We start from the raw sequence: 139238 nt of genomic DNA, 5'->3' as shown, positions 1-139238 counted from the left end.
CCAACCTGGAGCAGGACCCCGGGCACATGGCAGGCCCAGAGCCAAAGCAGCAGCCTGGGCAGCAGGTGTTAGGGAGCCATGCCCAGAGCAGCACCATTGGCAAACAGCAGCTCACCCGGAGCACCTGGAGCAGCGGGACTGGAGCATCAGCAAAGGCTCTGTGTGTCTGTCCTGGGTGAACCCTGACGTGTGTCCCACGGCACCCCTGCCTTCCCCTTCCTTCGTGCCTTGTTAGTCAGGACCCTCCTGGGACACCCACTGCCCCTCTGGCAGCCCAGGGAAATGGGCTGGTGGCTTGGCAGCCCCAGGAGCCTCGGGGTGTGGGAAAGCCCAGAGACAGCCCCATAGAGACCGAAAATGGGAAAGCAGGAGCCAGAGCCAGGAGCCCCAGGGCATGGGGAGGGGACACCATGGGCAATATATTGCTTTCTGTCTGCAGACCTTCTCCTTGTCTCTGACACTGTATGAGGACTCAGAGTGGGAGAGAGATGCTTAGATATCCAACAGGAAGGGAAGACCCTCTGGAACAGCCTGAACTGCTGGTTATTTGGATTTGCAGTATTGCCTTAGAGGCATCTTTGGGATCACGGCACCTTGCAGTTTGTCTGTCCAGTGTCTCTCACAGTGTGAATGCCAAGCAGAGCTGGTCCTGTAGGTTCTCAGTCCCTCAGCTGTCAGCAGAGTTTAGTGGAAGTAACCTTGTCCCCTCAGAAAACCTTGCTGGAAAGGAAACATGGAGGATTGATGGGTGATGCTTGAGAAACTGGGCAGAGGAAGCCACGAATGCCTAAGAAACAGCTGGGGCTCTCAGGGGCAGGGATTGTGCCAGGTCTGCTGTCCACACCAGGAGCCTCAGGGCAAGGTGGTGGGAAGGGTCAGCCGGCTAAAGTGAGAGGATTTGGTCAAGCTGCATCCCTGGAGGATCCTGCCATGGCCACTGTGTGGGCCTGCACCCCGCTCTGTCCTCTCTGCTGTCAGCAGAAGCAGCACAATTTAAAAGCAGCTTTGGCTTCACCTCCCCTGAAAGACGGGCCTGGGTCCAAAACCTACTGACGTCAAGAGCAGCCTGGCCCCAGCAAAGCCTGCTGGAGATGGTTTTGGTCTGATGAGAGCTCATCAGTCATAGCAGAGCTCCAGAAACACCAAACAAAGGTGGCTCAGCCCGAACTGTTTGTATGGCCACGTTGCTATAGTGCCCCGGAACCTCGGGTTTTAAACACAGCACTCGTCACAGCAGCCTGGAGAGGGAGGGATGCCTGTCTGGGACCCAGGCAAGGAAATGGAGGCACAGAGCCATAAATCACTTGCCTGTGGCTGAAGGAAGGGAGAGCTCGTGGGCTGTGAGCCTTCTGGGGCTCAGGGCAGTCCCTCCCAGCCTACCCTGTGCTTGCAAGGATTGACAAAAGGCCAACCTCCCAGTCTCTGGTGTTGCTGAAGGTCTCTTTGGTGTCTGTCTGGTCCTTGCACAGATGTAGAGAAGCCCACAGTTGGGCAGTACCATGGGACAGAGCAGAAAGGCAGAAGCCATCACTGTGCTAGGGGACAGGAGCATGGGAGGGGGAACAACAGTCTGTAAATCAGCTATGGCAGCAGCTGACCAAGTCTGTGGGCTTCCTCTGGAGAAGACCCAGCATGTTGCTTTGAACATCAGGCACACACCAAAGGGAGGCTGCCTGCCCCGGCCAGGACGGATGGCTGGAGGACACAGGGCAGGGAGCCACGGGCTGTAACAGGAGCTACTGCAACGATCAGGCTGTCTTATTTTGCAGAGATTGGGCTTGCAATGCTAATGCTCTTGGTACCTTTCCAGCAGGGATATGCAGGAGCGTCCGGTGGGTGTGACTCAGCACAGGCAGAGCCGCAGCAGCGTCCCCAGCGCGTCCCCAGCCCTGCACCACTGCCCTCACCCCGCCTGCCAGCCTGGCCTGGCGTGCTCTGCCCAGGACAGGCACTCAGGGGCTGGCAGCAGCCTTGGCCCGGCAGCAAGGACTGGGAAAGGAAGGGCCACGGCAAGGAAAACCTCAAAGCATCAAAGAGTGGTGTCAGCCCCATGGGAACTGGGTTTGTGTGAGTGATTACATTCCCTAAGTGCTTTTGCTATAAACTGTGTAGGCACACACCTGGGGTCAGAAGTAACCCCAGCTCTTAACTGTGGCATTGGAAATAAGAGAAAGGTGAGAGGAAAGCAGTGGAGGTGTCCATGCAGGAGTGACAGGGATACAGCTCCCAAGGACACACACACAGATTGAGACAAAAGCCTGTGTGAAGTTGTACAGGCTTCATATGAGCAGTGTCCAATGGCAGAACAGCCATAAATTCTACCTCAAAATGAGCTGCAGGGGGTGGCTGTGCTGTGCTCATGGAAAGACAGCACTCTCCTTTGCCTGCAGCTCATGGAAGAGCAGAGGGGACCCTGTGGCTTGAGATGGGTTTTCTTATTTGTGTTTCTGTCTTGTTAGGTATCTTCTCTGTATGACAAAAGTCCTGGAGGGGAAAAGCTATTAAAGATGTTTCCCATTTGCTGGTTTAGCTGATGGAACTGACAGTCAATAAGTTTTGCTGAAGCAGATGGAAGATGAGCCCATGGAAAATGTACCATAGGAGAAGGCAGGATGCTGAGGCTTCAACAAAGGCTTTTTATCCAAAATGTCAGCTGGTCATTGAAATTAAGTGATGTTAATAACAAAACAAACAGAAACACTGGACAGCAAACAGCCTGCTCCACTCATGTCACAGCAGCTCAGCTCACATAATTATCATTTCTGTAACCATACCATAGCCAAGCCTTTTTGCCTCCCCAGGGTATTAAGGTAAAGCAAAGATCCACATTTCTAATGCCAAAAAGCAGCTTTATAAAAATACCTACTTCCAGGTCTTTTTATTTAGCACAGGGAAGCAAACACTGGGCATGGGCCCAAATTGTACTTTCCTTTGGGGGTCGCCTTTAAGAATTGAACAAATGGAGGATCTCTACATTAAAATAGAATATGACTGGAAACTTCATCAGGGATTGAAGTCCCCCTGGCATGTCTCCGACCCTCCCTGCCGGCTCTGCTCCCTGGGACCTGCAGCTTCATGGAGAAATGTTGTCCAGGAATCCACAGTGGGAGCAGGGTCCAGGCATCCGCTCACCGTGCCGGATGCACTGCACTGCTGAGATACGCCCTGACCTTTACAGTGATGGGCCTTGGAGGCTGAGGAAATCCTGGCCTGGCTCAGGGAAAATCCTTGTGCACAAATGAGCCCTGCAAAACCCCCACTTTGTTGCAAGGATCCTGCACTGACCAGTGCCCCTGTGGTGGGCACTGTCATCGGGGGAAAGTGAGGATGAGGAGAGGGCTCTGGGGAAGGGGCTGTGGCAAGAGAGCAGCCTTCCCACACCACCTGCTCCTTTTCCTATCAGTGATGGGGAAAAGTCTGCTGGTGACTTCTGGGGCTGTTGTGTACCTGCTGGGCACCTGTGCCTGCCAGTGGCTCAGAGAGCAGGGAGCAGGCAGCTCCCTCCTGTGCTACCCTCTTCCTGGTAACAGGAAATCTGCTGAAACAGGTCATGATGGTGTCCCTCCAGGAACTGGCGGGTGAGCTCAGGCTGAGCAGCTTCTTGGAAACCCAAACCACCCCCATGGGACTGGAGGGGCTACCTGGGCATCTTCTGGCTGGTGCCAGTAGATGTGGTCCTCCCTGGTGCCAGGTTTTATCCCTTGATGTCAACGACATGTCTTTTTCCCTCCAATATTTCATGACACAGCATTAAAAACCAGGATGAAGGGCTGTTTCTTGTAGCAGAAATTGGAAAGAAAGGTATTTTCTCTCCCAGGTGACAGTGGTGGGAAATGGTCCATGTGCAATGGTTCTTTAGCAACCTGTGGGAAGGGGCTTGGTGGCCTGCGCCCCACCTCAGCTTTTTCTACCTTCTTCATCTGTGCTGCAGTCACAACCAGAGCCCGCAGCTTAAATCCCAGCAGGTAGGACTATACCATCCTGAAACTGGAGAAAGCAGGGCAGTGAGAGGGGAGAGACCTGCCTGGAGCCCAGTGGACATCTGTCCTTCTGCTACCCCCCACTGCCATGCACCCCCATGTCCCCTTCATGCTGTGCAGGGATGTGCAGGGTTGCCTTTCCTTGATCTCCTCACTGCTTTCTGCCTGTACCCCCAACACCAGCCTCCTTTCCTCCTTGGCCTCCCCTCCTCCTACCACCCTCTCTGACTCTCATCCTAGGGCTGGACAAATCGCACACCTCCTGCCCCTGCTTGCAGCTGCGGCTTCAGCGTGCTGACATCCAGAGAGCATGGTAAATAAATCCTGGACGTATCCAGATTTATAACTTAGTGGTCTGACTGTAAAAAGTTATTTCCCTTTTCAGCCCCTTTGCAATAGGCTTGCCCCTCCTCTCCTCGTTTATTTGTTACTATGAATATTTGATGGCTGACTGTAACAAGAAGTTTAAATACCGAAGTTCATTCTCTGGTACAGGCACACTGGCTGCCCTGCTCTTGTCAGGGAGTTGTGTGGCAGCCTGGGACTTGGCAGGTCTGGGGAGGCTGTGCAGGCCATTGAGGGTTCAAGGAGAACTCACATGCCAGCATGGGCTGTGGGGTGAGACCTCGCAAAGGCTCGGGCAGTGTCCGGGCTTTAGGAAGGCTTGGTGAGGACAGGAGGTGGCACTGCTCCCATGGCCATCCCTATTGCTGCCTTCACCCCTTGGTGACTCTTCCTTTCCTTCCTCAGCTCCCCTGTCCTCACTGTGTCCCAATCCTTGTGAGGAGCACGCTTGTCACCTATCATCCTGTGGAGGCACAAAGGCCTTCACCCCTGTTCAGCAGTCAGCCAACAAAGAAAACGCATCCTTGCTGTGTTTGCATGGAGGATATTAGTCGGTGGGAGGAAGGGAAGAGCTGCCTTATTTCTCACACAGGCTGGCTGCCAGCTCTGCAGAGAGATGGTCAGGGCTATGGCCTTGTGTTGGGGCTGGCTGGCTCTGAAACCTGCCATGAGCTACAGGAACAAAAGACCTCCAGTCTCTGTTCCTTGCTGCCTTGGCAGCTGGTGTGCCCAGGTTTGCACAGATGTTTTCTCCTGGCAGGTCCGCCCGCTCAGGCGTGGCCCGTGTAACACCTCTCTCAGCATCTCCATCACATTTTCTCCCTCTCCTGGCACATGGCACATGGCAAGCCCAGACAGCCCCTGCAGAGTAACACAAGCCCATCCTGAATCCAGCCACACACTGCACATGGAGGCAGCTTTCAATGAGACCTAAGAGCACCCAGCTGAATCCATCCAGATTCACTGTCAGCACCTAGGAAAAAAACACCGCATCAAATTGGTGGGAATTCAGCTTGGTCTTTTTCTCCCACGCCTAGCAGGGGTGTGGAGTGAAGCCACCCAGCCTGTCCTGCCCAAACAAACCTGCCCTCGCTCTTGTGCCAGTCCACAAAGACTTAGCGCAGGCATGAGGAGTGTGATGATGCTGACAACCACCCCTCCCACCACCACCTGGAAAACAGAGCTCGTGGCCAAAATAACAGGAGGAAAACGCCCTCTGGAATGGCACCCCCTGCACACCTCATACCACCCTGTGCTGCTATAATTTGTCAGAGGTCAGGAGGACCTGCAGTAGCCCAGCCTGTCCCTCTGCACGGGGACTTGCAGCTCATGTCGCTGCTGCCTGCCCTGAGCATGGCATGGAGGCTTCCAGGGCATAAATAATTCAAGAGCAGTGAAGAGGATTTCTTCCCCCCTTCCTCCCTTCCCTGGCTTATAACAAATGTTAATTTAATCAATCGGCAGTAAATCTGGCTGGTTGCTGACTCACGACAGATGGTGCCCCTGCGGGCTGTAGCAGCAGCTTCCCTCCCTCCTTTGGAGATGAACAATGCGGGAGCCGTTTCCTTGCTTTTCACCTTTTCCCTCTTTGCCTTCAGTTGGTACCAAACGGACACGACTGCAAAATATGTCCGAAGCTGCAGGCAGAGCTGCTGAGCTGGCTACAAGAAGCCCTGGCTGCTGGAGACTGGCCTGTACACAGCCCTGGCTGGACATAACTTGGGGCTAATGAGGCTACAAGGTACACAGGGCTCAAAGGTGCAGCACTGGCACCAATGCTGGTATTTGCCAGCACCAAGGGGCTGCTGCAATATTCAGAAGCCCAGCAGATGTTATCCAGGTGCAGAGTGGCTCACCATGCTCGTGATCTTGTTCTTCTGAGACAGGGGGAGCAGGGTCTTGACAGAGATCTATCCCAAAGCCCCCCCCAACCCCAGATGGGAAGTGAGAGCAGGGAAAGGCTTCCAAGGGCACCAACGCTTTTGGGAGTGTGGGAGAGGCAAGGGGATTGATTTTAACAGAGAAATTAATTACTTTCTGGTCATCACGTGTGCTGATGGTGTTGGTGTCTGCTCACCTGAATACAGGTCATACTCCATTGTCTGATTGAGGAGGTTGTTTAGAAATGGGAGAGAAACAAATCTCCCCATCATGGGTCTGGCGACAACACGCAGTACCTGAGGGTGTTATTCTCTTGGGCTGACAGAAAAAGAGAAAAGCAGCTAGACAAAACTGTCTGGAAACAAATATAAAAGTACCAATTACTGCTAAAACAAGCACACATTTTTTCACTTTTATCAGTCTCTGGTAATGTTTTGACCTGTGTAACAGCAGGACAAGGAGGATGTGACGAGACCAAATTGGAAATTGTATGTTGAAATGTTCCCCTAAATGAAAATTGGCTTACAATGAAATGGACTTTTTTTCTGTTTCAACATGTCCATTTTTGCTTACAAAAAATCAATGACAGCTTAAAAAAATTAAAACATTTCTTCGAAAGTTTAATGGGGAAGAAAAAAAAGAAAAGCCTTTCCATGATGAATGTACCGTTTTCATCAGATAAAACCTATTAAGATGAGCTAGAAAGCTTTTACTTAGTGGGTTAAAGAAAAAAATTACTCCAGTGGCCTTTTTTTGCTGAGATCAAGAGCAGTATGTTTAATATCTGTTACAGCCTGTGTCAGGAGACTACCTGCTGCCTTGGCAGGGGATGCAGTCAATTATCTAATAGGTCCTTCCCGCGGCGGAGCGTCAGGTTGTCATGCTGCCAGGGCCGGGGGGATGAAAACAAGACTTTTGCTGTAGCCTCCCCAGGTGTGATGAAAAGGGGGGGCTGTGTCAAGGGTCCTGCAGGTGCTGCTCCCCCAGCACTGTTGTTTCCCTCAAGGAAGACCAAGACCTAGTTTTGAAATCTGCAATGGGAACCAGCTGCAGGTGGGAGCACCTGACATTGGGGTTTCCTGAAAAACAAGTGGCAAATGCCCAGGTCCCAGCGAGAGGTTTGGCTTTGACTGGTTTTAGAGTCATCATACAGCTTTTGGTTAGAGGAAAAGACCTTTATTCTTCATCTGTTGTTCTGTGTTTCCTCTCCTTCTCGTGCCAGACACCTGCTCACCATTTTTTGCAGACTTGTTCCTAACATGCATTTTCTGCTTCAGCCTAGGTCGGGTGTCTCTCACAGATGCACAGCAGAAACCTCCACTCCTGGCCTTGATTCTCCCTCTGCATTGGTTCTCATCTCCTGGGAAAGGAATGGTGTCTTTCATGTCTCAAATGTCATCCAGACCAGGACTAGCAGATAATTAATAATGGAAAACAACACTACGACCGTTCCTTGGATGTCACTTACCCTGAAATGGGAAGCAGACAAAGGCTGTGAATCAGCAGCACTTGCTGTGGAGAGTGTTCTTTCAATACATTGATTTCGTGTTGCACAGCTCCCTGAAGAGTGTGAGGGGTTTGCTCACAAAGCTTTGATTTGGCTAATCAGCAGGATTATCTGCTGCAGCGTGTCTCGGGGCTCTTGGAAATGAAAGGAATTATAAAAGTATATTAATATATTACAACATCTACTTGCCAGCGGCTCCTGCCCAGCACGGGCCCTGGCACCTGCCACAGGGGAAGCTGGCAGAGCTCCCAGCATCTCCAGCATCTCCCTCCTTCCCTGAAGAGTCCCTGTCCACACTCTGCCCTGGGGTGAGATTGCTGCTGCAATCCCATTTGTTATCACTCTTAGTGCTACCTGGAGTGTTTCTCTTCCCAGCTATGGGAGGAATGAATGTCCCTTCCTTGAAGAGCCCTGTGTCAATGCCAGCAAACAATAGGATAATCCAGGTAATGAGAAGGAATATCCAGACTTCTGGTTCTAGTTTTTTGGGGGTTTTTTTTGTTTTTTTTGGTTTTAATGTGACTTGATCTTCTGCATCACCCCCATTCTGGGCACATCAGAATACCACCATTCCAGATTGCATGACATGGACACCAATGGGTTTTCCCTGTCCCTGTCCAGCTGATAATCACTATCAGCCAGTGTTTTTTTTAAAGGAAGCTCCAGTCTGGGCTCCAGCACATGCTTTACTGTATTTTAAATTGTCTGGTACTTGCAGCTGGTGTCTCTGTCCTCCAGCAAGAAGGTTTCCAGGGCACGTCAGCCACTGAAGCAACGTGTCTTTTCTACCCTGATGTGTAGCCTCGGTGTTGTGGAGCAACTAATCCCTTCCCCAAGGAGTCAAATGGCTCTTGAGGCAAAAAAACACACATGACATGGTTTCTCTATGATTTTTAAAACCTGCTTTTAAACCTGCTTGTGGAAACCTTGAATTTCTGCTAGACCACGATGCTCTGGAGGGGAGCTGCACGGCAATTAAAATGCTACCGTTGTTCTGTTTCAATTAGAGGTCCTCTTAATTGCCAAGTCTTCAAGTTTTTTAAACTAGCCTCTGGTGAAAGACTGCAACAGCGTGTGGAGATAGATTGTGTTCACATGTCATCTCACGCCAGCAGCCATCGGAACAGCTACTCCACTGCAACCACATCGGGCTATCACGGCTTGCTTCTTTATTTCTTTTGTCACTGTTGTTCATTACCAAAGAGCTCGGCTGCTGTTCAACAAAGCACTTAAGGTCTTGCTTCATTTGCAGTGAAGTCAATTCCCTTTTGCGGTGCTGCAGCACGTCTACATTAAGGATTTGTGTGGAAAGAACCGGATCGCCGCTCTGTCCCTCCTCCCAGTCTCAACAAGCTGCAAGTGATGTTTTACCTCCCAAAGCACTGCAGAGAGTGCAACTGCTTAAAAAAAAAAAGCATGCATATTTCACACATATTCTCCAAAATACACCTATTTATTTGGATTTGTTCCTATTCAGAATTAGGATGAGGGTTTCCATACAGGTTATCAGGTTCATTTGACTGGGTAAGGAACAGTACTGTGTCTTCCCAAAACTTCGTTTAACTGTTGTCCTTCCTTTTTCAGGCACTCCCGCTGCCCTCAGTGCACCATTTCTAAGGGGCATGCATCTTTGGGAGATGCACTGTGGGATGAAAAGAAGCTGGATTGCTCTGGCTGATTAGAGGAAAATTATTTCCACGTGCACAGAGGTTACTGTTTGCCTGGGAAGGGGATATGGAAAGGAATCAGCGCAGAGATCCTTAAAGCTTATGGCATGCAGAGAGAAACAGTGTGGGAGGAAGAGGAAGGAAGTTTGCAGAGATGAATTTGGGGAGGCTGATTTAAATAAATCCCACAGAAGGGTTTTCTCACAGGAAATATATTTATTGGTTCAAGAAGGCAACAAACCAAGCAGACAATCCTCATCTAGGCTTCTGTGCTTGGGGAGCGGGGCCAAAGGCAGCCATGATGATAACACGGGTGACCTCGGTGACGATTTGCTGTGAGTGACACGCTGAAGTTCTACACGCTTCTCAGAAGCCTTGTCATTCAGCCACTCTCCTTGCTATAAAAAAGGTTAATTGATGCAAACCACATTTTTTCCACCAGCATGTGCCAAAGCAGCCAGTGTATTGTACACACACAAAACAACAACCAGGCTTTCACATGGCTTGAATTAGATGGATGACAAGAGCTACCAGGGGGAGTCAATTAAGCTGCAACCTTGGAGTCAAACTTGCAGATTTTATAACAGTGCCTAGTAAATAATGGGTACTTGCACATCTCCTTTCACTAAGAGGCACTAGCATATGTCTTTGAATATGTTCTCCTGGTAATTGCACAGGGAGCATACACATTTGGTCCTGTTGTCTACCATGAATAATGCATAGCAAAGAGGGGGGAGCCGAAAGTGCCGAGCTGCTTGGTTTTAGATGGACTTTTCTATCATTGTTATTTAGATGTCACAGCCGTTCTCCTAAAGAATTGTTTGCCTCCTTTGTCGCTTCAAAAGTGGGCTTATTTGGGGGGGAAACAAAAAAATGAACCATGGACTAAAGCTAATCTAAGATTATCCATGCAAATTGGCAGCTGAGATTCAGATGTGAAAATCTACTCCTGATAAAAATTACTAAGAGGATTTCTGCTGAATTTCGTTTTTCTCCTGACTCACTAATCCATGCTGGGGGAAAATCCTCCTGTCCGGTCTTGTTTAGGTTAAATAACATTAATAATGTTGAGCTGAGGACAGCAGGCATCGGGATCCATTTTAAGCGTGTGCTGCACTGCTGTCACGCTGCTCACAAAGCACAGGCTTTGCTTCTACCCTCAGTATTCCCCACATTTGCCTTAAATCAAAAAGGTTAGTCAGCACAGCCGGCTCCTTTGCTTTCAACCTGCTGGGTTTTTTTTTTTCTTGAAACTCCCACTCAAAAGGCAGAGTCAATTCAAAACCCAGGAAGCCTAAAGCCTAAGCAAGCTGCCCGGGGAAAATAGAAAGAGTATGTGTTTGCAGGCTGAGGTTTGCATATCTTGTAGGAGCCAGAGCTCCAGCTGTGTCTGGATTGTACCTTCACAGTATTAGCACGCAACAGGAGCATCTTTTGGAGACGTCGCCATGCTGGCTCTGCCTGGCGCCAGCAACCACAGCACTGAGGAAGCAGCAATGCTCCCAGCCATGCAGGCAGCTGGGGTTGCCATTTCCAAGGAAAATTTCTTTAAAATACAGCTTGCCAGTTAGGTGTTTACTGTACAACAGCTTTCGTCTTTCACAATACAATACAAGAAGTACCTCCTGCAGTGGTGGCAAAACCTGTGCGAATGCTTTTTTTACAGCAGCTGAGGTGAAGGCTGCACGTGCTGATGCTGCTGCATGCAGTGTGTGATTGCTGGTCCCTTGTAACCACCTTTAACTGCTTTGTTACAGCACATGCCATGCAAATTGCTTGCTTCAGTTCACTTTAGCTAAAGAAGACTGTTACTTATTAATATCAAGAGCTCTATTTTTTTTCCTGTGACAAACATGCTTGAAGCCCTCTGGAGATCCTGAGCAGCGTGTGCTGAAGTGCAGGTCCCTCTGGGGTTTCACTCACAGCTTAGGATAAATACACACCAGCAGCTGTAACTCCCAAAATGCTGCTTAAGCCAGCTCAGCACACAGGGGTGCTGGACCTTCCCTTGGAACACGACTGAGGATGCCATGCAGTTCTTGGTGTGGGAAGGACTGTCACATAAATAGTCCTTATCATAGGATCTGGTGGCAGACCATGGAGGGAGGGAAACATGCTCTCACCAAACCATCTGATCACCCAAGCAGGGTGGCCATGCCGTGCCATAGCTCCAAGGACAGCTGCCCTGGTGTGGGGCTGGGAGCAAGGGACAAGGCAGCCTCCCTAGATCACCACCAAACCTCCTTGGATATCCATCCCAGCCTTATGGTATGGGGGCTGGAGAGGAAAGAAACGGAAATTTGTGTATGGTTTGTTGTATTTTTCAAGGGATTTTGAGTCCTCTTGCTTTTAATTTCATTAAAATCCCAGATATTTGGACATGTTCCATGGCTGACTGAAAAATGAGGGGGCTGGAAAGGATTATGTGAAAAAGTTGTCAACATATTCCTCTTCCCACACTCCACGCTTCCCCAAAGTGCCCCAAAAACTCCAAAAATGTCAATCAATAATAATTAGCCATCAGACACGAGTGAGAAAATTCAGGCCCGTGAGCCGGCATGTCCCCCACCCCTGCGAGCGGCGCGAAGCCACCGGGTGCGGTGCCAGCACCGTGCCAGCACCGTGCCAGCACCGTGCCAGCACCGTGCCAGCACCGTGCCAGCCTCGCAGCTCGCCGGGGGCGTGGGAGGATTTGGACGAGGCAGCAGCCTCCGTGCCAGCTCTGGGACCAGCAGCTCTGGCGATGACAGAATCTCTTCAGATCGCCGCAGCCTGCAGGGATGCTGGGGCTGCGGGGCACACAGCCCCAGGGACCCGCTCCTGGGGCCACCCGCAGGAGTGCCCTGGTGGCCAGCCAGCTGGAGGAGGTGACCCACCCTGAAGCTCCTTCCCCCGGGGGATCCAGGGGATGTGGCCTGGCAGCCAAGGTTAGCATCCAGGCAAAGCTATGGTCAGGAACTGGCTCGCTTGGATAACCTCGGAATGCCAGGGCTGCGTCTCACCTGCTCCTGTAAGCACAGCTGTTGAGGCAGCAGCATTTTTTAATCCCACAAGTGAGCTAGGTTTCAGGAAAAGCTTAGAAAGAGCTGCCAAGGCTTGTGCAAAAAGACATTTGGGAAGGGTTTTCTATCCCCCCACGTCCCCCTGCTTGGCTGACAAGCACAGACTCCACCATTTGCTATTAATCACACGTTGGTAGCACCTGGCTCCAGTACAGAGCTTTTTCCTCTAAAGAAATTCCTCTGAACTAATGAATGCCATTTAGCTAGAGTGTGTCAGAGGCCTGAATGCGCCCAGGAAAGAGTGCCCGGGCAGAGGGGCTTTCTTTCAGGGTTCAAAGTCTGCTTGATGTGTTTTAACCCTTAGATGCCCCGAAAAGGTCTGTGTTTTCTGTAGGAAAACTGCCATTTTACTGTCATCATTAGATTTATGAACACATAAAAAAGTACCCATGTTACAAGTTCAGCTCCTAGAATGGTCACTTTTTACCTGGCAGTAAAATGCCTTTAGTCTTCCTCTGTCATGGTGGTATTTCACTTTTTATTGTCACAGTAACTCTGTTCAGGTCTGGTGGGGGCTTCATTCAGCTGCAAGGGGACCCAGACTTTCCAATTTCTAGTAGATGTAAGCAGCTAAAATTGCCCTGTTTCCCAAACAAAAGCTGGCATGCACTCACATGAGCACATCTCCACACGCAGCCATGCTGCCAATGATGCAACCACTGCTGGAAATGCATCAGAAAGGAAATGCATCTGGAGGGAGCCGCTGGCGACTGGTGCTCCTGGAAGCTGTCAGCTCCTGCTCTCTGTAGCAGCAAGAAACTGTGGTCAGATCACCACGTGTGAGGGGTGTCACAAAATCAGGACAAGCAGTGTAGGTAGTGGAGACACTGATATATTTCACTTTGAGGACCCAGAGAAGGTTTTTATGAGATTTTAATTACCTCGTGTTTTAATTATTGATTGATCGGTCCCCCAGTGAAGCAAGATTGCCAAAAAGGAGGTTTCAGGACAGAGTAAAGCCCATCTGTGTCTCTCTGGGTGTTAGTTGCTCGAGGCACATTCAGTAGGGCTGTTCCCTGTGCACTAAAATGCAGGCAGTATGGAAAGAAGCCTGGTTCTTTACTAAACACACTGCAGGCATCAGTCCCTCAGGAGTGATGCCTTTAGCCTTCAGCCGACTTTCCATCTTTTAGGTCATGGCAGGGGCTGCTGCCTCTGACCTATGGCTGGCAGTGTCCTGCCCTTCAGAGAGCTTGCACTGAGCCCCAGTGCTGGCACACAGACATCCCCAGTCTCTCCCTTCCTTCTGCTGCCTCCTGCTGCTCTCCTTGCTCTCCTCCCTGCCACCCATGGCCCCTTTGCTGGCCCTCTGTGCCACCCATGGCCCTTTGCTGGCCCTCCCTGCCACCCATGGCCCTTTGCTGGCCCTCTGTGCCACCACAGAGCCCCTTGCCCAGCGGTGTCCGTGGCTGGGGCCGTGCCAGCTTTGGGGCTGCAGGGATCATCCTGGCTTGTCCGCAGCCACGCACTGAAGGGGAGGCAAAAAGCCCATCCATGGCCTGCAGAAGCACCAGTGGCACCTGCCCCGACAGGGCACCGAGGCCACCTCTGCCCTGCCCCTGGGGACATTGTGCCAGGGGGCTGGAGGGGCTGGGCACCACCTGCAGCTACACACCTGCACCCAGGATGCTGCACAGAGCAGGGGAGCGTTGCACACAGTGCTCAGGACAGACAGATGGACAGATGGATGCTCAGGTACAGCATCCCAAAATCTCTTTGTCCTGCAGCAGCAGAAGCAGTGGGAAGGCTTGTGCTTCGGCAAGGGAAATATTGTCCTATACCAGCCCGTTCTGGCCATCATGTGGAAAGGTGGGAGGCTCTGGTTTATTCATTCCCAATCCCCTCAAATACCCCCAGCCTTTCCTCCTTTGGGGGCAGCGCTGCCCAGCAGAGTCTGCACCACCAGGTTGCACCCATACCCTGAGGGTGCTGGGCCACCCCTGCCCTGCAGCTCTTCCCTGCAAACAGGGAGGCATGTGCTTCATTTTAGCGGCACAAGGAGTCCCACAGGGGCTAATTATAACTCCTAGGATTTTATCAACAATTAGCTCAGCACGCATGGTCACATATCTGCACAGCGCCAGCTGTTATTATCGGCTGGGCTGGTAATAATGCTGGCTCCTAATTTTCCCAAGTATTCCCCATCCTGAAGCCTTGCTTTTGGTTACTCACAAGGTTGCTGAACTCTTAACCATTTAGGCAGACATTCTCTATCCCAGGGATCTGCCTACAAAGAGGTTTTATTTATGTCTAGAAAGATTTCATTCGGGCTAAGACAAAGAAAGGCTTTGCTCATGGAAAGCACTCTCGTTTTAGGCAGCTCTGGGCTTTCCCTACTTTGGCAATGGATACTTTGGAAACGTGATTTTTAGAGTTCATAGCCCATGTAACTCACTGCTGAGCAACCTCAGGAGTCAGAGGAACTTTGTGACGGGGCAGGAGGCAGTCACAGCGTCGCGTTCTGGCTTGCTGCTTCTCTCTGAAGCCACCAGTACGGAGATTTGCTGCATTAATCTCTAATGTCTGGCTACTTTTTTTCCAGCCTGGTGTGTACTGAGAGAAGCCCAGCCCAGCAGTTCAGTGTTCGTCTCTCAAGGGTCTAATGATGGCAAGGAAGCAACGAGGCACATGGGCACCACAGGAGATATGCTGCAAAGCCCAGCACTTTTGGGTCAGAGTAGCTTCAACTGAGGAGTCTGCCATGGTCCCTGGGTGATAGCACTGGACAGACCATGAGGACGAGGGGAGCTTGGGCAGGGATGGCAGATTGATTATCCCTAGGGAAACTGCCTCCCCTGAAAGGTGTCAGGAGTATTTGGACTGAGCAGAGATGAAGGACAGCACATTTCTTGGCACCACATCACTGCAAGCACCTCCAGGGAGCAAAGGGGTGAAGATGCAGAGAAAATTGGGAAAGAAAGGGGAAGAACTGATGGGGAGAGCTAGCAAGGAATGAAAGGACAGGGTGGAGACATAGGGCTGGCAGGATGATTAGCACCAGATGGCAGGTATCAATTATTTACCATTTATGTACAATAAAAAAATACAATTTAACGAAGGGAAGAGCATGAAACAAGCTCAATAGCAATTCAAAAGCATATGGAAATAAAATGCAGCAAATTAAGGGGTTGTAATAAATGTGCATCACTGGTTGTAATGCCCCTGAAAGAATTATAAATGTGAAGCCTTTGTGAATTACACTTAAAAATAAATGTAACATAAAAAACAAATTAGGTACACAAATAACTTTGCATTCAGGCATTTATAAAATAAAATCTGTTTGCAGCAGCTAATTAGGAAAAGGGCTCTAATGAGCCTCACACTTCTTTACCTTAGAGACAAAGCTGAAATGCTAAAAAAGGATATAGGTATGGTGGGTGCCATTAAAAACTCAACTTCCCTAAGTTCCCAGTCATTTCAGAGATGAGATATCTCTTTTCCAAAGACGGGAGCTGAAATTGCAGTGCTGCTAAACCTCCACCATGTCTGGTGAGCCCATCTGTACGTCCCTGAGGATGCCCCGATGCTGGCACAGCCTTCCTTTAGCATTGCCACTATTACTCAATTGCTGGATCAATAAATTAATGTTCACTGGTGGGAAAAGACATGACCACGCCGAGCTTGAAATGTGCAACTCCCAGTGAAGATCCTGTGTTGCTGTAAGTGGTATTTTTTGGTTTACCACAGGATGGGTACTGCTGGAGCTGGCAGAATAACCTTAGCGCAGTGAGCAGGTGACACCTGAGCCACACTTTGTGTAAAAACAGTATGTCAGAAACAAAACAAGGTCAAAGCAGATTGCTCCTTTCTACTGGATTAGAAATTTTCCATCAAAATATCATTAAACTGATCACCTCCCACAGAGCATTTGCTTTTCACTAGCCAGTGCTTTCCAACAGCTGTACAATGAAAGCAAATCAGCAGCGTTCTTTGCTTTGCTCCCCTGCCTCCCAAATTATTGGCAACCACTTTGAAGTTCTCCACAAATGATGTTTCACTGGGCAGAAGCCTTAAATTGCATTTTCCATCTTTCTTTTCTAAAGAGCACTGGAAGAAAAGGAAGCAACTGCCAAAAGGGGCTGGCCTCATGTCCTGAAGTTTTTGGTGTGGAAAATCATTTGGAGAGAGGGGTTGTCCCGACAGAGGCTGTGGGCAGCGATGCTGATGGGCAGGATGATGGGCAGAGAGGCTGCTCCCAGCCTGGAGAAGCCTTGCCAGATGAGATAGCAGTGGCCAGGCTGCAGGACAATGGCATGGGCCACAGCCCATCCATGGGGATGGAACAGAGAGATGCCACTTGCCCTAAAGTTCTTGCATTCGCCTCGCACACCAGCATCACTTCCATATTTTTAAATATTTAATCTATGCAGCCTGGTTGCCATGGGAACCCTCATGTAGAAATCTGGACTTTGGGTTGATCAGAAGAATCCTTCCTATGGCTGGGCAGGAGCTGAGCTCCCCCCCGTGCAGTGCCAGCACCATTCCCTCCAAAGGGCTTCACTCTACCTGGCTAGAGGGCATTTTAGTATCAGCCTCCAATACACTTCCACCTAAGCTTTGGGAAATCCTCTCCCTAACACTCAGGCAATTCCTACTGGAAGTCCTGGGCTGCCCCAGAGCACTCATTGTGGAGAAGCTTTTTCTACATGGAGTCTAGGAAATGTCTGTGCCACCTGGTCAGATACCACAGGACGCCTCTGGTTCCCACTGCACACTGTGCCAAGCAAGAGAACAGAGACCACGAGCGGCCTGCTGGGAGACAAGGGCTCTGAATTCTCATGGTGGTCTAAAGACAATCATTCCCTTGCTCATTTCAACACCTCTGTAAGCAGCAGGGACTTGGACTGAGAACACAGAATAAAGCACACAGGTTATCAGCAGAGCTCAGCCTCTCCAATTTGGCCAATATACACCAGTGTGTGTGAAAGGACAAGCCCACTTAGGAATTTCATAATCCTTTCACAGATCACCTTTTTGTCTCTTTCTTTATGTTCTGGTTTGTGGTGTAAGGTGCTCAGCATGCTGCACGCACGAGCAGCTGCATCTCCTGCACAATGGCAGTGAGATGCTTCCCTCTACTTGGGGCCCCTCCAGCAGACTCCCACTCCCACATGACTCCCACAATTCATTCTCCAGCTGAGCAATTGTGAACCACAGTCTAACCAAAGCACAGACTTCTCATCCCATAGAGCTGTCCCAGTCACTCCCCAAAAGGACAATCAGCCACAGGAGGTGTCCAAGAGTGGGAGATGCTGGTGGAAACCCAGCACTGATCACGGCCACAGTGCCTGGGCACAGGGTTTCACAGAACAGAAACCAGTGGTGCACAGTGTTTTACTGCTTGTAATGACCAGGATGTGTTAGCCATCCTTATGGCCTCATCCAAAGCTTTTCATCTGGCATAGAGGATTTTACATTACTAACCTTTAAGTGGGAGCAAATTGGTGGCTCTTGGTCGGTTTTCCTGGCCTCTTTTCCCATGTGTCACTCAGGGAAGACAAGGTGTGACTGGTCACCCCTGTGCCCAGTCCCTGACAGAGGAGAGGGGTCCCTCTGCACAGTCAGCACTGCTCTTCCTTTCCTTCTATTTTTAGATATCTCCTCCCACTTTTGTTTAAATATATTACCTAGATCCCTAATGTTTGCCAGCTGGGGGTAGTAACACTGGCTCCCAAGGCGCCTGCAGCATTTACATGAAATTAGGCAATAGAAGAAAACCGTCTCAGCAATTACATGAGAGATGATGGTGAGTCAAAAAAAAAAGTATGCAAAAGGTGTGCTCTCCTGCCAACAAATTAGGGTTAAATTAGAGTCCAAGTGCCTTCAAATAACTTGGATGTTGTATTACAAATTTAGTTTCAATTAACAAATTAAATAGGAAAACAAGCTTATTGCCTAGCAGCTACCGTGAGAGGTAAACAGCAATGACCTTCTCTCCTGTCACCAAATGACTCAGTTAACAAAAAACCGAAATTAAGAAAATTTCCTCAGTGCTTGCACTCTGCAGCTCTCCTCTGCTCTGAATGGGCCCAGGTGCTGGGGCTGGCCAGCAGTGGGTGGATGCCACACAAGCCTCCCCCAGCTCCCCTGCAGCCCTGCCTGAGCCTTGGGACCAGCTCATGGTTATTCTGGAGCCTCTTGCCTCCCGACCAGGACCAAGACCCGTGCTTCAGCTCTGCTGTGGCCACTTGCAAGCACTGTGGCCACAGGGAATGGGGCCAGGGCTCAGAGTATCCCCCCAGCTTGGGTGCTGTGACCAGTGGGAGCAGGTCCGCCCCTCCACGTCCCCTACGCCAGTGTTTCAGCAAACAACTCGCTGCTGACTGCCCTTTTTTATTACTTTACAGCACAGTTTTTCCTCAAATTTTATGGCATTTCATTAGAGCCGCCAGAAGGTGATACTGCCCCCTTTCCAGAAGTGAAATAAATTCAAGTTTTATCGCTTCTGGAAATGCTGGAACAGCTGTCAGGACATTTGATGGATTTTCTCAATTACAGGACTTGTGGAGCATTTTATACTTACATCCGCACCCAAGTCTAATATACTGTACTAGATGTTTGTTCCCCCGTTATCTCTTTGCATCTCCCTCCCTAATAATAGTAAACCTGTTATTTTCCCCTTAATTCCTTTCTTTACTGAAACCTTTTTTTCTCCACAGTAATCATCTAGTGTTTTCCTTCTTTACCTCCAATAACATTTAACCACTCTGTGCAAGCAGGCAGTGACCCCACAGCTGGTTGAGTGCCCCCGTGGCAGCCTAATCAAACGAGCACTTCCCCCCAGCCCTGGCAGCTTTCAGGGTGGATGTCATGGGCACAGACTGAGCAAGGAGGTCTCACTCCTCTGGGCACAAATTCCTTGGAAATAAAGCCCCTCTCTACCTCCTCACTGATTTTGCAGCTCCCCAGTGCGGGTGACACCCCCCATGCAGGGACCCATCACCTTCTGGAGGTCCCCCTGTCTGGGCCAGGGAGCACAGGAGGAGCTCACAGCCGTCTCCACCTCCTGAAGACATCCCTGACAGATGAATGCTCATTTTCCAGTGCTCCCAAGGGGGCCCTTCTCATCTGGGCTGCTCCAGGGACTGTTTTCCAAGTGATCTATAAGAAATAATTTCTCAGGCTCTTCTCCACCCTGTCATGTACCTGACAGGCTGTATCAGCTCACACGCCACCATGAACAGATCCCGTACTGATGGAGGCATTATCTCCTTGTTGCATCTTTCAGTGAGGATGCCCCACCAAGGTCTAGGGATTGATGGAAATATGTATTTTTGTCAGGCTAAAATTATCTCAGCTCACCAACAAAATGCTCAAGGATGCCAAATTACAGCTTTCCCTTCTTTCTGTCTGTCATCCAAAGTGGAGTGACAGCTCAAGGTCTGCAGCTTCCCAAGGCAATGAGCAGCACAGGGGTTCGGACAGGAACGTCCCCTACGAGCATCCTCCCTCCAAAATGAGAAGAGTGCTGAGGGCAACAGAGCTAAGCACTGTTGAAAAAGGCTGCTACTGCTTTGTGTCACTTAAAATAAGCACTTTCAATCCATGCCTTCCTCTGAGGCACAGGGAGAGGAAATCCTGCAGAAACGAATACCCCGGCACTGTGTATATTGCTAGAAGAAGTTGCAACAGTAAAAAAAGCACGTGTGTTCTGAGGTTTGCCTAACTTAATCCAAAACTTCATCTCTTTGAGGGGATGGGGGCAGCCAGGGAGCAGGATGAGGTCTCCACTCACTGTAGGAGCAGCAGTGAAATAGAGTTGATAGGAAGATGTAGCCCAGCCTAGAGGAGCACTTGCATCCTCTCATTGCCAAGATCAGGCACCACCTGGGTTTTCCACCTTCCCCATCCCCTGCCATCCCATCCAAGAGAACTGACAGAGAAACATGCAGGAGTGGCTCCATGCAGAACACTGCAGATCTGCAGGAAATTTCCACAAGTCAAGGTGTGATCCCAGATTTATTCAAATTAGAACAATTAAGTCAATTAAAGGCAAAGAAGTGCTTGGGGAAGGGGGGAATCTACTAGCAAACAGACTTGCTATTACAGTCTATCAAATTGACACAAAAAGATTAAAAAGCTGATTTACATTTTAAAAAAAAGGAATAACAAAAAGACTAGCATTCCCTAAAATAGATAACACATCCTGCTGAGAAAATCACTCCACACATAAAAGAGAAGCAAAGGTGATTACATATAACAAAACTAATCTTCTCTATTGCTTTAATCACCTCAGACCATTTCACCTGCTTATTTGGAAACTGTTAACCCAAGGAAAAAATTATTGTGAGGACGTCCTCATTTCCAGTGCTGTGCTCGAATGGGCTTGTTTTCCTAGACATCCATCCCCGGTGTCTTTAACAACAGCCATTGCTGCGCAAGATAAATGTTTGCTTAAGACTATTCTGTAGTTAATACATATATTCATGACTCCAGCATAATGCAGCAAGGAAAGAGGGTACCAGGAATGGTGAATGACCCACCAGGGTCATGGCAGGAGTCTGTCTGTCCTACTACTGCACAGCCAGCAGTAAATTTTGCCCAGATTTCACGGATGTGTAGTGTGGGGGCCTGGTGGGTGGCCCGGGCACAGGGTGCACTACGATAGCCTTGAATGTTTTCTTCCTAAAATCCTGTCTGGCAAGATCAGGACGGAGCTTACCTGGGGCTGCTCACAGAGCTAGTGACATGAGTGTCTGTGAGATGAGCAAGATGAGGGATGAGCATCTCTCCTTTCACAGGATGCCTTCTACCCCAGCAGCTCCGGGAGCTCCCTGCGTGCCAAAACCACCAATGCTGGGACTCACAGCTGGTCAGCAGCTCATACCCGCACCCTGTCACAGCACAACAGAGAGAGAGCACTGCATGTGCTGAGCAGGAAGAGAGGTTTTAGATTGGCAGATAATTTTTTATTTTTTTACAGGATTTACCATGCCAGTGCTGCCAGCTGGGGTCAGCCCGTGTGCACACGTGTAGGTGTGTGTGCACACAGCAGTGCCCAGGTGAGTGCAGAGCCCCTGTGTGCCCATGGTTGGCTCCTGCCCTGCACACCACAACACACAGCTGCAAGCAGCTGTGGCACAGCTGGTGCTGACCTGGTAGCTGGGAGCCAGGGGCTCGCTGCTGCTCTCCAGGGGGTGGGAAATTGCAGTGGCCAGCACAGACACAGGGGAAGAGGTGCTGTTAAAGTAAATGGATTTCATACATTGATGTGTGAGCTGTAAAGAGCCCCAGCTTCCAGGTGCACGTGGTGTATCGAAGCTGTTGCCTCTGCACGGGCAGCAAGAACAGGAGTGCCTCAGCTGGCTGCAGGGACATTAACACACTGCATCCACAAAGGGGAATGTGTTGGCCCTCTCCTATACGTGCATGATTATCTTGAATTTAATTGTATTTGATACTGGGATGCAACATCTCTTGCTAAATCAGCGATGGTCTTCTCTTGGCCCAAGCAGCATCTTGTCAGATTTTACAGAGGGTTTATTGTCATATGTCACAGCTTTGATCCCACTGAAGCCCAGGGAAACTCACGGACATGGCAGGTTTTGTGTCAGAGCTGAGTGAGTAAATAAACATGCAGAAGAGGCTCTCAAGCAGCAGCAGCAGCCTGGAGTGGCACCGGGTGCTGCTGTCACTGGCAGCTCTGTGTTGTGGTGGTAAATTCTTGCAGGTCTCCATAACTCACCCCAAATACCTCGCTCATTTTTCTTACAAATGCAGTTTCGCCATAATCTCCAAATTCGGGGCTGGCATGAGTGATACGTGTTATCTTGGGATGTCAGCAAGGACAGGTAAAAAAATTCTCCCTCCCAGTTACTGCTTTAAAAATCAGTTCAGGCAGGAAATACGTGCACTGCTCTTTCAGACACTCATTACCTCCAAAAGCCAGGATATTCAGAAGAGGAGAAGACATCAAGCCTGGGTGCATGGAGGGAATGGGGGAACAGCAAACATCCTCCTTCGAGCCATAAATCACAGAAATCGAATTAAATCATGTCAAATTGAGGGACAAAAAGCCAGCTATAGATCCATTTTGCAATGCCAGCTGACATGGCTTCCATTTGTGACTCGTTGAGTGACATTACTTATCCTGAGTGCTCCTCTGACAATATAAGCTCTTAATGTGAAGACACGTGTAAAATTACAGTAAAATGAATGAAACCTAGGAAATTATGTAAAGTTTACATGGTTGCTCTTTTTTTTCCCCCTTTTTTGAGGTCTCCTCTCAATTTCTGCCTTCTAAATGAGGATCTGGGCAATGCATCAGCTGACAGTGCCTGCCTGGAGCAATGGGCTCTTCTGCTTTTGATGCATCTGAGCAACTTGAAACTAATACCAGAATGCACTGTACAGTGAATAGACCTTCATGTTGATGAGGCAAATCCTGCAGCACTTAAAAGCAATCTACACTGAAGTGTCCCATGTATCTTCGTCTTCAAAGTGCAACACACTTATGAAAATTGCAGATGCTGTGGTGCTATTTGTCTGGAAGGAGACATTACAGGTGACATATGAACCTGATTTCTCAAACAGATGAGGTCTGTGAGAGGATTAAGGAAACATCAATAAATTAAGATGTAGAATAAAGTTCCTGCTGTTTTCCTTGGCCTCTCTCTTGTTGGCTTGAGAGTCAAGTGCTCACGACTGCAAACTTGGCAGAGCACCAGGCATCCCTCCTTTGCCCACTGCTATAATACAGGCAGATCTTATGCCGTGATTCCCCCTTGGTAGAGAAGGCAAAGCCCCAGTCCCCAGTACCCCTGGCACTGCCCCCTCCCCAGCCATCAACCCGTGGGTATGCAAGACATCCAGCACGCAAATGCAGATTTGGCTTGAATTTTTTTCATTTCATAGCTGTGCACTGCAAACCCACGTGGTGCCCATCATGGTGCCTGCCTCCTGAAGTCCATGGGACATAGCATGGACAGTCAGTCTATGTGGGAGCACAGGTGTCCAGGCAGCTCATGGCTCTGGGGTTACAGCCTGTATCCCCACATCAAATGCAGGACCCCTAAGGAAGGCAGTCACCCTAGTTCAAGACCCACGTGGAGATTTCTGGGTTTCCTCAGTGTCCTTCGTGCATGAAATAGGGTTAAATGCAAGGGAAGAAAAGTTTCTTTCTCTGCAGTGACCCCAGGAACAATGTCATTAAATCCATAGCACAGCCTCATTTGCAGCAGCCCTGCGCTGTGCTTCCCAAGGAGACAAAATACAGGAAGAGAAACCAAATTCCTGCTGCCATCTTCAGCTCTGCCCTGATAATGCATTGCAGCAGGGCTGTGCAGGGGCAGCACGCTGGGTAGCCCACAGCCCCCAAAACTCTCATGGGCACACCCCTGTCCTGGTTGCTCATGGAAAATGCACCTGGTGCTGTCAGGAGTGGGTGCCTATAACTCCATGAGGGTCTGTACCAGCTAAACAATCTAAACTGATCTGAACTACATCTTTGTCCTGACTTGGTTAGAAATTGTGTGACTCCACAGACTGAGCGGATAAAATACACACAGTAAAAAATTACTGTTTTCTTTATGAGCACAAATCCAGGTGGAGAAGGTCAAAGATAGGAAGGCAGATAAAAGGAACAGATATGACGTGGTCTGACCAAGATTACAGCAGATGCTATCACCAGCACCCACGTTTGGTTGAAGCAGTTGGCCAGCGTTATCTCTTTGGGACAGGACTGTCCACACAAGGAATTAGGAAGAAGCAAGGGGTGAAGGAGCTTGGATCTGTCTTTCCTGACTGCAATGGGAGCAGGGCAGCAGAATCCAGGCCCCAGAGAGCAGTCTGGGAACATGCAGGCTGCATTAGCAGCATGACTCCCACACTGAAGCTGGCTGCCAGCCATTCTCCTTTTTGTCAGCACAGTCTGCTTCATGGGAACAAGGGAAATCTCCAAACCTGTGACATAAAAAAGGCATCAAGCAAAGGCTCAGAAATCTTTCCATTTGTTTCATTGCAGATAATGGGTGGCAGCTACCACTCTGAGATCAAATCTTCCACTGCTCAAGACCTCCAGCTGAAGCATCACCAGTCATTTACAACCTGCCATTAAACATATATGGTCATTATAGCTCCTTTCTCTGCTATTTGCAGCCTCAAGACTTTTTTGCTTAGGCTGCACATAAGTTCTTGTTCAGAAGATTTAAAAGGTGAAAGAAAATAACAATCTTGATCTCCCAGAAGCTGTCTCAGGCTGGGGAGAGAAATCATGCTGGTGTCCCAGCAGGGTGGCACATTCAAAGAGAATTATCAGAGTAACTCATGGTACACATATAGCTTCCCATGGTAGTGTTCCAAACCCCAGATATCTATGTCATCCTACATAGTTCTGGGCATGGCACTGCAATATTTCTTGCATTAAGCCCATCTTAAACAGGACTCCAAGAGTTTGATTTTACTTGCAGGTAGTCACAAGAAAATCTAATGATTAACCAAACCTTTTTCCGTAGCAGTTTTTCTTCCCTGTAGCAGTAACACCTGTGTGTCTGTAGCTATTAAATATGTAATCCCAGAGGCCTTTGCTCAGCTTTGGCCAGGCTTGGATCTGGCTGGCATTGTCTCCATCAGACACAAGGGAAGCTTCTGGCAGCTGCTCATAGAAGTCACCCTTGTAGCCCCCAATAACAAGACTTTGCCATGCAAACCCAGTCTTCCATCCCAAAAGCAAGACCAGATCTGCAGGGAAAGCTGATATCCTCTGTTAGACCCTCTGCTGTGGCAAAAGCTGATGGAGGAATTTTGGAACCACTGGTCTCCCACAGACCACTGGGCAGCCACCCCTGTCCCAGTCTGCACAGCAGCATGGATGAGGGCTTCACCAAAATCTGCCTGGTTTTTCCATCTGTATTCTTTGTTCAGATCAGAAAAACTGCCTCTCCCTACAAACCTTTCATCACCTAAGATACCTCCCCACAGAGATGACATGAGAGAAATGATGGGAAAAGGAGTGATCAAAGAACACTGTTATCAGGATTTTTGGCAGCTGTGCTATCATTCCAAATGTAGGCATGGCAGACACTGCTCTGGAGCATTGATGGGCCCATGGCTGCATTGCAGCCCATGCTAAGGCAGATGTCCTTAACAAGCAGGGATCCTGCACAAAGAAATTAGTGCTGGGAAAAAACAGGCTTCCTCCCCAAAGGTGTCTGATCTGGGGTAGCTCATGTGAGCTTGCTTAACAGAGCAGACACCATCACCCAAATTTTAACTTTGTTTATTAACTGGCACCCAGCCCACTGCCCTCTGCAGATGAAGCCAACCCCAGGTTATCTGGTCTGTGCAGCTGTTTAACCTGAGGTTACTCCTCGTGGACGTGGTTGGCACATTCTAATAGAGCTTTGGCATTGTGCTTACAGAAACAGCTTGTGTCTGTTCACTAGGAGTTAGTGCTGTAGTATGGTGCTTTCTCTTGCATTTTCAGGTTCCTGCGGCTCCCACGCTTCTGCCTTGCTGAGATGTTTGTGTCAGCCAACTCATGGAAATTTGGCACTGAAATGGTACTGTGGTGCATTGTTTTCTCACCCTACAGTTCATGATCCCTCCCGTTCCTCTCAAATCATAGTTACAATATGGGCTGCCAAGGCTCAAAGACAAAAGCAGCTTTGGGATATTTATCCCACCTTCTTCTTGGACATGTAGCTGATGTAGCCAGGATCGAAGTGACAGTGACAGCAAGCCCAGAGAATGGGAGGATGATGAAATTCAGAGCTTAGAAATGCAAAAACTGCTGTAATTCAGAGCAGGTCTCATGCCCACCATGGGAATCAGTGGTGGGAGACATCAGGAGCAAGGTCAGACCTGACTATGGCTTTGCAAACTACAAAGTTCCTACTGCATTTCCATTTTGGAGAAATCAAGATTCATCCAGATGAGGTTCAGCAGAAATTCCAAACTGAGGCAAGAAACCTGGATAGGTAGTGTCCAGTTTGCTCCTTCTCTGCTAAAAGCATGCATAAATGAAACCAAACTGGATCTTTAAATTGGTTTTACTTGTGTACTTATGCTCCCAAAAAATCTAAATATATTTGGCAGATTGAGACAGGTGTGATGGGCATAGGGCTAGAGATCACCCATGCCCCAGAGCTAAATAATGGTGAGGAAATACTCTCTGCTAAGGAGCATCAGCTCTCCATGTGCTGCATCCAGATACAGCAGCATCCTTCCCACTGTTCTTCTTACTCTCTTCCTACTGATAGAAAAGGGCAGGAGAGTTCCTTTCCCAGAATAACTTACTCTCCATTCAGAGAAGGGTCTTTCCAAGGTGAAGCTATTCAAATTAAACTACAAATCTTCTCATCTAGGGATAACACTTTGCTGCCTTCACAAACCTGTTCTCATTTTCTTTTGCCATTTTGACACCATTAGCCTTCCACAAGCACTAGCACACACAGAGATAATTCTGTTAATTTTATCGTGCTTGGAAAGGCACAGAACAGCCTAAACTCAGCCAAATGCTTGGCTTTGCCTTTTCCCCATCGTATAATATCCTTTTGTATACAGCTCTGCATGGCGACTCATTTATATCAAACCTTACCAGTTAAGGGAGGGGGAAAGGGGGGGCAATCAATAGTTATCTTGCCAAGGGGATCTGCAGTCAGTAGCCTCCACTTTTCCTGCACACAGAGCCAGCTCCCACTCGCTGCTCCCCGGCCAGGGTGGTGCTGTGAATCCCATGGCTCCACACCCACAGCAGGTATAACCCACGGCTGGGCACCCACAGAGCATCTCACAGCCAGCCACTGCTTGTGGCTGGGGGCTTGGAAAAACAAAACCTTTGTACCCTTGGGGTTTGGGGGAATGGGAGGGAAATGCGTTTCTACAGCTGTATGATATGAGCAGGGGCTGTCCAAAAAAAAAAAAAAAAAAAAAAAGGAGAAAAAAAAGGATGCTTTGCATATAAGTTGAGGTGAGGAGCTGCTTTTCGGGTACTGATTTCTCATGCAGATTTACACACAGACATCCCAGTGCCAACTCCCCAGCTCTCAGCAGCAGCTCACTGGGGCTGCCTGGGAGAAGCAGAAGAGGCAGGTGCAGCATCAGGAGCCCCCGGGCAGTGCTGAAAATGCTCCTGAGCTCTTCCCAGCGGTGGCATATAAGAGTCACTTCAGTGGGACTGAGGGTCATCATCCCAAAGAGGGGACAGCAGGTCAGAGAGAGTCCTTGGGGAGAGCTAGAGGCCACTTCCCATCACAGCCTTCACCTGTGCCCCAGGGAGATACAGAGAGAGAGAGACAGAGGGAGAAAGCAAACATTTGTACCCCAATTAACTAAGATTTTCTAAATTAGTAGATTCCTCTCTACACAGTTTTTGCTTCAAGCACAGTGTAGAAAAAAATCGATTTGCTTCTCTCAGTCCAATTCCCTTTTGTCTAATAGGGCTGTTGTAAATGCCAATTTTACTGTCATTTACACTGTGCCCATCTGAGCTATTTTATCAATAGTTAAATAAGAATACTTTAAAGTAATGTGAATTTTTATTTGAATTCCAATTTATGTTCAGATGCTTTGACACAAATCTAGTAAGGAAGGCTCACTATTTTCATAGAACAAATTAAATTGTATGTTATATAGCCACACAAGTAAATACGTTATATCATTGGATAAATAAATACTTGTGATTAGTTACAGTATCTCATTCTTACCTACACATAATAGCAAGGCTAATGGAAGTATTGTACAAATCACTGTGCTTTAATAGTTAGCAGTCCATAAAAATCAACCTGAAAGACAATAGGCATGAACGAGCACACACACACACACAAAAAGGCTAAACCCAGTTATCTGGACCAAGACTTCCTGCTTGCCTGTTTCTGATTCAAAGCAGCTTAGACTCATTTTCACTTAAGCCAGTGCCTCTGGGCAGAAAGGTCGAAGCGTAATTAGTTCTGCAGAAGATGTGAGAGGTGGATAAAAGGTGATGATGGACCCTGCTGGTGGGACGGATGATGGAGACGGACAGTGATGATGGGCTGCCAAAAACAGGGCAGAGTTAAAGCTGCAGAGCCAGAATCAGTGTCTGGACAATCCAATAGCCAAAACTGCCCGTTTGCAGGGAGTTTGGGGAGAGCATTGATCTTGGTTCATGTTGTCAGACAACGCTTTCGTTCTGACTGTGGAAGAGAAAATCAGTTCTTTTTAAGCTGATAAACACATCCCAGCTGGGACCCAATTTGTTGTTTGGATATTACAGGCTGAGAGACAGACTGGAGTCCTGGCATGTTTTAAAGAAATTGTGGCTCTCTCATCAGCTAAATTAGTAATAGATAGCACATGCCTGTTACGGAAACCAAAGAGGGCTAATGGTAATCATTGCTTTCTTCCACCCATCCTCTTTTTTTGCCTGCATTTTGTTTAAGATCAACCTGCACTACTTTTCAAATGTTTTCACTATATTTTTCTTTTTTAAACAACCTCTCCCTCCTTTACGTAAACCCTGCAACCTGAGTTTATACTAAGTGGACATGCTAAGAAATGGTGCTGCTGAATGTACATGGACTTTTGTTTAACTAAGACTGTGATACAGTGATACTGAAACCAAGCACCACACACAGGCTTTTCTCTTTCTTCCAGAACCACAATTATTCACCACATTAGTGTTTGCTAGCTTCTTGAGGGGTAAGATTTATTTTTTCAAATTGTGCAGTCAGTCTAAATAATATTTTATATGTGATAGGAACTGGCTCAAAACTAGCAGGCTGTGCAGATAGAAATGGGGTATTTAACATCAGAGTGATATAGAATATACCACCCTCAACATCCATCTCCAAGTTAAAATGTAGGCACTCAGGGCCAAAGCTGAGGGTATTTCCAGGAATTATTCCCTAATTTTCCTCTCTCTTCCCTTTTCACCTCTACAGAATTTACTGCATTTGGTTTGGTTTCTCATTTTGGCTTTCACTTCCACTGTGTCTCATCCAACGGCTTTTTCCTCCACGTGCACCAGATGAAATCCCATTCCTCTTTGAAAGGAAAAGCTCTCCAACTGGTGTGTTCCTGAGAAGCCCCGACTCCTTCTCCCTCGTGTGTAGGGCCAACATGCTTCATGGCATGCAGGGTCCCAGCTACACCACTGTGCCAGGTCAGTATCCCATTCATATATTTGCCATGCCTGGTACTTTATTGAATGCAATTATACCAATCATAGCTTTTTCTAGCTCTTGAAGCAACAGAAAGTTTTTGAGCATCCCTTGGCCCACAAGACATGAAGTATGTGATAAAAGGGCTTAATAGACAAGAAAACAGTCACCATTGTTTGGAGAGGTACCAGGTATTTACAGCATGTCTAAGCCCCTCCCTGGTCACCAATTCATTTCAGTTCTCCCTTCTGTGTGACAATCTGTCACATGAAAACACAAGATGCTCTTTAAAGCTTATGTGACCTTTAGAGGTTCAGCCCAAAGCAGTTTTGCTGACATCTGGCACATGAGGGACTTGCCATAAGATGGGATAACAACAACAACTCTGCTTCTGCAAGGCCAGCATCTGTCGATCCTGAGGAAGGGAAAGCAGCACAGAAGAGGGAGGCTGACAGGTTGTACCTGAGCTGGCCCTGCAGTGCTGAGCCTAAGTCACACCTTTGCTAAGTCAGAGGGGACAGAGATAGGGGCACAGGGGGCAGCCTGGTGAGAAGGGGGTTTAGTGAGAACCCAAGTCATCATTTATCATTTATCGAGGAGTTATGGTCCTCAGAAGCCTGGGATATATAAGCTAGGATGTCTCTGTAACGAGAAGACACTGGTGTGAAGAATCTGGTCTAAATTCTCAGAACAAAGTAACCAAAATGAGAAATCGTTACACAGGCCTCAAGCGAAGTGAGAAGAAATTCACCTTAATGAGGAAGACAGAGGAAAGTGAAGCTATAATGGGAAGAAAATATTCAGGAGGCGTTTTTCATGGATTGAAGGGAAAGCCTAGACTTTTTCCTAGTCTGTGTGGAGTTCAGACAGTGGGCTGGGCTTTCTGCAGTGTTGTCAAAAAGCCAGAAGATTTATTTTTCTGGCTACCCTTAGAAAACAGAGCACACTGTCAAAGTGTCAAAAAGCTGCTTGTGCTTATCTGTTCCCACACTCCTGCCCTTGAAACATCCCCTCTTCTTCTGGGAATGGTGATATTGGATAATTCAGAAATGGGCTGTTATTTAGCACAGAATGTAACCAAAGCACTCAGAGCTCCCTGAGTAATGGCTACACTGTCCAGAGCAGGCAAACTCTGCTGCAGCAGCCTGTGAGCTGGGAAGGTCCTCTGCTCCACACAAGGAGATGTGTGGTGGGGAACACTCAAGGCAGAGGATTTCCTGTCCCTGGCTGCTCCATCAGTGGAAGAGACGTGATGCTGCTCCAGCAGGATGGTGCAGCAGTGGGACTCCATATTTCAAACAGCAGGGGTTAAGTAAAGTGACCAATTTCCTTGGGCTAATTGAGCATGCAATCTGCCCGCTTGTAAAGCCTGTATTTGGCCAGGAAGATTTATTTCTATTAGCAATGATGAATGTCCAAGAGCAGTAAGGGAAGACCTGAGGTGCAGATCATTAACTTTAAGTGAGATGATGTTGAAAAACCATTTCTATTATCGGTTACTTTGTTCTGAGTTAACTGTGAATTTAGACCTACTTCTGTAATAAAGTGCTCGGGGAGTCCAGTGAATCTTGTACTTTGTGGCAGATACTAAATCTGTAGGGTTTTGTCCATATCCTGATGAGTAAGCAGTTCTAGCTCGTCCTGAGAGGCTATGAAATGATAGAAGACTGCTCTGTGTGAGAGTTTGAAGTTAAGCCTCCATCTATCTCAGAAGCAGAGGCCAAAATGAAGAACTGTCATGCCTTTGTCATTGGACTTCAGAATAACACCTCTTTATTATCTTCATCGTCCTCAGAAAGTCAGCACCAGTTCAGAGCTTTGACTGTGCTACTGAATGGCCACGTCCATCACAGGGATGTGGATACACCCCTGCCTTCTCTTACATCTGCTTTAAAATCAGTTGCTCAGTTTGTATAGGCTGGAAATAAATGTGATATTCTGTACAGTGAAGAGTGCTGGATGCTCTACTGTCTAATGTAATATCTGTCGCCCTCCACGTTCATTTTTTGCGAATTCTCTCCATTTCCTTGAGGGAATATCCATTAGTGTTTGCAGCTGCAAAGCCACAGAGCACACCCCGCCCTCTTTGCCTTCTTTCCTCCCCAGTAATGCTTGTGCTTAATGTCAGATTTGTACAAAACACACTCTCTCTGTTTCTGCACCGGCAGAGCATAGTGGTCCTCTAGAAATTGTCAGTGAGTGTTTGATGCTGAAAGATTTTGTTATAAATCACTCCCAAAGATCACTGTGGCCTGCAAAGAATACTTTTGTGTTGCTGTCTTTGCAGTTGTATGTAGACTGAAAATGCATGTGCTTCTGTGTTTCCACAAAAAATATTGTCTTTTACGCTACCAGTGCAGCAGCATTGACTGCTCCAGCGACATCATTTGCAGTGTGACTCTGCCACACCACACAGCCAAGCACAAACTTTTCTTGATCTATACTCACTCGCCAGCCTCTGTGGACCCTGGGCCATGGGCAATCAATTGAAATTCTGTGTGCAAAAATCCACTGTCCAGGGTAACCGACCTGGAATCTGAAAAATAATTAATTTTTCTCTGAGGCTTAATTGTCAGAAAAGTAATTAATCTTGCTGGGTTTCACTCATCGTCAAGCAAACTTTTGCTGATGAAGAAGAAAACTGCTGAGCATTCCAATTTACTCTCCAAGTCAGCCTCTCCCTGCTGGACTTTGTGGGTAATTGGCACATCGCTGCTATCCTATTTTCTACAGATTCCCCAAGAGGCATCGGTGAAAGGAAGGTATCGATGTCAGTGAGAGAAGGGGGTTTTGGAACTCAGACTTCTGTTCCCTCTCCCAAAGAAGTTCAAAGCTTGCTTAGTGCCCCAATTTTGCTCAGAAGAGAAGGAGGAATTTGCAAAACAGCTGTCAGAAGGTTCCACAGCAGCTGTGTATGAGAAGTCCACACAGCCCTGTCCACACTGAGCCCGTACGAGGCAAGCACGAATCCAGCTCACATCCATCCATGGTTTAAGCCTCTGTGATGGTGCAAGAGATGGAGATACACACCACTGGGTGTAATCTCAACACCTTTCAGGCATCTGGCCTATGGGAGGCATTTGTTTAGTTTGAGATCAATTCTCTCTTGAGCTGTTATATGGGGAGCCTACGCTGCCTGGCAGAGAAGTAGCCACTGCTCAAGATGCCCTGTGCAAACTCATCGGTGAGCTGACAGACTCTCAGAGAAATGCTGAGGAGCTGCCAGGGAGCTGCCAAGGACCGGCAGAGTCAGCAGGGTGCCAGGGCATCGGCCCCAAAGGGCAGCAGGACCAGAGCCACGCCAGGAGCTGTGCAGCCTCATAAAGGCAGCCCTGCCTGGTCTGGAGGAGCACCAGTGGCACTCTCATCACTCAGGCTGGGAGTGCTGCCCAGGTTTCTGATGGGAGCCATACACTGAGATCTGATTATTATACTTTATGCGCCTTTCAGGGACCAGAATTTATTCCCTTAAATTCTGATTGCTGTGATTGTTTAGGCTTGCTGGACAGGGGCAAGCAATTCAGCTCTGGGAAACATGTATGGGTGGTAAATATATGTGATTTTTGTCACTCGTGTGAGCAAAAAAAGCTGATGAAACACAAACATTAACATAAAGGGCAAAGAGAAGGATGAGAAAATTAAAGAAATACATGAGTCAAACAAGAGACACTCGGCTACATTTGTTCTGCTCATCATATTTTCTCACACAAAGTACTTGACTACTAAAAGGAGCACAAAGGCTGAACCTTTATACTTTGTTCTAGGAATCACTTTGGAAATGCAGAAGTTCTAGCAAAATGTAAAAATGTTCATGTTTTAGACGAATTTTAACATATTTTTAATTACCTGATTTGAATTCCATCTGCGTATATATAACAAAATGCAGAAAAGATACTTTATTAAATACACATTAAAATATTAAAAGTAAGCAATGGGGCTAGAGTTCAAATGTCAAAACACTATCACAAAGAACCCTCTACCTCAGTATCCTGTGAAATGAGAAGCACTGTTAAGATAAGCCTTTTGCACCTCTACTGGTGATTTGGAGTGAGAAGCATTTCCATTCACTGCCAATGAATGGACCAAATCAAGAACATTGAGTTTAGATTTCTCGCTTGTCTCTAAAGCTTTGAGTGGAAGAAACACTCTGCTCCCAAAAGGAGTTGTAAAAGACCTATTTAGTGCATAGAGATTTTCATATCCTAGCAGACTCTAAAAAGGAAAAATAATTTCCAAAAGTTATGTCAGCCATACACTGCAGACAGGAAGAGTATGAGCCAAAGGAACAGCAGAGGTCCACAGCAACTGGGGCAAAAATGGGTGGCACCAAGGCTACGCTGTCCTGCAACCCTGGAGCTCCTGTCTGCAGGCAGGACAAAGGGAAAATGTGCAGCAGAAGCAGAAAATGACCTGTGGCCCAAGCTATAGTATATGTTGGCAATGAAACAATGGTTTAGCTGTTTAACCTGAGCTACCTTTTTTTTCTTTTTAAATATCAAAGGTTTCTTTTAGAATAAGTTAAATCAATAAAATCTAAGGCAAAGTACAGCTATAATTGCTCTTTGCACCATCTCTTACAATTTCGGGGGGAATTAGATGAAATTCAGCATAAGTAAAGTCAGTTCAACCATTTTTAGAAAACAAGACTTGAGATGAACTGAACTAAGTGGCACATCAGTGCCAGGGCATGCGGTGAACCTGACAGTGGTGTCGTGCCAGGCCAGCTGCAAAAATGAACTGGCTTTGGAGCTTCAAATCTTGTCATGTAGTGCCATCTTGAGGTCATGGGAAATGAAAAGCAGCTTTTCTGAGTACAGATAGTTTTTATCTGGTTGTAGTTGGAGCAGTCCATTCTTCAGGGTGTGTAATCGAGTGCATTCAGCTGGAACAGAAGACGGGGAAGGACTCCCCTGGCTGGAGCACCACTGGCTCTTTCCCTGCTCCCTGGTGGCACCAGCTCTTCGAAACACCTTTCCCAGAAACAATTCACCTACCCAGCATTTAAAACCCCCAGTGACTGACATCACACTGGCACTGCAGATGAGATTGAGGGCCACAGCACATGGCTGCTCCTCTTTGACAAGGCACATACGCATGGCTGGTCCTCTGCGCTGTGATGCCAACTTTTGTCCCTCCTGAGAGGTGGCAAAACAGAGAGCTGGTGCCATATGTGCAAATCTCCACCTTACCCCCAGCTACTCTAAACACAGTGGTTTGATAGCTTAGGTGCCTGGTGGCCACACCTCTGCCACCTCCAGCACAGCTGGGGGCAGTAGCTCAGGGCTGGGGTTTTCCATGGGGATATTGTGTCATGATGGAGCAGCAGTCACCCTGTGCCTGGTTTTGGGCTGCAAGGGCTGGCCATGGGGCTAGAGAGGGCAGGCAGCAGGATGGGAGCTGCAGGCTGGAGTAAAAGCAAGGCAGCAGAAGAAAGTTTAGAGGAATAACTTGAAGGACTACATAGGGAGGGCACAGCAGGGACACCAGGAAGCTGGGGTGCACTGAGGGCCTGGCCTGGCCATGGCACCTCACCTGCCATGCTGTGCCTGCAAAGGGACGAGGTGGTTTGGTCTTGGGGTGACACTGGAGGCTGAGGAAGGGGTCTGGGCAGTGGCCCCAGCAATGGGTCACACAGGGAGGGGGTGCCCATGGAGGGATAGAGCCCTGCATAGCTGGGGGTAGCAGGTCCCCCATGGCACCAGTGTGTTTGCAGGACATGGCTGGTCCTTTGATGCCATCTCCCATGGCATAGTCCTGGAAGATCAGGTAGCCCATGATGTGGGCAGGTGCACTCTTCACTGGGCTAAGAGCTGGCTGGATGGGTGGGCCCAGAGAGTGTGGTCAACAATGCTGCATCCAGGTGGGATCCAGTCACTAGTGGTGTCCCCCAAGGGTAGCCCAGTTCTATTCAATATCTTTATTGATGGTCTGGGTGAGGAGTTGAGTTTACCATTAGCAAATTAGCAGACAACACTAAGTTGGGTGGGAGTGCTGATCTTCTGGAGGGCAGGAAGGCTATGCAGAGTAATCTGGGCAGGCTGGATCAGCAGTGAGACAAGTGGCAGGAGGTTCAACAAGACCAAGTGCCAGGTCCTGCACTTGGCTCACAACAACTTCGCGTAGCTCTACATGCTGTGACAGAGAGGCTGGAAAGCAGCTCAGCAGAAAAGTACCTGGGGTGCTGGTCAACAGCTGCTGAACATGAGCCAGAGTGTGCCCAGGTAGCCAGGGAGGACAATGGCATCCTGATCTCTATCCTGAATAGTGTTACCAGCAGGATCAGGACAGTGACTGTTCCCTGTACTTGGCATTGATAAGGCCACTCCTTGAATGCTGCGTCGAGTTCTGGGCCCTTCTGTTCGGGAAAGGCTTTGAAATGCTGGAGTGTGTCCAGAGAAGGGAAATGGAGCTGGTGAAGAGGCTGGAGCACAATTCCTGTGAGGAGTGGCTGAGGGAGCTGGGGACTAGCCTGGATAAAAGGGGGCTCGGGAGGGACCTTCTCACTCTCCACAATAGCCTGAAAGGAGGGCGTAGCCAGATGTGGGTCGGTTTCTTTCCACGCAACCAGCAACCAGCAACAGGACAAGAGGACACAGTCTTAAGGTGAGTGTGGGGGCTTATGTTGAACATGAGGGAAATGTTCTTCACAGAGAGTGAGTAGCTATGGGAATGGCCTGCCCAGGTAGGCGGTGGAGTCACCGTTCCTGGAGATGTTTAAGGAACTACAACATTTAGTGCTATTTTCTAGTTGACATGGTGGTGTTCAGTCACAGCTGAGACTCGATGATCTCACAGGTCTTTCCCAACCTAATCGGTTCCGTGACTCTGTGGTGAAGCACGGTCCGCGAGCTCCTCTCGGCCGCTTCCGTGAGCGCTCGCGAGTTTCCGGCCGCCTCGGCCGCGCGCACGGCAGGGGCGGGGGGGTGAGCGCGCGCCCCCCCTACACTCCGCAGCCCCGCTCGGTGCTTCCCGCGCGGGCCGCCCCGGGGCGGAAGCGCCGCTCGCGCCTTCCCGCCGCCCGCTCGGCTCTTTCCGCCTCCCCCTCCGGGGCGCTTCGTTTGTTTCCGCGGCCGCTCGGCTCTTTCCGCGGGGGCCGGCGGCGCGCTCGGCCGTTCCCGCCGCCTGGCGGGCGCTCGGCGCTTTCCGTGAGCGCTCGGCGGTTTCCGTGCGGGGCCGGGCGCGCTCGGCGCTTGCTCCCTGGCTGGCGCTCCTCAGTCGGCCGCTGCCTGCCTGTCGCCGGGCTGGGAGCGCCTGTGTGTGTGAGTGACGCGGCGGAGGTGTAGTTTGACGCGGTGTGTTACGTGGGGGAGAGAATAAAACTGCGGCGAGATCCCAGGCGCGAACGAAAGCAGTGACGGAGCAGCCTGGTAACCGGTAAGAGGAGGACGGCGCCCAGCAAACAGGGGCGGGGGGGAGGGAAGGAAATGGAGCCCGGCGGGGACCAGGGGAGCCGCCGGGCGGCAGGACGCGGGGGCCCGGCCGCGCACCGCCCGCGGGAGGGGCGCCCGCCTTAAAGATGGAGCCGAGCCCTGCAACATCCCCGCCGCCGCCGCGCCGCGAACAAAGGATAATGGCGGATGGGAGCCGGCCCGGCGGCGGCCGCCACGGCCGGGCGGCGGCGGCTCTGCCGGCAGCCAGCGGCGGCGCTCAGCGCGGCGGGGAAGGGGCACCGCGCCCCCCGGCCCCCGGAGGAGGCGGCGGAGGACGACGACGAGGGGGAGCGGCGGCGGCGGGGGGCGGCCGCGCTCCCGCCTGCGCCCCCTCCCCGCCCCGCCGAGTGCGCTCCGGCTCTCGCTCCCCCGCTGCTGCCCCCCGGCCCCGCCGGGCTCCGGGGACCCTCCCGCGGGGCCGCCGCGGCCCCCCGCGCCCGCCGGAGTTCCGCTTCCCCGGCGCCCCGAGCGCGCTGTACGGATAAACAAACAGACTCCCGCCGTGATGGACACGAGTGCGTGGGGCGCTCCCCGGCTCTGTAACGAGAAGCTTTTAATAAAATCTGTGCTCGGAAGCCGGGGCAGCGCTTGGTGTGGTGGTTCGCTGTGACTCCGGGAGGCCGCGCCGGGCCGTGGTGCCGGTCACCCAACACCGCGCTCCGGGCGGGACCCGCGGGCGCAGCCCGAGCCCGGCGCGCAGGTCACGTAACAGGGATACGGTTCCCTTTGCCGCGCTGCTTCTCCCCGGGTAGTATTTTTAACCCAAAGTGAACTTGAGCCAGGCTGCGGCTGGTAAATCTCGGTTTGGGATTTGCTTTTGCCAGTTTTCCACAGACCTGGGTGTTGCACAGCGAACAGGATTTGACCTCTATCCCAGCTTTATAAGCAAATGTCAGCTCAAATGCCTTTTTCCACCTTGCACCAGCCTTGCCTTGCTGCAGCTGAGGGGCTTTTTTTGCTCTTTTCTTGCCTAGAATAGAAGAAAGTATTTTAACTTCGTTCTACATTCAAATCCTGGATATCTCCAGTTTTGTGTCACAGTAGTAAGCAAAAACAACGTGGCAGTCTTAACTTTTTAGAAAAGATTGTTACACCTCTTAAATGTATACAAGGATAAAAAGTTTTAAATGGTCATATGATTTTTTTCATGAAACACTTCAAATTTTTTTTTCTTCCTCCTAAATATGAGACTGCTTGCTCACAATATGCTTCTGGAGTAACACCTGTCTTTTTTTTTTTTTTTCCTGGGGTTAGAAACATGTTTCCTATTTCCTAAATAAAAGACTAGAGACTTCTTAGGAATATCATGTATTTCTGTTTAGTCCCATTCTGACCATCACTAAACACTGTTTTAGAATCTATAAATTTTGAGACTCTACTTGCCATCCTTTCTTCCTTGTATCAACAAATGTGGATTTATATGGTAAAATACGAAGTCACTGAAATAGGCTTTGTTCAAAATGGATATTTGTGATTCACATGTATACTTCCTTGTATGTGAATTTCTGTTTTCTGTTACTTCCACCACTTCTTTTGAAATGAAGGTCAAAGATGCTCTACGTCACTTCACTGTGTAATACCAACATGAGAAGAGGGTTTCCAAACTTCTAATGGATTAATAGACATCTGAGGACTTGCATAAGCAATGTAGCTGTTGACAGTGATTAAAGAGAGTGTAATTGTTGGTGTATTTCATTCATTCTTGGTTTGATGGAATACGCACTACATTTTAAATACAAAAATGGGACAGAAAATCCTTGCTTGTTGTTTTTTGTAGTTTTAGAAAAACATTTTATTCTATTTCATAATAGAGTGGAAGACTCTCAGATCCATATTTTCAAACACAGATCTCTGCATTTCCTCACCAGCTTTGTCCCCTCACAGTTCAGAGAGAAAAGTGAACAGAGAGGTGGTTGTGTATTTGCTAAGCATCACTTCCAGGTAACCTAAAATGAAATTGTTGCACGTAGTAAAGAGTGTAATCATTTTTAATGCTTTCATTTAATTGAGAGGACGCTGGTATTCAGATTGGTACTCTCAATATGGTGTTTGGATCTGCACTGAATGGTCTGCATCTAATTTATTTTGTTTCTCGTAGGTTTGGTGATAAGTGTGTCTACTACTCTGCATAAAAAAAGTAAAGAACCAGTCAAACAAACAAAAAAAATCTGACACATGAAACACCCCAAAGGTGTAAAAGGGGGAGAGGGGTTTGCTGATACAGAAAATTTAGAAACATCTCGCTTAGAAGTCAAGTCATCAATCTGGTTTTCTTGGAAACCTGCACCAGCACAGCTATTGCTATACAAAATCTTCTGTAGATCTTACACTGCAGAGTAGCTGTTCTGCTGCAGTAAGGAGCAGCCTCTTCTTGCCTAAGTGCAGCTACAGCTCTGTAGGTGCATATTTTGATAGGAGACAAGGCCCCAGCTCGGAATTTCTATTGGCAGCGCTTTGAAACAAATGGGATATTCACACTTCACCTCTATTTTTGGATCTCTGGAAGCAAGTGGAGATCAGTTACTCATGCCACACTCCTCAAGGCTTTTGTGCAGTGAGAAGGCCGTGTTAGCTTTCTGCCACTAACTAAAGTTAGTTTAATGGGACATGACAGCAATCCTCATCTACAGAAACAACCCTACTCAGTGTGCTTTGAGCTCACTGGTACCCTACCTGCATACAGCTGAAGTTCGTGACAAGGCAATGATTTTTAAATTTACTCTTTTTTTAGCTGAATCAAAAATTGTGTTGCCTCATCTGTAGTCTGTGAGCTCATATTTCATAGTGATTATGAAAACCTGAGCAGCCTGCCATTAATGATCTATGTACATCTCCCAGCATGAAGGCATTGATACCTATTTTGTTCTTCAAAGCTTTTAGATCACTTGGTTGTACTGCAGTTAAAAAAGGTGAGTGAGAATGAATACGACACCTTCTAGCTTTCCATATTCCTAAAACAGCCTTGTCAGCTGCACAGGAGGTGAAAATGTGCCAGGCTGTAGTTGGCCTTTCAGGTTAAAAAAGCACTCAAAACCAGCGAAGGTTTCTCTGCTGCTGTTTTTGTCTGGCAGTGCTGGATTTATAGTATTATGTGTCTGGTGGAAAGAATAGAAAACTCAGTGTTGGAAGAACCACTTTAAGGTGAGAGGATAAAGAATATGGAGGAGGCATGTTTCTGTTTGGATGCATATATATGGTTTACTTAACATATGTACATACACACAAGTTTAAAGCAGCATTGATACTTGTTAGTTACTTGCAGTGATTTTTTATTAGAGTGCAGAGGTACAGGATGTTATCCTAAGATAATAAACATTCCTATTTTTGTCCTGAGAATATAATGAGAGTTGATATTTTGTAAAAAAAAAAAAAAAAAAGACCATTAGATGAAAGATGGAAAAATATTTCTGAAGATAAGAGAGTCCTGCCAATTGCTGTTCTGGATTATGTTACTTTTCAGTTGTTTGCTGACGGGAGATTTCACAGCCTACTTGAGACACAGTTGCAGGAAACCTTACAGTGAAATATTTTGAATCTACCTTAGTGCAGGAAACCGAAATAAAAATCTCTATCCTTGATGTTTTCACACTTTTTGGAGGGGAGAGTTAAGTGATTTGTAAAAATCTCTGACCTTCTAAGTGTTCAGTGAGGTTATCAGAAAAATTCCTTTTTCCTGCACATGGCAGGGGTTTTCTTCTTTAGGCAGAAACTTTTTCAGATAGATTTCTAAACTTAAAAGAGCAGGTAGCCTAAGAAATCCAGGAATTCATGAAGCTTACCTACTGGCTGATGAACTGAAACCATAGTTCCTCATAACATTTTTTGGGTAGTATTACTGGCCAAAGCATCTTCCATGTCTTTTCCATTGCACTCACACAAATGCTTGGGATTCTGCATGGGAAAATGATCCAGCTGTTGAGAGGTGTGGAGCCTGGTTCATTTTCACCTGGATCATTCCCTCCCCCTGATTGCTACATGGCTGCACAGTATCTGTACCAGCATAATCAGGGGAAGGGATGGGGTTGGAATGAGCAGGGAGGTAAGGGCAGTTCAAGCAGCCATGCTGCTAAGTGGGAAAATACAGCCTATGTAAAAATTTTTAAATTATCACAGTGTTTATAGCTAAGCTGGATGACATAGATGCTGCTGGGATTCTTCTTGCCACAGAGCTGAATCATTCAGCTAAGTCTTAAGTTCTTACATGTGCTAACCATGAGAAATGAACATGAGCAGCAGCTGTTCATGATATTGAACTTCAATATTATGCATTAAACTGATTTGTTGTGCTGCTTATTTCCTTGTCTTAAACACCTTTTCTGTGTGTTTTCAGCAAGTTCTCTGTGCACTTCCTTTACTTCCTTTTTTTTAATTATTCTTTACATTTTAAGTTCACCAGTTGCTGTTCACTACAGCTCTTTGCTGCAGTATTTTAATCATCTCTTCAGAAACTCTGCAACCTCCTGTGACATTTTGGGTCCAATATTACATGCATTTTTCTTATAGGTGCTACCCTAAATCTTTCATTCTCTATACTGTCCAGTATCAACTGGATTTTAGTTTCCCTTGCACCTTTCCTGCGGCTTGAATGTCAGTGTCTCATCTGTAAAACCTCTCATCATCCTTTATACCCCATTAAATAATGGATGGAAAGCATTTTCTTGCTTTTTTTTTTCTAATGACACATCATCTGGCTGTGTGTAGCTGGCCTGGCCTCAAAATCCACTGGTGCCTGTCCATTGCTCCAAGTAGCATACAATATGAGCAGCATTTGTAAATTTACACCTTTCTGGATTGTAGTGAGCTTTCTTTCTCTTGAAAAAAATAAAGCCTAAGACATCACTGTAGGTGTAGGACTCCTGCATTCTTTGTGAAACTCATCCAGATTTTCCTTTTGTGCTGATAGGAAAATTCTGGAAGATAAAGAGGGAGGGAAGGTGTGAGAAAGGGTACTGTGTGCTAATGCCACAGTATAACCAACAAAAATAATCTGTTGCTGTGGTTTTGTCTGAGCTGATACAACAGTGTGTGGCTCTCAGGAGACAGATGTCTTGCTCTCTCCCTCCTGCTCCTGGTTTTGTGGTGTTGGAGCATCCCTTTACATTGTCTGTACTGTTGATTGTATATAAAACATAATAATCCGGTTCAAATCACTAACCCAGGAGAGAACTGTGCTTTTTTAGTAGATAATTTTCTCCTGCATGAGTGAGCTGAATTGGTTGGTGATTGAGATGCTGTTAGCACAAACACTAGTGCGGATTTGCAGTGACAGGGGAAGGAACGAGGGGGACACAACTTTGTCCCTTCAGCAGCACAGAGCTGTTTCAGCAGACCCATCTTGGGCAATGGCAGCATATCCATGACTTGGAGCGAAATAAGGAAGAGTTGGACTCTGTCCATAGTGATGAGAGCCACAAGAGTTTGTCTTTGCAGCTAGGAAAGCTCAGAACACAGTCGAAAAAGAAACAACAACCAAAAAAAACCAAAAACAAACAAACAAACAAAAACCCTAAACAATAAAGTTTTAAAAACCTAGTGTGATTGATACCTGTGTGATTGAACTAACTGCTTCTTATCAGTTCTTATCAGAGGCAGATTTCAGTCTTCTCAAGAGGTTAGATCAGTGTGCCTCTTAGGTACTTCTCGCTGCGAGGAGCCCAGTCAGCAGGGGAGAATTACATAGAACATACCTTTAATGAAGCCCAGGCTGAAATAGGAAGCTCCAGAAGGGGTCCAGGCCCAGCACTTCGTGCACATCCTGTCAGTTGGCCCGAGGCACCTGGGCAGCAGTGAGCTCACTGTAGTGTCACTGTTGCTACAAACTGATAAATGCCTTGGCCTGTCTTCTGGATTGTAAAATATTTAATGATGGCTGAAACTACTGGCCTGGAAGTTGTAGTGTAAAGTTAATGTGGCACGTGTAACCAGTGCACATTACCCTGGGCTGGGGAGAGGTATGTTACCTGCTGCAGATAGCTGCTTTGTCAGCAACGTGGCTGTTTGAAAATACATCTCTGCCCAATCCTCGGAAATCCAATGCTGATTATATAAAAAATACTCATCCTGTTTCCAGCCTCCCACTCTTAACCAGAGTCATCACAAGAGTAATCAAATTACAGAACAGAGGTGTTTTTTTCAGCATCTTTGTTGACTTTCCGCAGTCTTGTGACACCTCTACCCATGATTTGATCTACTTTGCTTTCATTGACAGGCCTGGCTGTAGCAGGGTAGACTCTGCTCCACCTTCCCTGTTCCTGCTCTTGTTCCTGTGCCAGTAGCACCAGTATGACTGCCTGTGAACCGGATCAGAGAACTGGTCCAGGCTAGAAATTATTTGTGTTTCCTTGTCTGTAGTGCAAATTGGTTGCCCAGTCCCGTTTACTAGACAGCTTCACGGACAAGTGTAAAGGTGTAAATAAGAAAGAATTTAGAGGAAACCAGAGCCTGAGCTGTCAGTGCTGCCAGCAGAAATGCTTGCAAGACTGGAGCTGTAGATGCAGAAAGCAAAATGGAGATTTTCTTTTGTGTGCGACACATTGATGTAAAAAATATATTCTGTTTCTTTCTCTCGCTCTTGCGGAGGTGTCTCCTGTTGCTTTCTCCGGGTCATTGCAGACCTTCAGCACTACCAGCAAATCACACCCCTGTTCCGTGGGGTTCCATGGAGTCATGTTGCTCACAGGTGATAGAGGTAAAACTCCGGTTAAGTATTTGCGAAACACTATTCTTTCTTTGGAGATGATGCTTTTGCAGAGTAGATCTGCCTTGCAGGCATATGAGTGATGTTTCTCCTTTAAAAGGCTCTTCTGCACTGTCCAGGCAAATTTGAAAAATACATGAAAAATAAACTAGAATCCACTTGGTTTGTAATGTTAGTCAGAATCATTTTACTACAGAGTTTGATCACTGTTGCATTTCAGTTGGTTTTGAGAGAGAGGGTGGGTCTTAGATTTAATTTTGGTGCATTAAGCAACATAGTCTGGTGCTTCAAGACTAGTGCTAATTGACCAAGGAACGATGTTTTCAATAAAACTAGTAAAGCCAGAGCAATTTTAGGATTTAAAAGTATTTCCAAGTCTAAACTGTGGTTTAAGACCTAAATCTTTTGGTTTTAATGTTGCAATTAATTTTGTGAATAGGATGCATTCAGAAATTTGACAAGGGCGAGGTTTGTAAGGAAGTGCTGTTTTGCTTGTGCATACTTGGGCATACTCTAGCACTCCAGCCTCAGAAAGAATTCAAAAGTTTTCACTTCCTGGAGGGCATTGAAGCAAAAAATATTCTGCACTGCCTGTTAAAAATGAAACAAAGCTATTAAATCGTTTTTTAAACCCCAAAACTATTCAGGTTATTTTTATTCTTTTTCAAAGATTTGACTTGATACGAGGTAATTGTCAGCTTTGTATGAATAACTCAGTCTTACTTTCAGGTGACCATTTCTAAAGATACTTATTAATAAAACAGTGAAAACATTGGTCTGAAGCATCTATTTTGTTGTGTTTTCTTTCTGAACTCATTAGAAGTGTTCTGTGTTTTTTTAAACAAGACTTTCCAATATTTACCAAGTTATATAACTTCATGCTTTTATACTATGGGTTGAACTCTAGAAATACATACCACATATGTTCTAAGCATCAATCAGAATGATTACTGTTTGTTTAAATAGTTCATGTCTGTCAAGCTTGCAGCATAAATATCTCAAGTGACATTTTTTATTAATTGATGCTTTAGCCATTGACATTCAGAAGTGGGTTAGAAACATTAGCCATGGAGCTGTCCCTTCTCACCAACAGACAAAATCTCAGCAGACACAAATTCTACCTAAAATTCTCATATCAAAGTTTAACTGTGCATATTATTAATGCTTGAAATTCCACACTTGCCCTAAGTTCTCCCACTGATTTGATTGTTCTGTGCAACAGAAGAATGATGTGAAAGCAAGTGTGATATGTCACTTTGATATTCTGATATCTGACCCTTTTCAGTGTGCAGTATTTTGCTGAGGTGACCTACATTATTTAAACTTCAGGCTTGTTGTTGTTATTATTACTATTATTATTACAAATGGATTATAAAATTCAGGTTTCTAATTTAACATTTGAGTCCATACAAAGAGCTTTAAATACTGACGGTTGCTCTCCTTCATTACAGGGTGGAAAAGGAAACATTTACTATTCATGGGAAAGTCCCCTGAATATCTGGGACTTCCCAGAATATTTGAGTTTCAGAATATAAATTTGCATTCATATCACTTTAGAATGTCATATTTAATCAGTGTAATCTCTAAGAGCCTTTGGTCCAGTCTTACAGTACTCTATTCTGATAAATTGCATGTGTCTATTAATATTTTCACACTGTAAAATTAACAGAGACTCTGAAAACATTTGTTTGGAATAGAAGGATTTCAGGTGATAATAAACGTGTTTATGTGGTTCTCTGGCTTTATCACATTATTCCATTAAATCATACCTGGTATGTAATTTAAGTTAATACAATTAAGGAAACACCTATATGGATGTGATTCCTTTTTTTGTTAAAGGTCTGAGATTACTACATGTTGTATTTTTGGCCCTTGAGCTTGGAGCATTTAGGTTAACCACTGGTGTAGGCCTGTGTGGTGCTCTGGGTTTTATTTGTATCTTTTTATAAGTTGTTCCGATCTTCTCTAAGCACCGAAAGAGAGCTGGGTGATCTGAATAGTTTCGAAGTAGCTTCAGCTTTGCTCACACAAGCATTTGTCACAGACCCAGTGACAGCCTGTGGATTTCCCTGGCACACCTATAGAGTGCAGCCTGTGCAGGAGGCAGTCATATATGAAATACCCTTATCCTAACAGCATCATAGTTCTTCACTTTAGGAGAGTGACTTTGCTGAGCAGTCAGTCATCACTCCTGTAGTTGTTTGCTGAGAACAAGTTTTAGTAGTTCCTCATCTCAGAGATAACCCTTTATTTAATAAAAATGCATAGAGGCTCTCCCTACAGAATTGCAGGCTGCCCCAGGCTTGGAATTGCAACAGTTCTTCCTGCTCATGCCTCAGACCTGGAATGTTTAAAGGTTGTTTGGCAAGTGGACAGAGATCCTTACAGCATGTCAAAAGGTTGTCAAAATATGTCATGCAGCATCTAGCTGGTTCTTATTCTGCCAGAATAAATGGTGAGGCAGTAAAAGACCATAAAACATGGAAATGCATATGGAGGAGAACAAATATAATATTCATCTGCATGGCTCTGGCAGGTCATGTGGAAATCTCAAGTTGTGACAGCTCTACCCAGTAGAAAAAAGGAACATATGCACCTTGTTTTAGATAGATCTTAGCCTTGCTAACTTGGCATCATTTTCTGCTCTGAATACTCCCTTAATTATTGTAGTGACAGTCCTTTTCTTGCTGTCAGTGGGAAAGGAGGTGCTCAGGATTAGCTCACCTCTCTATCACTCTGGGCTGCTTTAGCTCTTCTGCTGGAACACCTTCACGTGCCAGTGTTTACTGTGAAAGAAAGTGGCTCAAAATGTACTGCTGGTTGACCAGCAGGGTAAATTATTTATTTGGCATATCTAGATGTCTGGGTGGTAGGAGAGAATGTTTCTGAATTGTGCCAGCCAGGTACAGCCTACCTCTTTAGGAAGGGTTGTAGAGCTGCTTCAGTGTGGCACTGAGCCCAACCTAAGGGCAGGGTGTACCCGGACCTCCTGAGCAGAAAAGGTGTTAATTCATTGTACCCATCTCTGTACTCCTGTTATCTGGGGTCAGGCTGCGTTAATAGGCTCTTGGATGGGTGCTGTTTCCATCCAGCAATATTTCACCCTGGGCTGAGCAGGACTCCCTCACTTGTCATAATACAGATGATCATGTCATCCTTCTTAAATAAAAACTGCCATCAGACTGGTGTGCAGTCACAGTTCAGCACTGGAGTGAGAAGGGCAAACATGAGAAGTGGCTGGCTTCAGGTAGCTGCCCTCATTTGGGCTGAGGTCAGCTTCAAATCCCATGCAATCACCCTCACTTCTCCACCCACAGCTGTTTCAGTCCAAGGTAAAATGAGAATTTGATTAGGGCCAGAAATTAAGGCTCATCACAAGTGGCTGTGCTGATTATTGACTTGCTGGGCTAGTACCAATTGCAAAGAGCCTGTTCCTGGAGATGTGGTGTATTCAGCAAGAGGATTAGGTCCCCAACAGCATGATAAAAAAGTCATCCTGTGCCTTTATTTTATATTGTAATAAATATACTGGCCTACAAATGGTACCATTCAGATACAATGTTGTGATGGATTTTTATTAAGTAACCAGCATATGATGAGGTGAGCCACGGTACTTTCAGCAGTCACAGGGAGAAAAGAGGCATGTATTTTGGCAATTTCATGTGGTTTCGTTTTTGAGAAAGAAAAGCTTTTACAGTTGGTAGGAATTGCAAGAAATCTGCATGGATTGAAAATTAGGTGAGTTTTATGTCCTAAAAATAATGTCAGAGAACAGATGGTAAGCTGTAGTAAAGTGCAGTCAGTTTGTAAAGTAACTGAAATGCATAAATACGATATGGGCAATGAATGTGTTAAGATTGACAAAATAGGCAAAGTTTTTAGAAGTCTCTGTGAATGGATTGAATATGTTTGGCAGGACATTCTTAAAAATGCCTTGTTTATCTAAAATTCGGTTTGTAGATATCTTCCAATGGGTTTTGGTCATTTTTACTGCACTAATAAAGGTGTTTATATATAGTTACCCCAGTTCTGTTCTGCATGTTGAGGATCACAGACTTAAAGCATGTGAATTTTTTAATACCCTAAGTGCCTTCAATAGGAGCACAGAGCATTTATAAATAGAACATATTTATGGATTATGTTTTCAATAATATTAATAGTTACCTAATGACTTTGTAACCTTCCTAGGATTTGTTTTGGTGTTTTGTTGTGTCTAAGTGAAGTCTGGCAGTATTTTGGGGGCATTTCTGAACGGGGATGGGATAAGACAATGGAGAGTTACTTGTTTACTTTTCACTGCTTGGTGTCTCCCTTGGTGCTTCTACTGGGCTCTGCTTATGTATTCACATAAGACCTATCTCAACTATTAGATCAGGTTAGTAAAAAGGGGTGGAGGATTATTTAGTTATCATTTATATTTAACAAAAAAAGGCAGTATCGGTTAAACTTGAATTAAATTGTCTGTGTGTGCCATATACTTCCTGGATGCTTTTGTATTTATTTCTGTAGTTTGTGATACAAGAAACTAATTGCAGTTAATAGCTGTCAGAGCCTTTTTTCTTTTTAAAAAGCTTGAAGGCAAAAACACTAGGTGTACAATGCTAGGAGTATGGAGTCAAATCAGGAGGGTACAGCAGTGAAGAGTGTTGAAGCAACTTTCACTCATACACCTTGCCTGTGCCTACTGATTCACCATCTTCCTAGTAAATGTCAGCTTGCCTGAGTTATGCTAACAGAGGACAAAGTCTAGATGAGATTGCTGGTTTGGATGCTCACCCAGTGTAGCTGTGAGATTACATTTTTGTTCTTCTGCCCTTGTTTTAAAATCAGCCACCACATTTTCTGTAGTAAAACAGAGGTTGAGCATGCAACACAAATAATTTCCAATACTTTCATCATTCATATATCTAAATCTGGTAAGTGTGAGAAATTTTCACTGACTTTAGAAGTGTAACAAAAGTTTTGTTGAAAGAGCCCTGAGCCAGAAAAGTATGTTGATTTTAATTAAGAGTCCTGGTTACATTTCTTCTGTGTCCTGTATGAAAATACTACCTTGTTCACATCTCTTGTAGTGGCTGTTACACACTGTGTTCAGTCACCAGAGAGTTTTTAGATACTGCTCTGAGTGTCACATTGATGGAGGCAGTGGGTGGGACTGCAGATATTACATTCTGATGATGGAATGATTCTTCTCTGTGTGAGATATTTTTACAGTGAGTTTAAATTTTTCTTGTATGTTCAAGATGAAATACTGTAACTTCAGTGACAAGAAGAATTTTTCCAGCTTTTTATTCTTCAGTTTGCATGGCAGATCGCTTTATTGCAGATTATTTGCAGAACACAATCTGAAGACTCTTCTTCATTTTTGGCATTTTTAGTGACATTAGTTGTTGTGGCCATTCTTTAATTTCACTTCCATTTAATTTGCCTGGCCTTTGGGCTTCCCTGACCCAGAAGCTGGTGTGATCATCGAATGGCTTTGTGGAGAACCCGTTCTGTGCAGTGGTAAAAGGTAGATTTCAGATGGAGTAGCAAACATGGGTTGTGTTCACGGTATGACACGGAGACTGATCACACAAGGGAGAGGACACAGAGAGCAAATACCCAGGAGCTGTGGCAGTGCCAGCTTGGGATGACAAAGAAGCTGTGGTATAAATTGCAATTCTTGTGCCAGCCCACTATAGTCATTAGTGACAAAAGAAATAATTATGGGCCTGTCTTGTCCTGTTAAGCATTTATTACTGGTTATTTGAAGTTCATGTGTTAGCTGTAAATAAAACTATTTTTCTCTGAGCATTCTCAGTCTGGCAGCCACTGAATGGAGTTCCTAAAGTGTCTGTTGAGCTGCGGCTGAAAGGGCTGCCACTCTGCAAGGTGACAGTGGAAATGTTTACAGATTGCAGGTCAGTGTTCCCAGTGCTTATGCTGGAAACGTGAAAACAATTGTGTACCTCAGTGGTGTTTGATGATCTTCTCAGTGCTTCCACGATGGATCTGTGGCTTTGTAAAGCCACGTGCATTAAATACAGAAGGAGTCAGATTCCTGAGTTGGGATACTGGAGCTGTGCTTGCTTCCTGAAGAATTGTACTGGCACACCTGCTGTGAATACAGGGCTAGAGATAGGCATTGCCTCAGTTTCCTTTCCCTCAGCTGCTCTGGTCCTTCATGCCATGAGCAGCTGGGTGAGTGGATATTGCTCTGGATCAGGAGCCTCACGTGGCAGTAGTCACCTCTGAAGCTGTTAGGTGAGCAGATGACTGCGTATGGTACAAGTCATGCTCAGAATGGGCATGAGTCTGTTGTGTCTCTGCTCTGCACTGTTTCTGGAGACTTGGTTTTCTTCAAACTCTCTGTGTTACAATAAATAATACTCAATAAATAAAACTTTAATAAAATGAATCCAGAAGTCAGAGGATTCCTCTCTGCATGCCACTTGATGAACCTGTGCTTGCTGGGGAGCAGATGTGACAGTACCTCCGAGGTGTGAAACAAACTGTGTTTCCTGGAGGTGCAGTAATGTATGGGCTTGTAACTCTCAGTGTAGGATTGAACTTCTGACAGTGAATTGCCACCACAATGCTAATAAAGAGAGAAAAGAAAGCACCTCTCCCCACAAGCCTGTGTTTTACTGTGCCAACTGTCCAGCTGGAAAACATAGAAAGCTTTGGGGTATTAAGGACTTCTGCATATGAAAGTGAATGGGAAGTTTTATTTGCTCTAACAGCCACAGTGTGATACTTTGATTCTTGGATTTCATGGTGTTTGGGAAAGGATCTCCACCTTTCTTTTCTCCAGTCTGCCTTGGGAGACAAAAAGCAGCCTGGCTGCAGGGTAGGAAAACTCTGCAGCTTGTTTGAGCAAGGGGAAACCAAGGAGCAGAGCCTTATCTTTAGGAGTTGTGCTAAAATTCATGGGGGTAAATCAGACAGGAGATAGAAGAAGATGTAGGGAAGCAAAATAGAGCAGGCAGACCACAGACATACCAAGAGGAGGATAGTAAAGAGTGAAGATGAGAAGTGTTGGAAGACAGTTACATTTTATTCTGACTCTAGGCGGGTGGGAGGGAAGGTAACTAACAGCTCGTGCTCTGAATACACAGCAATGACACTCACTTTCATTGACAGGGATTACAGGAGTTAACATTACCTATAGCACCTTGTTCAGCATCCTGTCTTCAAGTTATTGAAGATCAGTAGGTACCTCAAAAGACTAGTGGAACCTGGAAAAATTACATGGGATATAATCTTCCCCCCTCATAAAAGCATTTATTTTAATTTTTAAATATTAGAAATCAGTTTAAATCCTGACTCATTAGATTTTTATCTTCCTTTTGGTTTAGCACTTTTTTTGGCATGAAAAACCTGTACTAATTCAACATATTCTTGGATATTCTTTTTACCCAAGTGCCTGTCTAACCCATATTTAAGTCCTAATAAATTTCTTGTCATCAGTAGCATCATTGCTCCATTTATGCAGTACGTGAAGTATCAATTCTCATAATCTTTAATCGATTTTTTGATTTTTCATTCTTATACTTTAAAATTTGACATCTTTAAGCTTTGCTGGTTTTATAATCAGATAGTGCATGTTTCTGGTTTACTTACTCTGTTAATAATTTAAATATATTTTCTTGGTTTTGAAGCATTTTTCTTCTTTCTGGGATAAATAATAAAAATCCATCTAGTCTCTTCATAAAACAGGTTTTCATTGCCCTAAATACTTGCTTTCTCTGAATATCCAAATTCCACAGAATCCATTTTTAATACAGGCTCCCAGCCTCTGCACTGTAATCCATCTGATGTATAGGGTCCAGCTACACAAATATAATAGTTAAAGATTACCCTGTTTCTTATTATTGTTGCAGTCTAACGGGAGTTAGTATGGCTTTTCTTGCCATAAATGTGTGTCAAGTAGAAATCTGAAGTGATCTCTCTGCAGTAGTCCTTAGCTTAGTGCCCCTTCCAGGTTTATGCAACTAAGGAGACAGGTTTATTTGAATTTTTCTGCAGTGTGTGTAGTTCGGTTGCATTCTGCAACTGTTTGTTTTTAGTAGCATCTGTCTTCTATGATCATGGTGTAAATTCATCTGGGACAGTTAGTTATCCCCTGCTGAACTCCTTTTTCCCAATCTTGATTTAGCTAAAATAAATGCCCATCTGTCAGCTGAATGTTTCACTGTTTGGCCCTTCGCTTCCAGTGTTTGAGATCATTAGTAAGTAAGTTATGAATAAGAAGCATTAGTAAATATAATACTGCTGCCACTTCTGAACTAATGAAGAAAGCTGTGTACTACAAAAGTCATGAGTTACACCATTTCTAACCAGGTAATCTCATCAGCTTTCTGGTGTTCAGAGCTCATACCCAGGCTGTTTTAGGCAAGCAGTCTCTGGTTGTCCAACTCTGGTTGTTAATAGCTGTTGTTTTCAGTTGGTTTCACGTAGAATACTTGGGTCAATGCTGCAGTTACTAATCTTTTCTCAAAGTACGTGTGTGTGGGTGTCCTCTCCTGACAAGTTGGAAAGTAGCCTGGAAGCAAGGAAAAATGAGAAGTGTGCTCCCTTGGTTCCCATATGCTGTCCATGCCCTGGAGATTTGTTTCTCACTAGGACATTTTTCAGAACCCTGTCTTTAGTTGAGAAGTCCTGGTGTGGTGCCTGTCAGAGAAATCAGTGCCTGGGAGCAGGGTGGGTCATTGTGAACAGGGCAGGAGGAATAAAAGGAGGGGGTGGCACCCACAAGAGCAGAAATATGCTGGGATGCACGTCAGCAAAGCTTGTCCAGACTAGGGTGCAGAAGCTTAGAAAGGAGATGTACAGATTGGCATTCATTTATATGTGCTGGGAGGTTAAGGTTTCAAATCAAACGTGTTTTCATCTGTTACACTGTAAATTGCAAGAATAGGAATTGACAATGTTAGTTTGTGCCATCATGGCCTTACCCATACACGCAGCTTAGTAAGTGTTTATGTTCTGTGTGCACGGTCCTTGGCAATCTTGATCATACCCAAACATTAAACAATGTAGTGACCGGTGTTTCTGGAATATGATGCCTTGATGCTCAAAATCTGATTCCTCTTTTTTCTCACAAATTACTGTAAAAGGTAGTAGCAAAGCTGTTAGAATTGAAATACTGTGATGTGTAAGTGCAAGCTAAATTGAACCAGAGTCCTTGGAACCTGTAAATAACATAAGACTGGAGAACTTGTAAAAACTCCACAGGTCATTGGAAACTGGCTTAAACTGCATGTGTCAAAATGTAAATTTTGCAGGCAGCTTCCTGCATTGCTTGGTTCTTACGTTATGAAATGAGGAAGTTCCTTTTAGGTGCTTGCAATTCATGTTAAGAAATTGATTTCTGGAGTGTTGGTGTTGTAGAAGAGGGAGTATCTCAAACAGTTAATCCTTTTGCTGATTACATATGCAAAAGATGATGCAAGTGTGAAAGCCAAGCTTGTAAAGACAGAGGACCTTTGCTGAATAGTGTATGAGATGATTGGAAATTCTTCCTAGGAAAACATTGCATTTATCAGCAGGAATTTGGCAACACATTTACCTTTGTGAACATGGCTAAATACCTGATACTTGCACATTTAATCCATTTCTAATCCCAATTGGCTCCATGCTGGAGTCACAATTTCTATCAGCAAACAAAAGCATTGGTTTTGAAATATACTTGGATTTGTAGCTGGAAAGTTGTGTTTTATAGTTCTTTGGAGAGACTAGGCTGGGTGATGTTGCTGATGTAAAAGGTCTGTTTCTGAAATGGTTCCGATGAAGTAGTCTTTTGGCTGGAGTCACCATGATACATGCATAGAATTGGGAAAAACTTGTTGATTTGCTTACCTTTGGCAAATAGTAAAATGATAATGGAAATGGTAAAAATCAAAGGCAAATCCATGGTAGTCTGGTTTGTAGTTTTAAAAATGCAGAATACTCAGAAGAAAAATGGGCATATAGCATGGAGGACTAAGTGTTAAAATATAACTTGTGTGTTAAAGTTGGGATAGAAAACCCACTGTTGTAACTAATTCTTTAAAATCTGTTTGGTAATGTATATTGAAAATACTAATAGTGCATGGGTTTTCTTGGCTTTTTGAAATACGAAATGCAACATGGGAAAGACTTGGTTTGTAGCACAGAAATCTTGGCTAGAGAGAGAGGCATAACAAAATTGCACTGCTTAGAATAATTTGCTTTTTAAAAAATTGTATGCTTTCTTTTATTGTTAATTTTCAAGGAAAATCAGATTTAATTCTTTTCCTTCTTTACTGATGTTAGAACTAAATATTTGATACTTTATATTTCAGTGTTGACACACACACAAACTCATTTGAACTGTCACTTTCAGCAGTAAATATACAGATTTTGATTTATATACATTGACTTACTTTCTTTTGATGTAGGATGCCGTTACTACTGTGAAAAGCTGTTTTATCTTTCTTGATTATCAGTGGCTTGCTGTAAGACATTTCGTATTCAGGGTTGAAGTGTGACTCTGCTGTTTTAGGCAGTAAAAAAAGGTATTTTCTTTCCTGTAACACTGAGGTACAGTTTGCATTGAAATTGAAGTTTCTTTGACTTTGTGTTTAAAATGAAATTTTAGGTGTCTGGAGTGTGGACATGGTACCACCACCTGTATTGATGCTTCTAAGTCTTTTCCTCGGGGTGGGGAGGTGGAGGGGGAAGGAGAGGGATATTTTTCTGCTTCTTTCCACCTTTGTTCTGCTCTGAGCATCTTCTGCCTCCAGGCCCCTTCCCAAAGCAGAAATGCTCTAGTGGAGGTTTTTGGACCAGCTCTGAAGAGAGGTGTGCTGCCCTAGGGTAGCCAGAGGCCTGAATACATCGGGCAGCACAGGGTGGTATGCAGAATAAGTGTTGTGGCTATGGAGGTAATATCCATTCTTGATATTTGGTATTGGAGTTCTGCATAATACAGTAGCATTGCTGTATAATTTCCTTGTATTTTGAAGATCTTTTTTATATCAAATATTTTCATATCAGTACTTACAGAAGAACTGAAAAGTGATTTTCTCAGATCAGTGCAAAATTTAACAGACATTACACTCTGCCTACGTGCATGGGTTTGGAAGTTATGCAACCTCTTTTTATAGAGTTATGTGTCCTGGTGATCTAGGTTTGCTCAGTTAATATTTAGAAATATCAGTGTATTAGGAGCTGTATATGATAAGAAACTTAGGTCATGGCAAACTAATGTGTACTTCTAAATATAAAAACATTTGTGGTAAGGTTCAAGTAGAAATGGCTTCCATTATTTTGTATACTGGCTTTAAAATTACTGGGTGGGAGAGGCTAAGTTTCTGTGATGTAGAGCTATACACAGTGTGGTGATGGAAAGAACTTGCATGGAGATGTTGCATATTTAGTTCAGGCAAAGACAGCTGAGAACTGAGTGCCCAGCACAGAAACAATTGCTATTGGATATCTGCATACTGCAGCTGGGGGGAGAGAGAGGGCTGTAACAGGGCATGTTGTCACCTTGGCACTGAGGGAGTGCCCTTCCTGCCGTACTGACAGCTCGTTATTCCAAATTTCAGAGGTGCTAGGTCATCAAGAGTGCAATTGCTCAGTTTTTTTGACGATGAGCAAAATGCATTTTTTCCTGTTCTCATTGTTGGAAGAGACTGGACTTGTTTTTCAGAAACATTACATGCAGAAAAATCTACCTGAGGCAAACACCTGGCATGAAAAGAATTTGCCTGAATACTAATAATTTGGCAACATTTAATAAGCAAATTAAAACAGTATGTAGTAATGGGAATTCAGCTGTAGTGATTACTGCCAGATCCACCAAGAGTAATGGACTTGCATACCAACCAACCCAGACTTACAACAAATATTGTGATTGTAGGTAACTAAATGACCATGGAATCTGGAGCAGAGAACCAGCAGAGTGGAGATGCAGCCGGTACAGAGGCAGAAACCCAACAGATGACAGTACAGGCACAACCACAGATTGCAACGTTAGCCCAGGTATAAAAATCATATGGTGTAATAGTTTTACTTATGGTTACTATTTTTAAGAAGGATAATGTCTGCTCATGGGCCTGAGAGAAGATTCTATTGATACCATTCTGAAACACATTGATGTATAGTTCTTTTAATATTTGTCTTCACATTTTTAAAGCAGTAGAGGTTTTTGACTTCCTATCACATTAGGCTGTCTTAGTTCTGAAGAACTGTATGTGTGTAAATTGTGTAATGTTAACACAGTAATGAATAAAAATATTTCTAGCATTCTTTACCACAACCATACCACTGAAAGGTATTAATTTCAATACGTGTAATCTACTGCCTTTTTTATATTGACTGCATTGTCTTGCTATTGTGTTTTCTGTTAAAAACTTGTCTGTAGTAGTCAGTTTAATTCTGAAGAAAACAAGCTGAATATGTAGACAAATAATGCAGCAAATACAACATTTTATCAGATGGGGTTAATATTATGAGCCTTATAATCAAGTGGAGCAATCTGGCACTTGACAGCTCGTGTTACCCTGTTGTCTCTGGAGTTTCACAGAATTGTTGGCGAGTTAGAGAGACAGAAGTAGATCATTTGCTGTCCCCAAATTATTTTGGAGAGATAAGAAACACAACCTCAGCTGCATCTCTGATTTTGGAACTGGGTTTCATTTTTGACTACACTGATGGTTGGCAGAAGCAACCCCATTGTATAAATGACTACAGAATCTGTTTGGCTCTCTTCTGTAACCATTTAATTTTAAAATCAATTGTAAAAAGAACAAACAGGTATTTTTGATCTCATAGTTTATGGAATTGAGTGTCTTTTAAGTGGCACAAGTGTTAAATCACTTAACATTTTATAAATGACTATGTCTTTTTAAAGTCATTGCACCTTTTGGTAGTTCAGAGATTTCCAAACAAGTCCTGCCCTCTGTAGTCCGTATATTTCCATTCAAGTGGTAGTGTAGAGATTGGAGCTGTTTAAATGCACTGGATGATTTTGTTGGGTGAAGCTGTAGTGTGAATTTACAAGCCACCCTCTGCCCTGCACCAGCTTGCCTCTTTGGGCAGTTTTCTCACTGTCTAACTTAAGCACAGGATGTAGGTGGTGTGAATAATACTTCAATGTGAACTGAGTGGAAGTAGTTTATTTCTCTTGCAAAACCAGTTAACTGCTGCTCACTTGATATGCTTTATGGTTTAGTCCAGAGAATCAAGAATGTTTTACATTTATGTGCTAACATGCTAAGCTCCAGGGAGCTGAATTTACAAGTATGTAGTGGATAGAATGCACTTTACTTGGACATAATTACCCCACTACTTGAATGAGACTTTTTTCCATGTAAGAAAACACTACTGCAGGTGTGGTTAAAATCCATGTGAACCACCATGTTGTCATTCACTATATTATTTGCACCTTGGTTTTTCCCCAGCTTGTACAGGGTTTGTAGAGGTGATAAAACAGTCTAAACATAATTCCTTGTGTTGTTCACATCAGGGCTTTGTTACTATGATATTTTTAATAAATGAAGTGGCAGTGTTTGGTGTTAGGGATTGCCCTCAGAGGCCTAGCCAAATCTAAATAACTAATTATATCCATTTAATTCTTCCATTATCTCCTGTATTATCTCCTGTAAGGTCACCTCTCTTGCAAGCTTAGTTTAATTGCTGCATTTTTAGTGAGTTCAGGGTAGTTTTCAGAGTCAAAAGGAAACTCGTCCCAGTTCCACAAGGTATGAGTCAGAGACATGTGCGGAAGTTACACTCTGCTGTGGGCTTAATCCAACCACAGTGGCCTCCAGTTGATCAGCTTTGCTCTCATTGCCAAGGACTGTTTAGTCAGACATGCATTATTAAGAAAGGTCGCTTGGTAAAGGAATATAATTTGCCAGAGGAAAGTGCTCTCATGTTAATCTCAGCCCCAGTTTCTCTCAGATGCGAGCTAAGTAGCACCATGTAATGCTGCAGCTGCTTTCCTGAAAGGAAGGTAAAAGCAAATGCAAATTGGTGGATTAGGGAGAGACAGCTGTGGAGGAGAGAGGTCTACATGTAATTCCCTTTAATTTTGTTGTTAAGCAAGATTTCATTGTAAGTGGTGGATGTTTATGGAAATTCGGAGATCAGCTATTGCAGCTTTTTGAGGACCACGTGTTCACAGGGACAGCAGAGGATTTCCTTCTGCATCCAGTACATAGCAGCCCTTTGAGATTAAGTAGGACAGCAGTGCAGCCCTTTCTTGTGCTGCAGCTCTGTGGATCGAAATTGTCTTAAATGCTGTTGAACCCTGGAGGATTGTTAGGTGTTCCAAACATGGGTGACTAGAGGAAAGCTGGCAAGTCAGTGACCCATGACCTGGCTGAGGTCTGCCAGAGGAGCTCACACTTGCCTGCAGTCCTTCCCTGAGTGCCAGGACGTGTGGGAGGGACACACACTGAGGGCATGGCAGCCCTGGCACCCTGCAGCCTTTCGGGAGCCCCCAGCCCCAAACCCAGGCATCGTGGCAGCAGAAGTTAGGGGTTCTGGATGTGCACTGGGCATTGGCCCATTGGAGCAGCCTTGGTACGTGGCACTTCAACTACCCAGAGTAGTTCTGTGGCCTGCCAGGGTGAGCCTGGCCCATGAACAGCTTTGTGTGGCTACCACTGTCCCCAAAGCCTGAGCCCTAATGTGCCATGCTGAGGTCACCAATGTATCCCTGTTGGCATAGCTGCCATGCCTGCAGGTCTGTCCTAGAGAAACACAGTTCTGTTTAAAACCTGGGCAATTTTTCCTCGTAGAAATAATTCTTGAAACTAGAGTTTGTGTTGGCCTGTTACACAGTAATCACAATGACTGCCTACAAAATATTTATTTCCACTGAAAACTCATGGGGTTTTTCTGTCTGAACACATGGTCAGTTTTCTTCATTTGCATGCACTTTGCCAGCTACTAATACGGCTTAATCAGTAGAAAATGAAAGGTACGATTCTCTAAAAATGTTAAGTTCTTACATCTGGCAAACTCTTGCATTTTCCTTAGTGAGAACAAAAATAGCTCCACTCCCATATGTTTCTGCCTCTGACTCAGCAGTGTCTGTAGGAGTACACCCGAGTCTGAGCAGTATCCAAGTGAAGTAAGTGAAAGGTAATGATGTGTTTGTATCAGGTTACCTCAAAATAGAGGCAGTTGTGTTTTTCTTATTCTTGTCAGTGATTTTACACATTATGTTTGAGCCTGCAGAAATTCTGCATTAGATTATTTTGTGAAGTAGGTCAGGTTGGGCTCAGGCAGTTCAGGGGGTTTTATATTACACTGAAACATTTGGGTCATCTGACTGGGGTCTAGAAGAGAGGGAAGTTCTTTCACCAAAACAATTACTGAACTAAGGAGATTTTACAATAACCTAATTTATGCTCACTGTCTCTTCTTTGCAGGTATCTATGCCAGCAGCTCATGCAACATCTTCTGCACCCACGGTGACCTTAGTTCAGCTGCCCAATGGGCAGACAGTTCAAGTGCATGGAGTAATTCAGGCTGCCCAGCCATCAGTTATTCAGTCTCCACAGGTCCAGACAGTTCAGGTACTGACTGAAGAAATTCCTAGTATGTAAATTGGGCCTTTGAAATAGGCCTGTCATTGCACTGGTTTTAATGTATTTGTGTCCTGGATTGTGTTTTTTCAAATCTGTACAGTATTTGCTACTCTGACTTTTTTTTCTGTTCTGGCTTAACCACTTTTCCTTTTCAAACATTTCTAAGTTTCAATTCCCTCTAGAATTTGTTTGGTGACTTTAACAGCTTTATGGTTTTTCTTACAGTACTATTCTACTTTTTCTCTCTACTGTATTTCCATACATTTTTATTGAGTAAGACTTCATACTGTTCTGAAGCGAACAAAATAATGAGGGTTTTTTTTTTAATAATGTAGCTTTTAATAATTAATAAGGCCAATATTCTAGAATGTGAGTCTTTGCTGAGTAAGAAATATTTTCATTGGTTTACAAAAAAGGTTTCTATATGTTACTGGTTCTTAAAATAAACTTATCAGTCCTCACATAGAAATGGTTTTAAAATGTGCTGATTGAGTGTTGTGTGCGTTGTATAAAGCCTTGGCATTTTCTCTTCTGTAAAGCAAGACAAGTAATGCAATATGGTGAGGCAGCCTGGAGATAGAGGAGACAAGTAGTCTGTAATCTTTAAAACCTCTAACGTGCTTTTTATCCACTTTGAAGTTCAGTGTTACTGAATGCAGAAATTGTTTGGTGTACAGCGGCTACACAGGACAAGGACTGTACAATATTCACTTGCTGTTAGAACAATGAGCTCAAGAAATGTTTAATTTCAAAAAGTAGGTGTTGTGACTGTTTGATACAGATATTCAACTGAATATTGTTTTTCAAAATAAAGTATGCATAATTTAAAACTAAGCCATTCTGATAATTTTTATTTTTTCCTTCTCAGCTTCAGTGCTGAGTTTGTGGCAGGCTCTACCATCCTCAGCCATTGCAGTCAAAAGTTTAGAGTTTTAATCTATCAGAGGTGAGCAGTTTTTAGATAAGTGAACAAATTGCTACCCTGGAGGTAGAAGACAAGACTGACAATGAAGCCATGCTTGGAATTCATCTGGTTCAATGCAGATCCAATATGCTTTGATATTCAGAGCCCAGTAGTTCACAGTCAGCCTTGGACATATTCAGGCCCTCTATCTGACGATTGTGAGATGTGGGTGCCAGCAAGATTTTTTAGCCTTAAGGAATCTTCTCTGCAATGCATAAATTGTCAGGATGTGAGCTCTGTTTCTCACATAAGCATCATTAGCTTTTATATATTTTGTCATGCACATTTCGAATTTAAAATCATCTAATTTATTTTAATATGATTTTTATTTTAGCTTTCCTGCATAAACATTTTGCTTTTTTTAGCACAGATATTCAGAATTGCAGCGCTACATTATTTTATAATATCTTCATATATGACATTTTCCTGGCAATTTGCCCCTATAAAAGGCAGTCTCTCTTTAACATATCTACCTCATTATTTATAAATTGATGTTTTTTCTGTATTTTATTCTTTGTTTCCAAATGTTTCTGCTACCTTAATTTTGTATACTTATCCTCTCCCTCAATTTTACTAAAAAAATCTTTATTTCCTTGCAATGGATGAAAACAAAACATCCTGGAAGGCAAAAACCATGTGGTACTAATGTTTATGTTTTCTTAGTGGAGTATTTGAATGAACACTCTGATGGGTAGATCACTGACTGGTCATTCTTTCCTGGATCTATTACTAAGCAGTAACTTTCTATTCATTGTCTAGATAGAGTACTTGAATTGGGGTGTTTTTCACAGGATGTCATCATTTCCTTAAAATAAAGGCATTGGAAGTGTCTTGTTAAATTTGATTGCTGTTCTTATTTGCAGATCTCCACTATAGCAGAAAGTGAAGATTCACAGGAATCAGTAGACAGTGTCACAGACTCACAGAAACGAAGAGAAATTCTGTCCAGACGACCCTCCTACAGGTACGGAGGTTAAAGCAGAAGCATCTTGTTTGATGGATGGGTGCATTCACATGGAGATACAAACAGTAGGATTGTATTTTTATTATTTTTAGATTTACCACTTAACTGAAATCTCTCTTCTGTAATGTCTTGGAATAGGGAATATGTCTGTGGAATAGGATGTAAAGAGATAAGCAAATAGTCGGAGGAAGAAACCTCAGCAGTTCCACTTGCTTAAGACAGAAGTGAGCTGAGAATATGCTAATTGTCACATTTCAGAAGATTGAGGTATCCTTGTGATAGATGCCTTAGAAATAGCTTTAATGAATACTTAATACACAAAATACGCTGAAGCTTTGCAAAAGCAACTTCTGTATAATCTGTAGTCTGCAAAAAATCAACTCCACTGTTTTTCATTATTGTTGAAATGCTAGCAGCAATCAAACTTAATTCCTGTCTCCCATGAGACTTAAGGAAGTTGTGATGTTCCATAGCTCAGAGAGAATTGTTGCTTGAGCAAAATAGTTTGTGTTTAAAGTTAAGGAAGTGTGTGAGTTGCATATAGTGAAAGGCATCTAGTGGCTCTATTTCTCATGGCAAATACCTCTGGCAAAACCAGCTGAGGTTCTCCTTCACATGGTGTGTTGTGTTACTTTATTAACCAAGCCTTTGTTCAGCTTTTTGTATCTGTACTAAATCCCACTTTTATTCTTAAAATATGTTAAATAGCATTAAGGAACAGCTCTGGGGTTCAGTAGGTTTTAAGTGACCTGTGAGAATTCCTGCTGCTTTAGAAAATTCAGATGTTCGTTTTTTCTCTATGAGCATAGCCTTGGAAATAAAAGCTGGACTGTAGACCTGAGTATATCTCAACCATGATACTTTTTTAGCACTTGGGAGATTATTGTCTGCCTTCTCCAGCAGCCTTCAAGGCTATTCTGCCAAAGGTAGTGAAAATCATTGCTGAAGATCCCTAGCCATGATAGGTCTGGGAAAATGTTTTTATTTGTGAGGAGCAGTGTTAACTTCAAGGCTGCCAGAGATTCCCTTCAGTCTGCTTCTGCAGCAAGACACTTGATTTTACTATATATGGAAGAGTGGCTGTATATGGTGAGAAAGCAGAGCTAAGTAAACAAGCAGCAAAACTGAGAAGAGGGCGCTTGTGCATGCTGACTTCTCATTGAGATGGACTCCTTTGCATGCACTGGTGCCACAAGACAGCCTCTGTCTTCAAACCAGATCGTGGTGACACACAACACTTGGTAGCTGTAAAACTTGTATATGCAGCTCAGACTCTGGGCTGCTGTTGGTTAGATCAGAAAGGCTGAGCCAGACCACTGCTGCCTTTAGTGACTCCCAGCTGGCATTATTCAACCTGCTGTAACTGGCCCTAGAAACAAGATACGTACGGATATGTTCACAGAATTGAGAGCTATATGTCTTCCACAAAAACTCGTCTGTGATTCTGCTACTAAAGTACATCATGTATTCTGTGTTAGTTCATGGCTCCTATATTTGTAAAGCTGTCACCTTATCTTTTACCTTAAATCCATCTTTATGATGGCAAAGGTAGATTTTTACCACGATGTCATAATGACATGAGGTTGAAAAGTGATGTTTTTATCTCCTTGGATTTTGTTCTTCATCATCCCTGCTCTTGTCCATATTTTTTCAACTGTTCCATTCACTAGTTCCTGGTATAACACTGAGATTGCAAACTCTTTGGATGGCAATGTTTTATTTGTCCAAGTGGTTCTTCACACAGTGCTGTGCAGTGCTGGGGTTTCTTGCATGCACACAAAGTCCAAACAGCAACAGCAAAGCTCTGTTGGTGCTCTCCCCAGATAGCTTCATACAGGTGTTCTGGCTCCCACAGCCTTAGGAGGCTTGTATAAGAAAGTGATGTTGTCTTGGAACTTGGGGTCTACAGCTTTGTTTGCTTCATCCCACTGAGTTCCAGTGCCAATCCACTGGAAAACGTGGGAGGAGAATTACAAAAAATGTTGCCCTTTACCTAAGGGTATTACATTTACCTTGGGGCGTTTACTACTTTTTCAGTGACATAATAGAATGTGCCAGCAGTGAAAAGGGCTTGCCAGTCCTCTGAGGAAGGACAGTGTTTGATCTCAGTGATGCAAATTGCAATGACTGCTGTGGTCAGTCTGCAGTCATGTTCAGTGGGACCTGCAGCAGTGATTTTTTTTTTTTTAAGTTTTAACTTTGGATAATTAGCTCATGGAGATAATGAAACAATCTGTTCTTTCCTTTACATGTGAACTTTCTCAGGCAAGGCACCTGTGAACATAGCTGTGAGACTGTTCTCAAACACTGGGTATTGTCACCCAGACAGGTGTTAAATTATGAACTGCTGGCTCTCTGCAAGCATTCCTGCTAACTCCCTTGGTACTCAGCTCTCTGGCTGAGGTGTTTATAGTCTTTGAAATGGAGCAGTTCCTCCAATGTAAGTGAGGAGACACGTTCTGCCTTTTTTTTTCCAAATGTTTATGTAGCTAAAAGCAGGAAACAAAAATGGATGAGAGAAATAAGCTCTGAAGAAAAAGGGAAGGTTGAAATAGTTGTATCATGGGTTTTGACAAGCACAGCTGTTCTGTGATGCTCCCTTGCCCATCAGTGTTTGGCATTTTGAACAATCCTCTCCAATAAGAGTTTGAAGATAGTGTGTGGTTTTCATTCTCTACTCATACTTTCTTTGCTGGCTTGCTGCACTTGACAGTTTTCCCCAGCATTGTGTATCAGAGACTATTTTTCTCCCCCAATTTTTATTAAAATCTCTACAACACACTGTCTTTGCCAGAAAAATTTTGAATGACTTGTCCTCAGACGCCCCAGGAGTGCCAAGGATCGAAGAAGAAAAGTCTGAAGAGGAAACAGCAGCACCTGCCATCGCCACTGTTACGGTGCCAACTCCCATTTACCAAACCAGCAGTGGGCAGTACAGTATGTAGTCTGAATTTCTCAGTGGTGCTAGTAAGTGGGGATGAGAAGATGAAGAACCATTATTTCTATAACTGTTGTTTAGGCTAGGACAAAGCAGGAGGTGAAGAAAAGATTACTTTATTTTGACTGTTAACCAGGCCTTTTAAACATTTCTATTGTAAGTGTTTGAAAGGCTCAATTAATATTCTGGGACTGCTTGCCACTTGGTGCAGCTCATGCATCCTGAGGCAAAACAGGAACTAACCGTAATGCTATTACAAACTTCTTCACTTCAGGAACTAGATGGGGAAATTTAGAAATTTCTTATTTTTCTTGGCAGATCATTAACACTTGTTCACAAAAGTGTAACCTTATCATTAGAGAAAACCATTACAGTCAGCAATTACATTTTTAGAAAGTCCTGAAAAAATAAGGACATCAACAACCTTAATATATGTCATAAGTATGCGTTTCTGTGTTTTCTTTATTTGTTAGATTTTATAGATAGTGTTTTTACTTGAAGAATGAGTGAGGATATGGCAAAGATAAGACACCTGCTGTCTCGCTCTAACACATACAGTAGTAGTCATATACAACACATAGAACAGGGAGAAAGAACACTTGTTTACATGTCTCTTAAAATCTCTTAAAAATTTTGTATCTCTGTTTACTCCTTAACCCCTTTGCCTTGTAGTCTGCTTAATTTTATTGAAACGGATGTGGTTAATTCTGATTCCTATTATAACTTCCTATTAACTATGTGTGCAGACACTTGAGATTTTGGTGCGCTGTATATAGGAACACAGTGCAATTCTATGAGTCCCAAAAGGGGCAATGTCCCAGTATACCTGCATGACAGGATTGAGGGAGAGAAAGGAAAAAAGCCAGCAAAGTTAAGACTGCCTGAACCAAACTACCTTTATGAATGAAAAAACAGCTAGGAAGGGTCTGAGGAAGTTGTACAGAAGGGGGGAAACAATCAGAAGGAAAAAAAAAAGCCAAATCAAGAAAAAAGTGAAACACAAGATGGATAGCACTAGAAGCAGAGACTGAAGGCCATAAAGCACAGAAGATGAGAGGAATTTCAGATGAGTAGAAAAAGTAAGGACTGAGAAAAATACCTAAACCAGCCAAGAAGAAAATCTTAACAAATAAAAAAGCATTCCCTGGGGGTGGATTGCATGTGATTCTGTTTTATTAGAGAAACTAATCTGTATTTTAGGCTGTGGGTTTTGGCCCTCACAAACATTTGAAAACTTACCTTTTGAAGGATGATTTCTTTCGTGTACATTGAAGCCATGTGTTTGATTTGGGGGTGTAAGGTTTCAAAGAATTTAGCGTAGATCAGTATTCTTCCATATCTAGGTTTAGTACTGTAAGTTAATGAGTGAATTAGTGTCTTAAATGTTGGGTTGATTTTTTTTTTTTTTTATCTGCAGTTGCCATTACCCAAGGAGGAGCAATACAGTTGTCTAACAATGGCACAGATGGAGTACAAGGTCTGCAGACATTGACGATGACCAATGCAGCTGCAACCCAACCTGGCACCACCATTTTACAGTATGCACAGACCACAGATGGACAGCAGATACTTGTACCCAGCAACCAAGTTGTTGTACAAGGTGAGAAACTTCACAGCCAGGCATTCTGTGTAACACTTTCTCTATGCAGATATAAGTTGCCAGCCTGAGTCTTTAAAATGTGTCAGGAATTAACAGCTTTGGCACAGCTAAGTCCATAAAATTATTGAAATTCTGGACAAAGCTATTTGTCATATTTTCTTGAAGCCTTTCCCTTTAGATTGGTGAAATTGTGGATATTTGAGGTTTAATGTATTTATTTTTGCTTCTCCTTGCTGTGTTTCCTGCATTTTGTCCACACAAATTTTTTATATGTTCTGCAAAAACTAATACCACTTTAGAGTTCTGAGTTCTCCCATATGTGCTACAACAGGAAATTTAAAGCAAGCATTAAAGATAGGAGAGAAGGATGTTTGATTCTTTCTAAAGGGGCACTTTAATTTATTAGTAATTTTTCTCCTTTTTCAATTTCAAGTCATAATTTCTTCCTACTGTAACTAGTCACTGAGTGACTCACTCAATCAGTGAGTCTTGGAATCATAGAACAGTTTAGGAGAGTGCCTTATGTGATCATTTGGTCTAGCCCTCAACTTGGCAGAGCTACCTTCACTTATAATAAGTTGTGGAGAGCTATTGTATCAAAATACATATTTTGATTTATGAAAAATTGAGGAGTATTACAAAATTTTTATTGAAAAGAATGGAAGTGTGCCCCTGCTTCCATAACTGTGAAGTAGTTGATTTGAAAGGTATCCAGTGAAGAGTTTGCCAGGCATCAGTAAAAATGCATAGCAGAGTAGTATTGTTGCATTGATCTTTGGGTTTTTGTGTTCTTAGGGACATATGATTTCTTTAGGTGGTATTTTGGTTTCTTATGAGCTCGGGCAAAATTAACCCACTCCTAATATCACAATAAATAAAAGAAAGCCAAGACCTTCCTTATTCTAGAGAAGCAATAGAGTGCACTGTCCATCTTCTGTGGGAGTAAATGCTACATTTTTACACCTTTTTTTTCTATGCTAGATCCATACACGTGCAGTTCCTCTTTTTCCAGAAAGTCATTTGGAGCATAGCTAGAAATAGTGACCCCATCCTTCTCTAGAAATGCTAGATCTGCCTGAAAACCAGAGAAGTACAAAGAAGTACAACAAGGGAGAAGGAAGCACAGCTATACCACAAGACCAATCAAGCTACCAAGCACAAGTGAAGACTTCTTTAGCAGGAATGCCCAAAACCTTGCATACGTGAATAAACTAAGCCTGAGGTAGCAGTGATGACCCAGCTGATGGCTGTCCCTACTGAGCTGTGGCCCAGGGTGCGTGGTTAGAGACATGACTGGGTCAGAGAGGTGATTGTGTTAGAGAGATGAGTTGGTGCTCTCCACTGCACGTGTGACAGCGCTGTCACCAGCCTGATGTCGTGTTCCCATGTCCCTGCAGCTGCCTCAGGAGATGTGCAGACGTACCAGATCCGCACGGCGCCGACCAGCACCATTGCACCGGGAGTAGTCATGGCATCCTCCCCAGCACTTCCGACCCAGCCGGCAGAAGAGGCCGCGCGGAAGAGAGAAGTGCGTCTAATGAAGAACAGGCACGTACATTCACATCACTTTTTTTTCCCAGTCAGCTCTGCATAGGCCTAGAGTGTCAAGCACTAAGAGTCCTGGTCTTTCATGTCATGCTATGAAATGCTTAATGAAGAATTTGCCTTTATTTAAAGATGTAAAGCAAAAATGCACATCTACTAATGCTGTGTGTTGCGACTGTGAAACCTTGATTAAAGTGTCAGACTCGTTCTGTGAGGTGTGTCAATTTGGTTGTTGCAGTAAAAAGAAAACTAACTGGTGACACACTTGTATGACTGCACATATGTTCTTACAAACACCAAGATGAGTTACTTTCTTTGAGTTAGTACATTCATGTGGTTTACTTTCCTGGATTCTTTCCCTTAGCCTTCTGCATGCATTCTCCTTGCTGCTGGCCCACATGTGCTCTTCATGAGTACTTTCTTGATTGTCTCACTTGTTCTTTTAGCTTTGGGTTTTCTCCTCCAGGGCAGAAAGGCTCAAGCAAAGGCTAATTGAGCAGCTATTCCTTTTCATTGAAGTCCTGTGGAGCCAGTAGTGGCAGCAGAGAGGCTAAAAGAAAGGTAAAGACTTAATCCTGTAGGATTCAGTGTATGAGGAGGAACAGCTGAGCTTAGAGGTAGGAGTGGGTGGAGGTAGCAAAGGAAGGGAGTGGAAGGGAGAAGTTGAGCAGGATGCTCCTGAAGTCTGTTGCTGTGGGAGTGGGAAGGGGCAGGCCTGAACTGGCCCATCACACCAAGCTTGAACTCTTACCCACAGGCCACAGATTGTAGCCTGTGTGTTACACTGTGACACTGAGAACCCAGTGCTTCCTGCCCTTCTGAGCGGGGAAGCCCCCCTGAAAGCCTTGTTAATTTCTCTGTCAGTCTGAAAAAACTGCTGTTGTACACATTCATTTACCTTCTGTAGGTTGCTATGCTGTGAGCACAATAGAAACTTACTTGAGCAGACCCAGTGCTTATACAAGAGGCTTTAATGAAGTAAATAATGCTGAACAGCAGAGTTCACTTTTTTAAAAGGTTTTTGTACAGAATGTCATCCATCTCCCTTTTTATATGGTTTTCTCATACCAGTGAATAGTAGATATCACCCTTTCAGTCTTTGCATTTGAAAAAAAAATTATTTAGAATGACAGAATATCCTCATTTAGTCATCAGTCTTATTCCAGTAAAAGAAAGCTTTTGTGTTTGTGAAAGCCAAGAAAAACAATGGGGAATTACCCCACTAGAGTTAAATTGACAGCTTTTGCAACAGTATCATGTTGCATGTGGTGCTTTTAGCCTGTCTGCTTAATAGATATTTGCAAATCTAAGCTCCATAGCAAAGTGGAGAAAAAGGATAGAGAGGCAGATGGTAAGATGGTACTTACTGGAGGATTATAGTGTAAATATTCATAGATATTATTGTGCAAATTTTCTGTATACATTTTTAAAACTCTGTAATTCAGTAAAACTCTGGCTGTTCATAATGAACAACTAGCACACACAGACTTGAGGTGGTTTAATATATAAGGCCTAAGGGGGAAAAAAATCACGGAAAAAAAATGTTGTCACCCAAGGAGACATGTTAATGGTTTGCATTGGGAGGCACTTCCTGATCCACTAGTACTTAATCTTTGGGTAACAGCCCAAAATTACTTAAATTCTAAATGTTACACATGGTTTACTGAAGCTGCAGGCATGTGAAATTATATTTATGGGAGTGACAAATGGATACCTGAATCCTTTCTTCATCCTGTCTCATTTGAGAGCTGAACTTCAAAAATTACTTTAGTGGCTTCTTATCAGTTAAGTCCTGGAATTCATTCTGTTTTTACAGCTACTCTTTATCTAATAAGGGGAGGAACTGGGTTCTTATTTGTCCTCTAATTTCCCAGAACACTGACTGTCTCACCAGTGTGTGTAGTGTTTGCAATGAAGGGTCACACAGACTCTTGAAGCTGTTCTGCTTTGCACCTAAGGGTTCAGGGCAAATAAGTGTTTATTTCCGTGTGTGCAGAGTGCTGCTTGGACAAGCTGCACTGCGGGAAGAGAGCCCTCTGCCCGGGCTCCCATCTGCCTGTGGCATTTAGCCTTGTGCTTACTTTGCACATTGATGCCATTATATTGCTGTGCAGGGTAGTTCCTGCCTTGGTGTTCCTGCCTTCAGGATGCTCAGCAGTGCATTAATGCCTTCTGGTATTTTTCACTGGTGTTCTTGGTGTGTTACCAAGTTATCTGCAGGCGGCTCACTCTTTACAAGCAAAACTTAGAAGTTTGACTATCTTGAGGTCTGTTTTTTGCATAGCTGACAGGGACTAAAGAATTACATGGTTCCTACTGTTTATTTTGTGATTTTTTAAATTTTTATTTCTCTCATTAATATTATCATTGCAGCGATGCAGACATTATTAAAATGAAAGCGTTGCTCAAGAGCAAATACATAAATGCTCTAAATACAGCACTTTTTTACACCAGTTGATCATCTTGTTGGACTGCAGCAAAGGGAAAGGTTAAAGGTTGTAAAAAGAATAATAGTTGATAATAAAGTCAAATTATTGCAGCAGCATTTGACTCAGCCTAAAGGCCCTAATGTAAATCCTGCAAGCAAAATCTTATCACTGAGTAGGACCCTTTACTCACAGAAATAATAATAATTTTATTGGTGCTGTCTTAGTGGGATCTGTGTGTTGAAACGATATCTGGATCTTGATTGTGTGTGATTTGTGAGAATCAGTTGTTATGGACTCAATGTTTTTTCCTCACTTGCATTTCTTAACTATACCTCCATGTTCTGAAAATGGCAATACTAGTAAAAGTTTGCCTGAAAACAGTTAGGTAGCCCATGTCTACAAGTGATTGTTCTGGATTTGAATGGCCTTTTTTGCTTTGCAGAGAGGCAGCACGTGAATGTCGCAGGAAGAAAAAGGAGTATGTGAAATGTCTAGAAAATCGAGTGGCTGTACTTGAAAACCAAAACAAGACACTGATTGAGGAGTTGAAAGCACTTAAGGACCTTTACTGCCACAAATCAGATTAATTTTGGATTCTCATTTTCACTTGTCCAGGTGGGATAGAGACTGGTTCTGGCTACATCCAGAAAGACAAAGTAAACTTTTTATTTTCTAAACATTTCTTTTTTTCTATGCGCAAAACTGCCTGAAGCAACTACAGAATATACTTCATCTGTGCTTTGCATCAAACTGTGAATGTTCAAGTACTTGCCTCCACTTCTCCCCTTACAAGATGAATTTCATCATCAATCTCAGCGTGAAGAAGAACAGGCTTCTTTCTCATCTCCCGATCCTCTTCAAGGAGTAACAGTGGTCACTTGGGAAGTTACTGTGGGGAGGGTCCTCTTGTAAAGATGTCAAGAATTTGTGCTGAGCTCTTTCCATTGCCTTAGAGACAGAATCACCCCAGCCTCTTGGTCCAGAGAACTGTGGGCCGCATGGGTGGAGCATGCATGGTACAGTGAAGAAGCAATGGTTGCCAAATTGGTTTCACACATTCATGCTGAACTGTACAAATACACGGCTGAGCAGCATGCCAGACGAAGGGCACTTCACTGTCACGTTCTTGGTTTGGAGATAGCAGACCTTTGTCACACTAGCCCAGGAGGGGGTCTGATTTGCAATCTGTATTAAGCCCTCCTGGACTAGTAAAACCTCCATACCTCAGAAACAAATGCATTGAAATGAGCTTCACTGGTCAGTTGTTCCTTCTCATAGCTTATGTGTTCAAGTGCATTCAGCATTCTGAATGCACAGGAAACAGACAATAACTTCATAGGATATAGATTGGGAAATGGTATTTGGATGGGAAAGAAAATTTTAAAAAAAGATGCAATTGTGATGTTCTGAAAACAGTCACATAGTGAACAGGGGTAACACATGATACCACTACCTGTTTGTATGCAGAACAACTAAGCAGTTGAAGCATGGCCAACTCCACTTAGGTACTCCCTGATAACAGCATGGTCTGTGTCCCAAGTCCTCTCAAGCAATGAGGTTGTTTTTATTTCCCTACCACTGTCTTACGCAATGGAAATTATTGTACTCAATGGAAATATCAGCCTGGTTTGCTAAATTAGTTTTCGAACTTTGAGGCTGCCTTCTATACATAAACTAAGTTGCAGTATGACAGCTACTAGGACAACCTCAAATATTAAAGAGGACTTCAGACACAAATATTCCAAGTCCTGTTTCGTAAGGGGCAATACTCATTATTTGAACCTGGCCAGGTTAGCAAAACTCTTAATTTATTTGGGGTATTTTTCTATGGAAAGGGTCAGATTTAATCATTAATCTATTCCTGCAACTAAAATTACTCATGTGCCTCAGATGTTTGCAAGATGAATTTTTTTTTTTCTGTGCACTGAGGAACTGTGATCTTTCCCAGATTTACGATGTTAAAAAAGGTAATTCATACTTAAAAAAAGAAAACCTCTGTACTAAGCATTAGGACTTTAAAAGAATCATGCTCAAAAGGAACCAAAAAAGAACGTCAAGAAGTTGTCAAAAAGAATGTGTCCAAAAGAATCACGTGCGGTTTGTGTACTGGCCATCTGAAGCCAATCTCTCACTGTTGTTAACTCGGGTCATTTGATGGAGTAAGTTTACCTTGGGCTTCTGGTCAAACTTTTATGTACAGAAACGTATGGATAAGGCTCTAAGGCTCTGGTGTATACTAATGCCTTGCCTAGCAGAGTATTAGCTAATATTTTTTCCCATTCACTCTATCTCTTTTTAAGATAAATTTCAAACACAAGCTTCTAAAAGGTTATACAATCAGTGTGACGTTATAAGAAAAATACTTGGAAGACTCTGGGCAGTTGAGTCTCAAACACCTAAGCAGTATTAAAAGTTCTAGATTTCTCATTTGAGAGGGCATTCAGTTTCCAAGACTTAATTTAAAAGGAGCATGGTTAAACTTACAGCATTGTTGTTAAATGTAGAGTTATCAAGAATTTCAAATTACACTTGTATTTCAAGAAGAGAACATAAGTATGAGAAATATGAAAAAAATCACTTTCACAAGTTTTGTGGGTGTTTATAAATGGTCTATTTTTATCTGCCATAGAGAGTTGATTTTTTGTGGTTTTATTTAATGGGAGATGAATCTATTAGTTTAGCAATGCAAATTTAAAGAAGACCCTAAGTTCTCAGCAGTGCTTTTATAAAAATTATCTGATTCTTAAAATCAGTGCATACAAATACATAAAACGGTTACATTTTCCAGAATGAGTACTGGAGTATAATCGGGAGTCGTTCTTGTAAAACATGAAGCTCATGGTGGCCTCATTTGCAATGACCTGGAATGGTTCCTCCAGCTTTGAGAAACACAGAAAAGGCTGCATATGCCCACATTGAGGCTGTTTCGTATGTAGAACATCGTGTTTACAAAAACATGAGGTTTTGCTGTGCACCTGAGCAAGGCGAGCTGGGCTCTGAGAGCTGTGTCTAGTGGGTAATGAACACTGGCCAGAGCTTGCTGATAATCATTGGGCACAAAGCCTGGGGACTGAATGGGCCTGGGAGCCTAAAACAGTGCCCAGGTGGGGTTCTCCTAATCCACAGTTTGTGCAAATTCGTGTGGCAGTGAGAAAGAACTGTATTACCCGTTTGTCTGTGTGTGGTCTGCAAGTGGCCTGTATCCTAGACTTCATTAGCAGATAAACTTTCACTAAGAAGAGGAATGTAATTCAAAGTACATAGGGGTCTGCAACAATCTTTATTTTTATTTATGCTGCACTGAGGATTTAGGGACACAAATTTATTTAATGAAAATTATAGATTACAATAATAAAAAATGTATCAGACCAAGTACAGGGCTGGCTAGGCTACCCATACATGCTTTACTATTCATATTGACCCAAAAAGGGAAAGAATATGACACAGGAATCCATTCCTATGTTATTTTCCAAGTAGTGAGGTTGGGGTAATAAGCTTCTATAAACTAAGGCTATTTGGAAGTAGGATGGAAATTATGCTGACAAGGGGGAGGGAGGATTAGTTTTGTATCTCACGCTTGTGAGTTTTCAAGAACTGATAGATTCTTTTACCTGAAGAGAGGGTTAGAAAGGGCTAGATCCGTTATGTTCATAATAAACAAGAATTGGTTTGAAATATAATTTTTGTAATGTCATTATTTTGCAAAACAACAGCACCAATCAGGCAGTTAAGATATTGTCAAAGGTGCTCTTTTAATTTAGATATTCTTGGAAAATACATATGTATAATATATGTACATATATATATATACACACAGTATATAATCTACAGCTCTGAGAGCTTTTAAGTCAGGAATGCTGAGTATTATAGTATATGGAGGTCAGAAAAAGAATTTTTACTTTTCTGTGTGTCTGGGTGTGTGGATGTGTGTGTGTGTGTGTGTGTGTGAGCGAGCTTCCCCTCACCCCAGTAGCTCTGGGTTGCGTTATTCTAGAGCTTATTACTGATTTGTTTTGTGCTGTCTCTCAGTTATCCATTTTCAAGAATTTTATTTCATCTTTCGTGGCTTTTGTGAAGTTTGTTTTTTATTGATGAAGATTTTTGAAATTATGTAAACAGTTGTTTTACAACCACCACCACCCAGAGTAATTCACTTTTGTGCTTTTTCTCTTTGGCAGCTATATATCAAAGGCAAAACATTTGGAAAGGTTGTTAAGGTGTTATTTTCTAAAGGAACCACTGGTAAGACTTCTGTTTTCCTCCTGGGGTAGTGGCGATGCATTCTTCCTTAGGCAGCAATTTCACCAGCACTGGCACCGTTGCTTGTATCTGAAAGCACAATTTTAGCCTGTTGTGCTCGCCAGGACTGCTCGGACACCTGTAGTTCTGGCTAGCCTGGAGTTGGCATTTGCATTCTAGATCACTGTCTTCTCTGGTACTTGTGCATTGGTCAGAAAATTGGTGGGGTGTTTGGAATCATTAAGAGGCTCAGGAAGAAAAAAAAGATTTAATAAGGAAAAACAGCCCTGATAGTTTCTGACCTAAATTTGTACCACAGGTTGCTTTTTTAAAATCTGGGCTTCCAGTAAACTGCAGCAGCAAGTAGTAGTCATCTGTTAGGGAAAAATGGCACCTGCTTTTTTATTTTGTTTTTTCATTTATGACAGACAGTGCTGTTTGTGGTTTAGAGACAAGTCCACCAATCAAAGCAAGTTCGATATCAGTGGTTGCAAATCTATGACAGTTCATAGAGGATTCAATTGATTTTCTAAGACCTTGTTTTTACTGTAATTTTTTCACCCTGGAGCCTGGTTAGTGATGTAACATTTGCCAATGATCCAACCAAAAGGTCATGTATTTATTTTTGTTACACTATGTTCTTTGTAAATGCTTAATTAAAATGTGCACTTTAAGAAAAAAAAAAAAAGAAAGAAAAACCCAAACAAAACACAGAGAACAAAAAAAAATTAAGATAAATTTGGTTTGCTTGAGAAGATTGCTGGCATAATTGTTGTGATCCTGCTGCCTGCACACAGTTCACTCCTCCACAGCAGTTGAGTCCTTGGCTAATTGAACTTGCGGATCAGCACCTGGTGCCCAGCAGGCATTGCTTCAGGAGAGCTGAAGGGGCAGGAATCAAGCGTGTGGTGTCTCGGAGCAGTACGTAGAGGATGGATGTGATATTATTTTTAGAGTAGAACTAGTTCAGTGATCCCATGTGGGAAAGGGAGGTTAATTTGGAAGGAAAGCTAAACTATTTTTCAGCCACTTTATTCCCTTTTTCTTAATTTGAGATTTGGCTGTGGATTTTACAAGCGGCATTCCAAGAAAATAAATCAAAAGGCTTTCCAATAATTTGAGACAGGAAGTAAAGGTACATTGACAATGTGTCACCCTGCTTGAAAAGAAAAGAAAAGCACAACCACCTTTCTTTTGCAGGAATGATGATAATTTAACTATAACCCTGAACTCTGTCACTGTGAGCAGGTTTTAAAAAGCATACAGTACATTGATGGTTCTCTGTCATCTGCCTGGGAACTCGTTTTTCTGAGCTGTGTAGTTTGCTAGCTGCAAAAGACACTGATTTTACAAAAGCCTGAATGTATCCTGAAGCTCAGTTGGTCTGGAAGGAGCCAGACTGGTGAAGAGAGGGAGCTGAAATCCACCTATTGTGTGCTTGTGACAGGTTCAGGTCTGTGGATGGATAGATAGACTTAAGTGTGTGAATCATTGGGGAAAAGGGACCAGATCCAGGTGGTGTAAAGAGGGTTTGCATTTCAAGTGTTTTGCCTTGGAATGTGTTTTTAAAATGTATTTAAGCTGTGGCCTGCAAAGAGATGTGCTTGGGCTAGTTGGCACAGCACAAATTGAAGAGAGTGACCTGTTTGGTTTCTGGCACTGCCAGTGCAGGTTTGTGACTTGCTCTGTGCTGAGTTCAGGGCTCGCTTTCAGCAGGAGGCAGGAGCAGTCAGCTGCCCTCGGAGCTGTGTGCTGGCAGGGAAAGGGCCACGGCCAGGCTGGAATGACCCATGGCTGGCACACTCCATAAGCTGAGCATTCCCTGCACTCAGGACTCGAGCAGTTCACTCAGCCTCAGCTGCATGTTTCTCTAAATTAGGGGATAGCTGAGTGAGAGCATGGGGACGCTCACCTGGAAATGGTCACTCTTGAGAACTGAGGATGTTTGGGTGCTCTCCACAAGTTGTGTTTTATCCAGGTGCCACTCCATTTTTTGTGTGTTTAATTACATTTATTTATATTAAAACATTAATTTTAAAATGTTCTACAACTTCAAGTTTATATGAGATTTGAAACTGTGCTGCTTATAATGGACTTCTTGGGATGGGAACAGGGCAAGAAGAGGTGCTAGTTGGCAGCCAAACCCTCCACAAACTTTTGTCCACAGATTGGTTGTTTACTTCAGAAATTAGTTGTTTCTACTCTGGATTTATAATTTGAAATTGTTTTGAAACAATGTTTTTCAGGGAAGCTTCCAGAGCGAGGGTTATTATTCTCCCTTTGTAGTGTAAGCTGGAAAGAGTATGTTCACCTCATCTGCATTTCTGATTCTTTACCCAAACCATGTCAGCACAGAACAGGGTATTTGAGTTTGACTCCCACATACTTGTGGAAGTTAAAAGACTAAATGAAAATCATTGGGGGAAAATAAATACTTTTTTACATCTCCCCAAAAATCTAGAAACATCCCTGTTGTGTTCTTTTTTTCCCTTTTTTTTTTGTGCTTTATCTGTGTTTAAAACAATTGTACTGGGTTATAATGCATTTTATTAACACTATGTACATATTAGCTGCTTTGTGTTTCAGAATGGTAGTAATTGCTTTGTATATTAAAGTGATTCTTGTGAATTTGTGAATTATTGTCATAAAGAAGTGCTTTTTCTTACTGTAACCTTTGTGGTATAAACTGTCATAACTCCCTTTTTACACAAACATTTATGTGCAGTCACATAAACATGCTTTAAAAAACTCTACAAAGTCTCTTTTTTGAGCAGGGTGTTCCATTTACACTAATTTAATTTAGTGGCAAATGGTAGAGGAATATGGGAAAAAGCATATTTTGAGCAGTCTGTGGTGTCCTCTCAATCTGTGCCCTGCCCTAAGTATTCATAAAGTATTCTCCCCAAAGAGAAGGCTTTTTTAACCTTAATTGAATTAGATTAGTCAGTTAAGTCCTGAAAAACAAGGTTTCTCTTCCTCATGGTATTTTTAAACCTGCTTTCCAGTATCCATTCTGGTGGCAGTTCTGTCGTTTAATAATGTTTAAAAGGCTTATGCCTTTCACAGTTTAAATATGCTGCATGTCTCACTTTTAAGCATTCCTGTAAACCATGTACTGCTGGTCTTTATAACAGAACAGAAACAGAAGGCAGCGAACACTGCAAGGATCACAACCCTATTATGTAATCTGCAAGGCTGGATCCAAACACTGGGATGGAAGCCAGGAGAACAAATTCAGCACTGAGGTAAACACACCTCCAATGAAATCAAGGAGAAGCAGTAAGGTCAGCTCGTTACAGCTGGGATTTTCTAGTTTTTATAATGCCATTCACGTTCTTGCTCAGAAAAATCTACAGTCATGAGAGAGAATCCCAAACAGGGTTAGTCCCTGAGATAAAGATGCAGTTTGGCTTGAATTTTACACTGAAAAGAGCTGGGTAACACAGATCCCTGTGTAGTCAGCTATGAACCTTAATATCAATCAATACCTTGGTTGCAGTGACATTTCACAAAAGTTTGTTCTCTTGCACGTGTTTCAGGGATGGTTTCTCAGTATCACAGCATGGTTGTGTCTTACCTGGTCACTTTCCTGTGTTTGGGACCCACTCCCTAGAGCAATTGAATTTATCAAGAGACTATTTTAGCATTGCCCCACTACTCAGGGACACATGCGAAACACATCCTTCTACAGATGAGCTCAGATCGCCTGTTACAAAACAGCATCAGTGCAATGGAACCACCCAAAGGAGAGTGGGATTCTCGAGTGCTGGAATGAACAGGGTGACAAAGTGCTTGGGCAGGGCGTTGGTATAATTGCCAAACAGCTGCTGGCAACAGCTGTTGTCATGCATCATCTCACTCTAGAGCAGGAGCTCCCGTGGGACGTGTGGCCTGGGACAGCCGTGTCGCTGCAGAGGGCTGCTCCCTGTGCTCACTCACCAGCAGTCACACCTCTGCTATTTGTCCTACACGCCTGGCCTGAGTCACTCCTGCCTGACTCACTCCTGACCTCTCCCTGAAGGTGAGTATGACAATACAAAAAACCTGTGAAGCCCAACCTGGGACAACAGAAGGCAGCGCTCACTGTCTGGTGCACGTAGGTGTCAGCACTGCCCAGCGGGGATGGACTGCGGGTTTCAGCTGAGCTACATTCTCAGGGTTTTACATTCTCACGGTTGATGCCTGCCCCTAAACACTGCAGCTTTGAATGCAACCACAACTGCATGCACATGGTTGTGGCCTAACTGCAGTATTGCTGGATCTGGTCTCCTAAATCTAACAGGACCTGCACCCCAGTAGCAGTCAGAGAAGGTGTCCCCTTGAGGGGGTGCCACTTGCTGGGTTGGGGAAGGGCCACCAAGAGCTCTGCAGGTCAGGGGCAAGGCACTCACCTGAGCTGGCAGTGCCATCTCGTGCTTTTCTCCACAATTACTTATGGGCAGTAGCATCACTTCAGCCTTCAAACATACTCCCTTGGGTGTGCGTACAGCTGCTGTGTACCAGCAGCACGGCAAAAGAAGCCAAGCCTGGTCTCTACTGGCACATGCCTGTGCTGACAGGATGGCTGTGGGCTTGTAACAGCAGCAATGGGAAATCTGACACTGAAAACTTAGACATTAGAAAAAGATGGAATTAAACTGATTTGTTTTAAAAGTACAAAACTGTTTCTATCGTCAAAGCAAGGCCTGGGGCAAAACGCCCTTAGAAGTGTGCAGGTTACTGCACCAGCCTTTATCCTGTGCTTTATTCTGTGCTATTTAAGCAGGCTTTTTAGCATGTTCCTGCTATGGCAACAGTGCAAGCTGCTATGGCTCAGTGCTGCAAGCTCCAGCCTTTTGCAAGGGCCAAGCACTGCCAGGCTTTTCCCCACAGAAAAGTTCTCTTGGGCACTCAAGAGCCAGGCACCAGCACACTGCTTTCTGCCAGCTCCAGCCAAGGGGAGCCTGAGCTACACAGGAGCCTAATGCCTAATCCCCGACGAGCTTGGAGACAAGGAAACACCAAGTGGAGAGGAAGAGAATAGGTGAGAACTTACAGCTACACTTCGAAAACTAGAGCCAGAGACAGGAGAGAGAGCTCGTAATTCTTTTCAACCACGGCTCACCCAGCTGATAGCACAGAAGAAGCTACACCTGACACGTGAGAGCTCATCTTATGATCTGTTTTCAATTAAAGGTGCTGTCTTCCCCCAAACTGACTCCAACTCCAGTTTCAGGCTGCTAATTCCCAGCCAGCTGCCTAAATACTGTTTTAGTGACACCGTGTGGCTTCTGAGGATACTGTTACAGCAACAACTCCCAGACAGGAGCCAAGCAAGGAACTTCGCTGAAAACATGCAAGAGATGTGCCAGGGATGAAGCAAAAACCTTAATGATAAATGTGTAATTTTACAGCAAAAGTGACAAAATGTTCCAAAATGTCCATGGCCCAAAGCAGCTGTTGCTTTGTTCTGCAAAGCTGTTTGCTGTTGCCAGTGCCAAATACATGCACATGCTCCAAGTCTGAGCCCGACCTGAGGCTTTTTGAGTTTAAAACAAAAAGTTTCCACATCCACAGGAAAAAAAAAAAAAAAAGGTTGCATTTAGAGGTGTAGCTGTCTTGTTAGCCCATTGTTTTCATCAGTTTCATTCTTCCACCACTAGAAAGAGAAGGAAGTCTGCTGCTGGTGCGAGCCGGACTCCCAGATCTTGTGGGATAAACACAGATGTGTTTTACAAGCTCAGGGTATGAAATCTGTTACTTAGAAAAGTGTCTTAACTACCGCTGTGTACTGAAAGCACACTGAAACCTAGCCACTGCCCCAAGGTCCCAAGAAATGCAAGAGTAAGTACTTCCTCTGCTACGAAGGCTTTACAGAGCACTCTCCTTTCCTAAATAACAGCTCTCAGAGACAGAGCGAGCACAAACAAAGGCACAAAGTAGAACATTATCTAGCAGTACTTTGAGAGTCAAGGGCTGATTTGATATTTTAAGAACAGCTTGAGTCTCCTTGTTGCACTTTCCCGGTGACATGTGTATTTCCTCCAAGGAGCCTTTATCTGTGTGAGACGGGCTTGTTAGGGACAACTCAGAAACCACAACTGCTTCGGTACTGCAGGCATAGCCCACTTGCTTGCAAGTCAGGGAAAAATACCACTGATTTCTAAGCTGGCTTACTTGGCAATCCCTGTTCCCAGGGATCTCTCCAGATCTTATTCTTTGTTTCACTGCACCTCTTCAACGCAGCAGTGACAGCAATAGAACAACTTTATAGCATCTGCCTTTGCTTCTTTTTGCCTTTTAAGTGGTTTCTTTTACCACAACTTCTAAGATGAAGAAGTCCCGAAGAGTTAAAGCATTTAGAGCTGGAACTTCAGCTTTTATTTCATCTACTCTTACTTTTCTAGAGTTAAGGAAGTGATAAAAGGAAAAAACTCCACTGTAATCTGAATTTTTAAGTTTCCCCCGGAAGTTAAATGTGGTTTGATTTCAGACAACAGACCTTTTGATATAACAATTTTGATGCTGGAGATTTCTTCAATTTGAATCAGTTTCAAAAATTACATTTGATAAAAATACAGTGGAATACCCATACGACTCTATTCAGAAAGGAAGCAGAGGTTCGATTTGCAGAAGGGAAGTACAAACCTTGCTGTATAAGACCCAGTGATCAGACAAGACCAGCAGAACAAGAAGCCAGGGAAATAACACAACTGCAACTTCATGCTTAGGAAGAGTGTATTGAGTAAAAACACAGGGGAGAATTGAACAGCATCAGTGGCTTATTAACAAAGCAGAGTCAAAAGTCATCCTTGCGATTACCCCTCTGTGCTTTGTAGATATGAACATCCTTACTGGAATCAAAATGGACCTCGGCTACAGAGAAACGCTCTCGCAGCATCTTCAAGAACTGGAGATCCCGCTCATAGCGGATCCGGCAGGAGAGGAGAATCACCGTTCGCTCTGAGCACAGGTGCTCCAGCGTCTGAAGCAGTTCTGCAAATGTTTCTTCCAGATAAACGATGTCTGCACCCAGGACGAAGTCAAATGCTCCTGGAGGGAAGTTATCCAGGTCTTTTCCCCATGTCAGCTCCTTCACCACCGCTCTGGGACGTAGTTCAGGGGGTAAATTCGCCTGCACATTTGACTCCAGTAACTCCAGTGCTGCCGCCCTGTCTGTGATTGTAACACGGGCACCTAAGGAGGACAGGAGGACAGGGCTCACTCACAGTCCATGTCCCTCAATAGAGCATGGGGGACACAATGCTCTAACTCCTGCGGACTCCTTGGTTCCTGTTAAACATTAACAGCTCCCCTGAGCTGCCTGATTAAAAACAAACAAACAAAAGAACAAGACAAGCAAAACTCTCCTGTGTACAGACATCCTACCCTTCATCAGTCACTTAAGAATATAACGTGTACTCTATGTGAAGATTAAGTTGGGTAGGGGAAAAAACATGTTTTCTGGTGCTTTCTCTTAATGCATGAAAGTCAAGAAGTTACTTTTGGCCTTTCCATATGTACCAAAAAAATAATTTACAGGGGATATTACAATTAACCGGCTCCAGTTCCATATTTTTCTGTAGGAGAGAGGCAGCTAGAGCTTCTTTCACAGGTCAGACAAAAGTTATGCCTGCATGATTTTGCATGACTCTATTTTGTCAAACTGTTTTGTTTCTATTATTTCAATAGGCCACACAGTGGGCTTTCACAGCCACTAGAGCTTTGAATTACAAAGTTAACCTGGGAAAGACAGCACAAATTTAACATAGTACCCAGTTCCTGCTCTTCAGCCACAGACAGATCAGCAGCAAATCATTTCTCCATGCCCTGTCTGCGAGGCAGGCTAATGAAAGGCTTATGCAAGCTCTGAGAGTGGTTTCTGTCTGTAGCTTTATCTGCATCGGAGGACAAGTGGAAGATGGGAAGCACAGCTCTTTTTCCCGGGGGGGAATAGCTGCGGAGATGAATGCTGCTGAGCTGCCTGCCATGGCAACAGGCTCAGCCTCAACAGGGTCCCGCCATAAAGTAAACTGCAGTGGCACCATCACTACAGCAAATATCCCAGCAGGCTCTCAAGTCTAACAAGGAAGGAAGATGACTCAGAGAAGAACCATCACAGGTCATGCATGCAGCTTTGGTGCACACTTCTATACCAGGCATGTACATGTAAGTAGTTTTTGTAAGTTGTGATTTGCGTTAAACGAGACAACAAAAAAGCCCTTACCTAGTAACGTGACCACTATTCCCAGCAATCCAGTTCCAGCTCCCAGCTCGATCACAGACCGATCCTTGAGATCAATGCCTTCCATCTCCAGATAAGCACACAGGACAACAGCCTAAGCCGAGGGACAAGGGCGATTAAGCACAGTGTTTCAGTCATACTGAACACAGGGTTTGTGGTTTAACCTCAGAGAGAAGGTTATGGGAAGGGTCAGGTGCTTCAGGTCTGTAGCAAGACTTTGTTCAGCCCTTCACGTCCCGTGTGCACGTGTAGTCTTTTCATGCTTTATGGAAGTTTTAATAGAGTTTTGTGGAAGACTTCTACTGGCAAAAGGAATAAAAGAACCACAGAGGTTGCAACTCGGATGTGGTAACTGCTCCATGAATCCCCAAACACAACAGGAAATAGAAAGAGTTGTATTTGGAAAGGAAAAACTGAGGGGTTGAGAAGTTTGCTAAAAATGCTACACTTCTTTTAAACTAGAAGTAAAAATGCAATCTGTGTGTGGGCTGAGATCCAACCTGATGGGAAGCCCTTGGATTCCTACAGTGATGCTGTGAACGACTGCCCTACGGCCTTGGACCCACCACAAACCCCTCTGTTTTGGACGGTTCTTATCGCCAAGATAAAGTCTATCATCAGTCCTGTCTGAGGCTACAAGCAGTGGGTTCCACGCTGTGCTCTGAAGGGTGGCAAGCTAACATCACCAGCCACTGTAAAGAAAGAGGTGAGAGTTATCCCGAATATTTCCTTGTATTGGGCACTGGCCGTGCAGAGTTTAGATGGCGCGTCTCCCTTGCGTTCCTGCAGGAGCTCTTACCAGGGAAGAGGGAAAAGTAAAGCACGGTTTAACACTTTCTTTCCTAATATTAAAGAAAAAAAAGGAAAGCCTTCCCTTTACAATTCTATGGTAAGTAATTTTCTACGGTGAATTTGAAAGCTCGACAAGAGCCACAGGAAGCCACCGAGTGCAGAGAAGCTGCTCTAGCCGTGAGCACCTACCGCGTCCCAGACCACGGCCGCCACGCCCAGCCGCCGCCAGTCCTGCTGGAGGCGGATGGTGCGGCTGGCGAAGTGGAAGGTGGCCCAAGGGCTGTGCAGCTGCCGCGCGGCCCAGCCGCCTCCCTCCTCGTAGGGCACCAAGGCCATGCCGCCGCCGGTACCGCAGCCCCAGGCCCCGGCTAGGCCCTGCCCGAGCTGCGCTGCCCCGCGCCGCGGGCAGGGGCAGGCCCGGGGCCGCCGCGGGGACAGGCTCGGCCCCTCGCCCGGGCCCGGCCCGCCCGCTCCGCCCGCGCCGCAGCCCCGGGGCCGCCGCGCAGCGCCCGGCCCGGCCCCCGGCGCCGCAGCCAGGGGCGGGAGCGGCCGCTCCGCAGTGCCCGAGCGGGAGCGGCGGCGCTCGGCGACCGAGCCAGGGCGGTCACATCCCGGCTGCGCTGCGTTGGGCTGGGCTGGGCTGGAAGGTCCCCCCCGGAGCGCTCCTGTCCCGCGGCCGCGGCGGGAGCGGGGGGCAGGGAGCTGTGCCGGGGCCGGGGCTGGGGCCGGGGGCGCGGGGAGGGCTCCGGGGCGGCCTGAGGGGAGGGAGAAGCTCCGCTCTGCCTGCTGCGGGAGGCCGGGGCCCGGAGGGGGCTCCTCGCCTCCTCACAGCCGCTGCCACGCCGAAAGGTACGGGGGAAAGGGCCCACGCCCTGTGGGACATTGTCAGCTGCTGCCTGTGGTGCCAGCCTCTGGCTTTTGCTTCGGGGGTTTGAAGTCAGTGCCGGGAAAGGCATTTGTGCAGCCCAGCAAGCCTCGTCCTCCTCTGCCGGCCCGGAGAGCGCTGTCTCTGCAAGTGCTCATGACAGCCTGGAAGCGCTCTCAGTGCGGGGCGAGCAGCGCAGAAACAGCAGCTCTGCATCTCCGGCGAGCCCTGCCCGAGGCAGCACAGCCAGGGCTGCTCTCGGCTGGCGGTGGGGCACAAACGCTCCCCGGTGCTCTTTGTGCATGGGCTTCTCTTCACCTTTGGCTCCATTTAATCTCTTGTTTGGCAAACCAGCACAGTGCTCCTCTCCTGTGTTACTTGAACTCGCTCCAAAGACTGCTAAAGGCCATGGGAGAGCCGGGGAAGCGTGGTCCCCCGCGGAAAGGTGCAGTGTCTGCAGCCACGCTCCTCAGCAGGGGCAGGGGACATCTGTGCCCCATCTCTGGTAACTCTGTGCCCTGACAGCTCCCGGTGACACCATCGATGGGGCAAGGCCGGCCCCTCGAAGCTGGGGACCGTAACCAGCTCCAGAAAACATCCCCTCTCTTTCCCACAGGGACCAGCAAATCTGTCTGGCAGACAAAGGCAAATGTGGTTACATCTAAAAGCTGTCAATTTCAACAGAGTGGCTCAAATTTCATGAAAACCTCTGTGGAGGATAATTACAGGTTGCACAGGGTAGCAGAAAGTAAAGCTTGTTTTTAGGGTTCTGCTACTGTAGCAGAATGGAACCCAAAATTTCACTTGCCCCAAACCAGTCCATACTTGTCTTATGGCAACTCAGACTTCTCCCTATAAACATGCCAGAACAGGTGTGATGATTCAGTTTTCTGTGGTTTTATGTCCTAAAGTGCTGGTCCCTTGCCACTATTCCTGCTTCTGAGAGTTTGAATTTGCTTGTGCTATTATCTCGATAATTTTTTTAATTATTTATATAGGCAGTGTGGGAAAAGAAATGAGAGTCATTACATTTGAAATGAGAACTTTGTTTGAATGACTTTTTGAGTCACCTACACTCTGCCTAACGTACACCAGCAGGCAAATAGAGGAAAACACCCAAATGGCACAAAGTTTTCACCTCCACCTCCTGCACCACTAGGATCTCCAACCAGAATATGGAGGAGTGTGGTCGGGCTCCAGTGCTCCCAGCTGCCTTCTTTCTGTCCTCAGATGAGTTTTCTTCCCCTGCAGTACTTCATAAGACCAAGTGCCTGGCTGAATAGCAACTAGAGTAAAAAAAGGCTGCATGTGAAAATGTATTGTTCCCGAAGATGATAATGCAGTGAGTGCTTCTATCCCAATAATGTGATTTTGATAGTCAGATATCCCAGAATATCTCTGGAGCACAGCAGGTTCTCTACCAATGCTGCTCTGCTTCCCAGAAATATTTCCCCTTCTTCCCTGATAAAGTTGCTCTGGCACTGACTTCCATGAGCCTTAGACAGAAGATCAGAAATTACTTTCCGGATCATAACTGGATAGTGACGCTATTAAGAGAGAAGCAGGTCCACTAGAAGTTTAGTAAGAGCCCTGATTCTCCATATTCTTTCTGAGCCTATATTTATGTTCTCTTCACCTTTCCACATCTATTTTTCTAAGAAAATGGAGTACCTGGTATTATTGTGACAGAGAGACACACTTGGTTTCTTCTACCTTTCCTGACAGTAAAAGGATAAGGAAAACACAACAATGCAGAATTATGGCTAAAACAGATGCCCAGAGCTGAAATGCTTTTCTCCCAGCAGGGCTAAATGCTAATGCTTTTCTCCTCAGCACAGCAGTGAAGTCGTGAGAACATAGCCTGGTTTGGCTTTTGAGCACTGCAGAGGGCTGTAAGGAGACACCTAAGCTGCAGGTAATCTTGCAAAGCAGGAAACAGCTGATTTTAAGGTAAGCAAGAATGATTTAAAGTATGAAGAAACTCCGATTCAAGTCCATTCTTACCTCATTCAACTGCTTGATAAAGCAGGCATAATGTAGCCAATTATGATTAAATCCCACCACCCTGGATTTGGGTAAGCAGCTTGGAGTAATTAAGAAAAAGTGTTTAAGTGCAATGGTCCTTGAAATACTTAAAAGATCAAAGAACAAAGTAGATAAGATAGAAATGAGTACAAATTATTTTGAATCTATACTAATATAAGCCTCTTTCTGCAATCTTCTCTTTGCTGCTTAGTATGTAAAATCCCCTCTTAGAAATGAATGCAACACTTCTTGTGATAGCTCTGCAGACACTGGATGCACTGCATGTCTGCGCATGGATTTTGGAGACATCCATGATGGGAAAATACTGCATCCCTCACACAGTCTCTGGTTACCAAGGCAAAGGCAGGTATAAATAGAAACAGTCTGATTTTTTTAATCTCCATCTAGAAACCTGTGTTGTTGATAACCCTCTGACAGCAACGCCTTATTCCAAATGGCTCTGTTCTACATTTGTGTGGAAACTTCTGGTTTAATCCTTTCCTCCAGTTACTTCTGGTTGTCATTCCACTGAAATATGAAAATTGTCTTGGAGGTAAAGTTTGGATAAATATCTGTTTTGCTAAGAGCTTTCATCAACTAAATGAACAAGAGCTAACACAAAGCTTGTAGAAAAACCCAGAAAAGAAAGCAGTCTTCCTCCCTATGTATCATGGTAAGTGGCTGTTCAAATGATTAGCACTGAAATGATTTAACAAGTTTTACATTTTCATCTTCACCAGTAGAAGAACCTTCCAGATTCTTCACACCAATAAAATAGATGGGGTGGTGAATCACTTGCTGTTAAATACAAAGGGAATAAAGCAGAGATTAATTTGGTTGATGACAGCTTGCAGTTGCAGAATCAAGAGAATCAAGACAGCCTCAGCTTGAAGTGATTTGGATCATCTTTGAAACTGATGGGGTGAATTAAAAATAAAAAGTTTCTGCAGAAACTGGGGGGTTATCAGTAGACCTTAGAACTTGCTGCTTCTGCAAGATCCTTGCAAAAAAAGTGAAATATTGAAATAAATGTATAATCCGATCTAGCGTTTCATTTCCTTTACACATAGAGTTACATTAAACAGTGGAAGTAATAATCAAAAATATGAAGATGTATAATTTCATAAGTGCTTGAGCTGAAACACATGAAGTTTCTGGAATGTCTGAAGAGGGAATTGTTCCCATCAATAATACTACATTCATGCCTTCAACCTTGCATCTTGATAAACTGCCACATATAATCACCACGTTTATTAAAGCGTTTTGTTACAGGAAGATCACTTAGCTTTTAGCAGAATTATGTGTGTGAGCTCTCAAAGGTCTTGCAGGTCTGAAAGCTGACATTGTTCTGAAGTTTTAGTTAAGGAACAAAAAGCAAATTGAGTAGGCTCGTCTTCACAACCAATCACTGGATTTCCCGCTGTGCTTCGTTTGCTGGAAACCTCCCCCCACTTTCAGACGTTCACAGACCTACAGCCTCACCCACATCTCCAGCTGCTGAACTTCCAGGCCATGAGATGCCAGTGTCAGGTCTTGGGAGAGGAGAGTCCATAACCCATGGGGCAAGACTGACACATGAGCAGACGTGGGTGCACCCTGGCAAAGGCTGCTCCAGCAGCACTCCCAGGAGCACAGGGCTGTGGTGGGGAAGTGGAACAGACACGAGGCAGGGAAAATGCTACAAAAAACCTTCCTTTTGTAGAGTCTGAGTATGGATCGCTTAACATTAGGTGGAGAAATTTATTATGTGCTCTATAGGTGCAGTGTTTTGCAATTGGAGAGGAAATTACAGTGCAAGCAATGCACTGTATTAATTTACAACTAGTTAACAATTAATTTTAAACAATTTAAAAACAACTATATGGACAGGCAGATAACAGCTATAGCATTCATATAGATGAAAAGGCATTTCCTTCAGTGCACGTTACCCTTTTAAAAGAAGGAAGAATCCAAGCATATGAAGAATGTGGGGCATTTAGTGTTATTTCTAATGGTATTGTCAGTGTTTCTCTTCTTGTGTCCTTAGAAAGAAAATCCAGCAGATGATAGAGAAGATGGAAGAGTTGAGTCTAAGCAATTTCAGGTACCTTAAAACTAACAGAGAGGGCTCCTTAGCACCACTGCCCAGGCTTTGGTGGCTCAGAGTTGGAATTAGAACTGCAGAAGGTTACCCTAAATAAACTTGCTGCAGGACTTACACATGCACAGTTAAGACTTTTCTGAATAAACTCACTATTCATGTTAATATTTGTGTTAAAATACTGAAAAGCATTTTCCTTTCCCACATAAGAAATCTGTATCCCTGGCCTGCAGTAACAGCTATTTCTAATACTTGATAAATTGAAGTGGTTCTGCCAGCCCAAAGTACAGCTTTGCAGGCCTCCATCTTGTCTCCAGCACATCTCGAATTTTCTTCTCCGGTACTAAGCCTCCATTAATTCTAACTTAGTCTTTGGTAACTGTCAAGCTGATTTTATTTTACCTGAAGACAAAACGAAGGTAGGAGCAGAAGAGAGAAGCTAAGATAAAGAAAGGCGTACTCCCACATGCCTGTGCTGTGGTATCCCTGCAGCGATCCAGATGCTCGCATGCCAGCCAAGCAGCTTCTGATGTAATGACATCTTACATTGCAGCAAAGGCAAAAGGAGGGATTTAATCAATGACAGCAGCACTGCAGTCTGTCCTTATGCTATCAAATATAGGCTCCCCAGCCCTGCTTTGCTTGTATTCAGTGCTAGCCAAGGTAACACAGGAGATTTAATAGTGTGTGAAACTTTAGGGCTACTAAAAATCCACCTTGGCTGTTCTGAATAACCTCTCTGGTTACTTTTCTTCTCCAAACATTGGAATATTCTATTTCCCTAACCACTGTTTTGCTCAGGGATTTTTTCCCTTAAATGGCTGTAGTCTTAGATTACTTGTCAGCTTCAAAAGACATCACACGTGCAGCATTTCTGTCCTGTCAGCTGGCAGTGGTTTTCAAAACAGGATGCCTATTTTTCCCCTGATTATTTCCAAGTGAGACACAGAAGTCTGAGCTTTTGTTTTCAGTTGGTTATACAGGTTCAACCTGGTGATTCATTCTTCCTGCAGCTACATTTCCAGGAAAAGACAAAGCCCTGGCTCTTCTCCAAGTTATCCAAGTAAGATCAGAAAGCACTCCTCCCCCAGCTGTGACACTTTCTAAGAAGGGAGAAATTGAACAAAACACATCCCAGAGTTGGTGTCATCACCCTGCAGACAGGCAAGGAGGTGCATGACCTTGGAAAGGCATGTGCAGTACCAAGTCAGGGTGAAAATCACGGTAGTTTACTGAATTTAAGATTCTTGGTCCTGTGAAGCACAACCAAGTGTGTGCAACGAGCCATTCTCCATTTCTGGGACTGATGGTGACTGTGAAGCTGGATGGCTTATAGGAAATCCTGCAATTTAATTTCAAGCCTTTTAGAAGACTCTCACCTTCTTGTTGCAGTTGGTGTGGACAAGAACATATGCTTGGAGTTGAGGATTTTTCAAGACTTATTACTCCTCTTAGGGATACTGCTGCTTGCAGATGCAGGGAAGCCTGGTTTTGCATCATGAGGCAAAGGACAACAGGGTTGTGTGGCTGTGAATTCAAGTGCTGAGATTTCAGAGATGGAGTTAAATAAAAACCTGCACAACTCTGCCTCCGAGGAACCATCACAGGAAACGTAAAGACTTGTCTGAGAAATGGGGTTCCTTTGAACACAAGCAGACAGCAGCTCACATATACTCAGCAAATGGGCCAAGTAAAGAGACAGAATTACCTCCCCCTGTAAGCCCACAAGCCAAAACACAGCTGGTAGCACTAATATTAGTCCTGTCAAGCCTGGTAGTCCTCATTTATTATGCATCCTGCAAATAATTATACATATAGTTAAGTTTATAGCTCAGAAGCTGCATTTAGTGGTTGGCAGGGTGTGCTCCTCACTTGGAGTAGTTGGCAGGGTATTGCTCCTCTGACCTCATTAGACTAACATGAGGAGCAAGTCTGGTCCTTTGTATATTCAGAATAAACCACAGGTCTTTCAAACCTCTGCATATTAGGAGCAGAGGTCACTACTCCTTTGGCTATCATCACAATCTTATTTAGGGTTGTTTCAAGATGCTGTCTGGCCTTCCTTAAAGGCTATGTGGAGTTCTCCCAAAGTTTGCAGCAACTTCCTGAGAGGGCTTAAATAGGATTCGTTTCCCACATTTTTGAAAGTTACTTTGCTTTCGTTTTTGTGAAAATTAAAGTACAGGAGGGTTGCTGCCCACTGAGTGCCCTGCTCAGAGACAAGGGGTGGTAATTGAGAGTCTCACGGCACACACCTCTCTTTCTGGAGCAGGAGGAAAAGAGGTTGGATCCCAACAGTCCATAGTAAGCTATTTTCAGTTCAGGCATTCATTATTGCCACGATCCGCCATCCAAAATGCCTGCTTATGCAAAATGTGGAACTAGGTACGTGCTGCCCATTGTACATCAAAGTAATTGATTTTTTAAATAATGGAAACTGTCTGATGAATCACTGGGGCAAATCAAGCAGAACAGTAGAAAGATGAGACAGAAAATAGGAAGAGAACCAGGACCAGTAATAAATCATAATAGAGGGTATTTAGTGTATTGCTATAGCAGTAAGTCAATAGAATGTTAAGCTGCATAAATAAAAGATAATGTGTTTCATTTCTGCAGGGTGTTGCTCAGACTACACCTATTAACAGGATCGCCTGGTTCTGCAGAAAATACACACAGCAACAGGTTTTGTCATATTATCCTGATAAATCTGATCTGAATTGAGAATTTAAGAGTTACTTTGCCAAAACGGAGCAGGAAATGAATATTCCTCATCACTGCAGCTAAAGGAAAACATGCAGAGATATGGAAAATTACTCTTTACTGGTGTATTGAGGTATGTGGAAGCGGAAGCTTAACTTCTCCTGGAATGACAAGGAGGTGGGAGAGTTTGCTGTTTCTGTGACTTCCAGGGATTAAAGTCAGCTTCCTCTTGCTTAAGACCTACATGAATAAGTCCTCACAGGGAAGCAGACTACTGATTTCTTTCCTCCCTCTGCATGTTTGTATAAATCCTGATACTCTACAACAGCACTAGCGCGGGAGAAGAGCAGCCTTCATCACTCCCCCTTTGCAGAATTACACACTGAGAACAAGTATGAAACCCATGGGAAATGTCAGCCTCTGGGAGGCACAGGAACCAAAACCTTCACCCCAAATAGCAGTGAGGCATGTCACATACTCCAGCCACTCCAAGTTCCCAGCATTTTTCACTATCTGCACAAGTATGTGGGGTTTTGGCTGTTGGGTCCTGGTGCTCAGCTTCCTGCTGAGCCACTCTTGCTCACCCTTGAACAAGGATTTTCCACTGCCCAAAACCGCAGCTTTGGCAAAGGATTCCCTTGAAGCTGCTCCAAAGCTGAGAGTTAGCAGAGGTCCCAGCTTGCTGCTGGGATCTCCTGAGGCTCTTGCTGCAGCTGCACGTCCCTTTGCCGAAGCCAGGCACCCCACGGCACACGCTGGCATGGCTGCAAGGAACAGACTTGGCTTTAGCCACAGAGACTCGGCATGGCTGCTGTCTAGCTGAGGTGTGCAGATTTGCCTGTGGCTCCTACCACTGCTCTAGATGGAGCAGCTCACCTCCATCAGCGTGCAGCCACTGGAAGGGGCCCAGCAGTGCAGCAGGAGTGCAGCTTGCTCAGCCAGCTTCTGAAAATAGTCTGCCAGGTGCAAAGAGCAAGGGAAGGCATTGCTCTTCTCATGCAAGAGTAAATTATGCCAGTTTTCATATCAAATATTGCAGATGCAAGCCAATTCTTACTCTAGCTCAAGAATTAATTACTTCAGTAAGCCACGCCAATCCTCGAGCTTCTTCTCTCCCCCACCATCCTCACAAAAAATCAGTGGGTGCAATGCCAGAGGGAAGAAAACACCAGTCTCTGAATGGCTATTTTGCATGAAGCTGCTTTTTCTCTCCCTGGCCCAGGTCAGTCTCCTGTTCCACCCAATAGTTAAGCCCTGGCCCTTCCTAGAACTGGGAGCAGGGCCGGCTGCCCTACAGCTTTCCAAGCAGGGTGCAGAGGCTGCAGAGGGACTTCAGCTGGCCTGAGGTGGTTCAAGAAGTGCTGAAGTCTTCCCTAAGGCCTTCGTGCAATCCACAGCAAGGTCAGATTCCTCTGGAGTAACAAGGCTTTGCAAATTGTCAGTAGCGTGTAGACAGGCTTAGCTAACAGAGTTTAGAGAAATTGCTGGTAAGTGAAAAGGTATCATTCATCAGTCTGAGGGAATAATCCTCATACATGACTATAAATCATTTGGTTTGTTCCTTAATTGTGCCTGGGATTAAGTTGTACAAATTCTGGAAACACAGCATCTATTACTTCCTCTCTTCAAAGAAACTACACATGGTTTGTCCAAAAACTCCATGTTTATCATCACATGGGAGAGCTAACATTAGGATTTTTCCTACAAAATGGAGTAAAACCCTGAGCCTGCTTATCTTTGGAATAACTGCCAGCATGATAGCAGAGTTTTGTAATACTTTTGTGTGTTCCTAAGTCTTCTGCAGAGCCTTTCTTATCAGGGGCCAGAGTTAAATTTTTGTAGCGATAGTGGGTTGTTTCATTGCAGAACAACGCATGGTTGTGTTTATCAGGACCTCTGACTGCTGTGGGTATCTCGCCCTCTAATCCATCTTCCCCGGAGTGTATTTGAACATTCCAGTCCTCTGAGGAGCTCTCAGGTAGCTGAAACTCAGCAAGCAAATACGCAGCTGCTGCGGATTTCAGTGGTGCCTGGGGATGCCGGCGGCCCCGTGCAGTGTCCCCTTCCCGGCGTGCTAGCAGGGACCGCGCCCAGCAGCGAGCGGAGCGCCCAGCGAGAGCGGGACGCGCCCTGCCGAGTCTCTGCTGCTCCGGGGCGGGAGCCCTTCAGCCCTGGACGGGGAGGGAGAAGCCGGCTACGAGCTGCTCCAACTCGCAGGAGTGCCGGCAGCGCTGCTGTGTTGTGGCTCATGTTCCTGCGCGGTGCAGTGGCCGCCGCCGTCCCCCGACTGTCTCCCGGCTGTCCCTCGCTGTCCCTCATTCCCGCACAGCCGCTCCCGCCGCTCCCGCACCACGTGCGCGCCGGGGCAGCGCGAGCCCCGGGGGCGGGGCCAAGCGCGCGGCGCCGAGCGGGCGTGGCCATGGGGCGGTGTCTGAGGCCTCGCGGCCGGCGGTGCGTGCGCGCGTGCGCGTGGGGGAGGCGCGGGGAGGGCAGGGGGGAGGCACAGGCCGGGGGAGGGCGCGGCGGCGGCCGCGTGACGAGCCCCGCACCCATTGGCGGAGCGGCCGTCACGCGGCGCCGCGGCGGGAGGCGATTGGGCGGTGGCGGGGCGCGGCCCGGGCTCCCCCCGGCGGCCGCTCGCGCCAGGCCTGTGCTCGCCGCGCGCAGGAGGCGGCGGGGCGGTCGCGCGGCCGTGGGGGCGGGCGGGGCCGCGCGCGGCCGGGGCGGGGGCGGCGGTGCTGAGCCCGCCCCGCGCTCCGACCCGCCCTGCGCCCGCCTCCCCTCCCCCGGCCCAGCCCGGAGCCGCGCAGCCGGGGCCCGGCGGGGGAGCTCCGAGCTCCATGGGCAACACCGTCACCTGCTGCGTATCCCCGGACGCCAGCCCCAAGCTCAGCCGGGCCCGCGGCGGCGGCGGCGGGGCAGCGCCGGGGCCTGATCGCTGGGCGGACGCGTACCAGGCGGCGGCGGCGACAGCGGGCGGCGGCGGCGGAGGCTCGGGGTCGGCGGAGGCCGAGTCGGGGGACTCGGATCCCGGCGGCGGCGGCGGCCCCCACCTCCAGCACATCAGCGACCGGGAGTTCCCGGATGGTGAGCGGCGGGCGGGCGGGGAGCGCCAGGCACCGCATCCCTGTCCCCTCGGTGCCCCCGCTCCGCCCGGGTGGGCACCCGGGGGGCACTGGCGGCCCGAGGCGCGGCCCCTTTGTCCGGCGGCGGGGGCAGCGCGGTCCCGCCGGCCCCGCGGGGCTCGGCCCGCGCCGCGCCCCAGGCAAAGTTCCCCGCGGCTGTCACGGCGCCGGCACAGCCCTGGCTCTCCGGGTTCGGGCCGGGACCTCCGCCCGCGGGACAAGCCTGCGGCCGCTCCGCGAGTCCCCGCCCGGGCCAGGAGCGCCTCCCCTGCCCGGCAGCGCCCGGCCCTGCCCGGGTCCCGGAGAGGGGGTCGGGGAACGAGAGGAAAACGTGGCAGAGCACCCGGGTGCTCTTGGCTGAGGTGGAGAAGTCTGGCTGCTCGTTTCTCCTTAGCTATGGAGTCGTGACTCGGTGGCAGTGTTCGGGCAGATCGCAAAAGCTGCTGCATTTCCAGGCTCTGTTGAACAGGAGGAAGGAAGAGGGTGTGTGGGGAGTAAGGGAATTTAGAATTACAAAGATTGTGTGCATATGACATCACCGTGGCTGGACGTGGGTGATTTATACTCTGGCTGTGCAGGGTTGTAACCGGGGACTCATGGCACCGGCGTTCCTTGTCGCGTCGCTCTCGGTGTTCCCAATTTGCTTTCCTTGGACTCATGGGAAAGCGCGTGTGTGCTGTTCCGATTCCTTGCAGCTACACCCGGAGCGCTGGTCCCTCGCAGCCTGTGCAAGGCATCTCCTGGTGAGCCGGGAGAGCTGCAGGGCTATGCCGGCAATTCCCGGGACGTGTAACAGGTTCGGGGTGCTCCTGTCTGGCCGGGCGCTCACGCGGTGCTGCTGCTGCAGCCGCACGGCGCAGTCTAGCACCTCATGATATTCAAAACTTAGTTTAATTAACAAACGTCTTGCTGTTCCTCTTCGCAATTATAACCACACCTATGCGAAGTAGATTCACTTGGAAAAAGATAGCCCGCCTGACAATCTTTATTGTACGGTGCATACAATAACAATAATCACTATAATACGTATTCCGCTTGAACTTAAGAGAATTTTTTTTTGCTGTCAGACTCGCCGCAGAAGAGTGTGCAGAGACCTTCAGAAATGGATTTATTAAACTTGCAGAGTTCTGCACAGCACCATATGGTGCAGCTGTTCCAGAAATGAGATGGAACAGTCAGCCCCTTGGATCTCCTCTGAGACAGCTGTGCAGTAGTAGAAATTATGTTTGCTGCCTAGGAGAAATAAACCTTTATTTTTGCAGGAAGATTATTACAGAACTCTCTCAACTCATTAGGGGAGGAGGAGCTAAACTCTTTAAAGATTCTAATAAGCCAAGCAAAAATGCCTAAGCTGAACAAATCTCCTCAGGAATAAGGGTTGTATTTGTTTCAATCTTTAGTATGTGATCATGTCAGCCATGCTAAGTAACAGATTTAATTGTGAATTCATCCACGTTTCAGGACTGGCCTTGAAATAGAGAAGTATTTAATTTTTTTTAATTTGCAAGTCTGAATAAGAATGTATAGTCCAAGAATAAGATAGTAGCTGTCTATCACAAATTTTACTTTTGTGGTTATGGAAACTTTAGTCTTGAGGCAGGAGATAATCCGAAAATTAGAACTGTATAAGTAGTACATGTTTAAGATGATTTTAAAGATCACGTTCACAGTGGTATGTGGTTCGCTATTGCCCTACGAAGTTGATCTGCTGCAAGTGATAGATGATATTTGAAATTCTCTAATTGATATAACTCTTTAGGAGTGCAGAAAGTATCAAAGTTTGACACCTTTATTAAAATAAAATTCTGGATAGTCAGTCTTAAAAGTAAAACTTCTTGTGTTGATTTTTGAATATTGCAAAGCACTCCCTGGATAGAATTGAAGCAGTTAACTTCAAAATGTAAAGTTCTATTCGTGAAGTCTGAAATCAGATATTACTATACAGGCTTTATGAAGAAGTTAGAAGTGAGACAGCTATCTTGTTTAATACCTTCTATGAAAGAATAAATCTGCAATAGACCAGATAGCTATGCTTATTCCTCTTGAACTCTAGGATGTGAAAGCTGTTGGCACGTCCAAACCATGCAAGCAGCCTGCATGTTTCTGTGCTGTTGACTACTAAAAAGTATTAGTTTCATTTGGAGGATAAAAGGTGTTTCTGGAATTGATTATTGTATCATATCATAGGCTAACTAAGATGCAAACTTAGTCTATAATGGGACGCTGAGAACCTACTGACTGCCCTTTTCTTGGATCCTTTGACAGGGAGAAAGCTGCAAGGAAAAAAGTCAAGATCATTTTGGCTATTTTTGTTCCATGCTGCTCAGTTCTAGGAGTTTCTAAGAAAACAGCTAAATATATCAGAAAGCTAGCATCCAAATGGGATGGAGATGCTTCATTCCTTGAATTTCTACCTCCATGGTGTTTGTTGTTCTGAAGTCTGTCTTAAGCGCTTTTGCACTTGATTTGCTAAAATTGAGTGTTTTGGTTGTATCAGAAAGTTACCAACTGGGCTTTGGATATTTTGTTTTGTGTTATTTCATAGCTTAGTGTTGCTCTTTCATAGCAAGTGGAATGTGTTCCCTGCAGATCTGTGCTCTTAAGTGAGGATTATGCTGTAGCTTCTCCAGCACTCTCCTTAACAGGCACAACTTTCCAGTCAGCTCTGCTTAGATTGTCTGTATCAGATCAGAAGGAAACAAGAAAATTCTCATTTTCTTAAAATGGTATGATGTGGTATTTATGTATGACAAAAAAGCAGTGGTAGGTGGAATAGAGGTAAAACACACAGTAAAACTGAAAGTCTGATGTTTCAACAAAGGTTAATTCAAACAGGAAAGGTTTGTCAGATCCTCTACTAAGGGAATTTAAAGCATGACCTTGTATTTTATGGCTCTCAAGATCCTGAGCCATGACCTGTTTGGTGCACGCTTTCTCCAAACGAGAAATAAGCCTGTATTTGTGGTTTGATATGCTGAGCCAAGTTGGATTAAGTAAACGGGAATAAACATAACTTTGAAAACTGAAGTTTCTTCCAAATAGGTTCATGCCTACAGCTAATATTAAATATCAAAGTCTGCCATGAATCTAAAGCAGCTAATTGACTTTGCAGCTGAGCATTAAGTGTTCCTTAAATCAACAGTTCAACAAGTTTGAATTGACCAAAAAGGCTTTCCTATCTAGTTTTAGTAATGGTAGCTCTTGGATTTTAGTGTACCTTTTGGGCTGTAGTGATTGGTTTGGGGTTTGGTTGTTTGGGTTTGTTTGATTGTTTGGGCTTTCCCCCCTCAATGAGTGTCTGTTAGTCTTTATTTTGGGCTTTTTTTCCCTGAGATTTTTTTTCTGGTTATTTGGGGGAAGAACTTCTTACGGCTGACGCTTTCTTGCTAGATCCCAATGTTTAAACTACTACTACTACTTTAAAAATTCTATGATCCTTGGCTAAAACTAGAACGAGACCTTGCTTGGCAGATGTTTCTCACTTGTACTTGAAAGCATCTCCCTGTGCTGCTGCTCTTTGCTGAGTTTGAGCAGAGGTTTGCCTGACACCCTCAAACCAAGGGGAAGAGTGTTCCCCTACTGAAGCAGTGGGACAAAGTGACCTGGTACCCTCACCTGAATAACTGGGGGATGGAGAATGGGAAAAGACCATCAGGGATAAGAGGGAACAGCAAATGGGATCAGGAGAAGAGCTGAGTGGGATGTGAGCATCACACACAGGTTAGTTGGGAAAGTAAATGGAAGGGGACTTTGAAGAGGAGAGTTAATAGGGATGTAGTAAGTGAGATTTACCTGGCTAGAGCCTGGAGTAACTCTTGAAAGCTTCAGGTTGCTTGCATGCTGCAGTTATTAAACAGTATTGAAAATGAACAGGTATTTGGATATATTGATTGTCTGTGATCTGGTTGTCTATAACAGCTTGTCTATAAACCTCCTTGCAGAAGGTCTAAATACTGTTCATTTGTTTCTCTTATATAATTTCAGTTTATTTCAGGCATGTGGGTGGAGGTTTTTTCCTGTTTTTTTTTTTTTTAGTTCAAGGGGTTTTTGTTGTTGAGGTTTTTTTAAATCCTAGTTAAAACGTTAGTTAAGTTAAAACACTTCAGTGCAAAGAATCCGTTTTTTGATGCCAGCAGTTTTCATCACTGAAGGCTTAACCATCTTGTGTTGGTTTTTGTGCCTCTCTGTTTGAGGATCTGTAGCTGCATAGGTTGACAAATACCGTTGTCTATTTGGATAAACATGAAGCCAGAGCTAAAAAGCAAATGATGCTCTGGTGTCTTTTCTTAGTGTTCCCTCTCCTTTTTTCCTTGTAGACACCAAGTTTTTCACTTAACTTGGACTCACTCTTGGTTCTCCATAACTGTCAATATCCCTTCCCAAAAACTGACTAGACATTCATGACAAAGGTATTTGTAGCACTTGCAGATAGTCTGTGATCTTGACAAATTTGAAGTATTGGACTTTCTGTAAGCCTGAAACACCTTCCATGTTGTTGTCTTAAGAAGCTGTGGCCTCTAGAAACAATCTGTGAAGTACCTGTAGTGGAAAGGACTGAATCACAAAGTCATCCAGAAACAGCAGTGAAATTGATCTACAGATTTGGGAGTTGGAAAGAAATAATTCATCGCTGCAGTATAGTATTTGTATTTCTGTTCTTATGCTTGGATGCTGCTGGCAACTAAAGAATCCTCTATCCTTTTTTCTCTTCTGTAAGTCTTGGAGACTTTTGCAGCAATCAAGTAAACCTTAAGTTTTTAAGAGTAGTTGATATGGAACATATGTGCATGAAGCTCATGTGGAAGGAGACTGATTTGTGTTTCTGGTGTGTTTCTTCAGGCTTTCAGTATAACAATATTGAAAGGAAATACGTAATCAGAGGGGTTTGATGAAACTTATAGAACTAAAGAAACTGAATTAACTTTAATCTTTTTAACTGGTTCTGTGTGACTTACCTCTAGCATCCTTATCCTCTGCTGGCTTTCTTTAGGAGATTTGCTCTTTTCCCTCCTACCTGCAGGGTAGATGTTGTAGAACAACAGAAGTTCTGTGGCTGCAGTTATGTGTTCTCTCAAGTGTGATCGTTGTGGTGAGGTCATACCAAAAAGCTGACTAACAGGGGAATGAACTCTTGCACAGCCAACAAAACACAAAACCCTACTCCTCCCAGATTCATATTGCACATTAAATTAACATTTCTAACCGTGTTTCTTCCACATACAGGGAGAAGGAAGAAGTTACTGTGGGAAGCAGGAGGAAAATTCTACCAAACATTAAGAACCCAGACCTTGCATCTGTAGATCCTTGCCAGCAAGTTTATGTTGAGATTTTTAAACCTGTTTTTTTCTTCCTTACATCTAGAGTTTGAATATGCACTTTTATTTCACTCACTAGAAAAATAGTATTTTCAGAAGAAAACTCTGAGTGTTTTGATTTCAAGAGATAAGTGGGGATGGTACTAACTGAAAAAAAAAACTTGATGCTATTTATTTAAATGTGTAGTAAAGCCAAATGAATAAATTGAAGACCATCCTTGCAAGTGATGTGAATATCAGGATTACCGTAACAGTTTACACAAAGATTCCCATCAGCCAGGTAGCATTCTACAATGTTTGATAAACTGTATGTGTATAGCACAGCTTTGCTTCTGTGTGGAGTTCTGAAAGGGTCTCGAATCATTGCAGTAATCAAATGTTGTTGATGTTTTTCCAGTGTGAAAACTAACACTGGCTTGTTATGAAATGTGTCAGTCAGGCTCAGATAATAAGCTGCTGAATGCCAGAATCTTTCAAATATTTAAAAAAGTTTTTCTGTAAAGTTTTTCTTGGGCATGTTTTGTTTCGTGGATGGTACTTTTCTTTTACAGAACAAACTGCAGGTAAGGTCCAGGCTTCATTTGAAATTTGCAAATGTGAGAAATTGGAAGAGGTGAAAAATGTACCATGTGCTAGTCCATTAAGTGGCGTGTGACACCAGCACACACTGCAGTGTGTCTTGCTTTGGTCACCTGCAGACACTACCTGAGACAAATTTCTGGTACTCACCTGTTCTGCTTTCTGAACCATGGCTTGGAAGTAAGGCAGAGAACATGTGAGGATTTGTTATGAAAGGCTTTCCTTATGCTTGCTGTTGTCAGCATGGATCTAAGATTCTAAAATTTGGTTGCTCTTTAATGTGTACCAAAATTTTCTCTTTTTTGTTTGCTTTGGTTTGATGGGTTTTTTTTGTTTTGTTTTGTTTTGGCTTATCAGTTAGAAAATTAGAGCTGTGGACTTCAGCTTTAGCCTCTGGTGATAGTGAATTGTGTCATGTGTGAAGGTCGGTGTGGGGAATAAAAAGTGGCAGCATAGAACTAATTCTTTCTCCTTGTCCTTTAAATGATCCTAAATTAAATACAGTACAGCAACACATCCCTAAAAAAATGTTAGTTACTCTACAGTCTAGCTTGCGAGCTGCTGTTTTCCTTCTAGTGCCAAGATAAAATCTTAGGAGCATCTTGTTTACCAGTGTTTTAACTTGTCCTGCTTTTGCTGTGGAATTTGGGGCACTCCTGATACCTTGCCTTGGCTGAAATCTGTAGAAGTCCCCCTAACCCTGGCAGGTACGTGTTGTGTTGTGTTGTGTTGTGTTGTGTTGTGTTGTGTGGAACAGATCTCTCGGCCGTGTTTGCCCAGCAGGGGCTGAGAATGGGGTGCAGTAGGATCATGTTGGGATGTCCTGTGGAGGCTGTAGACAGTGGTGTGGATCCTTCTGAACTTTGAGAAATGAAAGAACACATATTAATATGGTATTGATTTTTTTTTAAGCCACAGAAATTAATAAATTACTTAAACCCTTGGTAGACTCCAATATTTAATATATATTCTGCACTTCTGTTTTTTAAATTCTTCTGATTTTAGTAGTAAATTTGAAATGTTTACTGTGCCAGTTTCTCTAGCCCAACTCTGGAGTGTGGTGTAAAAGAGAAGAAAATTCCTTTCTAATTAAGAGAGCTTGTTGTATATTGAAGTAATTTCTGCATCCTTCTGAAACATCAGTGTGTACTTAAATATGTGCTGGATATTGGTAATGATATTACTATTTCTGTAGTAGTGCCATAAAGATTAACTGACAGCTTTTAAATAACTTTAAAACATCCTTCTGCCTCTATTGTGTAAATTCACAGCATTTAGAAATAATCTTTTAACAATCTTTCAACAATGAGAGTTGCAAATGGAAAGCAACCTCTGCGTGCTGGGCTCTATGGTGCATTTGGAGTGGCTGGGACGAATAAACAAAGCAGGTTAAATTTAGAAACCAGAGTTGTAACTTAACTAAAAAGTTTTGGAAAAACTTTTTGGGAAAAGAATTAGAATAACATAATTTGAAGGAGAAAGAATTTTATATTAAATTGTTAGGAATGACAGACTTTCCGAAATGGATTGGCAGATTTACTCATCTAATTTGTTATATTTTTTACATCTTTATTTGGAGTGTTCAATGGCTTGCATCTTTACAGCATAATGTAATGAAATATAAGGGAAACTCAAGCATTAGTCACAGCCAGTAAGTCATTGAGCAAGTGACAAAATGCAATTTACAGCAAAGCGATTAATGTGTCATGTAATGCTTTAAATATGTGCTGTATCAGAATGTTACTGCTGTCTAATAAAACAAAGGATAGGGCTAAAACTGTTAAAGGAAATGCAATAGTTTATTGTTCTGAAGTAGTGAAATTATCAAAGGGCTGCTACTTAGTGACATCTTTGACTGTCAGCTTTATTCATGGGATAATACATGTAGCACGATGCAATGTGTGAAATGTGTTTGTAATAATGAGAAGTCACCCGTGGAGGTGTGTAAACCATAGATAAGTAGCTAGCATTATAAATTCCTAAAAACCTACACACATTCTTACATGGCATGGATAAAAGCAAAGTCTTCATGTGGATTTTGTGTTGTGGAAAGGATGTAAGATCTTGAGCTAGGGCAGAGGATTGCTTTTAACATTGATGTGATCTGCCCTGTGGGGGGCTGTGTGTGCACAGCAGCAGCAGAGGTGGCTGAAATTGTCTGAAGTGCAAGCAAGGGATTCCTCAAAGGGGGAACAGTGGCAGAGGGAAGCAAGTTCAGGCTTTTCTCTGCTCCACTTGGAGGCAGGGTTGACAAGCTTGGTAGTACACATGAGTAAATAGCTCTGAGAGATGCAGAGAACTAAGGGGGAAGGTTGTTCTAAACACACTGTTCTCAGACAGGTGAAGGGCCCTTGTAGCAGCATTATTGTCCTGTTCTCATAGACCCATATTCTGGTGGGAATCTTCCTTCTCACCTCTTTATCACTAAGTGTCAGGGTCTGATAGAAAGTGTTTTGATTTCTATTGAGTTAATAGCCTCTAGAACAAAAATGTTCTGGAGCTGTTTTCTTCCTTTTTCTATCATCTTGATGTTCCTCTAATTTCTCTCATTCTTGTTTCTGCATGTTTTAATTCCTATTATTCCTATTTATCCTGTGTCATACATGCTTTCTTTTTCTGTTAGCTTTCTGTGAAGCTTGAGTTTTCTGTCATACAACTTCTGATGCAGCTCCTACTCGAGATTTACCCTTACCTACAGGGCTAGTATCTTGGCTTTGGACTCAAAAGTGCTACCAGAATGAAGTATTAGGAGTTATGCTTGGTTGTGAGTTGAATTGTTTGCAGACAGATTTATCTCTTCCTCTGCCTTTTCTTTTGCTGTTTCCCATTACATTTTACCTCTGTTCATGCCCTTATCTGTATCTTGCCTTATGTTTCCTTCATCAGCTGTATTGTTGTTACTTTTTTGTATTTCATGAGCAACACTGGCAGTTTAGGATGAGCAAATTACATGACTACTTTTTCCATTTGCTTAGAAAAAAGCATTATCCAAGGAAAATGGCACAGGCAGGATGGTTAAAATTCTCTGGCAGCTTATTAGGGGAAAGCTACAGGGAGGTGGTCTGTTAAATGCATCTTTCTTTGCAGTCTCTTGCTAGACCAAGGCATGTACACTGTGTCTGTTCGTGCCATGTTATCCTGGATATAACAAACCCAGTTACTCTTCACCCAGCTTGGTCTTGATCATTTCTGGTGGTGATGTGTCTTGGGACTTCATTGGTACCTTAACTCTGGTTGTATAATCTGTGTTGTGGATTTAATGTGCCTTGGATGCTGATGCCTTGGTTCATTCAGCAGAAAGCTCCTTATGTCTGCAGAGCCATCATGGAACTGGAGCCAGTGAAGCCTATGATCCTTTCAGTTCTGTTCCTCTCCTTAAATATGTGGTCTATGTGGCCTTGTCAATTTTGTGTCACTCAGTGCATGCTGCAGTGTTGTGGATCTTCTTGCCTGGAATGACAGGAAGACATTGCAGACACTTCTTGTCTGGGATGAAAGTTGGTTATATTCATTCTTGTGCTTTTTGTCCTAACATGTAATAGGCGTGGATATAGGGACTGGCAGAGCACAAGAAGAGGCAGAAACAGTGTAAGAAGTGAGCATTAACAAGTCACACGGTTTCAAAGTAAATCAAAACCATGTTAAGATAGTAGTGTATTTTTTAAATGAGGTGAGGGAGGATGGGTGTTATCCTGTACTGTCTCTTCCCTGGGGAAAAAAGCATCTGTCGTGTTTAACATTTATCAGTGACCTGGAGGATGCCCAAATTGCAGATGACAGCCAATGTGCTAAAGGCTGCTTATTCAGAGGGACCTGGACAGCACTGGGCCAACAGCAACCCTATGAAATTCAGCAAGGAGAAACATGAAGTCCCGTGTTAAGAGTTACTGACTTATATAGCCCTTTTTCTTCAGTTTTCCTGTGCTTTTTCCTCCCCAGTTTTCCTTGCTGCCTTACCCTAAATGTGGCCCAAGATTTTTACAGTCCTACAAGCTCTTCCCTACCATTCCATAGTGAGTCTCTTAGCCCTGTAGGAATCAGTCCCCCTAATGGGAAAGGTGATCTATACTTTATGGACCCTCATTGGAAGTTTTCAAGGCTCAGCTCTATAAAGCCTTGAGCATCCTCATGTTCTATCAAAAGCTGTTTCTGCTTTCAGCAGGAGGTTGAACTGGAGACCTCTGAGATAATTTCTAACCTGACTTACCCACTTATGCCAAAAGTTGCTACTGAACTGTAAATAAATAAGTTCTGAGTAGTTAGCTCTGTTTGCATCATGACTTACTGATAATAATCTGTATTTTAAGTCTGCATATTGCAGTCTTGTTCAGCCTGTTGATGATACTTCAGTTATTGCGGGCTGGCAAAATACTTCCATTTCTGAATCACTGTTTGTGTTTGGTTTGTTTGTTAATGCAGTGCTAGCATTAGAAGCTGTATACTGTCTCTTAAACATGATTTTGTTAAATTAGTGTTAAAAACTTGTCAGACTTGTGGACAAGTTTTAAACAAGTTATACTATTTTGTTAAGATGTTACAAATGGTACTTAAAATGTGGCAGTATGGCATGCTATTGCATGCTGGAATTTTTTATTTTTTCAGAGAATCAACTGTGTATCAGAAGTACTTGAGATATGAGCTATGAGGCAAATTCTACTCTAGGGCATCTAAGCCAGGACTTCTTACATTTTAACGGCATTAATAAATTCAGGTATCTGTTCACTGTGTGCTGTGAATGAGCACAGTAAGGCAACAATAGAAATACTGGTTTTGTAAATTAGCTTTTTAAATCTTCACAAGATGGTCTGCTTTCATGGCTGACTCTCATCATTTTGAGAGGAGGGAATTCCCTTTTGAACAGTCTTGGTGTTCCTAAACAGATGTTGGCTTCACTGCTTCAGCAGTAGAGGTTCAGAATTACAGTGGTCCACATCCTGGACCAGGGCCAGAGCCACATGGCTGGGCTAAGGTCAGCGGTGTGGTAGAGCCCAGTACTTGGAAAGCGTGGAGGTCTGGAGAGCAGCGTGTGCACCAGTGGGAATCTGGGATGACAAGTTTTGGGGACTCATGTGCTTTTGCAGTTATGTTCCCTTGCTGATGCACAGGAGCTGTGGCTGTGTTGTGGAGAGGTGCAGTAGCACAAACATTGACACAGTTCAAACTTCAGCACCCAGGCAGTTTGGGGTTTGGCAATGTTCTGTTGGTTGGGTGCATAAAAGATTATGTTTTTTTTTTAATTAGAAGTTGATGGTGATTCTTAGATGGCTTTGCTTTTTAGGGGTGTGGCAGCTGTGTTGGTGTCCCACTTTGAGCACTTAAAAGTCCAAGTGCTCATGCAGAGTGTGTGTGCTTGTATGGCTGGCATGGCATAAGAACAACTGTAAATGGATGCAAAATTGCTCTTTCCAGGACTTAGAGGATCACAGTCCTAGATTATTCTGTTCCTGTGTTCCCATCAAGTCACTGTGTCTGTAGCATGACTTCCTCAGAACAGCTGTTTCTTCTGTCAAAGCTAAGGCAGCTCAGAATTTTGTCATGGTGGTCACAGTTTCAACAAACTTTGGTGATCACTTCCACCTTAATCTAAGGGAGTAATATATCCTCTTCTAAATGCCATCACTGCTCTGTTGTGGCAAAGGATTAAAGCAGTCATTTTGGTCTTCAATAACTATTTTAGCTTTACATTATTTTATTTAAAATTCCAAAAGAACTGAATATAGTGTAAGCTCCATGTTTTGATATTTATCAGCACTGTAAATGTTGCTTATTAAGTACTTTTGTAATACCACAGAGATTGTTTCCTGCTGTATTTGGTACATAAAGCATAGAGGAAAAGGCCATAGAGAAAAAGATCAGCAGCAATAATTTTTTGTTGTTTTGTTATGTTTTTTTAAAATTACTCTCTTGATAAAGCTGTAGCTTTCTGCTCACTACTGAGCACATGCCCCACACCCAGCTACCCTAACATGCAGGGGCACAGATTGACTTCTAAAGATAAATGGGGTTTTTTGAGATCTCCCTGTCCATTTTTTTGTTTCTAAGAGGGAAAAATGTAAAATTTTTATTCATCTTGGCAAAAGTACAGTTTTGTTTCAGAGAGACAGCCCATTCTATGTGGGTTTGAGCTTGTTTCCATCACAGTGCTTGAGCACTTTGAGGCTGGGTGGGAATTGTTGCAGTTATTTTCTCTTAAACGTATCTCCTTTGTTTTGTCCTTCCTATTTCAGATTTAGCCTTGGAATCTAATCCATCTGATCATCCCAGAGCAAGCACAATTTTCCTGAGCAAGTCACAAACAGATGGTAAGCTAAGGTTTTTTTCCAATTTAACAAAAAAACGGGAAAAAATTGGAAAAATAACCAAAAGTAACAGCTCAAGAACAGTGCTTCAATTCTTTCAAAGCACAGGGATTAGTAATTTATGTATTTACACAGAAATGTGTTTGCAGACCATTTTACTTAACACTTAAAATCACTTGATCTTTAAAATGCATAAGTATCAGACTTCAGAGTGCAGATCCTAGTCTGAAGGAGCAACGCTCTCTGCATTAGTGTAATTCAAGTTTCAAGCAATGGTGGATTTTTTAATAACCAAAGACTGTTTCAAAAATTCTTTTAAAGTAAAAAAACTGTAGTTTCAAAAATTGTGTTTTCTGTAATAAATAATAAACCTAAGCCATTAGTTTATATCAGTTGTTTTTGAATATGTTGTTTTAAACTGTTTGAAGAGCTTCAGAGGATAAATATTCTCCAATCCCGGTTTTAATTATATAGATGTATTGGGATTTTCAGTTTCTTTGCAGATCCTATGTTTACATAGTAACTCAGTTTTGAAACAATAACTATAGCTTGTGCATTCCAAAAGGCTGTTAAAAAGTGCAGGCATTTCTATATTGCACAAATAAAAGCAAACTCTGACAACAGGACATTTTGAAGTTGCAACTAAAAAGAAGTTTAAGATAATGTTTTTAAAATGCTTCTGTTTCTGTTAGAGTTGGTTCTTGTTTGAAGCACTGTTTTGCTAAGAAAGTGATACACTTGAGGCTGGATGTGTTGATGGAAAGCTGCAGTGTGTCTTTTAACTTGGCACAGCCTTGCCACAGCAAAGAATTATTTTGACAGGTCTGTCAGTTGCTGTCCTGCTATTCAGTCTTGTGGCAAGTGGTAGAATTGTCAGTTGTATCAATTTTGCAGTGCTCAGATAATCTGTGAGCAGTGGGAACAAGCACTAGCCTGGTTCTCCAGAAGAGATGATACCAAGGAAATGTAAAGACCTCTTTTTTGGGGGCCTCTGAGGTCAGTCTTCAAACAGCCAGAGGGTCTGACCTGCTCATTTCAGACACCTCTGAGATGAGCAGTGCTGAAGGTGCAGCTCACACACTGACAGAGCTCATGAGCACTCACTGTGCAGCCTTCCAGCCTTGCTGCAGAGAATGTTCAAACTACCTCAGCAAGCTTGTTGGGGGTAGGAGTGCTTTCAAATGTCATTTGGTTTTCTTCTGATGAAGTGTATTGAATTGTGTAGACTTGTGTTCATGTAGCAAAAGGCTCCTCTAGGTGAGGTAGTAACTATTAAACTGTTCTCTGAAGTTTGTATTAAACTAATTGATTTTTATGGAGAAGTTAGCAGAATGATTTATTTTCTAATTTCCCTTGTTCTTCTTTAGGTGACCTTCCATAGAATTAGTAGAATTAATATCCATAGGTTCTCTCTTGATGAAATGTTATCAGGATTATGAGTTTTGATTTATGCAAAAAGACTAAAAAAATGTGGATACTCTTTTCCATTTGTCAGTTTTTCTAAATATGTAAGAGAGTGTGTCCTGCTAGAGTGGCAATGATGTGAGGTTAGAACTTTGGAGAGGTGCCTGTCCATCCTGGTCACATTTGTATACTTTGTGCATGTGTGCAGCTCTCAGCTCTCCCTAACATGCTTTTGTTTTGCTGCTGTCACAGCTGGAAGTTTAACCTTGCAGTCTCTTTTGAAAGACTAACACAGTTTAAAATGATCAAATGACATGGTTGCAGTTATATGATAAATAGGGGCACAGCTTGTGCCAGCATCTTCTGTATAGTGAAATACCCTTTTACCTTCTGCTAATAGGAGGAGAGAGAACAATAATGCTGGGCATTATTTCCTCATTGTGTGCCTTTGGCAGGCTCAGGGTGTGCTGGTTTTGCTTCTGCTTGCTGTTGGATGTTGAACATTGTCTGTTTGAACTATCTGAAATCATCCTGTTTTTCATGATACACAGCATCTATTCAAAGATGAGATGGTTTTCCCTTTAGTGTGATGGGAAGTAGTTGTTCTTGAACGTGCATGTGGGTAGACAGAAGGAGTAATGTAGTTTACTAGCTTGATAAAACTTTAGATTTTTTCCTCAAACTACTTTTCCAGACACCTAAAGTAAAATTTGAAACTTTTAATACTCCCATACTTTAGAAAACTAGGTTAATAGAAAGACTTTATTGAATGTAAATTGGGAATCCTTTCAGTTCACATTCTTTTTCCTTCTTTCTAGTGCGAGAGAAGAGGAAGAGTAACCATATAAATCATGTAAGTAAACCGGATTCTATGCAAATAATATTGGGATATTGGGCCAAAGACAAATCCAAGGAAACAAGTGTAGTAGTTCTAGGTATATCGTCTTATACATGTTCCAAATCCTCCCTAGAAAGGTGAAACTCAATTATCTTTGACCATCTCTAAGCAATAAACAGGCACAATATCACAAAGCATACAATGGCTGTTGTCAAAAGAATAAAAAAGAATTTTTTTGTTGTCAGTCTTAGGCATTTCAGAACAGCAAAGAAGAAAATATAAGCCAACCTGTCTGTATTTTTTTAAACAGAAATAAAACTGCATTAATTTCTCAGCTGAGATGGCAAGTCTTGAATCACTTGCTGATTGAGTATTGCTACAGGACTTTAAGAAGTGTATCCAGTATGAAAAGAGAATAATGAACAAATATCATCAGTATGATAAACAAGTGATACTTCATTAGTTTTAAAATCTGAAAATACGCTTGGAGCTTCTTCCACAAATATTACTTGGTTTGGACACTTCACTTACCAAAAAAACAGCCAAAACAAAAAAAGATGCAATGTCATTAATAAGTGGATAAAAAATCATTGACTAGTAAAGGTAAGAATGGAAGTTGGTAACATAAAGCTTAAAAAATATCAGAAGTGTCTACTGATAAAGTACTGGTAAGATAATGGTATTTCAAGTCTCTTATTTTGCATGATTATGCAAGGACTAGGGGTGATTCTTTTCCCTTTTTTTCTCTCTTTTTTTGTTGCAATTCCAGTTTTGGTCTGCCAGTACCAAGGTGAAGTGTGATTGCAGTGTTTTTGCTGGCAAACTTCAGCTGGAATGGGAGATACTCCCAGGCAGCTGTTGAGTTTTGAAGGGTGTCAACGTTTTCATATGGAAGACTTGCAAATTTTAGACAAGGCATTTTAAAAAATTCTGGTGAAAATTAATGAATCTTGAATTGTTTGATGAAAATTCCTCCCTCAATTATGCTGTCTTATCTCTAGTGCAAGACATTCTCTGAAAATGCTCAGGGAAGCCTGGGTAGGGTTATATTGGAAGACTTCTTACAGTAAGAATGGACAGGATTAGGATGGATGATAGAGCATATTGTGAATTCAAAACAATAATAGTAAAAGTAAGGGTAATAGCCATACTCTGTTTCCAGATTCCAGATGCTAAACAGGACATGTGTGAAGGCAGCCATGTCAGGAAAAGGTTTCTTTTTTTTGAAACTGTAGCATGACAAAACCCCAAATGTTAAACTGGATAACCAGAAACTGTAAAGGTACAGGATGTAAAAGAAGGGAGATGGTGATTATGGAGTCACAGGGAAATCTAATAGAGTACATTACAGAGAGGGAAGACTGGGAAACAAACTGACAAGAATGGAATGGGAGAGAACTGAGAAAATCAGGACTTGCTGCTTTAGCTCAGCTATTTCTGCTGTAAATTATCTAAAATCATGATGTGTATTATGAGGAATGGTTTATAAATGTGTGTTACACAAAGGAACTAGACAGAAGGAACTACTACAGAGGTAGTACTACTACAGGGTAGCTTACATTGCAGCAGCAACCATCCACAGGGAGCTCCTGTGCAGTAAAGCCAGTATTCAATGTGCTAAACAAAAGCTTACAGAATCCCTTTTCTTGAATGTATTTCAGTTCTTCTCTTGTTTTTTCTTTTTTCTTTTTTTTCCCCCCAAGGTTTCTCCTGGGCAGCTTACGAAAAAATACAGCTCATGCTCAACAATATTTATAGATGACAGCACCGTCAGTCAGCCTAACCTTAGAAGCACAATAAAGTGGTAAGGACCCTTGTCATCAACAAGGCCTTGAGTGGCATTGTAAGGGTTGTTTGGGATTTTTCTCAGGGTCTTGTCTGTTCCAAAGCCAACTGCAGCCTTGAATGAGAGAAGCACAGCACTGCTTCTGCAGGTTGGTCCTGGAAGGGATGTAGAGGTGTGGGAAATGGGCTGCTGGAGGGAGCTCTTGTTTCAGCCACAGAGCTCATGGACCGTCCTATTTCCAAGTCGTTCTCGTCATGCACTTGAGGCAGTGCAGAAGTGTGTCAGCATTGTGGGTTTGAAAGTGTTGAGGTGGGGAGTTCAATTTACACTGAAAGCCAAATCAAAAAAAACTTGACCTGGGAAAACTTGAAATGAATTTTGTGTGGAGTTGCAGAAGTTGCAGGACTGTGTTTGGTACTTTCCAGTGATATTAGTCTGCCCTCTAGTTGTGGAAAACCATGCATGCTGCTGACTTGGGGTTTAATTCTGGCCTTTCTGCCTTTTCTTCACGTACTTGTTATTTTAGGTAGGTGATTGCTATGTTCTCCAATGTAAATGGCTGCTGGAGCTATTTTTCTGGGTACAGAAAGTCAATTATTTGCACTTAGATGATACCAGCTGAGAATTGAGAAGAGTTTTATCATGCCTGAAGGGAAAGGAAGGCTGAATAGATTGAGGCCCAGAAGGCTTTACTGATTTAATAGTGTAGTAGAGTTTGGAAATGTCTAAGTTGCTTTGTTACTTCAAAATTTGGTTTCAGACAAAGGTATGCAGCATGTCACCTCTCCTTTTCTAGAGAAAAACTAAACAAAAACCTAAAAGATTATGCTTGTGCCATTTTGAAGTGCTGTACAGCTGACAGCAGATCAGACATTTCATGGTAGGTTCCTGTGATGGCAGTGTTCCTGTTATCACCACGAGTAAAGAATCTGAAATTTGGCTACAGTAAACGAGTGTTACTATATGAAACTTACTGCCTCACTTAGCAGATCTGTTCTTGTCCACTTCTTGGATTATGTTGGCACAACACCATCTTTATTATTCTGGTTTTTTAGACAGTTCCTAAATTAGTCAACCAGACAGGGTTAAAACATCAGCTGAATCTCTGCAATGGTATATGTAACACCAAGGAGAACTTACATTTCAGTTGGGAATAGTCAACATTTTCACTAAATATCACCTAATCAGGAAATGAAGGTTTATGTTGAAAATGTCACTTAGCACTTATTTTGTTGCACAAATATCTGTACAATGAATGTAAAAGTAGTTTGGCTGGTAGATTTGATTTGGCCAGTTTCTGTTCAGACAGTTAACCATCAGAAATGAGATGTGTAGTGCTTGGGGATGTGAGAGAACATCACTGCAAAATGGATTTGTAGCATTCTGCTGAATGACAGCTTTTGCAGTGGAATACTGTGCATGGAATGTGCTTTGTTAAATCTTTTTTTATTTTCTCTTTTTTAGTGTAACATTAGCAATATTCTACCATATAAAGAACAGGTAAGTGAACTCTTTCTTGAAATATTACTTTCTTTTTGAACCAGGGATATAAATTCATAGAATCGCTAAGACTGGAAAAAACTCTAAAGATCATAGAGTCAGATATGGTCACTTAAGTGACAGCTGGTGAAACTTAAAGGAGGTGAAAACTCTGGCACTTTAAGCTGTATCTGTTCTCTCTTTGTACCCCCTCTTGAGCAGCTGTGGAAGGGTCAGTAATGCCCCATCCAATGGCACATAAAACAGAGAGGGAGGAAAACACTTAACTCACCACAAATCAGCCTTTGGACTTTATTTAGCTATTCCTGAATACAGAAGTATGGATTAGTTTTGATGGGTGAAGATGTCTGTCCATGTACAAATCACTCTTGCCATTACAGTTAGTTCCAGCATATGCTTCTGAATTACAGCAGACTTTTTGAAGTAAATGCTATTAAAGAGTTTCACCTGGTTTCACATTTTAAGGGAGAACTTTAGTAAGCATAATACAAGAATGTGGAAAGCTATTCATTATTTAGCATCTTAAATACTTGTAAGGACTCAGCATTAAATGCTTTACAGAAATACAAAGTAGCTCCATACCATATTCTAGGAAAGGCTGAATTATAAAATATGTCCCTTGATCCTCTTTAATGAATAATGATTTTTAGTAGAGCATAACAGTACCAATTAACTCCTATTGCTGAACCAGAGACTTTTCTTTTGTAGAGATTCTGACAGATCATTGGATATTTTTGATGAAAAATCCCATCCTCTCACAGTAAGTGTAATTTTTTTGTCCTCTGAGTATGTATCAGTAACATCTTGCTTTATAAGGTATAAGTCATAAAAATGTATTAGCATCAGGCCACAATCAAACTGATCTTAAATTGTGTCTTTATATATTATGCAAAGTGCAAACAGTGACTTTTGAGATCAGCTAGATCATGAATAAAGCCCAGTCTAAATGTTACAAGCTATGTTTGATTTTTATGCTTTGACTATAAATAAAAAAATAAAGCATGTGCCCAATTCTTTTGTATTCCATGTCTGAAGTTTCTTGTCCATCTCTTTTCTTCCCCTCTTTAATACTGCTTTATTAGAAGTGTAGGAAGACATGGTTAGTAGGTATGTGCCTAACCTTTTAAACGACTGCATTCAGGAGAATTTAATACATGAAGCATCACACAAAGTAGGCAACAGTGAGTTTGGCCTTTAAAAAACTGGAAAGACAACATTTTAAAATAAATATGCTTTAGATTGCTTGCAGTAACAGCAAGGAGCATTGAAGATGTGATTTTAATGTGACTGGTCCTGGTACAGCTTTTTAGACACTCTTAAAGATGCAAAAGCTCATAGTACAGGGAAGCTCAAGAGTGGAGCATGGGCTTTTCACGTCCAGTTTGGGCACTCCTATCCAAATACCTGTTCTACAGAACCATTTACTTTGTTTTTCATGTGAAATTAATTTAGCAGAAAACTGAATTTGTTCTGGGACTTACCTGAGTGATGCAGTATAACCTGTTCCATGGATCTTGCTTGTTAATAAACAGATTCTAATAAACAAGTTAAAATACTAAGTTTGTTAAAGTTTCATCCCTAAATATGACCCATTTTGCTAGAAATTGGACAGTACAATGTAAATAAATACAACTCTTTATTCAATTAAAAAAAAAAAAAAAAAAACTTCAGGACAAGAGCTATATTCAAGATTTCTTGTATGAACTGTAGCACTTCAGAGCAAAAAAGTGTGGACCAAAACTGTTCTAAATGCCTGAAACTCTTGTTTTGCATTCAAAGTTATTTATGTAAGATGGACGCCATCAGACAATTTCTTTATTTAACAACCTGACATCCTTTGATCCTTTCATATAGCCTACCTCCTGTTTAATGAGAAGAAAATCATTGTGTCCTCTAGAGGACACTTAAAGGTCTCTTGTATCTTACTGCAGCACACAGACAGAGTTGTGGCTGATTGTCACACTTCTGAGGGAAAGGCACACACAGCTTGTTAGTTTCTATAGCAATGGTGTTTTGCTTGGGTACCCACTGTTCCTTCAGAAAGGTTAATTAGCAGGAAGAAATCTCTGAACACCTTTTCTTCTAAAGATGCAGTCACAAGGAGTCCACACCAGGCTCTGTTGACCCTAATGGGACCCAGTTACTGGTATCATGGATTTAGTCACAAATACCAGTCTTGGTGCTTCCTTTCTCAGTTCCAGTGCCTTGGTTGAAGGCAATTTAAAAGGAGAACACTCTGGAGTAAGTTGCCTCCCTCTATAAGTTCCATCAACCCCTTTCCACCACTAAGGAATGAATACAAGTAGATGTAAGTGAAAAAATAACAATTTACCAACAAACAAAACAGCAACAGGCAAAAACTAACAGTAAATAACTGCCAAATACCAAACTGCTGAATCTCACACAAGGAGAGACCCAAAATGCCAGAAACACCCTTCCCAAGATGAGAAAGCCACGAACTGCAACCTCTCTGAGACAAGGAAAAAAAACATCAAAAAGAGAACCCAAAAAGAGCAAAGCCTGTGGTTAAGGCAAGACCAAGCAGCTGGCAAAGCCAAGACCACACAGCAGCAGGGCTCAGCTGCCTCCCAGAGCAGAGTTTAAAAGCACCTGGGATAGCACCCACCTATCCTCAGCTTCCCACAGCAGAGTCCTAAAGACACCGTGACAGCTTTTGGGCACAGATAGATGGGAATACAGTATCATTTTGGGTTTCCTCAGGACATCCAGTCAGCAAAAATGTGCTTCCAGATGTGCTTTTGTACCATGTGTAGCACAGGAATGAGCAGTGTTCCTGCTCATGCCATTCCTAATGTTGCATGTCCCCCTTGCAGAGATAGCCTCTGTTGGTTAGTGGTGTATTAGAAGGCTGTGTGGGCAGTACAAAGTTAACTTACCTCTGCATTTTACTTGACAATGCTCCCTGGCTATTTTAAACTACAAAACCACAGGAAAATGCTGCTTTGCATGCCTTACAACTACTAACTTAGTGTCAAGCAGGTATGCTGTTCTCAGCTGCTGTCATGACCATACTGTAGGTCTAACTTGGACTGTAGACAGAAATCTATTCAGTATCAGTCTTGCATAACCAGTGTGCAGAGTGGGAGCTCTTGAAGTTTGATCCCTCCAGAAAAAGTCCTGAATATCAGAACATATATCAAACACAAACTTTAGGATTGCTTTTACAGAATATTTCTGAGCTTTTCTTCTGCCCTGTGTTTAGAAGCAGTTTAGTACTGTATCAGAGCTAAATCTACGTGTTCATTAGCTTTGTTGTCTTTCTGGAGTCTCTCATGAATGAGTCCTATGAAGACAGTATAAATTACCTTCTAATTTTACCTGTGACAGAATTATTGCCACATGTTCTTAAGCACTTCCTCAGCTGGAAGAGGAATCTCATGAAGTCTGTTAATTTTGCTTTTTGAAGAGCCATTGTTTCCCTGGTGTATATACCTGATTTTCTTGCAGGGAGAAGCTTTTTTTTTTTTTTAACATCTCTTTCAGTCCAAAAAATGTTCCATAGACAATAGTTAGCACCTGCAGTGATGCTGGTATGGTAGTTCATGCTCTTTCCTGTTGGCCCTACAGATCAATCAAGTGTTCAGAAGAGATACTAGCTAAAGCTACTGTGTTTTGTTTGCAATATTGCAAGGCTGCTGCTTTCAATGTATAATTCTGTTCTGCCTCTGTGACAGGAAATGGGTGTACACACCTCAGGGGGAAGAAACGACGTGTTCTTTAGAGGCAGTGTTAAGTAAGAAAGCTTTTCAGTAATTCCAAGAACTCTCTTTCAGCGGGAAGAGGTCCCAGATGACTACTACAAGCATGACCCTGACCACAAGCACATTTACCGGTTTGTTCGGACGCTCTTCAGCGCAGCACAGCTGACAGCAGAATGTGCAATAGTGACTCTGGTAAGAGCACCCTAGTGCTGCAGCTCGAGCTTTTAGAGGACTTTCCCCTCTCCTCATTAAGAGAACTGGCCTGAACTGACATTTAAATAGTTTAGAGTAGCTCATGAAACCCTGTTAATGAAGGCACAGTACAAGTGAGTTCATTAGAGATTTCTAAGTAGTCACAGAAGTGATTAAATAAAAGGGCAATTCCCTTTTCTGTATATAAATATGTAATGCTTAATTACTTGTCCAATAAAACCCTGTTTGTTTCATAATACATAACTTGCTGCAGAAGCTTGAGAGGAGCAGAACAGTGGGATGCTGTAAACAGTGGAGTGTGATGAGATCATAAACAAAGACATTTTTTATTTCAGCTGTGTGGATGGGAAGGTGTGAGTTTTGAGTTCATATTAACTAATAATATTAATTATTAGTTCATAGAACAAATAATACTGCCTCAAAGGATCAAGAGTCAATCCTATAGGAACTCTAGGAGAGGATCCTTCTCATTATTATGTCCTTCAATCATTGCCACCTTTCTACCAAACTTTTTTTTTAATTAAGCCTAAGAGGCTATAACTTTTTTCCCCAAGTGACATGGAGGTACTTAGAATTTAAGAACAATATTAAGATAATAATCTTATTACAGTTCGTTGTTTGATTTCAGAAAGCATCATGGATTTAAAAATTTATCAATGATAATGATTTTTTATTTTTATGTATATGTGTGTGTGTGTGCAAATATGTATATTAAAGGAAATTTTAAAACCACAACATGTATAATTAGTACTTTAGACTGTCTCTCAAACTGCACTTTGTTGCACACTAAATTTCAGTCTTCACTGAGGCTTCTTTCTGAAAACCAGTGAAAAAAAAGACAATATAGCAATTAAGCAAACTTAGCTTGAAGGACTCTCTTTAATAAGGAAATGAGTAGTTTAAAAGGCTGAATGAGCTATTGAAACTTTGGAAGTAGTTGGACGTTTTTGCTTTTTCAAAGACAGGAAAGCAACTTTGACAGAACAAGACGACAGCTAACCCTGGGCAAACTATGTGAAGTGTTTACAAAAAATTGAGTTCGTTTTTAAAGTGAATTTTACCACTAGATGGCCCTGTTATTGTAGGAACACCTTTAGGCTATTTGAAGGCTACAAGGCAAGGATGAGAAGAAAGCATGGGGAGACCTCAGTGACAAAGATTAGTCCTTCCCTTAGACCTTAATAGGTGGAGCTTCCCTTACCCACAAATTTATCTGAAGCTACATTAGAAACTTGGATTTAAATGAGGGGATAGAAAAATATAAAACAATTTATATTCAAATTTGAAAGTGCCTGTTACTTAGTACATGGATCATTACAGAAGTGTGAATAGTAGAGAACTTTCAAGGAAGAGAGTTTCCACATCCTAGAGTTGGTTTGAGATCTCATGGGAGGAAAAGACCAAGGCACATCTTTGGATTTGGATGTGTCTCACTGCCTAAGCAGTTGGTGATGAAGGGATTAGAGTCTGTTCCACACAGGGTAAAACAGAAATAGCACTAAAGATTTTCATTGTGGATAGACAGCAATTAACACATCTTTGTCCCATCACTAGAGATCGAAGTGCAGGTTTTAGCACTTCCCCTTAAGCTACAATTGCTGAACCTTAACCATGATGAAAGGCTGATGTGATGCTGAGTGATTTGCTGTCCAGGTAGGCCCTGATGAGAACCTGCCAGTGATGTGTGACAGCTGTAGCAGTGTCTCTCAAGGAGCAGTGCTCACTGCTCAGAACTCACACCTCACTAGCTATTGTGTGCTCCAGCCCTTGTGGGAAAATAAAAAATAGAACCCATAACTCCTGAAAATTTGGATCCTTACATATAAGTACTAATCACTAATAATTATGTTGAAACGCTTAACTAATAAAAAGTCATCTTGGACTGGCATGTATGTTGCTGAGCTCTGCTCCAGGTCTTAATTACACACACACAATTGTGAGGTTTTGTTTTTGTTTTTTTTCCTTCTTTCTATAGGTTTATTTGGAAAGGCTTTTAACCTATGCAGAGATTGACATATGCCCTAGTAACTGGAAGAGGATAGTTCTAGGAGCTATTCTGCTGGCTTCTAAAGTCTGGGATGATCAAGCTGTGTGGAATGTGGATTATTGCCAAATACTGAAGGATATTACTGTTGAGGACATGTAAGTTGCAAGGTTTGGGCAATCTATAGCGGTGAAGTTTTTTGTGTGATTTTTTTTTTGTTTGTGTTTTTTTAAATAGTAGTTTTTGTGACCACACTGAAAAAATATGTCTCTGTTCCTATGATGTATATATAAGGTGTATATTTAGTGTCTGGCCTCATTTTCCTTTTTATCCTCAAGAAACTTTGGATAATTACCCTACTTGGAGACAAATCTGTATTAATAATTTTAATTATTTGCATAACTGACTTCAAAGTTACTTTTCTTCTCCTTCTTTATCTCAGTGATGAGCCATGGAACTAAACTGCCCAATTTATAGTCTTACCAAAAGGTTTTTTTAGAAGGAAAAAAAAAAAGCAAACTAAATTTGTCCCCTACCTTTTCTGTTTTAGAATTTGAAGAATTGCAAGGTAAACCATAACTTTGATGTGTCTTGTGTATCCAGTTAAGGCCTAAGCATCTCAAGGTCTGAACTCCTAGTGCTGCTGCTGGCAAGCAGGTGGTGTTTGTGTGGGTAGCTGTGGTTGCCTGTGTTACAAACAGCTACTGCTGCAGCTGTCCTCTCTGGGTGGGTTCTTAGATGTGCCTACAGTGCTGGAAACAAAGTCCTCAGTCTTATTACTGCTTGTTTTTGTAAGGCTGTTCCTTAGATATATTTTTGTCTTGTGTGTTAGTTTCAGTTTTTCAGAAATTTTGAATCTGCTGTCTTTTCTTGCTGCACTCAGCTTCAAGCCAGATTCTGCAGTATGAGAAGATATTCCTCCTCATGGCTCCAGGTTCATACTCTGGGCTGGAGGTGTGTTTATGTGGACTGTAGTTGGCCCATTAGGTTTTCTGTTAAATTCCTTCTCACAAAGTTCTATCTCAGGCCTTTGAAACGTCAACATTTTTTCTTTTAATTCTATTTGCTAGCTTGTTCTCCTGTTTCTCTTATAATCACAGATAGATAGAAATCATACAAGTCCAGCTTAAAACACCAGGCTTTCTGTCCTTGCTTTCATGACATGCTTTGTGTTTGAGTTTAATCACAGTGCTGTGCCCTGAGCATGTGTCCAGGCCTGTGCAGTGACAGCCAGTTCTAGCACAGGAGCAGCCTGAGCTGGCAGAGCTCTGTACACAGCACTGGAGGCTGCCTGTGTCATGGGGCAGTGTTCTTGCCCCAAGCTCTCTTCCTGGATTCAGCCCAAACTAATGTTTAAAATACAGAGGGAAATTATTCATTTGGGACTCTTTAGGAGGAGGAATATCTAGTTTTCTTCCTTTTAGGTGGGGGGCTGTATTTCTGAAAATGATGGAGTTTTCTGCACCAGAACAATTTTATTATACAAATTATTTCACATCACAAATATCAGCCGCTGTTACTTGTTTTATACATACCCCTTGCCTGGGAGTCCTTTGTCTCAAAATGCAGGACTGTGCCAGCCCTGCGTTCAAGAAAGCATAATTAGTGATTTTATACAATGTACATCTTCACTTAGCCTGGCCCCGAGTGCTCATCTATCTGAGGAACGTACTTGAAGCGTAGCTGCAAATAACTCTGAGATGGCTGAAGTGGGGTCAGCAAAGCCAGGAGTGCTGGAGGGTACATCTTGCTCTTTTTGATGTCTCTTCTTCTAGCCTTAGTTGGGACACATCAAATTGATAGCACTGAAAATATCTGTAACAAGCAGGATATTTATTCTCTGTTGCCAGTGCTGAGTTTCCTGAAATTGTCAGTACTTGCATTTTCAAAGCAGTGACTGTGGTAAGGAAAATAGATGGAATTTAGGCATAATTTTTTCCTCCAATTTGAGGATGGGATTTTTGTAATCCCATCTCATTTGAGATGACTTAGACCTTTGAATTTAGGTATGGGCAGACACTCTACTACTCCCTTCCTGGCAGTGGCACAGGGTGTTCATCTCAGGCTCTGCAACTGGGCAGACTTCACCACTCTTTGGCTGGATAACATCATTATATATGTTATATATATATATATATATATATATATATCCATTATATGGATAACATTATAGGGACCTTGGAAAACTGCTTCAAATACCTGGCAAAATTGTTTTAAGTTTGCAAGTCTGCTTTCAATTCATGGTTGGTGCTATAGTTATTGTCAGTTTTAGTAGCTGCAATGTTTTTTAAACCAGTCATTTGATAGTCAGTATTCCAAATACAAGAGTTAGTGAGAGAAAATAATTGGCAACGGATTTCAGTCACAGTTGCATTCTAATGTTGGAGATGGCTGGTGATGCTGCCAAAGAATGTACCCAAAATCCCAGCAGGTCCCCAGCTAAAGACTGCTTGGCAGGACTGTACCAGGTATGGCTCCCTGACTGGGCCATTCCTGTGCAGGAACAGCTTATCTACAAGAGCTGGTGGCAAGTTTTGCACGTGAACTGCTGTGAATTCTCCTCTCGGCTCTCTGTAGCTAGAATGATCTCACTAACCTGACAGATGTTCTTGTTGAACAAGCCAAGCACAGGGGCTGCACCACTCTGGAAGTGGCAAAAGGTTTTATATCTGATTTAGTTCATCCAGTTTGCAAATCTCTGTGTGTGTGCTTACAAGCCAGGCACCCCTTGTGAAGGCAGCACGGGTGCACCTCCTCCCCACCAAACTCTCTCCCCTCTGCTCGGAGTTGTGTTGGCAGCACCTCCAACAGCTTTGCTAGGGCAGGAGCTGGGGGCTCTCAGGTTCTGAAGGGGTACAAGATCCAGGCCTGGCTACTGCCACATGTGGTCATTTGCCTTTGCCTCATCCTACTCAACATAGCTGAAGTGTTCCTCTTAATTTTTCTATCACAAGCCCTTTTCTATTTGACCAAGGCAAAGGTGTGTTTTCTTAATGAAAGACATTTTTCTTTTGGGTTTTGGGAGATAGTTCTTTTGTTTACTTATTTCTAATGGGAAAAAAAATCAAAGGAAATTCAGTTGACATTTGGAAGTCATCCTTTGTCAGAACTTGCTAGCTTTGATGAGACTGAATCCATAATTGCTGAAAAATTAACAGTACAGCTGCTAATCTTGCCATGATTGTTTGTAAGGGGACACATGCTGTGCATTCTTTAGGCTACGTGTATTTGTAAATAAGGCACAGAAAAAACATGGGCATTATCCTTTCCCAGGTTTTAAACCACTGTTAATAGACTTGTTAATCCAATGAAGAATTGTCTTTTTACAGAATTAAAATGTATTAGCCTAGTGAGTACAAAAGGGGCAGTGAAGAGCATTTACTCACAGGGTAAATCAAGCTCTGATCAGCTGATCATCAAAACATTATCTGATTTACATTTCTATAGGCTTATGACCATATGAACAGGAAATTAATTTTGGCACTAGGTTCAATGATACTCAAGTCTGCTATGCTAGAAAGAAGCACAAAGCTGCTATTCATATTGAGACCTAATACAGGACAACAGGGATGATTCCTTCATTTATTTGTGCCCGCACTGATAGGTAAAGCATCCATTTTAAAAGCTCCCAAAAAAAGCATTTACAGCCTTGGCACTGACTTGATGCAACCCATCTTCTGGTTTATACACAGCTGGCCTATACAGCTGCTAAATTCTGTTGGAACAGATCTGCTACCTGTAGTGTTTGTTGAGTTGTTGTTGAACTGAATTGCTGGGCTTGGTTACCACCACTTTCTTTTTAGGTTAATTTGTAAAACATTGTTTTTCCTCTGTAGAGTATCTCTGCTTTAGCTGACCACATTACAGTAGCTGAAGCAGTTTTTTTCATGTCATGGCACTTTGCACGCTTTCCTCCAAGTATTTTGCCCAGTGGAAACAGACAAGAGAGTAAAAACTGGACAGTGCCCTTTGACATAGTACTTTGTTATCCTGCCTAATGCTATTGAGGAGAAAATTCCTTCTCCCACCTAATGCTGCTTATTTATTTATTTATTGGAGATGAATCCATGTTGCTTCAAGAGGCTTTTTTCTGTGAGATAATAGCAGCAGCTCTTCATAGATCCATTTGTTGCCGTGGTGATCTGCCTACTCCTTTTGTTAGTCCGCCTCTACTTCAATAAACCCCCTTCCTGTTATCAGCCTGGTGAAAATGTCTGCAAGTTCTTCAGAGCTAATAAACAGCATACATCATTCCTTTCATCTGATCACTATAGTGTGGGGCCGTATGAGAGTGAGAATGGCACATGAATTGTACAGCTGCACTAATGGAACTCCGAAGAATGAACCTCCCCGCTCTGCCGGGCGAGTGCTCGACAGGGCACTGCCTTCCGAGCCGAGCCCGAGGTGCCACGACTCAAAAGCTGCACCTTGTTTTGAGCACCAGAGAATGACCTGTCTCTCAAAACTAATAATGCAGAGCTCTCAGTGACCTGTTTCAAAGTTGCTGGGTTTAAAACAAGCTTGAGGTCTCTTCAGTGTTTTCAGCCAGCTAAAACAATCTTTATTTTCCTTTGTCTCCTGTCCCTTACGCCTCCTAGGAACGAGATGGAAAGACACTTCTTGGAGCTACTGCAGTTTAATATCAATGTTCCTGCCAGTGTTTACGCCAAATACTACTTTGATCTTCGCTCCCTAGCAGATGACAATAACCTGAGCTTTCTGCTGGAGCCTCTCAGTAAAGAGAGAGCACAGAAGCTGGAGGTAAATGGTCTGAGAGCGGCTGAGCAGGGGACTCCTCTGCCTTGTATGAGTAGTAAGAGCATCTGTTGCTAATCATGTTAAGTGGCAGTTAGAAAAACTAAAAAGCTTTTAGATTAGTGTATTACAGGGTAATTTAACCCCTTTATAAATACAGGTAGCACTTCTAAAACCATGCCTAGGCTAAGATAGGATTCTGAGGAAAGGAAGGGTTCTGGAAGAGATTACAAAAGTATAGCAGATAGCAAAATAAAATGGATGTTATTTTGGGAACCGTAGTTCAGCTAAGCTACTTAAGATTGAAAGGATTAGTGTCATATGTAATGGATTGTGTGTCCTTCTCTGGTCACAGTCTGTATTCCAAGCACCTAGAGACAGTCACACTCAGACCCTTCTAAATACTACCAGCTGAAGTTTTCCCACTGCATCCCACTGCACAGCTGCTTTTAGATTTAGAGGGAGCACCCTTACTGCTCTCATGGTTTAATAAACAATTTGTCTGGGGGCAGCTGCAGAAATAAGTTGTGGCTTCCCACCTTTCCAGAGAAACGTCACTTTCAGATAAACTTTTGGAATAGTTCCTTCTTGGGAATCCTTCAGAATGCCCAGAGGAGTGTAAATGCACATTACTGTCCCTTTCTGCTCCATGGGAAAGGCTGCCCTTGTGGAGAGGCCCCGCAGCCTTCTTGGCATGAAGGTTCATTTTAAAAAGCTTTAACTTTTGCAGAGTCAGTCTTCCTAGTTGTTGGAGATATGTAAGACATTTTGAAAATATACAAATTACCTGGGTTCCCAGGGAAATTTCTCATTGGATCAATGCAACCTTTCATCTGTCCAGGTTTAATTGATGACTCTGCGTGTTGTTTTGTTGACCTTTCAACAAAAGCATTACCACAGGCCCTGTGTACACTGATACCATGGTCCCTTTTCAGAGAGGGGTGTGCTGCAGATTCTTGGCTTATATTGTCCCCTTGTCCACCCCCAATAATTCTGCCAAGGGCTAGGGATTTTATTTTGTGCCATAAGTGCCTGAACTTCAGGAGTAAGTGTGATCCCTCCTGGTCCTTTGGAATGATAAGTATTATATGCCTATGAATTCTTCTATTTAAAGTTAAGCAATGCAGCTCTTCTGCTTTGTCTCACCCTTTTTACTTGCACTTTAAGCTAACACTGTCACTAATTGTAAATGTGGTTCTAGGGCAGTTCAGAGTCCACAGGAAATTGTTTACTGAACTGCTCAGTGCCAGGGCATAAGTGGATGATTTACAGATTGTGAGCCTGTTTTGTTTCTTCTTTCTTAGTATTTGGGGACTTGGTATTTAAAACCAGAGTAATTTTCAGTACAGTATGTAATTTGCTATCATGCACTTACTAATGCATGTATATTGGACATTTGGAGTTTAATTCTAAAATGTGATAAATATTTAGACTATTTGCTGAAATTTTTAATTCTACCTTTCAGTTAGAAGCGCATAAGCAGCTGATAGGAGCTTGTATAAAGCAGTGAATTAGTGAATTCCAGAAACTGAAAACTGATTTACACCATATGGGCAACTGGGGCTAAATATGTCAACACAGGTTGCTGTGTGATTGATGTGCTAGCATTAAAGCAGGATGGAGAGTCTGTCTGGTCTTGCACCAGGAGCTCATGCCGCCAGTGTCTCAAAGAATGCCACTCTTGAGCCAAATGCATGCCTCCAGAAGGTCAGCAGAAATAAATGTAAATAATTATTTTAAAATACACTTAGAACTTTATTCATGCTCAGAGTGCTTTTCACCTTTTGAACTTGCAGAACACTGGGCTGTGCTGAATGGGTGCTGCCTTAAAGGGAAGGTGTAGGCTTGTAGCTGATCAGGATTCTGAAAGTTCATCTGGTGATAGGTGGTAAATTATTAATGGAAGTAAATGTTCAGGGCTGAAATTCAGGTCAACTTTTTTATTACAGGTATCCTTATTAATTTGCATTGATAATGCCTGAAGGCTCCAAACAGAAACAGGCCTTGCAGGGGAGGAGACACAAATTTTTTTTGACAATTGTGTTATTAGGATTTAAATAATTAGGCTTGTTACTAGAATAGCTAGATAAGCAGGGCAGAGGCAAGCCAATAAAGGGATGAAAAAGCAATTCAACACTAGGTTCTACATGTGCTAATATTTAATTGCTATAATAAAGTACCATGGCTGCCCTCCCTTCTCAGATCATGAGGGTGATCCAGAATATGTTGGGAGAGAGGGGGTAGAGAATATAAAGTTAAAACAGACACCCTAGTAGAAATTAATTTCCTTGGCTTGCCCTTCCGTGAGTGGCCAGGGGTAAGATGCCCAAGGGAGCACAGAAACCTTTTCAGTTTGAACCTTTCCTCTCAGAGAAATGCCTATGTGCATTTCTGCACTGTTAAAATAAATTTTTTGTGCTGCTGCGTGCACCAGACCCAGCTACTCACAGTGATTTTCAACATAACTTCCACAACCTTAAGTCTGAAATAGATCCAAGTTCTTCATTAGATAGTGAGACTAGTAAAATAAAGCAGATACTTGCATATGGAAACCATTCACTTTCTTTAGGTCTGGGGACAGACCTGGGGACAGACCCCATTAGTATTTTCCCTCCAGAGTAGTCCTCATTAAAAGCCAGGAGTGTCAGTGCTGCAGAGCACCTGTGCTGTTGGTATTGCCCTTGTAAAACCTCCCTTGGAACGTTCAGACTTTGCTAATGCTCACTTTCCATTGTGTGTGTGTGGTGCCCAGGCAATCTCCCGGCTGTGTGAAGACAAATACAAAGACTTGTCAAAAGCTGCTATGAGACGATCGTTCAGTGCTGATAACTTGGTTGGTATCCGCCGTTCTAATGCCATCCTCTCCTGAGGAGAGAGCGAGGTGCAGCACCAGGAAGCAGCATCCACACCAAGCGGAGGGATCCACCACTCCATGCACACAGGCCAGCGGTGATGGTGTCTTCCAGCAAGAGGAAGCGAGGAGAGCCACTCAGCCAAGGGAGCCCAGAGCTTGAGGAACATGCTTGGTGCAAAAGACAAGACAAATCAAATCAAATCAAGTCAAATCAACTCTCTCCTCCTTCTAATGTATCCAGAGGTGCAAAAACAAACTTATCTCCTTCTCTCCCCTACAGATGTTTGCTTACTATGTAGGCCTATAGCTGTGAACTCTTGAGGTTTTTAATAATAAGTAGTTTTAAATTTTAGAATTTAAACACTAACCACATGACTATAGTTACAATGTTCTTCCCTCCTCTCCCCTGTCATCCAGAGTCTCACTGCATTTGTATTTCAGGTCAATGCAGTGTTAACAAAAACAACACATGGGACTCTTAAAAGTATAAAGCCACTCTGGAGCTGAAAACAGTAGCATAGACTCGTGTTGATGGCTTTTCCCTGGTTTGGCTACTAAAAGCTGCTATTATTGGTGATGTGTTCATACCAAGAAGCTGCCCAGCAGGAAGGAATTCCATCTCTGCACCCACAACTTCACTCCAGTAAAGATTGTCAAAAGACTTTGAATGTTTTGACTGGGGGCAGAGATACGGTTTTATGTATTGTTAAAATGTATAGGGTCCATGCTGCATTTCTTGTGAATTATGGTGCTTCTCTCATTTTCTAATACTTATATTGCTCTGGAAGAGATGTAATCTGTGTATTTTTCTGAGGCATTGAATGAAGAAGTTGGTCTGGAAACATCATCACCATCCCAAACAGTGTAGCAATCCAGTGGTGAATGGCGTGTGTGCAGCACTGCTTCTCTGAGTTCTACTGCAGATCTCTTGTGCTATATACAGTGAGTTCCTAAAGCTGATATTGTGCATCCATCTGGCTCTCCTTGGGTTTCAGTTTCCTGGGAGGAAGTTACATTCATAATGAGACAATAATGAGTTTGAGAATCCTGGACTACCTATCGAGGTAGATGGAAAAAAAAATGTGTTCAACTGAGAATTATCAAAAAGCTTTCTATAAACTTTTTTTTTTTTCCCCAAAGTGAATTTTATCTTGTGCAACTGCTCTAGAGGCTTGGGGTTTGTTCTTTCTGAGACTTTGGAACAGAGCTTACTTTCAAGCTCTGAAACTGAACTCTAAACAGGATAAGTATTATTATAGACTCTTCCTGTTACAAGTCTTTGTAGTATCTTCCCTTCTTGGATCCAAATAGGTTCTAGGCAGTGTCCTAGGAGCAGATCTCCCTCTGAATGACACGGGTTTTGTGCACTTCCTCTTACAGCCAAGGCCCAGAAATTTACACTGAACAAGTCCATCTGCCTTTGGGAGTGGGGCTGTGTGAGTGCCACCATCAGTGTGGCTGCACTCAGCTGTTCAAATGATGCATACAGCCTTTTGCAGTGTGCAAACGTGCCAGCCCCTGGCTCCCAAACCCACGGAACTTGGCACTTCAGGTATTGATCTCAATTCAATATTGAAAATAACACTACATCTTCAGGTGGTTTTCCTTTCTCATGTTTGTATTAAAAGAAAAGCTAATAAACTCTATTTTAATTAAAGTTAAAGGTGAAGAGTCTGTTCTGTACAGTTGTTGGATTCCACTGCCCGTCATAAAAGGAAAAAACCAAAGACAAACACCTCAAAAAGTGGTGTTTGTTAAGGCCTCTCCCTTCCCCACACCAGCCTACCTACCTTCATTTGGTCCCCATGGGCCGGCAATGCCTGGGTGCAGTGAAGCCTTGCATGGCTGCCCAGATCTTCCCACATGGTCTTTGGATTTAGAACTTGACTCGGGCTGCTCAAATAAACCACTCACTGACAGTTTCTTTGCACTGCAATGGTCTTTAAGTAGGGCCAGTTTTTGTGGAGGTGATTTGATGGTTCTTAAGTCCTGCCTTGAGGAGCACTAAACTGGAAGCTACAAGTGCCCAGCTCCTGGATTGACTTGTGAGTATTTGCTACGGAGCTTTGCTTCCTCAGCACCACCAGGTGCCTTCAGCTGTGTGGGATGGGTCTGGTGCACCCTGCTGTGGGGCTGCTCCAAAAGCAGCCACTCTCTGTGAGCTGCTCAGCAGAGACTGCAGGCACTCATTTCCCTTCCTTGCCAGATGAGATGGAGACTCTTCCTGCTGATCTGGATGGCAGGTGAATGACATCTCAAGCTGATGCTGCTTCTGCAGTACATCCTGCAGGAGACAGCAACCTAATTTTGCTTTGAATATTACCTGGCTTTAGTTTTACTGTAGCCCAGAGCATGTAATCAATGGGATTTTGATCTGTTCAGCAGATACTATGCAGGCCTGAACTCCAACTCAGCTTCTTAAGAGAAAAAAAATAGCAATTCCATTTACCATTCTGGTACTCCTGAAGGAGTTAGATTCTGGAAAACACAGGTAGTGTGTTTCTTGGCTAAACAATAAAATGTAAACCATATAGCTCCCTTTTGAAGTGCTGGGCAGTCATAGTTTTTCAGAAGGAATTGCTTTTGGGTGTTTCTGCTGGACAATGAACTGTACAGGGGAAATATGCTCCAATTTGCACTATTCTATATGCTGGCAACACTTTCCTCAAAGAGACAAAAAAAAAATTACAGTCATGGTCAGAATACTGGAATTACAGAGACTATTACCTACCTCTGCTCCCAGGGAAGAGCAACTGGCTATAGGATCAATGTACCTTGTTTTTCTCAATCCAACAGCTGAATAATATTTAATCTATGTTGAGGTGACCTCTGCCTGCTTTCAGTTCCAGGGTAGCACTCCCCATCTGGCAGTAAATGCTGTTTGCAGAGACAATAGCTGTGTTATGGCCCAGCAAGACTGATGTGAGCACCAGCCAGACCAGCAGGAGCAGTGTGTGTCAGCAGGGGCAGGAGGCCATGGAGGTGTTCGTGGGCTACAAGATACCCTTGGGCTCCAGCAGCCCCTTCCCCTTGTGTACAGGGACTGTGTATTTTGTTTCCAAGGGAATTTTATGAGAACTACTTCAGTTTGGGTTTGGCAGTTAAGAGGACAGGCACTTGAGGGATGGAATAAATGTCAAGACCACTGCTCCTGGATAAGAGTATAGGTGTCAAGCATACCCTGAGCAAGCAGAATTGGACAGAAGAGCCACTGAGGCAAGAGCTTGCACAAGAGGTTGGCAGGAGTGCTCAGGGCAGGGTGAGCTGCTCCATTCAGAGCTCAGCACTGGGCAGCTGCAGCCCCCATCCTGTCCTGGGATTTCCCACAGTGCAGGACAATGACATAGAACTGGCATTCCATACTGTTACCTGGGAAAACTATCCTTGCACCAAATAAGCTGTTTGCCAACATAAAGCAAATTACAGGGTACTGCCAAAGTGACTGCAGTGCCCTTACTAACACCCATTTCCCAATGGACTGGCAAAAGAGCACTTAAATGGCAGAGCCTGGGCCTGTTTGTCTTAGGATTAGGAAGGTCTCAGGCTGTCTTCACAGACAAGGCATTTTCTAGGTGAAATAACCACTTTGGTTTCTGATCTAGTTGAAGAGCCACACGGTCCCCATGCCATGAGACACTGCCATGCCCCATGCCACCCAGCCTGAACTTGTGCTGCGTTTGCACTGCTCAGCCTCAGGGAAGCCGGTGACTGCGTCGAGGGTGGTTTAAGTTGACCAAGTGGAACCTGGAGAGCACAGGAGCACAAGCACTGGGCCAGCTGTGCAGGATCATGTGTGTGCTCACAGGAACAGAGTCCTGCAGGTGATTCACACGCTGCCTGCAGGAAAGGCCCTTCCCTTGCTCGGAAACTGGCTTGAGGTAGGCGGTGGATGGCAGTGCTGCCAAACTCCTGTTTACTGAGGACACAACAGCTTCCTGGCAGGCAAGAATGACAACAAGGCTGCCAGCATCGTGCTGGAGTTACTTCCGGGAGCAGGCAGTGAGTGTCCACAGCTCCTTGAGAAGAACCTGATGTGAAATGGTTCATGTCCCCTCCACACCCCAAAACTACTGCCCTTCAAGTGATAGGATCAGCCCCAATGGTGTGTTTTGCCTGTACTTGAGCATGGGGGGCAGATCCCTGCAGAATCAAGTGAGTCAGGCTGTGGGACTGTCAGATTTATCACTGGGTGCTGGAATGCTGCTTCCAGGTAAGAGATCCTATCTGGTGGGACCTGGTGTGTGCCTACACACCTAACTAGATAGCAGAGTCCTGCACCATTAGTCACCACGGAGCCAGCCTTAACCCCTTGCTGTCCCTCCCCGAGTGCTCCTCGCAAGAGGAGAGGTCGCACAGCAGATGGCAACACGGCCACCCAAACGGGCCGGCGAGCAGCATCCTGCTTGGCTAGGAGCTGTCATCTGCTTGGCCTCCCGAGTATCAAAGGGCACCTCTTCAGGGCCTGATCTCAGCACAGGGCAAGGGACACGTACTGTGCAAACTGCAGAACGCCAATAAAAGTTGATAGTTAACCCTCTTTTAGCAGCGAGGCGTGACCTTGGCCCGTCAGGGAACGCACGGTCACAGGCACAGCCAGCACAGAACCCGGCATGGGCAGAGCCTGGCTGCAGGGCCCAGCCCAGCCCGGGCACGCCGGCGCTGAGGGCACGGATATGTGCCATCCTCCGTGCCAAGGGCAGCGCTGCCTGCGTTCGTGCACACGGAACATGCTATTCCTGTGCCACGCAAGTGCAGTTGCCTCACCAGTTCCCCACGATCCCCAGTGATAAGAGCCCTGCAGCACACACCTCCCCCTGACAGGTAAGCTTTTAAGGTAATAAATACTCTAACAGAAGCAGAAGTAAAGAAAACAACACACACTATTTTTTTATCATCATAAATAACTAATCTTGATACTTCTCTTTGAATAAAATTTCTTCAGCTTTTCACATAATATAGTACAGTTATTTAAGCAACATTGAACAGCATCAGTAACGGAAGAGGCAAAACCCAACATGTAAATTGGCTACAGCAGACAGGGCACACGGCAACGGCTCCATCCCCCCTCCTGCCACTTGTTGCTGAGAAGCCAGGCTCAAACACGAGTTGATTCTATTACCCTACCGTTAGATCAAAGCTGAAAACGATCTTGCATTTTTCAATAGGCAACGGTTTGTAGCTAATCTTGAATTTCTTTACACAGTCAGTTGCACTTTGGAAAAAACAAAAACAGCAAAATACCACCTTTGACATGGTTTTGTTCATTGTATTGCATGATGTGTGTTTAGCTGTATCTACAAAAGGCACTAGAGAGAGAGAGGAGTCCAGCAAGGTGTGGAATGGAGGAGGTTGGAATCATTTAATGCCCTGGATTACAGCAGAGACTACTACAGTGTCTCTGCACCTGACCTCCCTCACTGCTGAGAACACACCTGTCCCTAACCTGTATCAAAGGTCACTACGGCTTCTGTATGTACAAATTAGGCTATAATACAACTATTTACAGCTTCTAACACAATATGGTGCAATTCTGTCCACAATAAAGTACTCCAGCATGCTGGAGGGGGTGAGTCCTATTGCAAGAGTGTGGATGGGTGCAACTGAACAGTCCCTGGTGAGCCCTCCATCCTTGCACCTCTGTCTCCTCTATCCACGACACCCCAGAGACGCTCATGCAGTACCTTTACCTGGAGATGTACCACTTGAGCGTTCCCTTACTTCCCAAGTTTTGGTTTTAAAATGAGGGGGAAACCTTTTTGACTGGAGTGGTCCAAACGTGTTAAGAACAACATCAGATCCTTGCAGCCCTGCAGGAGCAAAGCCAGCAGTTGTTCTCCAGTGCTTGAGCAGCTGGGTCACAGTGCCACGCTTGAAGGAGGGCAAAAAGCACTCCAGTAATGGCTGGGTAGTTACATACATCACCACTGCTTAGGGCAAGGGGAAAAAAATTAAAACGCAGGTGCTTTCATAAGTGGCCTGAAGCCAGAGGCAGCCAGCCTCATCCCGTGCCACAGCTGGAGCCCCTTGCCCTGGCTGCATTTAGTGACTTTGACAGCAGGGCCCCCCTCACCATTATTCTTCTTACTGAAACCCAGCTGTCACCACTGCTTAATGCCAGGCAATGGGTTCTGTCAGTGCTCAACTGCTGTCTGATCCACAGAGGTGAAAAAGACTTGGGAAGTTGGAGGAAAAGAGGTACGAGCGCTCTGCTAAGTTCTCCTAAATTAACTTCTCCCTCTCAAATCTGTTACTCTCTCTGGCAGAGGCACAGCTTTGAAAAAAGCAGCAACAAGTATTGAAGCCGACTGACAGGAAAGCCCGGCTGCTGCTCCAGAGAGACAGCCTACCATGTGGCCAGGATACCCCCGTGCAGGCACTGCTCACTGCAGGGCTGTGACCACCCTTCTGGGGCTGGTTGTGCCACATGCCACAGCTGGCAGGCAGGACACAGGACCTGCCTCCCTCACCCCAGGCAACCCACACAGGACAAGGAGCAGCACCGACCCTTCCCAGGGCACAGGACAGCTCAGGAGAGCCCCGCTCCCGGAGCCACGGCCCCCTTGTGCCGCCCTCGGCTCCGCGGGCTGAGCGGCTCCATGGGCAGTGCAGCTGGCTGCCCATCGCAGAGCAGGGGCCGGTGCCGCCCAGCCGAGCGCACCGGAGCCAGCTCCCACCCCGTCCTGAGCCCTGACTGAAGGGAGCCGGATGTGCTTGCCCAGGGCAGAAGGGACCACAGGGGATCACCTGGTCCCTGCCTGTGCTGCAGACAGCTGGGACCCTGTCCCTGTGGCAGATGCTCTCCACGGCCTCTTCCTCCTGCACTGCCACCACCCATGAAGCCCCCAGCCCGCGCAGCTCAGTTCCGCCTCACACCAGGGCCCCCAGCCTCCTCCTCCTCAATATGTAGCAGTGCCTGGGGGCTCTGGGGGCACTGAGGACAGTCTGCTGCTATGCCCAGGGCACCCAGGGAGGCAGCACCCCCTGCCAGCTCTCCCTGATCCACTCTCTGGGCTTTAGTGAGGGGCTCAGTGGCAGCGCCAGCCCCCACCTGGGGTTGGGGGCCACCATCTGCCCTGCCTGCTACAGCTCTGCCTTTCACCTCAGCACCGGCACGACCTGCCCAGAGGCTTGTTGTGGGACACAAATCAGTGCTTGAGGGCTACTGCCTCCTGACTGGCCCACAGGCAGCAGCATCCCAGGACCCCAACCAGGATATACATGGCAGTGCCAGGCCCCAGGCCTCCCTGTCCATCTGCCCCCACATAGCCGGCAGCACCTCCCCCTTCCCTGCTTGGGGCTGCAGCTGCTCCATGCCCGTGGTCCCAAGCAGCACCACCACGGTGAGGCTGAAGATGCCAGGGGTGGCCCAGCTGTCACCACCTCTTCTGTGGCCCAGGGTCTTTGCAACCCTCTCCTCCCCGTGGCTGGGGTCACTGAGGCTCCCTCCGGTCACACGTGGGACAGTGGGACCTGCTTGTGGTAGGAGGCCATACTGGGCAGTACCGTCCTGCCCACCAGGGCCGGGCTGGCCTCACCGTACACAGAGGCCCCTGCAGGCTTCCTGGCCCGGCAGCAGCGGGTGGTGAAGCGCCTCCAGGACTCGAGTGTCTTGCCAGACCAGATCCAAACGCCGGAGGTGATCCCCACCACAAGGCACATGAAGTACTTGAGCATGAAGACAGCATAGTCAGGCTTGGGGCGGTGAGGGTCCCCCGGGCAGGAGCAGTTGTGTGCCTGCTCCCAGGCCTCCCGGTTGTGCTGCTCGTAGATGTAGCAGGCGATGACGATGGTGGCAGGCACAGTGTAAAGCACGGTGAAGATGCCGATGCGGATCATCAGCTTCTCCAGCTTGTCAGTTTTGGTGCCGCCCTGCTTGATCACGCTGCGGATGCGAAAGAGCGAGACGAAGCCGGCCAGCAGGAAGAGGCTGCCGGTGAAGAGATAAACCACTAGTGGTGCCAGCACAAAGCCCCGCAGATTCTCCAGGCTCTGGTTGCCCACATAGCAAACCCCGGCCACCGGGTCACCGTCCACAGAGCTCAGTGCCAGTACAGCAATGGATTTGGCACTGGGGATGAGCCAGGCAGCCAGGTGGAAGTACTGCGAGTAGCTAGCAATGGCCTCATTGCCCCACTTCATGCCAGCTGCCAGGAACCAGGTGAGGGACAGGATAACCCACCAGATGGAGCTGGCCATGCCAAAGAAGTAGAGGAGAAGGAAAACCACGGTGCAGAGAGCAGGGCCCGTGGTCTCGTAATGGATGTGGTGGTGCTCTGGGTTGCAAGCCACATTGGCATGCCCTGCCACCAGCCGCACAATGTAGCCCATGGAGACGAAGAGATAGCAGGCAGAGAGGAAGATGATGGGACGCTCAGGGTACTTGAAGCGCTCCATGTCAATGAGGAAGGTGGCCACGGTGGTTGAGGTGGAGAGGAAGCAGAGGATGGACCAGAGGCCAATCCAGAAGGTAGCGAAGGTCTTCTCATCCTGGGTAAAGTAGGGCTGGTAGCAGGGGATGGCGCAGTTGAGTACCTTCCCAGTCCTGATGCGGTTGTAGAGCGGATGGGACTCCTTGGAGATGGGGATCAGGGGCGCTTTGCACTTGCAAGTCTGACCACAGTCCAGCCCTGAGAGGCGCTGCCCATCGAGTGGAGTCAGGTTTTTGGCCATGTCCTTGGCAGGGCGCGTGGGTTTCCCAAAGAAAGGCGGCAGGGTGGTGGCTTCCGTGTGGTTGTATCCCATGCAAAGCACCTCGGTGTCCCCCAGCACCGGCAGGCGGTCGCAGCTCATCCTCTCGGGCCAGGCAAAGCCGTACTGCTGCATGATGGGCGAGCAGCCGGCCTTGGCCCGCTCGCAGACGGAGCGGCAGGGGGGCAGCGGCTTCGTGTAGTCGGACAGGCAGATGGGGGTGTACATACTGCAGAGGAAGAAGCGCAGGTCCGGGGAGCACTGGATCTCCACCAGCGGCCAGAACTGGTGCACCTCCAGCCCGGCCTCGTCCTGCGTGTCGTGGTTGAACTGGTTGGGCATGTAGGTGAGGTTGTAGCCGATGCCCTTGCACATCGGCACCGTGATCTCCTGGCACACCAGCGCCTTGGAGGCGGCGCGCCCCGCCGCCGGCAGCCCCAGCAGCAGCGGCAGCCCCAGCAGCAGCGGCACCGGCAGCCCCCGGCCGCCCATCGCCGCCGCGCGTCCTACCGCCGCCGCATGTCCCGGCACCTGCCGCCTCCGCGCCGGGAGCGGGGCCCCGCCGGCAGCGAGAGCGCGATCCCGACCGCCGCCGCCGCCACCTGCGCTCTGGGGCGGGCAGGCGGCCCCGCTCCGCGCCGCGCCCGCGCCCCGCCCCGGGACCGCCCCGGCACCGCCCCCGCCGCTGGCCCCGCCCGCCGGGGCTCCCCGCGGCCGCCCCCACGCCGGGCACCGAGTCCCGCGGCGGCGAAACGCCGCGCTGCCCTGGCCCACGCTGCCGGGGGCGTCCCGCCGGGGCCCGTCCGCCGGTGCTCGGAGCCCCGCGGCGGCCCGGGGGCAGGCGGCCAAGTGAGAAGACGACGGTGCTGCCAAACCACTGACTGCTCCGCATCTGTGCATCTCCTTCCCCTCTTGCTCACCGGGCCACTCCCGAGACCCGGGACCCTCCGCCCCCCCCAGCGCCGCGACTTCCCGGCTCAGCGCGCAGAGCCAGGCGGCCGGAGCAGGAGGGCCGGCCGTGCCCGCGGCGCTGCTGCCGCTTCGCCCCTTCCTCCGCGGGAAGGGGCCGGGGCCCCGCCCGCCGTAATGGGATTGGGACGAACGGGGGGAAACCCTAGGTAGGGGAAGGGAAAAGGTGAAGGGGTCCTGGCCGGATTTGCCTTGCTCCGGCCATGGCACATCAGCCCAGGCAGAAGGGGCACTGTAGCATCTACCGCCGCTGCCTCCCGGCGCTGTCCGGCCGGGCAGCGCTCCCGACTCCCGGAACGCTGCGGGAAGGGAAATCGCCCGTGCCCGGGAGCAGGCAGCTGCGTTACCACATTCCTGCCCCGGATTCCGGTCGCCATCCGCTCCGCCAGCCCCTTTCTTCCCTCCCAGGCGGGTGGCAGGCGCTGGAGCGCAGCACGAACCAACGACGAGACCGTGCCAGGGCAGAGGGCTCTGCCCAGCGCCCTGGGACCGCGGGCTCCTGCCAGGGCCACCGAGGTGGTCACGTTCAGCTGCCAGGAATTCCAATCCTCCAGTCCATGCATTCGTAAAGACCGAAATTGCCAGCCTGATTTTCAAGCGCTTCCCTGAAAGCCCTGAAGCCCACGGCACGTTCGGGGCACACAGGGGAACAGACCTGATTCAGAAGCCAGATCGCGGGTCACAGACTGCAGCTGCTATGGCAGAGTCTGATTCTGGCCAAGGCAGAAAGCTGCTCCCAAGCCCTTGCACAGGAGCTGCTCACTCCACCTCAGTGGATGTGGATGGAAGGGCAGTTTGGACCACAGTACTTGCATCCAGCCCTGCATCTACTAGTCAAGACATACCCACAGCACATCACAGGTACAGACAGCTTGCATTCAAGGCCTGCTGCAGCACCCAAAATACCCCCTTAACTGCACAGAGCCCACAAAGCAAAGACTCATAGCATGACTTAACTCCTTCCTTCCTTCCTCCCAGAAGTAAAACCTGTCTTGCATAATACTGCTCTGATGTACCCACAGGTAGGGCACTGACTGCTGATGACCAAAGTCATCAGGGATTTTTGAGAGACCTCACAACCACCCCTGAAATCCATATCCACCCGGCCTAGGCATGCATATTATTTGGCACTGTCAACTTTGATGCTTAACAACATTTTTTTTTAAAAAAGGGGGGAAAAAATAAATCTCACATCCCTATACCTCTTTGCTTTATGCTCTAAGTTTTCTCTGTAATAGAGCTATACAGAAGAAAATTACAAGTCACATGTTCCTTTGGAAGACAGTGGCATATCCTTGTAGCAGGAGTCATAACTTTTAATTCTCCCCAACAATGAGTTTCTGTGAACTAGCAGCCCAGCAGAAAGCAATCACAGACAGTTTCATTATGGCTGTCAGTTGATTACCCAAATTATAGCTGAGAGCAGAGGGCAGCCTTTTTATTATCATCATTGCTGTACAATTAGAAAATGCTGATGAAGCTCCATAAGAGCAGAAATTCTCTTTTTTTTGGCATCTTTCATTTTTATAAGCAATCTCTTGGGCAATATCTTAGTTTGATTTGACACACAATGGGGAACGTGTACATAAGTGGGAAGGGAGAAGATAATGGGGAAATGGGGCAGCTCTTCATTTCAGTTAAATCTATCAACTCTTGTAGCCTGGTTCAGGTTTTGCCACTCCTCCAGATGTATCTAATTCTTAGAGCCTGGCTGTAAATAATGCTGTATTTGCTACACTAGGGACACATAAAATCCAATTAAGAGCCAGGTAGACATCTGTTGGCTTGCTCTGTGCTTCTGTTTCCTTTTTGTTTTTTATGAATATATAGCAGAACAACCAGAGCAGGATTAAATATGGTGTAAGTGCAAGTGCAATTGATAGGTTTGTTACTCATCTCTTCAGTACAGTATGAGAGTACAGTGCTTTATGTGCATACAGCACTATTAGTAACAGAAGATGTGTCTGCACAAAATTTACTGTGCCAAACCCTGCAGACCAAAAAGGAAGTGTTTTCTGGCCCTAAGAAAATGCTTTTGTAGTTAAAAAACTCTTAAGATATTAAAAATCATTTTACCTTTTATCCATGTGCAGAAGAGTCCAGGAAGCTCCACCATGCTAGACAGGTCTGCCTGGGAGTTCATCTAATCCCTGCTCCTGGCTCCAGCCCAGAGGATACAGGCAGGGACTGACAATGCATGTCCTCACAGACATACTTCCACCCACTGAGGCGTTTTTAGCTGGGGTGCAGTGGTTCCTGGTAGAAGCAGAAAGTAAAAAGGTGATAAGTATTTCTGTATTTGGTTCTTTCACTGCTGATTGTCAGTGTACAATGTTTACCTGAACAAGTTGCTTTTGTGATGGATACCTTGACTTTTAAAATACTTTAGAAAAGGACTGAGTTTCCTTTGTAAAGACTGGGTATTGCCCTTGCCCTTGTTAGAGGACTCAGCAGACTTTTGCAAAGAGCTTTTCAGCCCAGGCTTTGGGCAGGGACAAAGCCAGAGAGCACTGATCTCGCCCTTGGCTTTGCCAGTATCAAAGTAGGGCAGAAACCTCCTACCTCTCTTGTCATAGGATGAACACACCACCCCTTGGCCCTCGACTCTTGCTTGAAGCAGCAAATCCTGGTTTTGTCTGCAGTGCTGACAAGTCTCCAGCTCCCAGGAAGGGAGCAGTGGGGGCCCAGCACAGGTGACTCCAGTCTCCCAGTGCTGGTGGGCAGCCTGCCAGTCACCCCAGCTGGAGGCTGTGCTGGCTCAGGCATTGCTCAAATTAGCAGTGACCCCGATAACTAACTGCTTGAGTGAGGGGGTGCTGTAGACCATGAGGTGGTTTGCAGCAGCACAGGACTGTGCCTTACTGCCTGTAACGAGTGCAGGAACAGACATCACTTTTGGCATCACCGTGCAGCCCGCAGGCAGCGCCAGCACAGCAGACCACTGTGTGCTGGTACAAAAGGATATCAGTGCTTGCCCCACACTGAGGACACGACTGCATGCTGCACCAAGGCAGGTGTGCTTCTGCTTCCACCTGTGGCAAGTGTTTCCCTTCCCACCTGAGAGCTGCAGCTCCAGGCTGCCTGTGCTGCAAACCCCGGCAGCAGGACTGACCTCATGGAACAGCACAGGAACAGGAACAGCATGGAACAGGGGGGCTCCTAAATAAGACCAAGGTTCTTGCTGCACTGCAGGCAGGAGGGACCTGACATGCAGGGAGACAGAGGGACTCTTGGCCCTTTGCAAGCAGGCAGAGCAGAGTGAGAATCACTGCCAGCATTTGCAGAGGGACCCTGGCACCCAAATCCTACTGAAGTGCAACAGCAGCAGCAGTGAACATTTCTCATGTGCCTAGAAGAATTAAAGGCCTGGGGACAGGAATTCAGATTTAAATCACTTGAATACTTTTCACCATGCCTTGCTGAAATTCCCTTAAAAATCCTAGCTTACATCAATACAATTTGTTTTATATACACACCTGTGCAATTATACACCTTAACATACTGCCGGAAAACAAAACCACACCAAACTGTAACCATATCCAAAAAGTTAGATGGAACTTGAAAACTACTGAACGAATTAATTCAAAACTTGATTTCTAACAGTGACATAGACTTCAGCTACACCTAACACAAGTGCTGCAGTTTGTAAAATGCTACCAGAAATTCAGGTAAGATCAAAGTAAAATCAGGAAGAGTGGCTGCACATAAAACTAATCTTGCCAAACTCATCACTTATTAACTAGCTATATTTGTACATATAGGTGCACATAAAATGTATGTAAAAAATTTTCTTTGGTCCCCCCAGGCATTGGAAACCTTCCCATGAGCCATATTGGCAATACTGAAGGGATATTCCTGTCCTGAGGTGCTAATACCACAGCATGCAGAGGCAGGATCAGGGCCCTGGCCCAAAGGAGCAGAAGGGTTGGTGGTAATGAGGATGGGCCTCTGCCATGCCACAGCCATGGCTAGTCTTCAAATCTCCTTCTTGTGACTCACACAATGCTGAGATAAGGAAGCAGCAGTGAAGTTCCTACATCCAATTTTCTTGGGGGGTATAGTACAGCCTGAAACATCTGAAACTTTTCAGATATGTAGATTTTGAAACACATCAAGTTATTATGCTTCTTTTCTTTTCTTTTTCTCTCATGGGCCCTTGAAAAGAAAACAGTCTCCATAGTGAAGTTGACATGATAAATTGGTATGGCCCTGGCAAAGCCCTCACTCTTCATTTGGCAAATACTTATTTATGGACTTTCAATTTGTGGCTTATGTAACAACAGGGTGAGTGACTTTCAAAAAAGCTCCGCCATGTATTGACCTGATACAGCCTAATGGGTCCTTCAGAGCAATTAGGATTTATTGTGTTAGCGTCTATTGTGTATAGAGACCATTTTAAAAACATGTGTTATTTACCCAGAAAGCAGTAATGACTGTTTAAATACAGTGAGATTGTTTCTTAAACTCTTGCTGCTCTATACATTGCAAAGAAGTTACTCCAAATATTTTTCAGAGTTAAATACTTTGCTCCAGTGGGATTTCCAAGGCAGATTATTGTATGGCACACATATTTGTATGCCTATAACATACAATAGTATGTTCACATAGTGAACCAAGCTCTCAGGAAAGCTGCGAAATGTGCAG

The 139238-nt window shown here is 44.6% G+C and overlaps 4 protein-coding genes across 4 annotated transcripts; 2 read left to right on the top strand and 2 right to left on the bottom strand.

Annotated features, from left to right (window-relative positions):
• Nucleotides 1–36705: 36705 nt before the first annotated feature.
• CREB1 (cAMP responsive element binding protein 1) lies at nucleotides 36706–76513 on the top strand. The gene is made up of 8 exons (XM_014879440.2): nucleotides 36706–36894; nucleotides 55517–55638; nucleotides 59040–59186; nucleotides 61026–61126; nucleotides 63921–64063; nucleotides 65482–65664; nucleotides 67062–67212; nucleotides 70081–76513. Exons 2-8 carry the CDS (start codon nucleotides 55525–55527, stop codon nucleotides 70223–70225), a joined length of 984 nt encoding a protein of 327 aa, XP_014734926.1. The 5' UTR covers nucleotides 36706–36894; nucleotides 55517–55524; the 3' UTR covers nucleotides 70226–76513.
• Nucleotides 76514–80373: 3860 nt separating this feature from the next.
• METTL21A (methyltransferase 21A, HSPA lysine) lies at nucleotides 80374–83307 on the bottom strand. The gene is made up of 3 exons (XM_014879403.2): nucleotides 83083–83307; nucleotides 82084–82195; nucleotides 80374–81053 (listed from the first exon to the last, which is right to left on the bottom strand). The coding sequence occupies exons 1-3, from the start codon at nucleotides 83227–83229 to the stop codon at nucleotides 80656–80658; spliced, it is 657 nt and encodes a 218-aa protein (XP_014734889.2). The 5' UTR covers nucleotides 83230–83307; the 3' UTR covers nucleotides 80374–80655.
• Nucleotides 83308–93388: 10081 nt separating this feature from the next.
• Nucleotides 93389–126594, top strand: CCNYL1 (cyclin Y like 1). The gene is made up of 10 exons (XM_014879378.2): nucleotides 93389–93650; nucleotides 105810–105884; nucleotides 108104–108138; nucleotides 109827–109927; nucleotides 111374–111409; nucleotides 112118–112169; nucleotides 115204–115323; nucleotides 117320–117486; nucleotides 121927–122089; nucleotides 124836–126594. The coding sequence occupies exons 1-10, from the start codon at nucleotides 93404–93406 to the stop codon at nucleotides 124950–124952; spliced, it is 1113 nt and encodes a 370-aa protein (XP_014734864.1). The 5' UTR covers nucleotides 93389–93403; the 3' UTR covers nucleotides 124953–126594.
• Nucleotides 126595–129799: 3205 nt separating this feature from the next.
• On the bottom strand, nucleotides 129800–134204 carry FZD5 (frizzled class receptor 5). Its single transcript, XM_014879402.2, has one exon. The coding sequence runs from the start codon at nucleotides 134115–134117 to the stop codon at nucleotides 132387–132389; it is 1731 nt and encodes a 576-aa protein (XP_014734888.1). The 5' UTR covers nucleotides 134118–134204; the 3' UTR covers nucleotides 129800–132386.
• Between the last annotated feature and the right edge of the window lie 5034 nt (nucleotides 134205–139238).

The sequence above is a fragment of the Sturnus vulgaris genome, chromosome 7 (assembly GCF_052056855.1).
Source record: "Sturnus vulgaris isolate bStuVul1 chromosome 7, bStuVul1.hap1, whole genome shotgun sequence".
Lineage (NCBI taxonomy): Eukaryota > Metazoa > Chordata > Aves > Passeriformes > Sturnidae > Sturnus > Sturnus vulgaris.
Note: the sequence above shows the minus strand (reverse complement) of the source record. Positions and strands in the feature narration are given on the sequence as shown.

Bases quoted from the DNA above. Each gene is read 5' to 3' on its own strand.
- CCNYL1 (XM_014879378.2), top strand. From the start codon at position 93,404: ATGGGCAACACCGTCACCTGCTGCGTATCCCCGGACGCCAGCCCCAAG. The intron at 93,651-105,809 runs GTGAGCGGCGGG...TTCCTATTTCAG, and splicing joins CGACCGGGAGTTCCCGGATG to ATTTAGCCTTGGAATCTAAT. The intron at 117,487-121,926 runs GTAAGTTGCAAG...TACGCCTCCTAG, and splicing joins GATATTACTGTTGAGGACAT to GAACGAGATGGAAAGACACT.
- METTL21A (XM_014879403.2), bottom strand. From the start codon at position 83,229: ATGGCCTTGGTGCCCTACGAGGAGGGAGGCGGCTGGGCCGCGCGGCAG. The intron at 82,196-83,082 runs GTAGGTGCTCAC...CCCTCGGCTTAG, and splicing joins CGGCCGTGGTCTGGGACGCG to GCTGTTGTCCTGTGTGCTTA. The intron at 81,054-82,083 runs GTAAGGGCTTTT...TGTCCTCCTTAG, and splicing joins AATAGTGGTCACGTTACTAG to GTGCCCGTGTTACAATCACA.
- FZD5 (XM_014879402.2), bottom strand. From the start codon at position 134,117: ATGGGCGGCCGGGGGCTGCCGGTGCCGCTGCTGCTGGGGCTGCCGCTG.
- CREB1 (XM_014879440.2), top strand. From the start codon at position 55,525: ATGACCATGGAATCTGGAGCAGAGAACCAGCAGAGTGGAGATGCAGCC. The intron at 59,187-61,025 runs GTACTGACTGAA...TCTTATTTGCAG, and splicing joins CACAGGTCCAGACAGTTCAG to ATCTCCACTATAGCAGAAAG. The intron at 65,665-67,061 runs GTGAGAAACTTC...ATGTCCCTGCAG, and splicing joins CAACCAAGTTGTTGTACAAG to CTGCCTCAGGAGATGTGCAG.